Raw genomic sequence first — 121,896 nt, 5'->3', positions numbered from 1 at the left:
GAGCCTGCTTTGGATTCTGTGTCTCCTCCTCTCTCTGCCCCTTCCCTGCTCGTGCTCTTTCTCTCTCTCAATAATAAACAAACATTTAAAAAAAAATAAAAAGAAGTAAATTAAGTGCTAGAAATAATGAAGGGTTGGTGGTGAGCCCCCCATCCTACCTACCTCATGAACCTTGGGTACATTGAGGCCTTGGGCTCGCTGGCCTGGCCTACCAACACTCACCTCTTTTGGCCTCAGTACCTTGGCCAGGCTAGTAGTTAAGGCCTTTCTCACTTAATGGGGAAACCTGTTTTTTCAGGAAGTCAAGAGAAGCCACAGTCATTAATAATGGAGATTGGGCACTAGAACAGGCCAAAAGTCATGAAGAGGCTGGGAGACAAGAGCCCCTCCTGGTATATTAAAGCACACCGTACCCAACCATCTGCAGGACTTCTCACTTTGACACAGACACAACACAAATAAAAACCCAGATCACAGCAAACCGGTGACTATATTTTAATAAATCAAAGTCTGGAATCCTAAGCCTCAAACGATTCTTTAGGACACTCCAGGAAGGCAGACATTCATTCGAGTGCAGATTCACTTATCACCTCATATATTTTTATGTGTACTAAGGTTCCATGTTGGCTGAGGGGAGGGGAGCAGAGCAGGGAAACTAAACTCCTAAGGTAAGACAGAGTTGAAGGCTGAGTGAGTTAATGGGAACTTTTCCAATGAAACTCCACGTTGCTACAAAATGTTTTGTTCTGATCTGCCATCACAGTAACCTGAAATACAGAAAACAAAGTCAATGACAGAAAGTTGGACCCAATGTTAAAGGTACATGGGGTATATCAGGATGGCCTTAGGGCTCAGCTTTATTCAAATGTTTCTTGTAGGGTTACAGCTAGATGTGGCAGTAATTCATCTGTAATTCATCGGCATCCTTAAGGCTTTCTGAAATCCTTTGAATTTCTCCGGGGGCAAGAGAGAGGGGACAGCATAGGAGCTGCTGTTTTAAAGTTTTCCTTCTACGTGCCTTAAATTGCCTCACTGAATCTTTTCTTTAAAAAAAATTTTAGTGGTTTGTTTTTTTTTTTTTTTTTTGAGAGAGAGAGAGAGAGACAGACAGAGTGCAAGTTAGGGAGGGGCAGAGAGAGAGAGGGAGACACAGAATCTGAAGAAGCTCCAGCCTCCCAGCTGTCAGCACAGGGCTCAACATGGGGCTCAAACTCAACAACCATGAGATCATGACCTGAGCCAAAGTTGAAGGCTTAACTGACTGAGCCACCCAGGTGCCCCGCCTCACTGCATTTCAAAGGATTGGGAGCATATCCTCCTATCTCAGGAAGTGGAGGCCAAATCAGCCTGGCCTCAGTCACTCTGTGGGTGGTTCTATAGAATGTCCACCATGTCCTCGGTCATGTGTCAGCAGGCGGTTCTACAAGGAGGGTCGGGGTCACAGAACAACCATGGTTTGCATCCAACTCAATTACCTGTGGGAGGTTTGGGGCAACCTGTGTAATCTTTCATAGCCTGAGTTTTCTCATCTGTAGAATGTGGATCATGAGAGTATCTACTTCATGAGGTGTCTCTGAGGATTAAGTGACATAATTCAGGGAAAGGGCTTGGCGTGCGGCCTGGCTGTGGTGAGATCCTTTGCGGACCCTCCATTTAGGCTGCCCCCAGGGTAGAGCATCAAAATCTTATTTTTTAATGTGTTTGGTTTAGGTTCATATCTGTTTGGTGTGGCATGGGCCAGCTAGTTAGATGACTGATGGAGGAGTTCAGTTCTGTTCTCTTTTTCTACATGCTAACATTACCCTATTTGGATTTTGAAACTCAGTTTCCCGTGGGAGTGAGTGTCATTTCAAAATAGACTGCACACTTTCCTCCAAAATGTTACTGGTTTTTAAAGCAAGATCAGACAGGGGTAGTGCTCGCTTAGGCAGCACATATGCTAAAAAAAAAAAAGATCAGATAAGAGTAACATCTATACAAAGATTCAACGATTGTTCTGGGGAATCTCAAAAAACATAAGTGAGGAAAACCAGCTAGTCAATTTCATGGCACTCTAGTTCCATATGAGAAAAAGAGCATTTGTTGAAATGGTTCTGTTTCAAACTTGCTATGGTGAGGTCTCTCTTTAACTTATAAAAAAATTGTTTTTATTTATTTTTGAGAGAGAGAGAGAGAGAGAGGCAGAGTGTGAGTGGGGAAGGTGCAGAGAAAGAGGGAGACACAGAATCCGAAGCAGGCTCCAGGCTCTGAGCTGTCAGCACGGACCCCGACGCAGGGCTCAAACTCAAGAGCCTTGAGATCACAACCTAAGCTGAAGTCGGATGCTTAGCCAACGGAGCAATCCAGGCACCCCTCTCTTTAACTTTGGCAGCAATGGCCATTATTTGCTGCCCAGGTCTTCACTGGGGCTACTGACTCCCTAAACAATGTTAATTTTGTCCAAATGGTTTTTTGGGCAGTGTAGCCACACAGACTGGGCCTGGGGTAGCAGATATAAAGGAAGAGCCTGTCCTCTGCAGTTTGATTTAATTAAAAGTGCCAGGGTTTTGGAAAAGGGCTTTTGCCCATCCCTCCTGAAACAGCCCCATGATAAGGCCAGTGAAAGATCTGGTCAAGAAGGACCAAACTGGGCCCAACAGGGCTCCTGAGACTCCCTGTTTTCTCTCTCTGGCAGAAGTACCGTATTTCACTGGCCTGTGGCCCAAACTCACTGCCCAGTGACCCCTCAGGAGAGTGTGCGGTGCCCTGACCCTCACCCACTCACCGTTGTGAACGATCAGCCTGTACTGCCTGGCCAGGCACAGCTCATCCTGTCTCTGCCGCACGATTTTCTGCACGTCCGGGGGAAGGCCGTTGGGGTCGCGGGCAAACACGAAGGAGTAGCTGTCAGCACAGGTGCCGTCAAGGTTCAGGAGACGGCAGGAGTACTGCACCGCGTAGGTGTCATAGTCAGTGTCGATGATCCAGTGGTCATCATCTGCAAGCCAGAAAGCCACACTGCCAGTGTCGCTCCCTCAGCCAACGCAGGTGCCAGGGAAACTGACAAGCAGGCTCAAGAAACTGGTGACTTCCTGAAACTGGTTTTATTTCATTAGGAAACAGGAGACTACAGAGAATTCTGATGGCTTTTACAAAGCTGGGAAAATGAGAAAGCCTTTGTTCTCCTTTGCAGAAAAGAACCCTGGAGTTGAGGGCGTGGGGGGCCGCATTCACTTCAACGATTATCTCCCACCCTGACAATAAATGTGATTGTATCTATCCAAAGAACCACAGAGAATGTGGGCCCATCGAAAACCACAAAATAGACCTTTCTACTGTTGTCTTCTCCATTCATTTTCTAACAATGTCTGTGCCTTTGTGGCTGATGTCTTCTCACTGCCCTGCTGCCCCCCGATCCACTGGAGGATGCCATTCTGATGATCCCCTTCACGGCTTTTCTGCTTCACCCTAATTCTGGCTTAGAAACCTGACATGCTTCTTCATGCTGGCAAAAGAGAGTAGTTTTTGTGTTGAGGACACAAGGTGCCCACCCTCTGACATCACATATTCATTCTTAGAAGCTTGTATTTTTCAGATCTCCCCTGACAGAGGCAGAGCTGAGCCCTTGAAGAATTTAGATTTTGTTTAGCCCTAAGGCTGGGAGGTAATAAGCCATGAAGAAGTGTACACAAAGTGGTATAAATGTCAACAAAGGCAGGATGAGAAATAACATTAATAAGAATGTATGTTTGAGAGATTTGGACTGGGGAAACAACAATGAATGCTCAAGTTTACCTGAATACCTTATATTTGGTAAAAAGTGCCACATCTCCAGGGTGCCTGGGTGTCTCAGTTGGTTAAGCATCCAACTCTTGATTTCAGTTCAGATCATGATCTCACAGTTCATGGGATCAAGCCCTGTGCTGGGCTCCATGCTGACAGCTCAGAGCCTGATTGGGATTCTCTCTTTCCCTCTCTCTGCCTCTCCTGTGCACGGGCATGCTCTCTCTCTCTCAAGATACATAAATAAACTTTAAAAAAGGAACAAAATTTTAAAAATAAAACTTTTTTAAAAAGTGCCACATCTCTACTAATTTAACATTCTCATTAACATGTAACCATGGCTAGGACTTTCTGAGCAATTAATTATGCATCGGTCACTGTGTAAACAATTATTCCTCCCGTCTACCCAAAAGTCCACACTGTTATTCCTATTTTACAGATGAGGAAACTGAGGTACAGAGAAACTAAATAACTTACCCAAGATCACAAAGAGCAGGACAGAGGTGGAGCCCACAGGCCTAACATCTACACCACATTAATTCCAGGCAGTACGTAACTTGGGGAAAGAGGGGACAAGAAACAAGAAACGAAAAGCCTCTGTGTCTCCATCTCCTTCCTGCCCAAGCTGTGAAGCAGGTGATGGTCCCTGTTCTATGTTGGTTCCATACGAGAGGAATGCAGAAGAACCCGGGTCCCCCGGCCTCAGAAAGCATAGGGGGACCTCTACTACCCACCTAAGCCACCTTAGGGTGTGCTTCTCAGCTCGGAGAACCCTGAGAGCGCCAGCTGAGGAGGGCTTCAGTGTGAATCCAGACCCGCAGGACAGCTGAGCCCACGGTTCAGCTCACTCCAGGCTCTCCAGGAGGAAGAGTGAGCCCCCGCTGTACCTCCAGGCTTTCCCACGGGACAGGGTCCGAGGCCACAGCTGAGGGTGCCCAGACACAGGAGCTGGGCCAGGAACAGAAGCCATGGGGCCGCCTGCTGGGCCTCACCCTGACCAGGGCCTTCCCTCACTGGCTCCCCAGCCTCTGGGCAAAGTCTTCTTCCTCTGCAAATGAAGTCATTTCTTCCCTGGTGATGGGGCTCAGTGTGTCTGTCAGAGGCGCCCCAGCAGCCAACCCCTCAGACACGAATGTGCTCTCCTTTGAAATGCTACCCCAATTCGAGATCGAGGCAGCTGTCAGCTCAGCAAATCTGCAGCTTAATTTTGTTTTTCCAAGATTGTTGCCAGAATGTGAATTCTGACTTAAGAACTAAATAGTTTTCAATGCTTGGTTTTAAGAAAATTGACTACTGTTCTTGACTTTTTTTTTTAAAAAAAGGCCTAAGTTGGTTTGGTTTATCTCCAGGTTCTTTTTGGCTAAATAGTTCAAAGAAGAAGAATTTAAATCCTAACAATCCTTGCCAGATTCTCCCTCCTAAGGCAAGAGATGAACTGCCTGAGCGCCACTTGAAAGAATAAACTTGGTCCTCCAGCCTCCTCCCTCCCAGCAGCTGGGGGTGGGTCACCCTGTAGAGCCAGAATCCCCCAGACATTTCTGGATAGTAGCTGTCTGCATGCAACAGAGCTGGGGAGGGAGAGTGATCAAGGCAGCGGCCATATGGCCAGGAGCCCCCGCAGCTGCCTCTATACTGTACCCACATGGACGGGTTTAGAGGTTTTAACTAAATGCCAGTCCAAAAAACAAAGAAAACACTTAGTAGACGGAGCTGTCTCGGTGACCTGGTTCCCTTGCAGATCTGTTGCTCAGTGCAGTGGGCCAGGATCAGGTCCCTTCAGCATCCTACACCTGTGTCCTCCCATCATCAAAAGTGAACAAACAGGTGAAAACCTCCCTCCAGTTCTCGGTCTAATAGTCCAGTAGAGCCGGATGGTGGGTGTGATGCTATTTCTAATTGTCCCCCCCCCCACCCCCCACCAAAGTCCAGCAGGCCCTGACAAAGTGAATGGAGTCTGAGACCTTGAAACCTGAGTAAGCAAAGATAATCTTTGGATTGAATTATCTAGAGCAGTTTCTCAAGCTTCACTGTGCAGAAGGAGCATACCTAAGGACCATACCAAAACTGCCAACTCTGGGGCCCGACCCCAAGAGTTTCTGATTCAGAAAGTCTGGGTTTGAGCTCACAAGTCTGCACTTTTAACAAGCACCCTGCTGATCCAGACGTAGGTGGTCTGGGGACCCAGGTTTCAAGAACTGATGTACATAACATTGTTATGTAGCCTGCACAGGCTCCTTTACCTGCAGAGTGATAGACTTTATCTGGAAGACAGACAAAGGAGAGTCTTTGTCCAGGTCTTTCAGGAATGGTCCGAAACAATAATGACCAAAGCTGATATTTTCTGAGCACTCATTATGCATCAGGTTAAGCATTTTTCATGCATTACCTTAATCTGTCCTTCCAACAATCTTATGAAATAGGAACTATTCATTATCCACATTTCTGTTAAGGAAATCAAAGTTCAGAGAGGCCAGTCAATGGTAAAGCCTACATTCCACCGAGATTGGTTGATGATGGCATTCCTTAACCCCTGAGACGTCCTGTTTGCTGCTGGCAGAGCTGGGGCAGAAGGAGGCCAGGATAGAGCACGCCCAAGGCTGGGGCAGCAAGCCGTGTTGGAGTCTGCTGACACTGACACTTAATATTCAACTTGAGAGATTTACTGCATTTATTTTTAAAATAACATGACAACAAATTTAGCGAGCCTTTGTTCCTGAGCTATTTTCTCTGCATAAGTGTACCTCGTTTTAAACACATCTGTTTGGTGAAATGCAGCATGTGAAGAGGGGGAGAGACTAAGAACGCAGGTCACTCTCTGAGGCTTCAGACCCTCCTGACCAAGTCGGGGTTTAATGCCAGACCAAGATCAAGGAAGAAAGAAATTGGCACAAGGAGAGATGGTAGAGTTTGTAAAAGCCCCCCACCTCCCCAGGCCCCAAAGCATGTAAGATACAGGAAGGTAGAAACAACAAATCATACGGTCTGTGGGACACTTAGAAAACGGGGGCAGCTCATGCCCTGGGCAAAGAGGTATCACTAAGTGCCACTAAGTAGCCACGTGGCCCTGGGCTAGTCACTTCTCTAAAAGATACCTCAGTTTCTTCACTTGTAAAATGAGAGGCTTGAACTGATGGTCTCTGTGGGACCTCCCATCCCGTGCCCAGAAGATGAAATGTAACTCATGCCTGGGGAGAAAACGAAGCACTAATAATCTACACTTGCGGAGAACACACATCTCAGGCATTTTTCTAACTTTCTGCAGGTCAACTCACTGCATCCACAGAAGACAACTCCATGAGGCAAGGGCTATGATCACCTCCTTTTGTAGAGGAGGAAACTGAGGCACTGACAGGATAAGGAACACACCTGAGTTCCCACAGGTAGTGGGTCGAGTTAGGATTTGAACTCAGGCAGTCTAACTTTTAAACCCAGCAGGATCGGGGTGCCTGGGTGGCTCAGTCGGTTAAGCATCCGACTTCAGCTCAGGTCATGATCTCACGGTCCATGAGTTCGAGCCCCACGTCGGGCTCTGGGCTGATGGCTCAGAGCCTGGAGCCTGCTTCCCTCGCTCTTCTGTGTCTCCCTCTCTCTCTGCCCCTCCCCTGTTCATGCTCTGTCTCTCTGTCTCAAAAATAAATACACGTTAAAAAAAAAAAAATTTAAACCCTGCATGCTTGACCACTATCCAGCACTGCTTCTTTCCTGAAAGGGAATCTCACAAGGAACTGAATTCTGAGCCTTCCATATTGTAGTCATCTCACGGAATATCTATAGCCATTGCTTTAAAGATTTTAAGTTTTTTTTGTTTTTGTTTCTTTGCCTCCAGATGAAATCCTAGGTAGAATCTCAACCTACCAGAGGTAAAAGCAAGACTAATCTGGTTTGGTAGCAAAGGAGGGGGTAGGACACAAGAAGCAAACCCCACCTCCTCATCGGGTTCTCTCCCACTCTTCCCAAATGCACTACCAGCAGAATACTAGCTCTTTCCAGAGTGGATCTCAAAATGCAACAGAGCATTATGTGTTTACGTTTACTAAAAATTAGTAATCTTGTACCCCCAGTATTGATTTTTGTAATTCATTACCAGAAACGCCTATCTTTCACACTAAATGAATCACTCTAGAAAGTTTTGCTGCATTATTTAAAATACTTTTTTACTACTTACCTGGGAGTTGGAATCCCTGGCTTTTGACACTGGCTCCCACAAACTTGTATGACCGTGGGCAAATCAATACTTTCTCTTGGTCTCAGTTTATTCATCTGTATATTGAACCCCCTTTGTAGGGGTAACTCCCTAAGATCCCATGATATGTCCCCCTTGGCCTGCATTATTTCCTGGGTACCAAATGGATTCCAGATTTGAAACTTAAGAGAAATGGAAAGAAAGTCAAAAAGGCAGGTAAATGTTGTGTTCTTATGATCAACCTAGATTTTAGGATGTTTTTCTGAGTCTTCAACACCCTGTCTGTCCCCCATCTGAGTTTTGGTGCTTGGGAGAAAGCAGAGAGATCAGTGCCACCCAGAACACTGTGCCTGGCTCAGAATCTCAGCATCTGCAGGCAGGGCACCCCGGAGTCAGCCAACCCTATGCACAGTGCTCCTCACATCCTTGGATAAAGGTCTCCCAGCCTCTGCTGGGGCCCCAAGTAATCAAGCTGTCTCAGGGATTCAGCCCAATGAAATGGAGGAAATACAAAACCAGGGTGAATGGTGAGGTGGGATGGGTCTTGGGGAGGTGGGAAGTCTGAGCATAGAGAAGGCTACACACCTTGGCACAGTGGCTGGATAGGAAAATGGCAGAAGGAGGTCACCTAACAAGCCCAAAGTCCTTTTGAGCTTGGGCCAGGTTTTCTGAGCTGGAGGTAGGGAAAGTGGGCAGGGAGGGGGCCTGGTCAGTCCCAATCTCACCTCCCCAACCTCAGGCCCTGCTCAGGGTTCCTGCCACTTACAGACCATTCTTTCCAAGAGTGCCGCTGAAGAAGAAACTCGGCAATCTGGCCAGGTATGACCCCCCATCCCCTGAGATGGTCCTACTGAACTGACTACTCACTTCCTTTCTGGAGAAAGGACGCTACGCCCCAATACTTCATCTTGAACTTAGCAGAGTCCTCAGTGTCTGTGAAGGTGCCCACCATGTCTGCGCACACGTCCCAATTACTGCAAAAGCCAAAGAGATCCTGAGCCAGGCCGACAAAGGGCTTCCTCCCACCATCCCACCCGGAGGCTGCCCCCCCCACCCCGCCCTCCCCAGTCAGGGTTGGGTGCTCAGCTGGAGATGGGGGGCTGAGGGAGGCTCTGACTTCAAAAGACGGACTCGGCCCTTCGCCGTGGCGCTCATCTGGCCATTCTCATCCACAGAGAACTCGGCGACGATGTTGTCCTGCAGAAAGAGGCCCTCGGGGTCCTTCTTGGCCATGGCGTACCAGGTCCCGGAGAACTGCGAAAGAGGCGAGCGCGGGGTTTGGAGGCTCGGCGTGCAGGGCCGGCCTCCGGGAAGGGAGAACGCGGGGCACCGGGGACCGCCCGGCAGATACCTACCCGAGCCTTGTCGAAGTTCTCCTTCACTCGGAAGCTGCTCACCCGGCAGTCGCGTTCCGCCCGGGCGCTGCCCAGCGCGGCCAGAAGCACCAGCGCCCACACCCACGCCATCGTGCCCAGAAGTCAGTCCTGCGGGTACCGCGCGCCGTGAGCGCCCGCCCGCGACCCCCGGGCCCTGCCCGCCCGCCCCGCCCGCCCCGCCCGCCCCGCCCGCGACCCCCGGCCCTGTCCGCCCGCCAGCCCGCGACCCCCGGCCGGCTCGCGGCCCCCGGCCCCGGCCCCGGCCCCCGCCCCGCCGCCGCTCACCGCCCGGAGCTGCGCGCAAGCCTGGTGGCGGCGTGGTGCGCGTGGAGCCAGGGAGACGAGCGCGCCGCAGGGGCCGCCCGGGCGCTTTATAGCCCCGGCGGGAGGGGGGTCGCGCTTTCGTAACGGCCGGGGGTGAAAGACCGAGGGGAGGCGCCGGGCCGGCCGGCCAGCACTTGCATAACGCGACCTGACTCACCGCCGCCCGGAGCAGGGAGGGTCCCTTTGGGCGGGAGCCTCACCTCCGGGGCCGCCGCGGGCGGTGGAGCTGCCGCGCGGGGTGGCCTCGGCCGAGCCGCGGATACAAGCCCTGGCCTGGTCACCCGGCACTCGTGCCAGCGACCGCCAGCTGCGGCCTGGGGTGGCCTCGGGGCCCGGTGGCTCTGGCTGCAGGCGCAGGTCGGCCTGGCGGGAAGACCGTGGCCTCTCCCAGGGAGAGGGGGGACCCCGGGATGCTGGCCGGTGCCTCAGCGCCCGCGCCCCGGGCCCGTGCCAGATTGGCCTCTCTAACCTCCGACGGCCAGTTGTGCAGGGGGTTGGGGATATTTCGGCCAAGGAGTTTTTCATTTTATAAAGGACGTATTTTACTCTCTTTCGGGAGAGTTGTGGTACTTTCTGGGTCAATATTTGTTCTTTAGTTTCAACATCTTTAGAAGCATTAAAATCCTCCCTGTTAAATATTCTCCAGAAACGAACCCTGGTCAGAGCAGGAAATACTTGAGCAACCTCGGTGGTCGCCTACTTACTCTGTGGCACTTCGCTCAAACCGCTTTGAAACACGTCTACCAATTGTTTATGATGCAATTTTATTTCAAAGCCGTAGTGGAATTTTGTTTTGTCTTCAAAATACCTAAGGTGAGTTCGCTGAAGAGTGGACAGGAGCTGGGAGGCGAACAAAATTTTATGGTCAATTGAGGCAAAATGCTGTGACTCGTTATGCTATTTTGCCTACCTGTTGGTACCATTTACTGACCATGTTTTTGTCGTATCTTTCAAAGTTAGTGTTCCTCGCATGGGTCAAAGAAGTCAGAGGATGCAGCATTTGATTGAATGAGAGTTAGTGGTGTGTCGAAGAAGCAAGCGCCTTCCTATAACTCTCTGGACATCCACCTGCCTGGTTCTCTGCTTCCACTTGCCACCTTGCCCTCCATCCCTGCCTCCTCCCCCAACTTGACTCTTTAGGGTGTCTTTGGAGTGCCAATGATGATGCATTTAACTCCTTACTGCCCCAGAGGGAGGAAAGCCCTGTTCTGGCCAACCGGCTACTTAGGAGATGTTCTGGTTAGGCCAGTTTTATCACAGGACGAATCATCCCAAATAGCTCAAATAAGAGCTGCCCCTGCAGGTCCCGTGTGGGGGGAGGTACACATGGCAGTATATGTGCACCCTGGGTGGGAAATGACTTTCGAGCATCTTTCTCCTGTCCAATCAGTGCTTGGACCCCCTCCTCAACATTCCAGAGTCAAGCCCTTCCAGCTTCTTCTCCAACAGGTCCAGTGATGGAGGGAGAGCTCTTGGCCGAGTGTAACTGCCCTTGGATGGTTATTACTACCAGAAAAGTTCTCCTGGGAACTGCATCCCTTTCATCTGTTTCCCCTAGAACATGTGCTGGTGGTCCTTGCACACGCTACGTGCTGAATAAATGCAGGGAATTTCAGCGCACTGTATGGAGATTGTTTCTGCAACATGTTTTTTCATGTGTTAGATGTGTAAGAGGTGCTGTAACTGTTCCTTCTCCTCTCTCTCTTTTATTGATCTGTCGTGAACCTTGGTGTCCCAGATACCAGCAAAGAAAAACAGTTTATTTTGGCATTCTCTCTCAAATTTCTTCCTGACTGCAAATAGGTGAATACAGGTCAACTGATGTTTTTAACATCGGTGCTTTGAAATTTGTCCTCATAAAGTAATTTTTTTCAAATATGCGTGTATTTATATAATAAAAACAGGAAAAGATATTCATGGTGATTACCTCTGTGTGATAGGATTAAGGACATTTGAAGGTTGTTTTTGTTTTTGTTTTTTGATTTGTACCTTTTTGTACTTTCCAAAGTTTCCTACAGTGAAAATGTTTAATCAGAAAACAAAACAAATATTCTCATTACAAACATTTTTCTCCCTCCCCCCGGAAGTAAAGTTATGTTTTAAATTATGGATCATAGATGATATACACAAAAGTTCATTTGCTGCCATACTTCATGGAAAAGGCAGACCATGAGTCTTTCATCTTGGTATATGCCCCTCCCCCAACTTTTCCATGAGATTTATTAAGAGACTTGCACTTAGTAGGCACTCACCTAACAGACATTGACTTCATTTGTTTTATTGAAATGAATCACTTTAGGTAAGCTTCATAAAATATTTATTTAAAAAGACTTGGCCAGAGGTCATTCTTTCTACAATATAATTTCTCAGGATTCAGCGCTTATCGCAGAGGTGGGAGCTAGTCTTCCAGCAAAAAATGTGCATTCCTCTTCCATGGTGGAGAGTTGTGGAGAAGAGACTTTTTTGCCAGAAGGCACCTCCCCACTTCCTGTAGCTCCATAAAGCCACATGCCTAAGTCTGGTGGATGGAATGTGGACAAAAGTGCTGTGTGTCAGTCCCAGACAGGGCTTGTAAAAGCTGCCTGTCCAATCATCCGTGCCGTCTCTCTTCCCTCATCTGCCAGCCGGCAGAGACGCCACAATCTGGGACCCCACCAGTGACTAACTTTTTGTGAATGAAAAATAAACTTCTGTTGGGTTAAGCTGCTGAGATTTGGGGGGGTTTACCTGTAACAGAATAGTGTAACCTTAATGAATACAGCAACAAGCAAGTCACTAGCTCCTAGGAAATATGGAAAGATGTTTTACCATAATTGAAAGAAAAGCTAAGGCAAAGAACTTTATGTCCTTACCCTCGTAACAATTAAGCATTTCAAACCAACTCCATTTCATGCAAACTGACATTTACATCCACGTCCTGACAGAAAGGCCAAGGAAAATGAAAAACAAGGAAATTGGGTAGCATTTATCTTCTGACTACATTTAAAAGATGCCAAAATAATTGGTGGGAAAATGAAAAGATTACTTATTCGGCCAACTTTTTCAGGTGCAAAGGGTCAAACTGATTTTTTCAACAGGTTTCTTTTCAGTGGTTACAAAGTCATCAGTCAGTGTCCTCAATTTAGGTGAAAATAACATGGATCCCACCAAGTGAATTATTCCTGAGACACCTGGTCCCACCCATCAATTCAGTGTGTACAGAGATTCCTGTGAGCAGATGTGTAAGGTGAAAGGAGCCCTTTGCACTTGGCTGCCAGGATGTAACTGAAATCCCTGCCTTTGGGGGGGTGCCTTTTGGTGATGACCAATAGTGGGAACAGAGAACCTGGCTGAGGTGGAACTGAAGAGTGTATTCGGTATAATGATCTGAAACGTACTTGGTTAATCCAGGGTATTGTTGCTAGTTTTGTGTGGGTGCTTCAATCTCATGTGCATATGATTTGGCTATTATATAAGCACTGCTTCCTGTAGAAATAAGTCAACTGCAGTAGAAAATGTTAGCAACAATAGAAGTATTACATCTGTTTATTAGTATAGTATACTACTGAGAAACGCAAACTTGTTAAGCAGAAAGTTTAAGGAAGTGAAACCATTCTTTTGTACATCTGTAGGCTTTTAAAAGAGTTCCTGGAATTTTTATTTAACTTTTTTTAAATTGGTGTTTAATAACATTTTCATATATGTGTGTGTGTGTGTGTGTGTGTGTGTATAATTCCTTACAGGAAGTGTCTTTGTATATTCCCCTACAGCAGCTAGTATGAGGTCTTGTGTACCAGTGGGTACACTTTTTCATTTAATCCTATTTAAACTGGCAGTTTGGGGGTAGGTCACTATCCTTACTAGCTGTGTGACCTTGAGCTAGTTAACTTAATTTCTCTGTGCTTCAATTTCTCACCTGTAAAATACAGACAATCACAGTACCTACCTCCTTAAGTTCTTGTAAGAATTAAATGAGTTAATATATGTAAGGGTCTTAGAGTACCTGGCACCGATTATATATTATAATGTTAGCTATTCTTATGATCACTTTTTATTATCAATACCTTGCGGCTTATATTTCTAAAATTATTCTGAGTAAGTGGAATGTTGCTTTCACATTGACCTAGTTGTTGTTTCAGAGATGTTTTATCTAAATAAATGATAATTAATGTCTGTAATATCTTAGAAATGTTGACATAAAAATTAAACAATGAAGTTCAACAAAGTCAACAAGTATTGTGTAGTATTAAAAACTCAGGGGTGCCTGGGTGGCTCAGTCAGTTAAGTGTCTGACTCTTGATTTCGGCTCATGTCATGATCTCACCACTTGTGAGTTCGAGCCCCACAGGCTTTGTGCTGACAGTGCAGAGCCTGCTTGGGATTCGCTCTCTCTCTGCCCCTCCCCCCACCTCAAAAATAAAATAAGCATTTAAAAAAATTTTTAATTCATTCTAAGTAGTATGTTTGGTGATTTAAAAAAATAATGTTATTTTCTTACATTTGTTTTTTTCAGTGCCTTGTACTGAGCAGCCAATAAGTAACACAAAGTTCTTGTCAGCACTGGCCAGGGACTCTGCAGGAACCACCCTGAGCAAGAAGGGCAGTGGAGACAATAGGACTTGGTCAAAGACAGGAGGAGAGAGATAGGCAGGCTTTCAGAATTTCCCTTAAAAAAAATCATTGTATAAAATGCCATGCAGTACTCAAAGTAGTCCCCAGTGACCCCTCTTTCCTTGCTTGCTTTTTTCTCAAGTTTATTTATTTTGAGTTGCGGGGAAGGGAAGGGCAGAGAGAGTGGGAGAGAGAGAAACCCAAGCAGGCTCTGCATTGTCAGCACAGAGCCCAACACGGGGCTCGATCTCACGAACTGTGAGATCATGACCTGAGCTGAAATCAAGAGTCGGACATTTAACTGACAGCCCTTCAGGTGCCCCTCACTTGCTTTTTCTAACTTAAACAATTGCCTGCTCCTGTCAATTGATGCCTAGAATTGGGTCTCACAGTTTTCATTCCCAAGCAACCTCACCCATAGCCTATGAAAATAACCTTAAAAATTTTGTCTATTGGGGTGCCTGGGTGGCTCAGTTGGCTAAGCCTCAGACTTTGGCCTAGGTCATGATCTCGTGGTTTGTGAGTTTCGGTCCCATATTGGGATCTATGCTGACCGCTCAGAGCCTGGAGCCTGTTTTGGATTCTGTGTGTGTCTCTCTCTGTCCCTCCCTGCTCACACTCTTGCTTTCTCTCAAAACCAAGTAAACATTAAAAAAATTTTTTTTAACTTTATGAATGCATGAATTTATTACACAAATTATATATGTTCATTATAGACACTTGAGAAAAATCATATAGGCAAAAAAAAGAAGTTTAATGTGATAAATCCCATCACTTTGAAATAATCACTGTTACCATGCTGGTATACACACCTCCATGTATGTGTATATAAGTGGAATTGTATGGCAAAACTATCTTGCAGTTTACTACATATCGTAGATACTTCTTCATATCAGGCCTTCATAAACAGGCCTTTACAGTAGGGTTATTAATAAATGTAGTTTCTATTCTGTGGATACAATGCCATTTACTTACTCAAACTCCTATTGTTGAATATCTATTTTTGATCTTTTACTTTTATATTTGTACTTTTCATGAACACCCTTGTAACAACATTAATCACATACAATCTTAATTATTTTTGCAAGATAAATTCATAAAAGCAGAATTGCAGGGTCAAAGCCTATACACATTTTTAGAGTATTTGATAATGAACAAAATGCAATAAAGCTGCTTAATCTGTATCCCTATGTACAGTATTTCTTTCCTGCACCTCATCTTTCTAAGCACTACTAGATTAGATTTGTGGAAAAGTACCCTCATAATGTTTTTTCCTGCCCCCCAAACTTACCAGGGTTCAAAATCCTCAGCCTCGTCTCTGAGACTCCTGTAATCTGAGCCCAACCTACCTTTTCATATTCAGCTCTCACTCTTCCCTGTTACTCTACACCCCATGCTATTGCTCCTGTTGTGACTACCATCTGGAACACACTCGATTTCCTCCCCATCTCCACCCATTAATCCCTTTTCTGAACTCTCATAGCCATACGTATGTACCTCATTTCTGGCATTTATCATGCTCTGTTCCATGTCTTACAACTCTTTATGTATTACTTTTAACTCCCGTATTATACCACAAGTGTGTGTGAAATTGGGATCAAGACTTACTTGTTGCCTGCATCCCCCCTGAGAAGTGTAGCAGTCAGGATTGATTTGGATGTGCTGCAGTAACAAATAACCCTCATCTCTCAGAGCTAAAAACAAGAAAGGTTTATTTCTCACTCATGCTACACGTCCCATCTCAGGTCAGCAGGAGGCTCTGTTCCAGGACATCCTCACTTGGAATCAGGAGGCCCCTCCATCTGGAACTGATGTGGCAGCAGGAAAATGGAGAGTAGAGGGTCTTAAGCTGGCAATTAATCGTTCTTACCTGAAAGAGACATTTCTGCCCACAACCCATAGGCAAAGTTGATCACGTGGCCCTATAGGGGAGGAGGGCAGGAAAGAATAACCTCATATAACGAGGAGGAGGAGAGAATAAGAAGAGGGGGAACATGAAGTCTCTACCACGGAGGCTAATATGGTGGCTTGTGATGGACAATCAATAGACATGTTGAAAGAATGAGCAAATCACAAATCAGGAGTAATTATAAAAGCAAAAATAAAGAATGGTGGCAATAATAGAATGTGTTTCATTTTTAAATTAATTTTTATTTTTATAAGTAGAGGAATGTTAACATCTGTGGGTATTTTGTTTTTCCTATTAAGTATGTATCTGCATATGGAATATAGATATGTGTTTTTTCCTCTCTGCTTATGAGGGAAGGATGGAACTAGGGAACTGTGAGTACACAACATACTTTTGGTAGAAGTTGGAGCTGTGCCATAGGCACACAAAAGAACTAGGTAGTGTTATGCCCAGAATCTGTGATTCCCAAAGACCACCAGGGAGACGAGTCTGATGCAAAAGCAAAGAGCCTTTATTCGAGCTAGCTCGAGCTCAATCCCCTACCTGCACCTACACAGCGGTGAGATACCGAGCGGGTTCCAAGAGCACAAAGGTTTTATAGGGATCATGGCCTCAGCCGATTGGCTGGGGAAGGGTCTTGGCCTCAGCCGATTGGCTGGGGGAGGATAGAACAATGGCTGCCAAGGTGTGGTCCCAGATCAGCAATTATCAGCGTCACCTGGAACTAGTTAAAAATGCAAATGTTGGGTCTGGTGGTCACAGACCCACTGAATCAGAAACTCTGGGGGTGGGGCTCAGCAATCTGTGTTTGAACAAGTCTTCCAGGAGATTCTGATGCACCTGAAGTTTAAGAACCACTGTGTCTGAGGGTCTCTAACATGTTTGGCCTCAGTGTATACAGAACGTTTCTCACTGGTCACCTATTAACCATTGGCTGTCAGCCTTGCTGTGCTATATAAATACCTAGCACCAAACACCATCCCCAGAGACTCTGATTTAATTGGCTTGGAGAGGGGTAAAAATGCTCCCAGGTCATTCTAAGCCTGGACAGGGCTGAGGGCTCCTGCCTCTGGCCCCTACCTGAGAGAAGCCCTCCCTCTTCTACTCACACTTTCCATGCCTCTCACACTCCCCTTCCTCCCACCTTAGACTTCGGAAGAATGCATCAATTGATAGCCTGCTTTCTTAGAAAACATAAGTTACTCAAGGGGAGGAGGCGTGGCCTGAGGTTTGAGCGGGAACTTCTTTCTGAGGCCATGTCCAGGACATAGTTACTAGTCGGCGGGCCTAGGTCTGCTCTTTCAGTAGGAAGTGTCCAAACTGTGAGAAGGTGAGGGTCCCATGAGAGGGGTGGGCTGACTCAGCTCCTTTCTCTTCAGAGGTAAACCCCTGCATTACTCTGATTATAATGAGATGCTAATAGGATGTTGAAGTAAACAGCACTCTGAGGAGGACTCTCCTGAGACTAGGCAGAGGAGGACAGAAGGTGTGTGCTCTGCAGGGCCCCTCGAGGTAGCAAGTGAACTCCATGAGAAGCCAATAGCTCAAGTGCCAGTCTGAGTTGGGTTCTTCTGGGAAAACCATGTTCCAACCAGGACCCTCTCATTAACTGACATAGAACCTGTGACCTCAGTGGATGTCTTTTTTTCGGTAAGACTGTTATCTCTCTATCAAGGTAAGCTTTAAGTTTAGCACAGTAAATGAAACGCACAGCGTTGCTATCTTTGAAGTAGACTTAAATGTGGGTCTAACGGTAACTTCTAGAGCCACTGTAACATGGGGGCTCACTCAAGAGAATCTGTTACAAAGTTTGTAGTTTTTTTAAAATGCTTAAAAGACCTTGGCTACCTTTGAAATCAGCATTTAAGTATTCAAGGAAATTGGGGGCGGCTGGGTGGCTCAGTCGAGAATCCAACTCTTGGTTTCAGCTCAGGTCATGATCCCAGGGTTGTGAGATTAAGTCCCGAGTCAGGCTCCAACCTGGGTGTGGAGGCTTCTTAAGATTCTCTCTCTCCCTCTGCCCCCTCCCCTCCTCGTGATGAGTTCTCTCTCTTTCTCTCTCTCTAAAAAGAAAAAAAGAAAATTCAAGGAAATCAGTTCATGAAATATGTTGTTTGACTTATTAGTTGTATAACAGTGTTTAAATATTTGGGAAAGTGTGCTTAATGGATGTAAAAGTTTAATAAACTGAACATTAAGCCAAACTAAGTAGTACTACGTGTTTGTCCACGCACAACCCCACCCCCTCCCCCGAGATGCTGGAGATCCAAGCAACGGACAAGACAGGTTTTATCCACTAGATTTAACAGACTGTGTCTCGGAGCAAAAATGCACAAGTCTGGCTATTACTATTCAAAACAAAATCCACACTAATATGCATGGCAGGAAAACCCAGTTAGCAGCTGCATGGGCTGCTTTTTACAATCATGTCTGTTGACAAGGATTATTGCTTAAGTTGTGGCTTGATTAGGCTTGGATCCCAGGCAAATGTTTTGCCGTGTTCACCTTTCTAGAATAAGATTAAGGTTTGTTCCCTTACAACACTACCGAGGTCAAGCTTTTAAATGAGGGGAATTGAGAGGTGAAGGTTTTAGACAAAGTAGGCCAGGCAACTTGTTTGATCATAGGACTTTTAAGAGAAGGAAAGATTAATATTCCATTTTATGTTGCATGGATGCTAAATGCTTCTATCTCCCCTACGTGCTCATTAAAGTTGCTGTACAAATAAGGAGACACTTCCAAGGTCTAATAGTCTCACTTCATATAGCTGTCATGGAAAAAATGAGTCAAATTGTCAATCGATGCTAATATAATATCATTAATGGATATATTATCGATGATTCTTCTTGCTGCGGATGGCGGCTCGTGTTCCGTTATTTTTCTGGAAGAATCACTTCGACTTGCCACTTGCCTGGCTGATCTAAGATGTTCTGAGGATTCTCCGAGGACTTATGAGCTAATAATGCTTAGGGATTTCGTGTCCCGAAGAACTCTTTAATCCTGTGCTTCCGAATCCTACTCTAAGCCAGACCTTCTGTCACAGCCCAAGAGTTACCGGCAGTTTTTGAAAGCTCTTCCAAGCGAGCAACCGTTCTGTTCCATCTTTGGGGGATCTTGTGAGGTGCCATTACCAGGATGTATCTCCTCGCTGGCACTGGGTCCCAGGCGGTGCTCTGAGGGTGTTCCTTCCTGGAAGAGCAGCGAAGCAAAGCGAACCACACCATGGGCGAGATCAGCCAAGAGGCCGTGGAGAAATACCTGGAGGACAACCCTCAGTTTGCCAAGGAGTACTTCGCCAAGAGGCTGCCGGAAGCCCCCGGCCCGAGCGGGGCGCTGTCGCCGGCGGATGAGTGGGCCCTGTGCGCCGAGCTGCTGCGGGCGGTGCAGGAGGAGGCCCGCGGCGCCGAGCCCGCGGTGCACGGGGCCCTGCAGAAGCTGGCGCAGCTGCTGCAGGCCGACCGCTGCAGCCTGTTCGCCTGCCGGGCTCGCAACGGCACGCCTGAGGTGGCCTCCCGGCTGTTCGACGTCACCCCCACCTCCAGGTTTGAGGACAACCTGGTGGGCCCCGACAGAGAAGTCGTGTTCCCGTTGGAAATTGGGATAGTGGGTTGGGTTGCTCACACGAAGAAAGCCGTTAATGTCCCAGACGTGCACAAGGTAGGTGGCTTTATGACGGTGGGGCCCACCGGACGTCTTGGCGGGGCTGAGGGGAGGAAGCAATGGAGAGAGAGTCGGGCACCGAGGGCCACCCTTGTAGCGTGGGTTTGGCTATAATCTGAGTAGGAACGGTGGGGAGAGGATCCGCCAGGCCAAGGGTTGCCAGATTTAGCAAATAAAAATACAAGATGCCCAGTTCAGGTTGAGTTTCAGATAAACAATGAGTAAGTTTTTAGTGTGTGTCCCTTGTAATGTTTTGCATTTTGTCGGGCAAACTCACCTGGGCCTGGTGCATTCCACGGGTGCTCCTTGCATCTCCTCCCTGCTCTGGGAACTTTCCTTCTGAACAGCGAGGCACAGCGGTGCTATTGGGAGATTAGCAAGCTCCTCAATGCTGAGACTTGTGAACTGCACCCCCCCCCCCCCCCCCCCACACACACGCACGCATACACACCTCTCACTCACAACCTTTTCAGGTCACTCGGTGCTCTGGGATGGACTGGCTCACAAGTGAACACTTTCACCTACAGACCAGATGTGCAGAAAGAAAAAATAATAACATTTGAAAGTTCAGATGTTCACATTTGGATTGTGAAAAGTGTAAATTTGGGTGATAAGTGCAGTTGACCATCCCAACCCCCTATAACTCAGCTCTACTCAGAATCAACTCCAGGGGCGCCTGGCTGGCTCAGTCCGGGGAGTGTGTGACTCTTGATCTCCGGGTGGTGAGTTTGGGCTCCATGTTGGGTGTAGAGATTACTTAAACTTCAAAAAAAAAAAAAAAAAAACAATCCACTCCAGTCATGTAGTTTGCCCCTGAAGACCCACAGCGTCCCGCACAAACACAAGGCATTGTTACATGCTTTTAAAAACAAACACACAGGGGCGCCTGGGTGGCTGAGTCCGTTAAGCGACCGACTTCAGCTCAGGTCATGATCTCGCGGTCCGTGAGTTCGAGCCCCACGTCGGGCTCTGTGCTGATGGTTCAGAGCCCGGAGCCTGTTTCAGATTCTGTGTCTCCCTCTCTCTCCACCCCTCCCTTGCTCACGCTCTGTCTCTGTCCCAAAAATAAATAAACATTAAGAAAAAAATTAACAAACAAACACACAAACAAAAAAAATCACTCTTCTTGCCACCGGTGCTTATTCATTTTAAAAAGATTATAAAATACAAATAAACAAAAGGGAGGAAATATAAATCACTCATAATTGTTCTGCTCATCAATAACCACAGGTACCAGCCTGTACTTTCTCCTGCTGACTTTTTTTCTATATGCATGCCCCATTAGTATGATTTGCTGGTAACCAAAGGGAAGCAGTAGCTTATGATGGAAGGGAATTGATGGGGAAGTGGTCCCTAAAATCTCTCTGCTTTCTGTGCCAAGGTTTGTTGGGTCGTGAATGGGGGCAGCTGGTCACAGGAGGATAATCCCCTTCATGCCTCCTGAAGCTGATTACAGGGGCACAGCCGCATGGATCCAGAAAGCACACAAGTCGTCAAACATTAGCAGCACTCTGCAAACAACCACACCACAGCCCTTAGGTGCAAGGGTTGCCATCAGATAGCACAGAGTCCCTCAGTCCTTTCTGATCCCTCCCTTCCGTGAGTTCAAGCTGGTCTAAGCTTCTGGGGCTGACTGCCCCCGCTTCAGTGACTAAAACAATTTGCACCCTTTCAGCAAAATTCTCTTGACACCAATTAGGAGGCTATGCCCACTCACCCTGAGGCTTTCTCACGGGAATATGCTTCTTGCCAGTCTCCACCATCTCCAAAATTACTAGGACTTCAAACTTAAAGTGACATGCAAGTTTGTTTTTGTTTTTTTTGTTTTTTTTGTTTTTTCTGGAAAAAAACTTGCTTAAAGAGACAGGTAAAATGATTTCTGTTGTAATGCTTTATTAATGAGCCTAGTTCCACATACTGAGAAGAGAATAATAGCAGAGAGCTACTTAACAGATCAGGCAGCCTTGGTCTGTTGTTGTCCATGGTGAGCAACGCTGCATGAACAGGACAGTAATGGAGGTGGAGGTGGGCAGGAGTCGTGTTTTTCCTTTTTTTTTTTTTTTTTTTTACCTAAGGACTCCTGGTTGTTATGGGTAGAACAGAGAAGTATGTGTTGAAGACAGACATCCTGCTCAGCTCGTTTGCTTTCCATTTCTACTGCTTCTAAGCATTTTTTCTCATGGTTGGTAGAATAGTGCTTTTCAACTCTGAATGCACATTGAAATCGAATTGGGAGCTTTAAAAAAAATAACCATGCAAGACTTAATAGACCAATACACCAGACTCTCAGGGGTTGGGATGCAGGCGATAGTATTTTTAAAAGCTCCCCAGGCAATTCTAAAATGCAGTCAGTATTGAAAACCACTGGTGTGTTGGGTGAGCAGATGCAGGAGGGAAAAGTGGATTCCAAGGCAAGCATGGGATACCAGACGGAAGGGGCTCCAGCAGTCTGGAGCTGACTTCTTCCTTGGGAAGAGGAAGCTGAGGCTGCATCTTTCCTACAGTCCATGGTATGGTCAGTGAGTGAGAAGGGCTGGACTAGATGAGGTGTCCCCAGTCTGTGTCCAATGATCTTTCTACCCTCCCCCTACCACACATCCCTGCAATTTTGCCAGACTTTAATCAACTGTGGTAAAATCTGCAAAGGGAAAGATGGAAACCAATGTTTTAATGAAATTTCTACTAATTCTTTACTGTTTCTTTGTATCTGACAATTTCTAGGCATTTTCACATTTGTAATCTATTTGATTCTGGCAAAGACCCTGCAAGGAAGGAGGGACCATGTTTTTATTTCCATCCCGTACATGTAAGAATCTTCTCAATGGCAATTAGGCAGCATGTGACGGGTCTGGGACCATAACTTGGGTCTTCTGAGGTCTCCCTCTTTTACCACACCACTGACCACACATGGCTTCTCTCTGGTTGACAGTGTTGGCACACGTGAGGGAAGGACGTGTCACACCTAGAAAAAGAGGTAAAGCCAGATGCTCTGACCTTGGGGAATCCATGAAAGTGATAGCAGGGAAGCCACGTGGTGTAGGGTAAGAGCCCGACCCCAGTGCAGGTGCAGGCCTGAGACCAGGTAATTGTGTGATAGATTGCTTTTCTGCACCTGAGACATAGAGGCAAATAAATATACAGATTCAACGTACGTAAAGTGCCTGGTTCCTATAGGTACTCAATAAACTACAACTACGATAATACTATATTTATGCCAAGGGGCTTTTGGGGTCTGTGTTTAGGTGGCTAAAAAAGGGTCAATGATTATTGTCTGTTTTTAAAACAGGTTAAAGACAGGAAAACTTTTAATAATAGGGAACTGAGAGATATCCTCCTCAGGTTAATGATTTCTTTCTCTGTTGGGCAAACTGCTGATCAACTCTATGGGTGGCTTTCATTCTGAATGTGGTTTAAAAGAAAGCCACGGAGAAGTCCTAAGTTTTCAATAATTAACAGGTTGCCTCTAGCTGCCGTACTTCTCTCCTCTGTATTCCTTCTCTTCTCTCTTTCTGGCTCCTGGTCTCAAGGGATAATGGTGTTTCATCAGAATCTAACAACGGGAAGATTGGATGAGGGACACAGTAAGTCTGCTGCTCTACATAATTTCTCCAGTTGCCTTCAGTGGCTTCTTTGAAGGGCCATCAAGGGGAGTTTGTGAATCCAAGAAATACAGGAATTACTCAAGCATACCTCACTGGGGCCTGTTTGAGCTGGTGAACCGGAAAGCCTCACCTCGCCTACCGTGTAATCTGACGGCTGGTTTTATCTAGGGCTTTCAGATACAATAATAAGCAAGAATTACATTTTGATACTTGTAAGTCATTTTCTCAAAACAGCCGATTAAACTTAAGAATATTTCCTTGTGTTTAGAATCTAGGATAAAATAGCATCAAGGTTTGAACCTGCAGAGTGAAGTGTGTTTGCAAAGAAACACTGCCTGACTCCATCATCCCCTGGTGCGTGTATCTGGTATTTTGATTATTCATTTAGTGGCCGAGATCGGTGTGTAAATGAGGCAGAACGGTAATCACAAGAGAGAACTACTTCTCATCCAGGGAGGCCCAATGAAGTCCCAGGTGTCTCTTCCCAGTAATTTTTGACCAACGATTATGTGTCAGAGACTTTTCTAAGTGCTCTACCCATCCTGCGTTGTTCTATGTGTCAGGAACTTTGGACAGTTCACAGTATCAGTGTTCCTGTTTTCACAAAGGCTAAGTAGCCTTCCCAGGATCACACAGCTGGTAAACTGAGGCCTGGTTTCAGCCAGGGTACTCTGACTCCAGAGCCTAAGTAAATGGCTGGTTTGTGTGGGTCCACGGTAGGAAAGGTAGAAAAGAGATCTGGGATAAGGGGCTGCATTTGACTCCTTTAGCATCTCACTGCTTCTAAGGGATCCTCCACAGGAATGAATCACCCACTGAAAGTACAGATTCCTGGGGGAGATTGATTCTGTTTTAGGAGGTTAGGACCCGGTGGGTCTGAAGATCCGCATTTATCTGCAGGTGGTTGTGAGGCACAGCCCAGGTCTACTGCTCTGAGCTGAGCTGTGACTTCTGTTGACCAAGTGGCCCTGTTCCCTGGTAGATTCCGGCCCAGAAGTCTCACACCAGAGGACTCCCACCTTTTTAATTTGGGAAACTGAACAGAGTCCAGCCTCTAGGGGTTTGTGCTGTTCTTAGAAGCACCATCAACACAGGGAAATGAAAATAATACAACCTATGAAAGGAAAACCACATTAATTTTGGCCTGTGAGTCTTGGAGTCAGCCTGAAAGTTCGGTTCAATTGAAGGTTCAGTTGAAGGTTCAATTGAAGGTTCAAAGGAGAGATAGTATGAGCCACGAAAGGCTGAGTCTACACCCATCTAGAGTGCGTGATCCTCTAACTTACAGCTGATAAGAATGACTATCCTTGATCCTCTGATGCTCTTCCATTTATGGGCCTCTTCATACTCATCACTGTGCCCTTTCCATGAAGAGGGTATTAGAATCATCTCTTGCATCTACTGCATGAGGCTTGTATCTGGGAAGATCCTCTTCGTCTCTCCCAAAGAGAGAAATTAAAAAAAAAAAAAAATGCATGAAAGACATTAGGTTGGTAGAACATTAAAAACTAGTAAGCATCTCGTGCTGGCAAGAGAGTGGTCCTCTCACACATGACCAGTGGAAGTAAGATTTCCAACTTGTTATGAAAGTAATCTGTGTAAATAAAAACCACATACACCTGTGGATCCAGCAAAAGGGATTTCCACTTTGGGGACTCCATCACATAAAAACGAAAGCAAGCATGATTAGCACAACGTTGTTTGTAGTGGGGAAAACTATAAACAGTCTAAGTCAGTAGAGAATGGTCGAGTGGACCACGGGGCTCCCACACTGCGCTATTGTACAAGAATCTAGAGGGTAAATTCACATCCATATGCACTGGTCCGGAGGGAAGTCCACAAAATATTGTTATGTGATGAATGTCATGTGTAAATTCGAAAAGAAAGCTTTATGAAAAGGGAAAAAGAAAATCTTTTGTCCAAACATTAGGGAAAGGTACGCAAGGAAACATACTAAGCAGTTAACACTGGTTCTCTCAAGTTGGTGAGATTAGAATCAGGTGGAGAGGATTAATCTTTTTCTTTGTTATGATGTACTGGTTGCCTGAGTCCAAGTGCACATTTTATTGTCATAATTAGAAAGAAGAGCTCGGTGGCCTATACCTGTAATCCCAGCTGTGCGCTCGTTCCCAGCACACTTTCTGTCCGTTGTAACCTTGCTTCCTCATAGCACTTCACTTTCCACTTTGCCGTGACATCACCTCTTTTCTCCTGGCCCAACCTCAGCCTCGCCTAGAGAGGCCATAGCTCAGGTGGGAGATGCTCGTCCTGAGACCGGTGAGTTCATTCTGTGCAATCATGGGATGGGGGTGTGTGTGGGACCACTGTGCCGGGGCCCCGGTTGTCTGTACGGTTTGGACTAGAGAGAGTGGTCTGCTGCCATTCCCGGATCTACACTGCGTGGTTCTGTGCTGCTGTGGCAAACATGTGAATGTGTCTTTCAGAACAGCCATTTTTCTGACTTCATGGACAAACAAACCGGCTATGTCACAAAGAACCTGCTGGCAACACCAATCATGACAGGCAAGGAGGTTCTTGCTGTGGTTATGGCAGTTAACAAAGTAAATGCATCTGAATTTTCCAAAGAGGACGAGGAGGTAACGCTAACCCTGGGCATCGAGTCAGAGGCTTGGGAAATTGATTTGTTGTTTAACGAGAGAAAGATATCATACCTCATTTGGTTTTCTCTGCCTTCCATAGGTCTTTTCCAAATACCTCAGCTTTGTTTCTGTCATCCTAAAACTTCATCACACCCAGTACCTGTACAGTGTTGAATCCCGGAGAAGCCAGGTAACAGGAAGGTGACATTAATCACTCCATGCCGACCTGTTCTGACAAAGGGACCCAGAGGCAACAAGCTCAGACCCCTCCTATCACTCATGGGGGTTTAAGCCACATGGAGCAGATTCCCAAACTTTAGTCCCAGTTGTCTTCTCGTGGTCTGCTCCTGCCTCCCACCCCCCTTCCCTGCCTCTCCGTCTGTAGGTACCACTGGCTTGCCTTTCTTCAGTCTTTATCCCAGGTAGCCATGGTTTCTTCTGTGGGTTGGCTATAATTAGAGTAACCTACCCTACATGCTTGTTGTAACTATCAAATGATCATTATATGAGTTTGTAACATAAAGCTCTTAGCGGTGCCTGCTATATATTGAAGCCCTTAATTTGAGGAGCAAATCACTCTTCTGAAGTCTGTTGCCTCCTTGAGCCAGAAGCATAAAGAACAACATTGGTAACCAGGGCACCTGAGTCCAGGCTGCTGTCTGAACCTCAGTTTCTTCATCAGTACAATGTGGGGGAGAGTGGTGGGGATGGAGGGCTTCCACATCCCTTCTCATCCAACTGTCCAGGTAAGGTTACCTCTGGGTAGCTCAAGATGCATGGAACAAGGCCTATGGCTTTCTCCCCTTAACTGCCAGCACGAGCCAGAGGGCCCCCAATACTGGACCCTCTCCCCCAAAACTGCCTCTGCCTCCAATTTTAGGTCACTTGCCCTTTGAAGCCAAAACATTCGGGCACGGGGACCAATCATGAGTTACCACTTTCATAAACCCACACCCTTGCATCTGAGTAGTTTGTCAGACAGGTACACGTTCAAAAACGAAATTGCATTGTTTACTGATATGTGTTCTTTTTGTCTGAGACACCTTCTCCTTTCTTTTGGCTAATGTTCCATGTCTTCACTGTATTTTGTTCTGTTTTCTCTTTAATTCATCCTTTCAGATCCTTATGTGGTCTGCCAATAAAGTATTTGAAGAGCTCACAGATGTTGAGCGGCAATTTCACAAAGCACTCTACACAATTAGAACATATCTGAACTGTGAACGGTACTCCATCGGACTGCTGGACATGACCAAGGAGAAGGTCCTCATTCTTCCATACAATTTGTCTCACCTCAAATCGTCTATACAAGACAGTGATCCATTAAAAAATGGATAATATTCACATACAATGTATAATGTTCATTTCTCATCTTGTTTTATTCATTCGGTTGGAGCTCTCCTAGCTCAGCATAAGTAATGAACACTGTCTTGTTTCTATTTCTTATTCTCCTTGTGAATTGAAGTTATTTTTTCAGAGTAATTGTTCTAAGTGGATAAACACAGGACCAAGTGTCAGGAGAGGTGGGTTCTGATCCTGGCTCTGGGACTTTGTAGTTGAGTGTATTTGGGTTAGGGTGCTTTTGGCTACAAGTAACATCAGACCCAGCTAAAAGCATCTTTAACAATAAGACAGTTATTATCTCATTTAACAAGAAGTCCCGAGTTCTTCCTAGAAGAAGAAGGGCAGAAGAAGGGCAGTTCTAGGTCTGGTTCATTGAGAACGCAGCACGGTCATCAAGGCCCCAGGGGCTTCCTGTTTTCCCACGGCAGGGTCTCTGCCGCCTTCAGCATGGTGGCAAGGTCTCCTCTTGGGGTGGCAAGATGGCTGTTATAGCTCAAGGCATGGCACATGGACAGGACCAAACTGGGAGGCTTTTCCTGTAAATGTTACCGTCATCACCTTTCATGTGATGTGAGGAGCACCCTTCCCCAGAAGCGCCTTGGCAGATTTCTCCCCCTTCTTCACTGTCCACAACTGGGCCATTTGCCTGCCCTCAGACTAATCCCAGGCATCTCATAGGGGCCACCCAGGGGCTGTACAAGCCCATATTCCCTGAGAAAAATGACCACCTGGCACCTAAATAAAATCAGGGTCTGTTAGAGAGGAAGAGGGAGAGAACAGATGTTGGGTAAGGTGGCCACACTGTTGGTCGTGCTGCATGACCTTGGCCAAGCCTCTTAACCTATTTAGATTTAGTTTATTTATCTATAAAAGAGCCACTAGCTATTGAGTCCCTTTGACTATGTGTCAGGGCAAGTGCTCTGTACATATTGTTCATTAACGCTCACCACAACCCTATAGCATAAACTCTATTATCATCCCTGTTTTACAGATGAAAACGCTTGAGTGACTTGTTCACATTCACAAGTTCGTAAGCGATATTACTGGAAATCGTAGGTCTTTTCCAGCTCTAAAATTCTGGATTTATAAAATAAATAAGTAAATAAAATATGCAAAGCCATGAAACTCATAGAAGATATAGTAGGTCATGGAACAGTTTGTTTAATATGTTTACATATAATTGCTTCCAGGAATTCTATGATGAGTGGCCAATCAAACTTGGAGAAGTCGAGCCTTATAAAGGTCCAAAGACACCAGATGGCAGAGTAAGTGCAAATGTCTTCCTCAGTGATATGTGTGCATGGTACAGGTTGCCAAAACCAGTAGGGAGGAAAGAAGAGTACTGGCCTGAGAAGCCCTGGATTCTAGTCCTGTAAGTTTCTGGGGGACCTCAGAGTAGTAGAAAGAACACTGGACAAGGAGTTTGAGGTTCAAGTCCCAGGTCTTCCCTAGCCAGCTAGGTGCTCCTTGCCTTAACTCATTGTTTAACCTAGGGAAGACCTCCCAGGTCTTCCCTAGCCAGCTAGGTGCTCCTTGCCTAACTCATTGTTTAACCTCTCAATTTCCTTTTCTGTAAAGCCGGGCTTAGTGAATCAATAGATCTCAATAGGGAGGGACATCAGAGCCACCTGCCCAGCTTTTTAAGTGCACTATGCCCAGGCCCTCCTTCACACCTGCTGGACTCGAGACTCCAGGCAAGAGTTGGATAGTTGTGTCCCCCTTGACACAAGCTTCAGAGGGCAGGAACGATGTCTCACCACCATGTTCCCAAACACACAGGAAAGTGAAGGTACTGGGATAGAATGTGTCCAGGCCTTGGGGTTTTCATCTGCCCAAAGAAGTAGAGAGATTAGTTCTCAAGTCCCTTCCAGCTTGGAAGGTGGGAAATGTTCATTATACAGTGGGGAAGAGAAAACATTGACTGAGGTTGAGAAATTACATGGTTTGTTATGCTGAAGTTAGTAGTCAGGTATTTCTGGACAATAGAAAGGGATCAGCTAAAAGTAAAACAAGATTCCTGTGAAAGCTGTTTGGATAAACTCAACTTTTAAAATTCAGCTTAACAGGCTTGTTCATGTAGATAAATAGCCAATAGTATTTTCTAGTTGTGTTGCAAGCTTGTAATCAGGACATGAGTAATTTGGTGGTAGTTATGCAGAGCAATGTGGTTAGAATGTAAGGTACCATTTAAATGAGTTTTAAAGTATAAGCTCGCCTATAAGAAGTGTTTTCTTTGGGAAATGAGATCGCTCTCATAATCTCTTTCCTCTTAGGAAGTCATCTTTTATAAAATCATCGATTACATTTTACATGGAAAAGAAGAGATCAAAGTGATCCCGTGAGTACTGTCCTCAGCAGCCAGGAAGTTGCCATTTTGTTTTCGTGCACAGTGCATTTCTTCTCTGTATGACAATGATTTTCTTTCTTCTAATCTTCCTCAAGGACACCTCCTGCAGACCACTGGACTCTCGTTAGCGGGTTGCCGACCTATGTTGCTGAAAATGGATTTGTAAGTTATTGAACACATTTAAACCTTGAATAATATTGGATGAAGCCCTTATCAACTAAGGGGCGGGAGCAGTTGTGAAAGTAAAATGCACACACATGTGAGATGCTCACACAGGACATGGGGGAGGGGCATCTTGGCAGTTGAAAGTAGGTTGACTGGAGACTTCCAGATTACACAAAAATATTTAGTCGTTGTGAGAAAGATTCATCCATTCCCCCAACTTCTTATTCTGTTAGCCATGCAAATTTCAGACATCCTTTAGAAGTCTGTGACCATGATTCATGTTAGGTTTAATTTGATCTCAAGTACAGTTACCTTGGTCAAGACTTTTGAAGCATGGGAAATTACTGACAAGAGAGAAAAATGAATAAATGGGGAACTTTACCACTGATTGCAATGCAAAATGTAGTGGGTTGATAAAGTAAGTGAAGATCTTTGCCCCAGTCTATCACGTGGGGTGGGATGGGATGGACAGATAGCAGGCCAGGTCTGGCTAAGAGAGGTCAAGATATAGGCAGACAACAAGCAAGAGGTGTCTGGTAGGTCCCACAGGTCTCCAGGCCAGAGGACCAGAGTCACCATATTTTTCCCACTCTGCCTCAGCCATGCTTTCCTTCCTTCTCGTGGCTGATTTCTCTCCCTTGTTGGGCTTCTCCACCATCTGTGTCGTCTTTTGGCACCAAGATTCCTCCCTGCGAGAGTTCAATGCTTCCAACATTTCTTAGTGTTGGCATTTTCCTATCTTCCCCGTTATGAATCCAAGTTTCTGTAATGTATTTATAGCACTTATTTGCATATTTGCATATTTGATTTCGCTTTAGCGTTGTCCTTGTGTTTTGAGCAGTGTTCATTCATCTTCATTATTTAGGAAATGGGCATGTGAATTATAGTGACTAATAGAGTCACTCGAGGGTCAGAGGGAAGGAGAAATAAAACCTAGGTTAGCTCCTGTTTTCTTTCACTGTCCCAAATTTGCCTCTGCTTAGTGTGAAAGTTGCTGGGTTTGGAACAGTAGCAGAGTAAGGAAAATTCCAGATGTGACTGCAGGATGTTCTTATGTTAGGGTGCTTTGCTTTGGGGTTTCCAGGAGGCCTAAACCCTGGGGTCACTGGGTACAGGACCAGGTGGCCTCAAACAGGTGACACGATCCCTTTTTCTAGGTAGAGACATGCCAAAGGGGAAGAAAAGAAAACAAAGAGAAAAAACAATTTTATTTCTTTTAGGAATAAACAGCACTTTACACTAACAAATATCATGTTTTCAAAATCACTCCCAAATAATTGGAGTGTTTTTTAAATGTTACTCCTGACTTAGTAGTAATGACGAAAACATTCCAATTCATTCCTGAGTCCACAGATACCACAACTTTTCAGCGTCTGTACATAACCAGATTGCTCGACCATTGACCCCCATCCTTTGTTTCCTTGCAGGCCACCTAGGCAGTTTTCTAGGGAAACAGCGTTTCCCCAAAAATCAGTTTGGAGAAAACGATTGTGTCAAAAGCCAGTTCATTGAATGGTTAATTTGCCAAGTCATCAACTTGCCATATTACCAACGTGCCAGGGGATTGATTCCCAAAGCAGGGGAGGATTTTCCGCCAGGTTGTGGTTCTATCACAGACCCACTGCACATGCTTCACTGCTGCCTTCCACATCGGAGCTCCTTCCCTGGGCCCCATCCCTGCTCTCTGAGAGCCCAAGATTGGCGCAAACTGTTGTAAATCTAGTTTAAGGTATTTCTCACAAAATTGCTCATTAGGCAAATTGGCATTCCCAAAGTGATTTCCAGAGAATTGAGCTTGAGCCATTTCCTGGGACTCTAATCATGATTAGGGTGAACATACATCCAGTTTGCCTGGGCCAGCTTCCACGCACACCTGTTGTGCTTGAGTTATCAATAGTCCTCCCTTTCACTCTCAAAGGTATCACCCTATCATATGCACTTACAAGAGGCAGGACTTACTGAAAACATATTTTGTGTCTAGCACGGGATTTTCTCCAACTTGACATTATTGACATTTGGGGCCAGACAATTCTGGGGAACTATCTAGAACAGTTGTGGGGAACTATCCCGTGCACTGTACGATGTTCGGCAGCATCACTGCCCTCTACCCATCAGATGCTCTACACCACCCTGGCTGGGAACCACTAGCCTAGAGGATGATTTCAAACATTTCAGCAGACCCAGCCAGAACAATGCATTCCTGGGCGGGGCGGGGTGGGGGCTGCTGTAATATCATCGTGGTGCACTCTATGATTCAAGAGCCCTGGGTGCCTTGACTCGGTCCTGCCCTGGGCAAATCCCTTGGCAAATCCTTGACCTTGGGCCAGGGAGGGAGAGAGGGAGGGAAGGAGGGAGGAAGGAAGGAAATAGAACCTTCCCAGAATCTCTGTCATCCCTGCCCCAGCAGAATGACCTTCTCCTCAGCTTCCTCCACTCCTTGGTCTGAACAGCTAAAAGTTTTGAATTTGGAAGAAGAATCCTTAGAGGCTGGGAAGAGTAGGCAGAAGCAGAGATTGTGCTAAATGTCACACAATGACTTAATTAGCAGAAGAGAACCTCAATGTGTTGTTAGCAAATTTGGCCCAGCCGTGGCTCAGTGTGAATAATTTGCGTGCAAACCATGGAGAGCCACAGAAGAAACCCTCGCCTCAAATGCATCCTTTCTTACACTGCTCTGTGGGTCGGTGGTCCCCCCTCCGCACAATGTTTCAGGACTTTCATGTCCTCTTGCTTTACAGATATGTAACATGCTGAACGCCCCCGCAGATGAGTACTTCACCTTTCAGGTAACTCTGCCCTCCGCCAGGCCTCCTATCACTGCTGCCCCCTCCCCCATCCTCAGGGTCTGCCTTGTGCTCAGGTGGCCAGGAGGCACGCACAAGGCTTATGTCCCATTCACCCTGGAGGGACCAGGGTCACCAGCCAAGTAGCAGATTCTTCAGGGAAGGGAGAAGAGGTGGGAGGTGGAGGGGATGAGAGGAGACAGGGTGTTTATCACCCCAGCACTGGGCAGGGAAGCGGGGGGACCCTGCCCCTTCTCCATGCCCTCCCACTCCTGGTCACTCAGTGCTTCAAACAGCGCCTGGCACATCATAGGTGCTCACTAAGTGTTCTTCGCAGGAGTGATCAGCTGCACAAGGTCTACACCTGGATTCAGCCCTTTGTTGGTTTTCCCAGGCCCTTCCCTGCAGCTTATTAGAAAAGAAAAACTATTTATCGGGTCCTCGGGGGCCTCTACTGCTGTCAGACTCTTGGTTTTATCTTTCCTCCTGCAGCATCCTGGGATCCCCCTCCCTACCTGTCCCCTCTGCCACCCCCTCCCCACGTGACTGCTGGGGAGAAACTCGCATCTATCTCTGTGGCCCCTCCCTTTCTGCCTTCTGGTCCGTGTTCTGTGTCCCTATTTTCACAAACATCCACTTAGAGCCCTAGTTCCGGTCAGGAATAGAGAGCCACCAGTGTCTTCCTGTCTGTCACACAGACACACACACACAGAGCCCCAGCTATGCCTGCTGGACAGGCTGCCTCCTCCGGCGAGAGGGGTGTGGGAGCAGCAACAGACGCAAGCCGGGCCTGGGGAAACCTACGGGCGCCTGCTTTGTTTCCTGGAAGGTTTCCCTCAGATCTCCTTGTTCATCCCTCTGCTCACTGATGTGGAAAACACACAAACACCATATGGCGCGTTTGCTCCTGTTCCTCCCTCCTTGCAGCCAAAGCCTCACTGTGACCATGCTGTGCTGGCCCTGACCCCTACATTTATGGCAGTCGGGTGCCGGGGAAGAGTACACAGGAAGGAGCAAGGGGGCAAGCACTTTCTAAAGTGTCTGACCCTAAGCAGTCCTTGTCAGAACAGGGAGGGAGGGGAGCTGGCCCGGGAGAGCCCGGACTCTGCTCTGATATTTGGGGGCAGCCACGCATGGCTCTGAGGATAAAGATTTTGAGAACCACTCAAATTTTTTTCCCCAAAGCTTTGAATGTCAGGACACAACAAGTTGAGGCTTGGTTTCTCTGCTTTTCATTCCAAGTATAAAGACAAGCTCGCCAACTAATAAGCAGTTGTTTATTGAGCACCGGTCATATGCCCAGCACCGGCCCCTCACTTACATGGAAGCCAACAGTGTAGGAAATGCTCTTCCGCAGGATTAGGAAATAGCCTCACAGACAAAAATCAACAACTCCGAAGCATTTGGAAATCATCTAAACTGCTACCTTGTGTGCTCCAGGCTAAAAGTGCTGTTAGAATTCTGAAAAAGAAAAGTTCCGTATGGGTGGAAAAGGTGAGAGAAGGCTTCACAGGAGAGGCAGGCCAGCCTGGGCCTCTGGGGACGGCTCACTGTGCTGAAGGAAGCAGAAGACAGAATAGGGTAGTGTGTTGAGTGCTTGGCTACCTTGCTCATACTGTGCAGGTGCCGCACCCTGGATCACAGGTGTCAGAGGACATCAGAGCTACCCGGGGAGCTTATTTAAGATGCACATCCTCAAATTATGACACAAGCTTGAAAAAAAAGAAAAAAGGTCTTGCACATTGACCTCACGCCACACTTTGAGAAATGCTCCTAAACTTCTGTGTCTGTATGCCCCCACTAGAATGTTATCAACCTGAGATTAGGGCCTGTGGTTAGTAGCCCCAGCAACTAGCCCAGGTCCTGGCACATCACAGGGGAACACAAAAGACGGTTTTGATGGATCCGTCAGGAACACAGAAACCACACTAGGTATTTCAACAGAGAGAATTTAATATAAGGAATTAGTTAAGCAGGTGTTGGGGGACAGAAAAAGTGAATGGGGAACACTGAGGCTTCCGATCCTTATAGCGGTGGGCAAAAGAGAAGCCGTTAGGGTTGTTACAGTGTAGACACTTGGTTCCAGTACACTGCATCAAATGGCCTAGAACACTTTTATGGCTCTATAGTCCCAGCTAATTTCTGACCCAGTGTAGGAATTGTGCAGCTCACATAGAGATTAGATTATTCTTCCTTAAAGATAACCAGAGTTGGGGGAAGGTAGCTACGACAGGGTAGTAGTTCAGGGAAGCCTGTGATGCTCCATTAGTCCTCTATCTTGATCCTAGTGGTAGGAGCACGAATGTACACATGTGATGAGCTTGCATAGAAATGCACACACGCATGCACACACACACAATAAGTACACATAAACCTAGTGAAATCTGACTGAGATCCATGGATTGTATCAGTATCTATTTCCTGGATTTGATGGTGCACTACAGTTACACAAGCTGTTACCTCTGGGGAAACTGGGTGAAGGGTACCTACAGCTTCCCTATACATTTCTTTTGCAACATCCTGTGAATCTATAGGTATTTCAAAATTAAAAGTTAAGAAAATAATCTAAATGTCCTTCCTGTTTGTAGAAAGGACCTGTAGATGAAACTGGCTGGGTCATTAAAAATGTCTTATCCCTGCCTATTGTCAACAAGAAAGAAGATATTGTGGGAGTAGCTACATTTTACAACAGGAAAGATGGAAAACCTTTTGATGAATATGATGAACACATTACTGAGGTAAGTGCAATCATAAACTAATGGAGACAAATGAAATTCATGAAACAATAGAGGTGGTGCAATTATTTGTTATTCTGGAGTGGTATTTTTGAAGGGCCATTAAGGCATGAGTGACATATGTTTGCGGTCAATATGTGTTATTGTGTCATTTCTGTTTCCTGGCTTCTGTAAACTGCAACATTTTCTTCCAAAGATTGAACTTTGGCTTAATCAAAATTCTTTACAATATTAGGCAACTGGACAGAAATTTTCTATCTCCTTTCCCCACCCCTTCTATTCCTTATGTTTCTTGCTGTCACCCTCAATCCTCTGAGTTTCAGGCTGTGCTTTATTCTACTGGATATTGTAATTCTTTTGCTCTCATAAAACATTCATGGTGCCTGGTGCACTTTGAAAAGCAAGGGATTAGCCAATTTCATTGTCTGGGGCTGATTATTGGTACGTTTTTGTTCTTAGATTGAAATACGAAGCTGAATTGTTGATGGTAGAAGGGAGATTGATTGAGAGGAAAGAATGTAGATGGTTGCCTCCAAATCAGTTTTTCAGTTTTAGAGAATTGAATCACATTTTATCCATTTCAGACTCTCACACAATTTCTTGGATGGTCTCTTTTAAATACTGACACCTATGATAAAATGAATAAGCTAGAAAACAGAAAGGATATAGCTCAGGAAATGCTCATGAGCCAGACCAAAGCTACTCCTGATGAAGTCAAGTCTATTCTGGTAAGTGGGGAATTCAGTCCTGTGGACATTAGGTGGCATCTAAGCACAGCTCCTGGAATTCGCCTAATTACTTAGAGGTCTGACAGATGAGAATAGGTTTAGTCCTAGGCTAAGGAGGAGGAGACAAGGAGATTGGTGGGGGGTGGGGTGGGGGCTGCGGACCTGGGTGGCCCAGTGGACACAGAGCCTTATTGGACTTCTTGGCTGCTTGGTTGGAATAGCACTTTGCTTAAACAACAACAACAACTCAACTCCCGGGTCTGTAGGAGCTGGAGGAGTGACATCTAGATTCAAGTACGTTAGCAAGGAAAAAATATTTCCAGGAAGGGAAGTGTATCAGTCAGTTATTGCCATATACATTGCCATGTATAACAACCATAACATCTCAGTGGTATACAACATTAAACATCTATTTTTTCACTCATGCATTGGTGGGTTGACTAGTCTTCAACTGATTTCTGGTTGGGCTTGGCTCTAAGCTATGAGTTTGGTTTGCTCTATGCATACCTCATCCTTCTTGCCCAGAAGCCACTTGATAAATGCCCTTCTTATGGTGAGGTCAAAGGTGCAAGAGAGCAAGCCAAACTGTGCAAGCTCATTTCAAGTCTTCCCTCATGGCACATTCACTAAAATTCTCATTGGCCAAATGTGGCCAAGACCAATATCATGGACGATGGGGAAGCAAGTAGATAGATATTTATTAACAGTGTTCTAATCACCACCAAATGAAGGGAAAATACCACACATCCCCTATCTCTATTCCTTTTATTTCCCTGGTTTTCAGAGTGTGTGTGTAGGTGTAGTTTTCTTGGGGTGGGTTTTGTTTTTTCTGGTCTTGATTTTGCTGAGTTGCTTGGGGATTAAGAGAAATTTTATTTGACAGTTTGAGATGTTAAAAATGAGAAAACCTGAGGAGGATGAAGAGAAATTTCCATAAACTAATAGAAAAACAAATATAAGCCACTCATTTTTCTCTTTCTTGCCTACATATAAATAACCCACATTTCTCTCTCTCTCTCTCTCTCTCTCTCTCTCTCTCTCTCTCTCTGTCTCCCCTTCTCTCTCTCTGACAGCCACTGTTACATTTTCAGGAAATAAAAAAAAATCATTACATTATTTTTTTTTGGAGAAAATTCTTCATAATCAATGCTATAGGTCTTTTTTGTATCTAGAATACATCTTTGCAAAGAACTCATTACAGCATATTTTAAATACATTTAAACTGATTTTAAGAGTAGAGGAGTCAGATAGAAATTTACTTTATGGGAATTTCACACTTCAATTGCTTTTACATTTTAGAAAATTAAAGAGAAGTTAAATATAGATGTAATTGAAGACTGTGAAGAAAAACAACTTGTCACAATTTTGGTAAGTGTTTTACTTCTATCCTTAACGCCGCTTAAATAAAATATATTAGGATACATGTTCTCATTTCTCATGTAAGAGTTTCCTCTTCTCTGTCACCTTTAAAGGCTAAAAAGAAAAGAGATTTCTTATAAAGAGTGACCTTTTAGTTCTCTGCATTTTTTTCCCCCTTGTGCCCCCTACAGTCCAATCCATAAAGATAACAGAGAATCAAAAACTAGGCTTCTGCGTAAAGGAACGCAGGCACAGATTCTAGGCATGTCATGGCCTCGTTGATTTTGATAGTTTTGGATGACACTGTGGTCACCCCGGAAGACATGACAGAATTACAGTAGAACAAAGACCCTTCAAGGCACAATTGTCCTCTGCCAGCACTCGCTTCTGTTTTCTGGAACTTGGAGGAATGTGGTTCTTTCCTCTTGTTGCCACCAGTTGAAATGGTTGAAATAACTTCTCTTCCTGTTATTAATCCTATATTTGGTTCTAGGTAGTTTTGCCCGAAACTTCTTTGCTGTAGACATCTTTGCCACAACCATTTCGTGGCAAATATTTTTGCCACATAACTAAGTGATCTGTAAGGCAGTTTTTCTGTAAAAGAGAAAACTCTTTTGACAGTTTGGTTTCCTTTCTTCATTGAGGAATTGACTGCCTTCAGCAGAGTTAATCTACTGAAGCTAGTTATCAGTAAAACTCTCGTCTTTATATTATGTAAACCTCAGCTAACCCTCACAATTGTCTATATAAACCTTAGCTAGCCCTCATAATGGTCTGTATGGACCTCAGCTAGCCCTCATAGTGGTCTATGCTGTGACAAGTACACGGGGTGGTCTTAAAGTAGGGGTGATGACAACTCCGTATATGGACTTGATAGAAAATACGGTGATAAACCTCACTGGAAGTGTGGAGTAGAATGTGAAGCCAGACTGCGCACCAGGCTGTACTAGACAACGGTAACATGCCAGTCATAATGGCCAAAGCTCAGTTACAAACGCATTACAACCTTAGCATTTCCTCCACATTCCCCATAGAACTTAGGAACGTCTATCAGCAGACGCGGGACAATCTGCCAGGAACAAACAATGGTGTAGAAGGCTTTCACAGCACAATACAGAGCTCTGTTGCAAATATGCCTCCTAGTATTTGGAAACTGATGCCTCTCTTAACAAAGGAAGAAATTTTAGTGAAAGAAAGAAAGTGTGATGCCAAAGGAGGAGACAAATCAACAAGCAAAAAAAAAAAAAAAAAAAAGAGTGTAATACTCTAAATGAAAGACTTTGAAGACAAGCACTGAGGTTCAATCCACAGAATGAAATCAGTTATTGGCACAGTACTGCCATGAATCTACGCTATACATTCTAAATATATTCACATTTTTAAAAAAATTTTACAGTAAGGTCTCTTTTATTGTGTTATTCATTTTTTTATGTTACATAAAGATGTTACATAATGTTACATGTTTTATGTTACATCCTTTTTATTGAATGTCCCTCTCATTTTTTTTGTGATTTTATTTTTATGGCAAAAATTACCTTATAGCTGATTAATTAGTTACACAGCAAGAATGTTTGCAGTGAAGATGCAATCATGGCAAGGGGAGATGCATGACTTTTGGAGAACTCGGCAATATTTGATTGTGTTTTGAGTTCCTCAGTCTTATGCAGTAATGATTTGGGAGAAGCCTGGAGCAGATTTTACATTCAAAACAGTCTATTTCCTTGTAAAGCTACTGGTTCTTTGCCCATTTTGTTGCTTCTTCAATGTAAGGGCCTTCGTCCTTTAGGTGGAGAACTAGAGAATTTCTACAGTGTCAGGATGCCAACTGCAGTTTTGTTTTATGAGGAGGACTGAGGTAGGGGTGCGCTGATGAGGAAAGAAATCCCCCTACCTTCCCTCCTTTCCAAGACAAATCAGGAGGCCCTGCAGCTCGCGATCGCCACACCGTAGATCTGGAGAGGATTTCCCAAAGAAGTACCTTCATCACTCATCCTTAATTCAGTTTTTTCTCATTCATGCAGTAGTTATCGAGAGGTACTATAATTCAAGGAGCTGCGCTGCATCCTGAGGACAAAAGGTAGTGTGGTCTGGTCTTATCTGGTTCAAGAAGCCCCATTTACTGGGGAGATAAAATGCAAACAGTGACACTGCCCCAGATGGACGAGTTCATAGACTGTGGACACCAATGGCCCCGGGGAGGCCAAGGGCCTGATTCTACTCACAGAAGGTGGTCGAATATGAGACAATAGCCATGGCAATGAGGCTTAATGGGAAAGCAGGAGTTGCAGATAAGGGTTTTGGGGATGGCTGGAGGTGAGAAGGGGAAGCAAGACGGTACAGAACGGGGCCTGGAGACACAAGCGAGCACATTGTCTTAGAGAACCCCAGGCCAGCTGGTGTAGCAGAGCCCCAGGGAGCACAGGGCAGGAGCCCTGAGGCCCAGCGGGAAGGCAGGGCAGCATGACCGCCTGGTACCCCGTGAAGTGGCCCGCTCAGGGGCCCAGGGGGACCCTTCTGGGAACAGACGGAGCAAACCAGCCTCGACACAGGTGGCCATCAGAGCCATTTCATGGCCGAGTTGGGGTAGCAGCTTAACTGTGTGATTCCTCAGAGAGGTGAAAACTGGCCTTGGGGTGCCCAGAATTCCCACTTAGCAGACTAACCAAAAGCCTTTGTTCTTACAAACCCTCTGTGTCACAGAGTTTTAAATGGCTGTTCTTCAAAACCTATCATCTTTGTACTAAACTACTATCTTATTGGATTGCCTGTTACTGCAAATGGGATCTGGGAGTCATTCTTCTGCGAACCTCTTCCTTCGTTTCCTGCTAAAATGAACATTTACACTTTAGTGTGACTGAGCCTGAAAGCATTAAAAAGCACTTTCACATTTTATCTTCACTCTGCGAATTGTAGGACTGAGACAGCCTCTAGTGGGGAGTCTGTGTGGCATGGAGTTTTCCCCACCCCAGCTGATGAACCTTCTCTTACTCTGATTTTTAAAAGATGTGCTTATTGTCTGCCTCTCCGTGAGAATGCATGTTTCAGGAGCAGTGATAATGTCTACTTTATTCATCCATAATGTCTACAACACACATAGGAACCAATAAGTGTTTGTTGAATGAATAAACAATAAATGAATGAAAGAAACAGAAGAACTCACATGGGCAAGGAAGCCGGGAAGGTTTGGAGAGAGAAAGAAAATGACAAGAAGGAGTAGCCAAGGACATAGGAGGGTCCTGTGAGAAATAAAGAAAAGTTTTGTGAATTGAATCCCCGTTAATTCTGTGTGGCACTTGCAGATGAAATTGCCATTGCTAGACAATGAAGACAACAATGTTACTGTTATTGTTCCCATTTCACAGGCTAGTTCAGTCTGGGAGATGTAGCTAATCTGAACCCAGAACTGAACACTAGTCTCCTGGCTCCAAACCATTGCTTTTCAGGGAAAAAGAAAAAAAAAAATCTCTGCCTAAAGTGACCAGTCCAAGAGTAGACTGATGAGAAGGGATCAGAGGAGGTCACTGGGAGACCTGGGGAACAGAGAGAAGGACAAGGGTATGAGAAGTCAACTCCGACTCAGGGGTTAGTGGATGAAAACCCATAATTTTACTTAAAACAACCATATACCATTTGGTATTGAAGTCTGTATAAAGTAGAGCGTTAACTATCCCCTAGGAGACCTTAAACTTGCTGAGGGACATGGCCTTAGCACAGTGCACAGGACTCAGCACGGGCTCAGTAAATACCCAATGCACTGAATTGCTCCTGTACATGGACCCACATAGCTCTTGCTAACTTCTCCCTCCTGGCGCTTTCACTCCTCCCCTGGGATTTCCTCCTCCCTGCCTTCCAACAAATCAGCTGAACTCACATCCTTCCTGAATCTCTCCTTCTTCAATCCCACTTCCAACCTGCCTTCAATTTCTCCCCCAGCCCTGGGCCCTGGATGTTATGCTCTGTGAGTATTCTAAGCTCTCACCTTTCAATGATCTATACTGTATAACCATTTCAATAGACCGCGTTCTTTAAGGGCAAGATCCATAATTTTGTTTCCTCAGCCATGTCAATACTCATGTGCTGAGTTCACTCTCTAACCTATCTACAGTCCTAAATCCTAACAAGGTGTGGGGGTAAGTGAGGTGTCTGCAGGTGTAGCAATGCACCGCAGAGCATTTGTTCATTCAGTCCACAGACATGTCCCAAGCACCTGTCTGGGACAGGCCCTGCCAACTCTGGGCTACCGCAGCAAATAAGACACGCGTGCTCCCACACTGTGGCGCCCACAGTCTACTGAGCATATAAAGAGTACGATAGAAAAAGGGGCGCCTGAGTGGCTCAGTCGGTTAAGCGTCCGACTTCGGCTCAGGTCACGATCTCACGGTTCGTGGGTTCAAGCCCCGCATCGGGCTCTGTGCTGACAGCTAGAAGTCTGGAGCCTGCTTCTGATTCTGTGTCTCCCTCTCTCTCTGCCCCTCCCCTGCTCACACTCTGTCTCTCAAAAATAAATATATGTAAAATAAAAACTAAAAAAAAAAAGAATACAATAGAAATGAATTAAGTGATCACATACTATTTACTAAACATTTCTTGAATAGGAAAATAAAGTCGAGTACTGAAAACAGGTAAGGCTGCTGCAACTAAACATTTCATTTAGCAGCAAAGAAAGAAAACAGCCATTGGAGATGGATTTGGAATTGAATTCCAGCACTCAGAAAGTTTCTTAATATAGCTGAGTCTCAGTGTCACCATCTGGAAATGGGGATAATTGTGCAGGTTTGTTGTGAGGATAATAACACACGTAAACCGCATCCCCCAGAGCCGGTCCCACTGAGGCTCAGTGGGGTTGCATGCGGTATCCTTTCGTGGTAATTTTGTTTTACGCCCAGGGCTGAATGTGTGAGACCAAAGGGAAAGAAGATGCATGTAACCTGAAACCATCTGTCCTTGTCCCAACAGAAAGAGGACTTGCCAGACCCACAGACGGTGGACCTGTACGAATTCCGCTTCAGTGACTTCCCCATCACAGAGCACGAATTGATTAGGTGTGGGCTGCGACTCTTCTTTGAAATAAACGTGGTGGAGAAATTCAAAGTACCCGTAGAGGTCAGATCGCATTTAATTTAAAATACTGTGTGATTCTGTTGCTGTACTCGCTAATGTGTCCCGTGGTTCAAAAGATTAACTTCAGTTAGGATTTTCAATTATTATTAACTTTGTAAATATATCAGCTTAAACCCTGTCAACAAGACCAACCTATCTTTTTAGATAAGATTGTCACAGACCTTGTAACCTTTAGAATTCTATTCCAAAGTCTGAACGGTGTTGTCTTCTTTGGGTGACAGGTTCTTACCAGGTGGATGTACACCGTGAGAAAAGGGTACCGGTCCATCACTTACCACAACTGGAGGCACGGGTTCAACGTGGGGCAGACCATGTTTACCTTGCTGATGGTAGGTGCAGAGAGCTGTAAATAATTGTCAACCCACATATTTCCCTCTTAGGCATGATGAGAAATGGATACAGTCCACCATTTTAGGTCAGTAATTTTGGAATTCGTGGACACAATCCTGTAAATCCCAAACTTCCCTGTGGATGATGCCAGGGAAAATGGGTATCCCTGGGCATGGGGCTGGATTATCACCTTGACATTCACATACTTACCTCTTTAAAGGAAAATTCGGTTACCTGCTGGGTTTTGTAATTGCCCAGAAGGAGCTGTAATATGCAAGAAATTAAGCCAACTTGGTCTAAAAACATGGCAGGCCGTCTTCTCCTTTGCAGGCAGTCTTCACTGCACTTGTTCGGAGGTGTATTTATCTAAGTAAATGTATATACATATATTCTTTTAGACAGGGAGACTAAAGAAATACTATACGGATCTTGAAGCCTTTGCCATGCTCGCTGCTGCTTTCTGCCATGACATTGACCACAGAGGCACCAATAATTTGTATCAGATGAAGTAAGTGATATACTGATGATGTTTGAAGGCACCTCGGGGGAGAAGAGAACTTGTCTCTGTCCCTTGGCCCTGTCAGCAACTCTTCATCACATTTAGGACTCTCAGGGCCATGTTCTGTTCCTTCTGAGCTTCAGCCTCATGATAATGTCTGCTTTCTCCCTGGAAGCTTGCAGCCCTGCAGCCCCCTTGCCCTTGGGTTTCCACTTCCAGGAGTGCCCTGCCCTACCTGTAAATGCCTTCACTCCTCCTTTCTTCAACCTGATTAGCCAGAGTATCAGATTCGTATATGAAAGTGCACAGGCCTTGGGCTTACACTTGTATACACCTGTGTAGCCCCCAGCTTAAGCCAGGGGGCGTTTCTTCCTGGGCTCACTCCCCTCCCTTCCCCTGGCTCCTCTGCTGCTCCCCAGCTCTCCTTCAGCTGGTTTGCACCTTATTCTCCTGCCCCGACAACGTGCAAACAGTAAGGGTGCAGGTTCTCAGCTCAGACAGATTTGGGTTCACAAGTCATTTAAACTTTGTAAGCCTCGACTTCCTCGCCTGGAAAATAAGAGTTATAATAATGGTACCTAATAGGTAAGGTTGTTGTAAAGATGAAATGAACAAATGAATATCATGGTAGCCTCTTGGCAGTAAATGAGTAGTAAGTATTATTATTATGTCACTGACACCCTTCAAAATTCATCAGCAATGCCCATGGCCAGCCTTGCTCCTTGATAATGGCTTTGAGGATGCCCTGTGTGCCTTAGATACTGTATCCTCACCTCTGACACACTAGCTAACGGAGGCACTAGGTATTCTAGAGACAACAAGCTTTGGAGTCTGGGCTTGTGGGGTCCAACCACTTCCTGGTTGAGGCAGCTTGGGGCACATCCCTTCGTCTATTTGAGACTCAATTTCTTAGCAGTAGAATGGGCACAATATCTACCCGCAAAGACTTGTGGGAATCAAATGAAATTACATGTAGACGAAACTACATAGTAGGTGCTTAAGAAAAATGTGTTCACTGAGTGAAAAGCACATCGTGAGCAGTGACTTCTCACCTATGGGGCTTTGCCTTGAAAAGAGGAATGGCACTCTGGTTTTGGGCAAGGGATGTCTTCCTCCCGAGAGACTCGGGCCCACGTTGGCTATTCCGCACCTCGCACACAAGTCTCCTGACAGTCACCGGGTCCCCTTCCTCTCCTCGGATCACTGGTGCATTAGCCAATTCAGCTCCAAAGGAGCTCACATTTATAGCTCCTATCGTGAGCTGACCCAGGCTAAGAACTTGAAACTCATCGTCTCATTTAATCTTTGCTGCACTCCACCTTTTACTGATGAAGAAACAAGCTCCAAAAGGTGAAGTCCAATTTGCCTTACGTGAAAGGAAGCAGCCACATTGGATGTGGTGTCTGGCCTCCAGTTTGCAGGAAGGATGCAGCCACATTTGAGGTCTCTGCTCTGGTCCGGCATTCAGAGTCTGTGCGGGTCCCCCTGGCTGTCAGCTGGGGGTGGGGGGGCACGTTGAACTTCTTCCAACATTTCTCTCCGTAGACCGGACAGCAGGAATAGGTGGCCGTGGAAGGCCTGGGACCCGTGCACGGGTTTCCCCATGGCAGGCACCTGAGCACAGAGCACAGATGTGCTCCTGGTTCTGGTAGCTCCACTACACCGTTGTGATCAAACACGGTCTTTCTGCTCACTGTCCTTCAGTAGTGACGCTAGATGAGTCTCTTCACATCCTTATTGTTCTGGAGGAATCGCTCAGGAGCCCACAAAGACATGGAGACATTACATTGGCAAAAGCAGTTCACTACAAGGTTGAATGAAACAGTATTATTATTCTCACATTGATGGCTACAAATCAGGTCACTGCCTAGGGTGACTTGAAGCAGCAGGGACAGACATGACTCCACTTCCCGGCTGGAGTCCACTTCCTCGTGCCCTTGGTCTGATTTCTTGTCTCCAACGTGTCTGGCCCTCTTGGTTCTGGTTTCCATCCTTATCCCCCAGCCCTAGCCTACCCTCTGACAATGCCCTAAAAACCTGGCCATTTTCACACTTCTATTATTCCCTCCAGTTCTCTTGTGCTCCTGTGTTCACTTCACTTTGCTAGCCAGTTTGTTTTCTGCTTCCCTCATTTCTAAGCTTACTGATTTCTTTCTTCATTTTGCCCCCTTTCCTTGTTTAGTTTCTCACCCCTCTTGTCTTTCTGCCTTTTTACTCTCCCCCATCCTGTTCCTGAAGAAATACAGGATGTTATTGGGACAAAAATACAAAGAATTTTAGAATTTATCTCATCCCCCATTCAACGCAGACCTCTCCTCTCTACTGCCTCCTTCCCCATTTCCTTGAGTCCACATATGATTTTTTTTTCCATAATGGCCCATGGGGCAGACAGTTCTATTTGTAGATGATTCTAACGGTTGGACGTTTTTCATGATACTGAACTGAAATCGGTCTCCCGAGAACATCTGTTTGTCCTGGTTCAGGTCTCTGGAGCTGCTAGAATATATGTAATTTCTCAACCACAGGCCATTCCTTCATATTAAGGAGAATTATCACTTCCCCCAGCCTTTCCTGGTTGAACACAGCAGGTTACTTAAATCATTTCGTATATAACAGTTTCCACACATGTAATTTTATTTGTTATTCTTCTGTGAATCCTGTCTGGTGTTTTTATGTCATTCTTTAAAAGCGGGTCTTGGAATTTAACACAGTAATCCAGATAGGACCTGAAGTGGTTTATAGTTAATCTTCATTAAATTTCATCTTCTTAATTTGATTCTTTATTCCACTCTTATTTGAAGTCTTCATTTGTCACGCTCTGTCAGCCAGTGGATTATCTGTTTTTTTCCAGTTTTCTGTCATTGGAAAGTTACTCATGATTTCCATCAATATTCATTCAAGTCTCTGATAAAGTTATGCATCAGGACAAGAGCAAGGGTCTTGTTTCGGGGCCCAGGGCTGGAAACGTACCCCCAGGGTTGAAGACAGCCAATTAAGTACACTCATTGAGCTCTGCTGTTCTGGCTTGTACTGAAGATATCTTGAGGTGTCCTGTCAATTACCTGGCTGACACATGAGGTCCAGACACATGAGGTCCTGGCCTTCCGCTCCCACCAGCCCTGTCACAGAAGGTGCCATAACATCAACTTGGCATCATATTCTCCTTGTAAACCTTCTCTGGAATCTCCTTGTGATTATTCTGTAAGCGTTCACAAACTCCAAAACAGTTTAAACTGTTTCAGAGATAAAGGTCAATCTTCCTGTTCTGTCATCTACAGATTGTGCCATTTTCTACTTCTTACATTTTAGGGTAAAATTTACTTGGATCCAGTCTTTAATCGTCTCCTCCGCTACCTCAGAATTCTCCAGGGGATACTGACAGTGGTGTTCCCCCGTACTACAATCCTCAAATTTCTTCAGGAAATTGGGATGTTACTAGTCTACTGTAAAAGAACCCCTTAGTGCTTCTTTACCAACACTGCCCCTTGCTGGAGTTCTAATTTTCAAAAATCATTCTGGGGGAATGTTCCAGGGAAACTGATAGGGTCAATAGTCAAGCCATACCATAATCTCTATTGCTTGAGTTTCTCTCCTTTGGTTATTTTCTCCCTGAGTGCCTGGATAGTATCACAGTCTACACTGGCTATTTTCCATACTTGAAGCTTACTGTTGCAGACATCCAAAATACAGAGAATTATTGACGGATGGTGTGATTTAAACATTTTTCCCCTCAATATCCCATTGAAACTTTTAATAACTTCTCTGAAATTTGCTTTATTTTTAAAAAATTTTTAAATGTTTATTTATTTTTGAGAGAGAGGGAGAGACAGAGCGTGAACAGGGGAGGCGCAGAGAGATAGGGAGACAGAATCCAAAGCAGGCTCCAGACTCCAAGCTGTCAGCACAGAGCCCGACGTGGGGCTCGAACTCACGGACCGCGAGATCATGACCTGAGCCAAAATCGAGTGTCACACACTTAACCAACTGAGCCACCCAGGCTCAGTTTACGCCCAGAGTAAACATTTTTGGCAGGAACTCTACATTGATGATGTTGTGCCCTTCTCAGCTCTTCAGGAGGCCCATGAGAGCAATTTGTCCCATTATTTATGAGGTTTAGTTAAATTATTTATGGGTGATATCCAGGAGATCTCTTTATGTAAAGGTACATTTTCTCCTTTGTATTAAGTAATCTGTGAGGTGTTATTTTGAGACTGGATGTATCTCTAACTCCCAGAAACCTTTTTTGACTGATATTTTTAAAACTAAAGGAATTAAAGATACTACTCTTTTCTGACTGGAATCAAGCTTTGATTTTTTTTTTTTTTTAATCTCCAGTGCTGACACAGAGTATGTATGTAAATATGTGCTAAAATTATGATCAATTATAATATTGCTCAGGCATAGTCTGATTGTTCCCTAACTGGAGCATTTGGTTTACCAGACTTGTTCGTGACCTGTTACTGTCTCCCCTACTCCCTAAAGTTCTGTTCTTGCTGAAATAAGATGAAACTTCTCTACTAAGGCTCCCACCCGTATTTCTGATTTCTTCCTCCCTTCAAATTATTTATTCGCTCTGTATTTCTATAGCAAAGTCTTCACATTATCTGTGTAGGCCTTTGACCTTAGCCTCTCTCCATCACTTCCTCTTTCTACCTTTTTATCTTCAGATGCTTCCCATTCCTTAAACAGGAAGACTTGAAGAAAGACAAGGCACCAAAGACTGAGGTCCCCACTTATATAAAGCTGTGACCTAATCATTAACAAGTGGGAACTTCAAGGGGCACTTGGGTGGCTCAGTCAGTTGAGCATCAGACTTTGGCTGGGGTCACGATCTCATGGTTTGTGAGTTCGAGCCCTGCATTGGACCCACTGCAGTCTGTGAGGAGCCAGCTTGGGATCCTCTGTCCCCCTCTCTCGGCCCCTCCTCAGCTCTCCCTCTTTCTCTCTCTCTGTCTCAAAAACAAAATAAAAAACAAATGGGAACTTTAACTTAAACTCTGTGTCCCTGTCTTTGAGGAGGAAAGAAATGATTGCTTTACAATCATTTTTATTTTGGTTCCTGGAAATTCTTAATAAACATTTTCCATGCAAATTGTCGATGGGGCTTCAACAGACTTGTTACATGTTCTGGAAGTCATAGGCCACTACCATAAGCTCCAGGGAACCTAAAGATTTTAAACTGAAAGATGCAGTGGATGAACCAAACTTCCTAATTTAAATAATTCAGTCATTTTATGCATTCAACAAATTAGGTTTTTTAAAGAATTTTTTAAGAGTGTATTCTCATGTTCTAAGCCTAAAAAATCTATTCCAATATGTTACTTTCGACCATTTCACAGCCATTAGAGGACAGGGAGAAAGGAGAAATGGAAAACATCCTCAGAGAGTAAAGACTCTATTCTCTATGGGCATATGTGTAGTCTTTAAAATTATGGTATATCCTCTTCCTCCTAGATCCACATCTCCATTAGCAAAGCTTCATGGATCTTCCATTCTGGAGAGGCACCACCTGGAGTACAGTAAGACTCTACTGCAGGATGAGGTACGTGAGGCTTTCCCAGGGGCAGCCAGAAGCTCTGGATCAAAGCACCAACCCACAGAAAATGCTTAGAAAGAGGATGGCCTTGAGTTGTGGCAGTTGGCAGTCTATACTCTCTTTGAGGTCAATTGCTAGAAATAGCTATTTTGCAACAGTTTTTGAGCAACCAAGTTAGAAGGAGCTGAGATAGAAAAGAGGCATAGAAAGTCACAAAATCTCAGCGGGTCTGTGGAGAGAGAAGCAAAAGCTTACGGTGGACGTGAGAGGGCTCTGTGCACCCTAACGTGTATATCCATGGAAAGGGGAAACGAGGCTAGGTAGCCAGTGATTTTCTTATTCATGGGGCACGCACTGTGAGGAATTGTCCATATCTTTGAGGAAGGCAAGCTTTGGTAGTGGAGGCAAGCATGAAATCAGGATACAAGACAGGGACAGACAGCTGGCATCAGAGAGACAGGGAGAGGCCACATTCAGGAGTGGGCGTGGCATAGGAGAGCAGAGGGGCGGGGTCAACGACAGCTTTGGGCTGGAAGTGGCTTGGGCGTGGTCTTGAATTCACTTGGATTTGCACACGTCAGGTACTACGAACATTCCATAGGCAGCAATCATTCTTCCTTTTAACACTTTTACTTAAGGGGTATATAGGCTTGTGGAAAAGTTGTGGATATAATCTAGTTAGACTTAAAAAAAAAAAAAATCTCTTGAGAAAGTTCCAAACCAAAACTAATTAAATGAGTCTTTATTAGATGGAGGGGAACAATTTTGTCATAGCAGAGACCTTGTTTAGAATCACACATGCTCAGGAGAAATAAGCCCTCTGGGAGTGGAGCTTTTCTGTTTCTGTGATAATATTTTATTAAAGTCTCAGGGAAGGAACATACAGAAATATGTCCAAATTTAGAGATAACACTACATTTTCCCAAGTAATGAGAAGCCAAGTGGGGAAACTTGTACGGCAGAGAGATCAGGCCAAAAGTTGGAAAAAGAAAAAAACGTATTTGACTGTGTTTTGTTTGTTTTTAAAGTTTATTTATTTATTTTTGAGAGAGAGAGAGCGCGCGCGAGAGCGAGGGAGGGGCAGAGAGAGAGAGAGAGAGAGAATCCCAAGCAGGCTCTGAGCTGACAGGGCAGAGCCCGACATGGGGCTGGATCTCACAAACTGTGAGATCATGACTTGAGCTGAAATCTAGAGTTGGACACTTAACCGACTGCACCACCCAGGCGCCCCAATACTTGAGTGTTGTTATCACCTGTGATTGATGCCATGCCCAGAGAGAGGGACCCGGACAAGTGCATCAGAATTCACCAGGCAAGTGTACTCAGGCTGTTAAAAACAGACCCTGGGCTTCATTTCACACTTACTGATGGGGTTCTCAGGGATTCTGGCCTGGGAATCTGCATTTTAATAAGACTGCTAATAATTCTGGTGGATAGCCAGAGCCTCTCCCTGCAGTAGGGTTTATAACATAAAAATGATGGTAATATCTGTTCTATGAAAATTAAAAGGAGTGGAATTGAAAGTAGTTTGGGAAGATAAGAGTAAATTGCTATTATTTAATTTTTTATGAGTCTTTTTCTTACTGGTTGGAACAACCTTACATTTTTGAGTAAGAATTTTCTCCACTTTCCATAATCAGTGGTGTCACTGATTATGTGACATCGTAAACAGGTACTGTCAAATATAATTTATTATTTAATTTTACATTTACCTACTAAAGCAAAATATATTTAAAAACTTCAGCCAAGGAGCGCCTGGGGGGCTCAGTCTGTTAAGTGTCTGACTCTTGATCTCAGCTCAGGTCTTGACCTCAGTGTCATGAGTTCAAACAAATGTTTGGGTGGTACTCGTACTCATGTTTTTCCTTTCTGGGATTTAAGGGTTTATAATGGACTTGTGGCTTTCCATCCTAATTTTTTAAATGTTATTTACTCTGGAGTCTGAACTGGTTTTGATGGCTGTATAAAGGCTTATTATTCTTTCTCAAAAGGCATACTGCATCTCGGTAATCCATACCACCTTGGCAAGGACTTGTCTACAATGCTATCCAACCTGCTAATTGCAGACTTATAAGGCCTGTAAATAGAGTCGCCAGGCAATGCAATCACAGAGATTTTTATGAGCAGGCAAATGGAACGCTAAAAAAAAAAAAAAACAAAAAAAAACAAAAAAAAACAACAAATTTTTTTAGCCATCAAATGTTCTTTTTACACTTTGGGAAACAATGTTGCTCTTTTATTTACTTTTTTTGTATAAAGAAAATATTTGCATTAAAAGCATTTAAATAAGGGAAATCCTCATGATTTAGATAACAATTTTGGTATTTTGTTTTGTATATTATGAAGCTTTGCCTTAAAATGTCATTATATCCCAGTAGATTGGGATTCACTGTTCTGAGGGTTAAGAACCACCTGCATTCCAAAGCAGACAGCAGTCAACCCTTTCACCTGAGGGACTAGATGGAAAGCTCGCTAGTCAGATTAGAAAGAGCATACATCTTAATGCTACAATGTATTGTAGAAATGACAACACAAATGGCTCAGCATAAATAACAGACCCCTGTTATTATTCCAAACACTTCTTGACAGAGTTTGTGATAATCCTCTTTATGCTTTTCCATACCAACCCCATCTTATAAAAGGAGTGAAGAAGCAATGAAATATCCAATGTATGGTCACAGTGAGTCATGAACACGTTAGCAGTCTCCTCCACGGGTGTCACAGGTACCACACCGAAGACTAGAATAGCCTATATGTTCTCCTGCCTCACCTCACCAGGAAGCTCTAATCAGGATGAATTGGAGTCATTCCTACCTATTTGGATGCACTACTGGGAATTTATATGTTTACTGCTGTTGTAATAGTAGGAGAGAACATAGACTCTCTGTGAGCTAGTGAAACCAGCTGAGCAAGTGGGGGCCCCGCCAGAATGAGCTGGGACATGGTCCCCTCTCTTGTGGTGGTGCACCTGTCCCTACCTCAGGGTTTCAGCACAATCCTCAGGAAAACAAATAGAATGTTATACGTTTCTATGTTTTCAAAATTAATAACTTAATAAGTGTAAAATAAGTGTAAAAATTACACTTGCTCACTATGAAAACTCAATGACAGGGAAAAATTTAAAAATAAATATAAAAAATTCATTTCAAATTCTATGACTCAAAAATAGCTATTTCATTAACACCTAATGAACTGTAATCAGCCACCCTGTGAAGGTATGCAGGCAGGATGGAGAGAAACAATTTTAGAAAGATGGGATCATAGTATTCAAGCTTTTTTTTAAAGTCAGAGTTATGGTTTTTATTTTTTTTAATTTTTTAATGTTTATATTTGAGAGAGAGACAGGGAGACAGAGAATGAGCAAGGGAGGGACAGAGAGAGAGAGAGAAACAGAACTCAAAGCAGGCTCCAGCCTCTGGCTGTCAGCACAGAGCCTGATGCAGGACTTGAACTCACAAACTGTGAGATCATGACCCAAGCCAAAGTTGGACGCTTAACTGACTGAGCCACCCAGGTGCCCCAGAGAGTTATTTTTTTAAATGTTTCTTTATTTTAGAGAGAGAGAGAGAGAGAGAGCAGGGGAGGGGCAGAGAAAGAGGGAGACACAGAATCTGAAGCAGCTCTAGGCTCTGAGCTATCAGCACAGAGCCCGACTTGGGGGTCCAATGGTGAGATCATGACCTGAACCGAAGTCAGGCACTCAACTGACTGAGCCACGCAGGCACCCCCAGAGTTATGTTTTTAAAATCAGCTTTATTGAAGTATAATATATGTACAATAAACTGCATCCTTTCAGTGTGTACAATTATATGAGTTTATACAATTTTATATACCTAGGACACCACTACCACAATCAAGACATAAAATATTCCTATGACCCCAAACCACTCCTCATGCCCATTTGCAGTGCAGGCCTCTCTCTGCTCCCAGCCCTAGGCAACCACTGAAATGCTTTTAGTCACTATAGTTTAGATTTTGTAGATTTTATATAGACGCAATTATACAGGTACTCTTTTGTGCTGTCTTCTTTCATGCAAAGTAATAATTCTGAGATTAGTATTGTATATACCAGCGATTGAATCCTTTTCATTGTTGAGTAGTTTTCCATTTATTTTTGTGTAATTCTATTTAAATTTAATGGAAGAAATATTTTAGAAATGTAATTGCAGAACTTTAGATACTGTGTCTTTATCAAAAGAAATAGTGGGGTTTTTTTAAAGATTTTTAAAAAATGTTTATTCATTTTTGAGAGAGAGAGACAGAGCCTGAGTTGGGGAGGGGAGGAAAGAGAGGAGACCACAGAATCTGAAGCAGGCTCCAGGATCTGAGCTGTCAGCACAGAGCCCAACGCAGGGGTCAAACTCACGAACCATGAGATCATGACCTGAGCCAAAGTCAGATGCTCAACTGACTGAGCCACCCAGGTGCCCCACGAGATATTAGTTCTTAACGAACCCTCTAAAATGAACAGAGGACTATGAGAAATTGTGAAAAACCATAGCTCAGCATTTAGATGTTTGATATTTTTAGACTATATGTATTAACTTTATATTGTCTACTAACTCACTGCTATGAAACATGAAACAATTAAAATACTGCTTCCATCTTCACCTCCATTTTGTAAGGTACTTATTATCATTAGTATTTTTTTACCATTATATATTTATAAATTCATATGTTGCTCAATAATTTCCAGAGTTTTTTATCCTTTAAAAAAATTTTTTTAATGTTTATTTTCTGAGAGAGAGAGAGAGAGAGAGAGAGACACATTGTGAGCGGGGGGAGGGGCAGAAAGAGAGGGAGACACAGAATCCGAAGCAGGCTCCAGGCTCTGAGCTGTCAGCACAGAGCCTAAGGTGGGGCTCAAACCCATGAACTGTGAGATCATGACTTGAGCTGAAGTCAGACACTTAACTGACTAAGCCACCTAGGCACCCCTAACCTTTTTTTTTTTTTTTTTTTTAGTTTTTATTTAAATTCCAGTTAGTTCACAGTGTTATATGTTTCAGGTTTACAATACAGTGATTCATCACTTCCATACATCACCAAGTGCTCATCACATGTGCACTCCTTAATCCCCATCACATATTTAATCCGTCCCCCAGCCCACATCCCTTCTGTTAACCATCAGTTTGTTCTCTGTAGTTAAGAGTCTGTTTCTTGGTTTGTCTCTTTCTCCCTATTTCCCCTTTGCTCATTTGTTTTGTTTCTTAAATTCCGCATATGAATGAGATCATATGGTATTTGTCTTTCTCTGACTTATTTCGCTTAGCATAATATTCTCTAGCTCTAACACAATTGTTTATTCGTAATTCTATATTTAAATGGGCCCAATACTTACAATCAATCCTTTTATTATGGTTTCTCCATTCCTGTGTATCTTATTTTCACTCACCTCTTGATGGGCTAGACTTTTGTCAAATGGTAGTTTTTCTAAGAGAGGCTAATCTAAGTACATGCTTAAAAAAGAATACTGTTTGTTACATTTGTTTTTGAAGATCAGTTTGACTGGACATATAGTCTTGTGTCACACTTATTCTCAGAAATTGGAGGACGTTGCTTCACTGTCTTTTGGCATTGAAGTGTTACCCTGAAGAGGTATATATGGCCAATCTTTTTGCCTTACATGTGACTTGTTTTTTCTGCATAGACTCTCATCTGATACTTAATTCTTCATATTTTAGTAATGTCATCTGATGTCTTGGTGTTGATCATCTTTCCTGCTCTGATCACTGGCTCTGCCTTAGCTTACTTTAAAAAAAAAAAAAAAAAAAAAAAAAGGCATGTGTATATGTGTGTATGTTACTCAATTTGTTCCCAAAAGGTTTTATTTGAGCTTTCAAAAATACATATCAGGTTAAAAAAAATAAAATAGGGTTACTGGAAAAATAAAACTAAGACGAAGCCATAGTAAAGGCCAAAATGTGTACAGTGAAAGGGACAAGAGATGGGCCACAAATTTGGTCAAGAGCTTTCTACCAACTAATATAAATCAGAGCAGGATTTTTAATATGAATCTGTATCTATAGGTTAAAAAGAAACCACTTAGGGGCCTCTGGGTAGCTCGGTCGCTTAAGTGTCCAGGTCTTGATTTTGGCTTAGGTCATGATCTCATGGTTCATGGGATCAAGCCCCCCACCCCGTGTCAGGCTCTGTGCTGACCGTGAGGAGCCTGCTTGGGATTCTCTCTCTCTCCAGCTCTCTCTGCCCCTCCCATGCTCGTGCGCTCGCGCTCTCTGAAAATAAATAAATGAACTTAAAAAAGAAAAAAAAAACACGTAGAAGCTCTTCTTTTATGATCCTTAGATATGAAAGAAAAAAGAGAAAATAAAAAAAGTATAGAATTAAGACAGGTTTTTCAATTTGGAGACTTGTCCATGTTTTTAGATGAACATCAAAATGAGTGAGGAAAAAAAGACAAGAATGCAGTTCGGGTATATGTATGTATTTCATGACCATCAACTTCATGTAGCAAAACTACTATACATTTGTCCTTTGGCCTGTATGCCTAAAGTGATTTATTTGGAATATGAGACCTTTTTCAAATAATACATATTATTACACTGCTATTAACTAGGCTTCCATATTATCAGTGGTTATCCGGTGTAGTTTGTTGCTTAAAATAATGTAATCATCAAAAGGATACATATTGGAATATGAAACCTTTTAAAAACCACTGCCAAGGGGTGCCCTGGGTGACTCAGTTAAGTGTTCGACTTTGGCTCAGGTCATGATCTCACGGTTTGTGGGTTTGAGCCCCATGTCAGGCTCTGGGCTGACAGCTCAGAGCCTGGAGCCTGCTTCAGATTCTGTGTCTCTCTCTCTCTTTCTGTCCCTCCCCCCACTCTTGCTCTGTCTCTCAAAAATAAATAAAAAACATTATATATATATATATATATATATATATATATATATATATATCACACACACACACACACACACATATACATATATACACATATACATATATATATATACATATATATATATATATATACACACACACACACGCACACACTGCCAAATTTACTCTCATTTTCTATCACACTATTAAGCTGATCCATATGTGAAGAGATTATTACTGGGAATCTCTCTGAAGAAAGGTCTAGTTGTTTGTAAAATATAATTGCAAGAAAACATTTTAAGAACAACTTGAGAGATTTCATTATCTTTTCCCATATATACATGAGTACTAGTATAATTTATAGTTTCTGAAGTCATCCAGCAACTTCTGTGATTACTCAAAAATTATCCGGTGGATAATTCAGCATGTCTAACAACTGGATGTACCAGATATTCTTTATTAAATCTCCTCAGTTAATACAAGCAAAATTTAAGTCTACTGTTATATTTTTAAGTGATCCTGGGAGAAAACACTTTTATTTACTCCCCAAACTTATACACTGCTTATATGAATATTTGCTAATAGTATCTACTTTTATAGTTTAAATTACTTTACTCAAAGTAGAGTGGTAATTTAATCCAAGAGAAAGCTGAAAACAAAAAACGTGAGAGAAAGACCTAGTTTTTTGTCTCTCTGTGCCAATAATCTTTATTTTGTTAAACATAGTTTGGCTTATTTGTTGAACCAAGACAAATTAATGATTGCACTTTATTGTGAATTTTTATCTTACAGAGTTTAAACATCTTCCAGAACCTAAATAAACGCCAGTTTGAAACAGTTATTCATTTGTTTGAAGTTGCAATAATAGCAACTGACCTGGCTTTATACTTCAAGTAAGTACAGAACTCCCCTACACTATGTTTCTGCCTCACATAAATGATCCACTGCATTCAAGTCAAAAGGCATTTATTCACACACACAGTTATTCATTTTCCTTTTGGAACATCAGTAGAATACCTTCAAGGTACTGACAGTGAATTTACTAGACATCTGAAAATACATTTAAAAAAACTAATCCCTGCTGTTGATTAGTTTGTTATTGAAGAAGTTTGAGGAATGCATGGTGAAGTTGGTGTACTTGCCAGAAGGGTGATGCCGCAAAGCCTTTGAGGAGCATTTTGGTCTGGTGGAGTCATCATGGTCCAGAGTCTGGTATTTAGAGTTGCAGGCTCAGACATTTGATTCTGCTGGAGACTCGGAGCTAAAAAACCTTGATCATATGGATGCACGTTAACCCAACTCACATAATTCTGAGTTATGTACAGCAGAGCACTACAGAAATGACCAAGGAGACCGGATACTCCCAGCTTCTGCCCATTTTGTCAGTGAACTATAGAGTTGCTTGGCAAAATGGATTAGGACAAGGTGAACTAGTTATAATATCCAACTATTTAATGACTTAGATGGGTAGTATCAAATTGTGCCTCTTTGATCCTTCTTAATTAAAAAATTATTTAATAGTTCAAAGATGAAGACAGATACTTGAAAGAATATAATTGATATCCAAATATCCATGACCCAGATTCAACAAATGCTAAGATTTTGCCACACCTGAGGTCCTTTTTTTTTTTTAAGGAAAAAAAAAATGCAATTGAGGCATCCGAACCCACTCTACCATGAAAAACCCCTCCCTTTCCCCTCACAGTCATCATCATCCTGATGCTGTGTATCTGTCCTTTCCGTCCACATTTTCATATGGTATTGTTACGTGCGTTTTAAAATTTTCCATAAATGGTTTCATCTTGTACATACTTTTCTGCAACTTGCTTTTTCATGAAATATGTTTTAAAGATTTACCCTGGTGGTAAATGAAGATCCAGTTCATTCATTTGAACTGTATATTCAGCTTTATGAACATGCCATAATTAATTTAGCCATTCTTCTATTCATGGACATTTAGATCATTTCCTACTTTTCGTTATTGTTGACAATACCACATCATATGTCCTTGTACACGTGAGAATTTCTCTGAAGTGCGTACCTAGAAGTGGGATTGCGACAAGAGTTGCAAATCTTAAGTTTTATACTGCATTGCAAAACTGCACTCCTGAGTAGCTTAAACTCCCACCAGCGGTGTGCAAGAGTTCCTGCTACCTCTTCTCTGGACTACTTTTGATCTGCACACACTTATTTATCTTGTTAATTTGACAGTGAGATGGCTTCTTATTGATGTTCAAATTTGTATTTTCTTGTTTACCAGTGAGGTTGAGTATCTTTTCATGTATTTTAGGTTCTGATTTTTTTGTTGCTTTTATGCATTACGTCTCATCACAGCCTGTGGCCTTTATGTTTATGTTATGATCTCTTTTGTCACATGTATCTTTTAGCTTTAATGTATTCAAACTTACCAATTTTTTCCCTTTCTGTGGCTGGTGGTTTTCCTGTCTTAAACCCTTTCTGTGCCAACGGTTAGCAGCCATTTAGTCTCTTATTCCCTGACCCTTTAGATCCACTATGTAAACATCTGATGCAAAGTGGAAACTTTAACTCTGAGAAGCGCATATTAAAGATACTTTTTTAAATCTCTGGTCTTATATGCTATAATTGTTGCACAGCTGTATCTTTTTTAGGAAGAGAACCATGTTTCAAAAAATTGTTGATGCCTGTGAAAAAATGGAAACCGAGGAAGAGGCCGTCAAATATGTAACCATTGATCCAACCAAAAAAGAGGTTATAATGTGAGTAGTCAGAATTTTATTCCTCTTTTGGCAAAAAACAAAAAACAAACACACACACACACAAAACAAAACAAACAAACAAAAAAAACACCCCACTTTATTTTTTATGTCTTTCTATTTTAACAACTTTTGTTTTCTTCTAAGGGCAATGATGATGACTGCATGTGATCTGTCAGCTATAACCAAACCCTGGGAGGTACAAAGTCAGGCGAGTACAGTTACGTTTCCTTTTCTGTCACATTCTCAGATGCAGTCTAGGTCCCATGTAAGGGTGAATGTGAAGATTCTGGCAATCTCGGAATTTTATTATAGCTAGCAATTATATGACTATATATTTTGTACACAACTATATTTCATTACCCTGGAACAAACCATCAGTTTATAATTTGAAAAGAAAAAAGAAACTTGAGAAGTTAAGACAAAAATAAAATGTTCCCTGTTGGATTTCTGTTAATGAAGAAAGGCAAATAGCTTTCAAGAGCTCACAGATGTCAATAACACGATAGGTCATTTGGTCTCTTTGCCCAGAACAAGGCAAAGAGAAGGGACCTTAGAAAGAACTACTTTCTGCAAAGAATTCCATATCACTGAACAAGCTGCAAGAACTATATAAAATTATTCAGGGAATGTCTGAGTTTTTAGTAGAATCAATCAGCACAGGGCAAAGATGAATCATCAGTGGTTTCCTCTAGCAGGGGTGGTTTGCTCCCACAACCTCTTCTTCACTGTGCTGTCAATTATCACAAGGCACCATCTGTAATAAGTTCATGTTTAAGGGTGCCCTCCCTGGAAGTTCTTTGCCAACCTTGGGGAGTGGGAGTCAGGAGCCACTAGTTTACTACTTATTTCTTACTAACTGGATGAAAGAAGCTTCTTTTTCCCTCAGTGACGTCTAGGGAAAACCCTAAGCAGAAGAAAGGCCAGAATTCACTGGGTCCAATTATAAATGTGGGTTGTATTAGTAAAGACAGAATCATTGGAACCATCAAATCCCGAACCATACACTGGTGCTCCTCCATCCTGACGTGCCTGCTCTTTCTCCTTTATTCTTTATCTGCACAGTCACCCCGGCCAGAAACCTGGGGCCTTGCTTGAAGTTCATCTCCCCCATTCCTGCCTGTCACCCTTGCCACAGCCTCAGGTCAGACTTCCACCCTCTTCCATCAGCTCTGTGGTGGCAGGGATCCTCCTGAGTGATCCTTCCTCATCCTGAAACGCCCAGCCTTCCTCTGAGTGGCTGCTGGGATTATTTACAGAGTTCTGCTCAGCCACTCCCATGCTTCAAAGCCTTCTAAATTCCCCCTTGCCAGAGATTTTCAAGCTTTCAGTCCACCCCCCACCCCCACCTCCCGCCAAAAGTTGTACAAAGAGCGCTTTATATAAAAGAAAAAACAAAGTTACTTTCGCTTAAATCTCTCTCGGCCCCCACCTGCCTGGGCCACTAGTGCATTCTGGAGGAACCCTACCCCTCCAGGAATAAGCATCACTGGTCTAGAGAATCAAACTTTCTAGCAAAGCTTACATGGCCTGTCACCACCTGTCCTTAACTCACGGTCACCCCATTATTTCCTGTCATTCTCTCCCCTTCACTGCCTCACACTCTAAGCTCTGCATGTTCAATTTTCTCTCAGCAGATCGTCTTCCCTTCCTCTTTACTCCCTTCTTGATCCACAGCACTTCCCCACATAGTTCACAGAACTGTTTCTACTAGACTGTGAGCATCTTAAAGAAGGTGGTCACATCTTATTCTTCCTGGCAAGCTGGGTTCATGTCAACGTAAGGCAGCTAGTGGATAATCATCGAACTTGGTAGATACTGGGTTTTTTAAAGCTATATAAAATTTCCCTTAAATGTCCTCACACTATAGTCAAGTAAAGCTGTGTTCTAATCTGTGTGCGCGTGTGTGCGTGTATGTGCACACACATGCTAGATGCTAAGAGAGAAGCAGGACAAAAGGAGGGTGTGGGAAGCTTTAGAGCTTGAAGCAAAATATAATGGAATTAAACATTCTCCCATCTCCCCTTTCTATTGTTGAGAAGTGGTGGCAATAGCAAATAGGAGACAGGTACTCCAAGAATGGGCCTAGAACACTGACACACGAAGAGGAATTCCTCTTTGCCATTTCAATATAATCTGTAGATGACATCTTTTTAATACCAAAGAGCATATGGTGTGACAACACCTCGAGCATTAATATAAACGCTATCCTGAAATGTCACTCACACTGATAAAATGCAAATTCTCTACTAATAAGTCACTTTCATGAACCGAGTCTTACTCTTCCTTGCAGGTGGCACTTCTGGTTGCAAATGAATTTTGGGAACAAGGAGATCTGGAGAGGACTGTGCTGCAGCAACAGCCTATTGTAAAGACTTTGACATAGAAACACACTACTTATTACAAATTATTGATACAAATCAGTCTCTTTTGTTCCCTGAGTCTTAGAAAACTATCCTTAAAGAATGTACTTCTCTTTCTAGCCTATGATGGACAGAAACAAAAAAGACGAACTACCCAAACTTCAAGTTGGATTTATTGATTTTGTTTGTACTTTTGTATACAAGGTAAGTAAACGAATTGAGTAAAATGTATAATCAGCTGGACTAGGGTTTTTCTTTCAAACTGTTACCAAAATTGAGTCTCCCACATGGAAAGCCATTAGGGGTGTCCTTGTTTCTCCAAAGTAGCTTGAGGAATTATCCTAATCTCTCATTCAGGGGTGGAATAAAAACTAAGAGAATTTAGAAGTGAGCACACTGAACAGACCCAGACGTACTTAGAAAACAGCACCTGTCTTTCCTGTTCCCAAGGCCCTGAGTTAGGCCCAATCTAGCAGCTCTGAGCACTGTAATAATTCCTTACAGTTCCTTTTCTGCATATGAAAAGTACTGAAAATCAACTATGACTATGTTTCTGACCTAAAATTCTTGCTAGGAGTTCTCACGGTTTCACAAAGAAATCACACCAATGCTGACTGGTCTTCAGAACAACAGAGTAGAATGGAAATCCCTAGCTGATGAATACGATGCAAAGATGAAGGTAATTGAAGAGGAGACAAAAAAGCAGGAAGAAGGAAACATGGCTGCAAAAGGTTAGATGGAATCTGTTTTGTTTTTTTTTTTTTTTAATGTTTGTTTTGAGAGAGAGAGAGAGAGAGACAGAGCGCAAGCAGGGGAGGGGCAGAGAGAGGGAGACACAGAATCCAAAGCAGGCTTCAGGCTCTGAGCTGTTTGTTAGCACAGAGCCCAACGCAGGGCTCGAACCCACAAACTGTGAGATCATGACCTGAGCTGAAGTCGGACTCTCAACCAACTGAGCCACCCAGGCACCCCTAGATGGTATCTGTTTTTGCTCGTTGTAAAGTAGCCAGAAGTCAGGCTGAGCTTAATTTCAACTGACAAAACCATAAAAAGTAAATGCAAACAGGAGACTTGCTTTCCCAGTAATTATAATAAATTGATTAGTGCTTTTGAGAGATTTTTCCTCCCCCCAAACAAGATCTTATGAATAATTCCAGGAGGAATTGACTGGTCCAGTTGAAGTAGGGATTGGGGCTAGGCTTCTTTATCCACTCTAGTAGGTGGCTCCTGGGTACATCCACAGAATACTGAGTTTTTAGAAATACAAGAGTCATGGAACCAGTGGGATCAGGGTTAGGTGAGAAAAACAACTTTAGTCCTAACGTTATGCATTAGCTATAAGGCTTTGGGCAATTTGCTTCACCTCTCTGAGCTCAAAATTCTTGTGTATGTAATGAGAAGATTTATCTCCAGCCTCCCTTCCAGACTTAAGGAAGCCCTACATGGAAGTAAAGCTGGACAGCTGAATGGGGTGACTTGAGACTATGCCTCGAATGTTCCCATATTGTGCTGTTTTTCCCAATGAAGTTTCTACTCCTAAAGTCACTCTGTTCGGTTTAACATTATCTTCAGGAAACCACTGTTAAGATGCTTGGGATCAACTATGAGTTTATCACATGACTCAAATGTCATCTTGAAATTGGAATGCTAACATCATGATTTTGTATTCCGTCTTGACAGCACTCAAAAGATTTTGTAAGAAATTCTGTTTAGCAAAGAAATCATCTGTGTCTGGAAGAGCCTTGTAAAACAAAAGATACAACATACCTTTTAGATGATTCTACTGTGTTTAGTGGTATTTTTAAAAATTCATAGAAGGAGAAAATATTTTGCTTAAAAGGTTAAGGAGGTCCTTCAACACAATAAAAGTAGGAGTTTATGACTTCTGGATATCCATTCAGCAATGTATTTATTGGGGATCTGCTCTGTATAAGGCCCCGTGTTAGGCAGGGCCTGGGAAAAGTTGGGGTCCTTATCTCACAGAGCTTACCACCTGGTAGGGGAGCTAGACATTAAACCAATAAGTGAACGATTGATTATCTATCTATAACTACCACAGGGGAAGTCTTTCCAGAAGAACGATGCTTAAGGTAAATTCTGAAGACAGCAGGCTTTGGCTAAGCAAAGAAAGGAGGTGGGGTTGGGGAGGAAGTGACGAACAGAGGCCTTGAGGTGGAAATAAGCCTGATGCAATTGTAGAACTTAAAACGGGTATAACTGGAGTCTGGGGAACTGGTAAGACAGTTCTGCAGGAAAGTGTGGCCTTAAAGGCCTTGCTTGAGGATTTGTCCTCTACAGGAGCAAGGGGGAATCATTAAAAGGATTAAATGGGAAAACAATAAGATTTGATTTGCACTTCAAAAAGATAACAGAAGTGGTAAATTTTACTATCTAAGTGAAAAGCAAAGGTATTTCCTAGTACAAGTAAATTTAATCCTTATCTCAATTTTACGACGAACAGGATATCAGGTTAAGTGTCTCCCGACATTTTCTTTTAGTATTCAGTATATTGGATATGGATCTATTATACTTTATTTGCATAAAAATTCCTTTTGAATTTTTTTTCCTGCTACCCTGAGAAGTCTCTGTGACCCAAGAACATAATTTTGTACTCTCAGGCAACATTAGTACCTGGCACAAAGTAACAACTTAGACTCCCAGATTGTGCAGATCAGTGGTTTCCTTGAGAACCAGATGTTAATTGGTTAATCATTTATTAGATTCTCTTTTTCAAAAGGACCAACCCTGAACGCGATCTCAAGTTTTTAAATGATCAAACCACTGGTACTTGTTGAAAGTTAAAACTATTAATTAGGCTATTAAGTTGGTCATGAGAAGGTTAGAAGAAAAATACTCTGGGTCCACTGATTTCCAATACTACTGTTTTTCTTTTTGCTAGCCACAGAAGATTCAGGAGGTGGCAGTGATGACAAAAAGTCCAAAACATGTCTAATGTTGTAATATAATCCAACTGGTCTAAATTTCAAATATTGTTTCTACTTCTAAAGAAAAACAGAAAACATGCAAAAGAACTTCAGCGAATTTCATTCAGCAAACCACGAACTAAGAGAGTAAAAGATCTTCAGATAAACTACCCTTGTGACCACCAAAAGAAAACCTATTGCTAGCATGAAACCCCGAGGGTAAAATAAAGTTCAACAGAAGTGGAAAATACAAGACGAAAACAAGTGCATTTTTGGTGCCAATTTGCTTTAAATTAAAAATATACAATCCTGAAACCAGTCACCAACTCTTTTTTTAAAGGTTCTTATTAATAGTATTCATTTGCTAGGGCTACCGTAACAAAATACCAGACTGAGTGGCTCGAACAGAAATTTCTCACAGTTCTGGAGGCTCCAAGTCCAAAACCAAGGTGTTGGCAGGATCGGTTTCTTGTGAGGCCTCTCCCCACTTGGCTTGTAGATGGTCATCTTCTCCCTGTATCCTCACAAAGTCTTCCATCTTGCGTGTCTGCGTCCTAATCTCCTTTTTATAAGGACACAGTCGTATTGGATTAGGGCCCATTCATATGATCTCCATTTACCTTAATTACCTCTTTAAATACCCTGTCTCCAAATATAATCACATTCTGAGGTACTGGGGTTTTGAATTTCAACATGAATTGGGGGAGGGGGGGGAGGGGACATAATTCAGCCCATAACATTAATTGTAATTCATACCTCAAATTCCTTCCTAAACTAAAAATCTCTCATCAACGTGTCTTAAGGTAAGAGTAAATAGAGTATAGAATTTATAATGCCTGTAAATACTATTTAGAAAATAAAAGGACATCAAATGTTATTCTATCTGAAATGCTTATCATCTATTTCCACTTTTTATCCTTGACAATGGAAAGGTGAACATCACACCCACTTTTGGCAATCTGTAACAGAGACAGTTATAACAGTCTGTGACAATCTTCAACAGAGATTATTTTTAAAAAATGATTACTATAGCTATGTACTAGGCATTCTAAATATTGGTTTCTCAAGAGAAACTAAGGACAATTTAAAAAATTTTAAGATTTAGAATCCTAGGATTGCTACTCTCACACTAAAATGTGAGGTCTGTGAGAGGAAAAGATTTTTGTCTATTTTTGTCTGTTTGGTTCCTAAGTCTATCCTGGTACCTAGAGTAGTGCCTGGTACAAGGTAGGTGCTCAGTAAATATGAATGAATAATATTTTGAATAAATGTCATAACAAACAGGTATAAAGGAGGAGTGCCCAAAAGTTAAAAAAATATATTTAGAGGATAAAAAACTCATTGAATATATACACCCAAATGAGTGTTGTCTATTAAACTCATCACCTTGAGTAGGTAATACATGTATACCTGATTTCCATTACTTACAATAATTTTGAAACTCCACTTTTATGATTATTTTAGAAACTGCCTAAGAAACTCTTCCTTTATGTAATTTTTGACAACAAAATATCAGCTCAAACAACTTCCCCTCCTTATTCACTAGAAAGCAAACTGAGGAGCAAAGATGTGCCACCATTGAAGGTCTGCAAAAATAGGAACTTTGCTTAAGAGCTAGTAGAAGAAAACATAACTTCATATCCCAAACCAGTGGTCCACTGAAAACTGACTGCACTGTAGCCAAATGGAGACAGGTCTGCTGGAGAATTAATCTTTAAACTCATCATCTTGAGGCCTTTTCAAAGACACCTTAAAAATAGGACTTCCATTATGTATGAACAGATTAAGTATTGTGATTATATGTAATGATCTGAATTTATAAATGAACCTCATGTCCATAAACCACACCTGCAATACCAAATATGTGGATCTATTTTTAAAAAGTCTTTGGTTTTTCTAGTCATCATTTAATTTTACAGGAATTTTATTTTCTGATGATCGCCAAACTATGAATATATTTTTATCATAAAAATGTTTTAGCTACATATTTCCTAATTTCAGTTTGCTGCTGAACATTTCAACACTTTTTCCTCAGGAATCAAGGTTCCTTTTTATTCACTATAAGTAGTGAGATATTAAAAAAACACAGTTTCTTTAAGAGGGTGTATGAAAACAATGTTCAATATTAATAAACCAATACTGATTTACCGTTTTTTGATAGTTTAGAAATGACTGCATAATTATTTCGTAGATAGTTCCTTTGTAGCAATATCCAGCATAATGCCTCACGTATAGAAGTCTGACAAATACAATGAATAAGAACTGTTTAATAAAAGGAAAATCTCTGATGATAACCATATAAAAATAAGGCACTAGGGACGCCTGGGCTGCTCAGACTGTTCAGCGTCCAACTTTGGCTCAGGTCATGATCTCATGGTTCGTGGGTTCGAGCCCCATGTTGGGCTCTGTGCTGACAGCTCAGAGCCTGGAGCCTGCTTCAGATTCTGTGCCCCCCCCCCCCCCCCACTCAAGCCCTCTCAAAAATGTTAAAAAAAAAAAAAAAAAGATACTAAACTACTTATTCTGCAATTGAATACCAATCATTCCATGTTTAAATGTCATTTAAAATAGTATATCTTCAGGGCACCTGGGTGGCTCTAATTAAGCATCTGACTCTTGATCTCGCTCAGGTCATGATCTCAAGGTTCATGGGATTGAGCCCCAAGCCCCATGTCAGGCTGTGCTGATTGCGCAGAGCCTGCTTGGGATTCCTGTTCTTCCTCTCTCCCTATCCCTCCCCGGTTCACACTCTCTCTCTCTAAATAAATAAACTTAAAAAAAAAAAAGTGTATCTTCAACAAAATAATCGACATGCTATTAGATCACTTTCTACAGGTCCTCTCTCTTCACCAAATCATGCATCTTCTCCTCTATCTTTTGGCTCTTGCTCTATAAAAATGGGTTAAAACCTTTTTTTAAAAATATCAACACATCCATGTGAAAATTTGATGAAAACTATAGACCCTTTTCCCCCCAAAATACACACAATCACAGAAGTTTACACAGATTCTAGGAGTGCTTAGATCTCCTAAAGCACATCCAGTGACTGTGAGGGGTATGATCCTCAAATTAAGATTTACATTTTCTAATATATCTTGGCATGGAAGTACACCCATATTTGCATGACTATATCTGGGACAAGTTCTAGCACCTACTATTACTCAGCTCAATTATCTTACTGGAGAATTGCTCTGTTGGAGAGTCAACTTTTAACCTAATCTACTGGTTTGACTTCTGGGACCTCATTTGCCCCCCTCCCCCAATAGTAATTAACTTACTTTATAATAAACTGCTCACACACTGGGAAGTCAACTTTGATTATAACAAACTCCCTTAAGTAGTATAGGGGAGAAGAAAGCAAGAGAAAGGTAAGCAAAAAAAAAAAAAAAAAAAAAAGGCAGCTAGAAACAGATGGTGATGGGAAAGCAGGTGCTTAAAAAGAGGGTGCCAGTGGATGAAAGGAAAGTAAATAAATAGAAGCTGGAGAGACATACTTACTCTATTTTATAATTTTTTGTGAGATACCAATAATTCTAATAATTTAAACTAACTGAGGCAAGGGAAGATAAATATGAATGAGTAAAACAACAAAAACTACAAATTACAGGAACAACAGACTCTCTGTAGAGTGTACTAGCTTCACCCTTGAGGAGCTGTGGGCGGAGCGGCTGTATATAAGCAATTGAAAAGACACAGAAGGGAAAGGGAAACATGTCTCCAATGGAACTGAAAAACTTTCAAAGCAGCTGACATCCTGACAGTAGTTGGATTTTTATTTCCAAAGATAAACCACTCAAGCTGCAACCTGTAGATGACATTGTTGTGGAGAGTTTCAAAGTGCACTTTCACGTTAAGGAACGTAGGCTTCTCTCTTCCATCTCACAGAAATAAATCTTGAAAATAGTCATCAAATTCCTCTTCTCTATTTAAAAGAAAAAGTATACATATTGATTAAAACCAACAGAAAAGAAATTACTAGGTGACACGTAATAGGAGATTAATGAAAATAAAATATTTTCACTCAATGTAATTTGCTGATTCTTCTATATATCAATGTATTTCATGATTCAGCCATCAAATAATTCTTAACTTTTTGAATAATCATAATTATACCCAGACTGATTAAATATAAAGTGTTTCATATGTTGCCAACTCCCCCTAAATGTATTTATTACCTAAGATTTTACTTTAAAGTGCATACTTTATAAAATGTTATTGCTTCTCTTTATTTTTTTTGGTTGACTTTATAGTTTCTCTGTTCATTCTCATTTCAAATCATAGTCTGATCAAGAAATGAATGAAAAAGAAAACTATTTTCAGCAAAATACACGTCTTGCTCCTAGGAATGGGAAAAATCTGCTTAGGCTATAGGTTTTTATTGCTCTGAGAATAGTCAATATATATTTGTAGCTGTAAAAATCATGTCTAACACAAAGAATTGAAGTCTGAAAGGAGATATTAAATTGTTAAAATACTATGAAAACTGTCAAGTACAAAATTAATGTTTGGAACCATTGTGATGAAGGAAAATGTACAGGTTTTCAAGTCAGGTGGTATTTAAGTTCCAGTTCGGTCACTTACTAGCTAGTAACAGCAGGTTACTTAACTTCTCTGGGCTCAGTCTCCTTATCTGTGCAATAGAGGATATTATATTTCCTCACAGAGGTGCTATGAGAATTAAATGTATATATATCTGCTTTTTTCTTTCTGAGACAGGCAATCAAACTGGAAAGTCACCAGTCTACCAGTCTCTTCAGAAAAATTCTTCTAGATCAGGGATTCACAATGGGCCTTCATCATTTGATTTTAAATACTTGTGAATGCAAAAAGCTATTACACCATGTTCAAATTAATAAAAAAAAAAAAAAAAACAGAATCAGCTAAAGTTGATTTAAGAATTATCTGCAATTTGGCACTCCCCATTGCTGTTGTCCCTTTTTCCCCAGCATGACAGCAAAATGCAGTAAAAATTTACAAATTGTAGTCAAAACTTAAATATGGGAAATTAGCTGAATCTCTGTTAGACTTAGATGTTGAGTACTTGATCAACGTCAAGTATTTATGAGGTCACAAAGAGTTCTGGATTATGAAAGCCTTCTTAGGATTTACTCAAGTATCTTCATTGCCTAAAAAGGTGAGCTGATCCTAAGACCTAGTCTAATCACTTTCAGCTATAAAGCTCTTCAAAGAGAAGTTACACGGTTGAAAGTTTAGTCAATAGTTTGACTAGGATAGCAATATTTTATTTATAGCAATAACTTTTACATGTAGGAATTGTTTATTTGGCTGGAAAAAAAAGTTAAGGTCACAGAATAAAAGTAATCTTATTTAACAAAAACTCTTTCCAATACACTTGAATTCTATTACATTGGGAACATATCATAATTGGCAAGATGTTTTGTAATCAGCTTAAATTAGTGAATAATGATTGGTTCATTGTTTTTCCATTATGAACCAACATGCCTAAAGACTAACAAAATGGGATTAAAATTTATTGAGCACTTAGATTTGTAGGTATGGCACAAAGTGCTTTACATTCTTTATTTCATTAAATCTTCATAATAAATTCTATGCAGTAGGTATTATTTTACCCTCTTTTAGGAGAGAAAGCTCTAGTGCTGAACTTCCCAGTGTATGACAAGAGCTGATAACATCCCAGCCCATACCCAGATAGCTCTTCCAACCCAAAGCAGATAACAACGTACACACTGAATTATCTGTCTTTGGGCGCTAAGGTGGCTGTTGGAAATTTACCCATCCGTATCTTCAAGGAGCTCCCCTGTACAGGTTTATGATAATCAGAATATCATGAATAGGCTGCTCTGGAACTAGTAAACAGCCCTTCTCTGATGGATTCTAAGCAAAGACCAGAGGGCCATCTGTCAAGGTGAGCTGAAGAAAAATTTACTGACAGAGAGGAAGCTGGACGAGTTAGCTGTCTATGGCCATAAGCAATGACTAGAATTAAACTCTGATCTTACCAGACTAGAGAGTCCTTGGAATTAAACAGACATTCATGATGCTGAGCTTTTTCATTAATTGTTATCAAGAACGGCTGTGGCTGCAGCTTCCTAACTGATGTAAAGGGTATGCATTATCTGTTAATATCAGGACTCACTGTGATTTTTCATCTGTCTCTGGTAGGGGGCCCTTCCAAAGTTCAGATTCTGAAGTACCTTCATCTTCATCAGAATTTCCTGTTGATTTAAAAGAGATTTTTAAAATGTGTTATATTTAAAACATGTTTTGAACTACCCACCAATGCAATTAATTAACTTCAGAGTTAACTGCAATTTAGCTTCAACATTTGTGGCTCTGAATATGTAATTCACTCTTCCAGACCAATAACATTCTTTTTAAAAATAAATAAATAAGCTGAGATATACCAGAGTCTCAGCAAAAAGACCAAGGAAAGTCTCAAGGGAAATTTCCCTAAGTTACACTGAGTTAAAGTAGTGATTCCAATATTAACTCTTACAAAGGAATGATCTCTTGAAATGTAATTGTCTTCACTTTAGTTTCTTCTTTCTATCAGCATACAAAGGACACACAGGTTAAGAATTTTGTAGAGTTTATTTACATTAGGATCATGACCTGAAGAATTGAACTAGTGTGTAGGACAAGTTAGTTAAATTATGAAAAAATATTGTCAGACACTTTTAAAAATTAATGCTGATTAAATTAATTAGAAGAAGCTGTTTCAAAGAAACAAGCATACTAATACATTGCTGGAGTAAAATTTCTATAAACCTTTTTCTTGAGGAAAATCTAGCAATATAGATCAGTTTAAAATGTACATACACTTTGACCAGCAATGCTGCTTTTAAGAATTTAGCTATTTACTTAGAATAAATAAGCACCTGAGATACATGTACAAAGATGTTCATTATATTATAACAACAACAAAAGAAAACAACCTATATCCTCACCAGTTAGGGATTAAGGATTGGTTAAATTAATACTATACAACTTTTAAAAAAAAACCTTAGCATATCTATATGTATGACCATGGAAAAACATCTGTGCTATATCAAGTTTCTTAAAAGTTACAGAAAGCATGTATGGTATAATCCAATTTGTAGTTACATATACTGTAAGTTTGTAAGGTCCAACCAAACTTAACAGTCATTACATTACCTGTGGGCCTGGGATACTTTCTACTTCAAGCATTTCCAAATATTTTATATTTAAAAAAATTTTTTTTAAATGTTTATTTTTGAGGGAAACAGAATGTCGAGCATGAACAGGGCAGGGGCAGAGAGAGAGGGAGACACAGAATCGGAAGCAGGCTCCAGGCTCCGAGCTGTCAGCACAGAGCCCGACGCAGGGCTTGAACCCACGAGCTGTGAGATCAGGACCTGAGCTGGAGTCGGACGCTTAACCGACTGAGCCACCCAGGTGCTCCCCAAATATTTTATATTTTAAACAGTGATCATGTATTGCCTTAAAAATCAATCAAAACAATGAATATACTCTATTTTTTCTTTAATTTTTTTTTTTAACGTTTATTTATTTTTGAGACAGAGAGAGACAGAGCATGAACGGGGGAGGGTCAGAGAGAGGGAGACACAGAATCTGAAACAGGCTCCAGGCTCTGAGCGGTCAGCACAGAGCCCGACGCGGGGCTCGAACTCACGGACTGTGAGATCGTGACCTGAGCCGAAGCCGGCCGCTCAACCGACTGAGCCACCCAGGCACCCCATACTCTATTTTTAAAATATAACAAAATAGACATGTTTCTTGTAAATCCCCCTATATTGGTGAACTAAAAATTATCAAATACTGAAAAATACAATAAAAGTATATGTCGTAAAGTAATTTTAATAGCAGATAGTTCCTCTCCAATAAGTTGGTCTTAAAATGAACTGACACAAATTTGGCCTGTCAATACAGAATGTCCCTTAGTTAAACACACACAAAAATAAAACAGCATTGATCTGCCACAGTGGTTTTATAGCCTTTTACCTGCTGGACTTTGATCCATGAATCAATATGTATATCTGAACTTTGGTTCTAAATGAAATCTATTCTGGCACAAATTCTGACAAAAATGGTAAAAAAAAAAAAAAAGGGGGGGGGAAGGGGTTGTACTTTTAATGATCTACATACAAAGACAATAAAAGATGACAAAATTATAAAGCCTTGGGAACAAGATTCCCACTCAATTACAACCAGCACTGAAACTGCCAGTGTCCCAAACCAAATATGAGAGAAAAGAGAGTAAAAGTCTTCTACTCTTATTTTTTATTTTTATGAAAACTCACTAACATGAGATAAAGAAAGCACAGAAAAACCAGTCAGGCCTAACAGTTAACACTACAGTGTTACCCTGTTAATGTTGTCAGAGAACAAAACCTACAAGGACTTTGAAAATGCGCAGCTAATTTCCCTGTCAAGAGTACTTCCCATAGGCCAGCTTTCCTATACCAGTTTTATGATACCAGACAATCCAGTTTTTTGGTAAAAGAGCAAATCAGTTTAGAGTATTATAAAATAACTTTCTTTGAAAGATCACAAGCTAAAAAAGTGACCAAATATTATTAGAGAATCAAATCCAGAAGACTGGACTATATGACCTTTAAGTGCAACCCTGTGAATCTATAATATTCTAGTTCCCTGAGAGTGGCAGTAACTAGAAACCATTCCTATGGTAATTGATACAGCCTGCCCGAGGTGGGAGGGGCACTGCTAAGGAAATAACAAGAGAACAGGCAATACAAAATGGTACTCTTGTATCAGTGTCAAATCTACGCAGCCGTTATTAGCAAGTGAGGATCAAAATATAAATCACTGACTCTCTGTATGGTATCTTAGAGGTCTTTAATCTAGGTGTTATCCAATGATCCAATCTCTTACTGCAGTATCTCCCCCAACAAGTGGCTGTCCAATCTATGCTTAAACACCTCACTACTTCCTGAAGCAGCCCATTCCCCCATTGCTTTCTTCAGATATTTCTAATTGAGAAGTTTTTCCTTAAATTAAGGCAAAAATCTGTCTCTGGGCAATTTTTATCCATAGACTCTAGTTCTGCCAAATACTCACCAAAAATAAGTCTACACAAAAGCAGTTTTACAAACATCTACAGTTTCCATGTCTAACTCCTTATCCCTTCTCTCCCAACCCTTCACTTTTCTCCAAACTAAACATGTATAGTTCCTTCAACCTTCTTCCTATGACAATTTCAAGTTCTCTCAATGCGAAAATCTCTTGGTTTTCAATGTTCCTTTTAGAATGTGGTACAAACTGCATACAATTTTCCCTATATGTCTGAATAATGAAAACAGATCTGTCATCTTGGTTCTTCTAGATATTATGATAACTAAATAACTTGGGCTTACTGAAGAAGTGGCAAGTCTCCACTTATGATAACATAATGGATAGGTCAAACTTTTATAGACTTAACTTTTGATTTGATCAATTCTAGAGAACAAAACACAGAATCTGTTTAATGTCTGGTTTTCTTTCTTTTCCTAAACAACAATAATAGCTATAGGTTATCAAGAAGTTAACTTTGTGTGGGACACATGCTTTACATGTATATTGTCTCATTTGGCTCTGATAATAAAAAAACAAAGTTAAGTTTCTTTATATCCATTTTACAGATAGAACTGAGACACAGATCAAATTATTTAATATAGATTTGTCGAATGTATCTGCCAAAATTGGGGTATAAAGAGTGGACTTACATTTGATTCACTGATGAATAGTTATTGATGATACAGGTAAAAGGGCGTAGACTTTGTAGAGTTATAAATCTGGGTTTAATCCCAGATCTGCTATTAAACAACAACTAGATCTTAGGCAATTTATGTAAAATCTCTGGGTCTTGGTTCTTCTGTCTGCAAAATGGGCTATTATATGCCCATTATTAAGATGAAATGAGGTAACACAACTAAACCACTTGCCATTGTGGCTGACAGAGTAAATAATCAACAAATGCAAGTTAAAATTCTTTTTCCCCACAGAAATTGGGTTTTTCTTCATGGATTTGGTTTTAATAATCCATATATTAAAGAGCAGTAAAAGTAACTAAACATCATCCAAGTGAAAATGAAAGATAGTGTGTGTGTGTATATATATATATGTGTGTGTGTGTGTGTGTGTGTACGTATAAATCTATATATAGAGATATATATATATATGTCCCATATATCTATATATCTCTCTATATAGACATATACACATATATGTTTATATATAGATATAGATATATAGATATATAGATATAGATATATACACACTACTTCCGCCCCAGATAGCAGAAGTCTTTCAGTATCAAGCCTGGCTACGTTCTAGAAACTGTTACTATACTTTACCTAATTTAGGAAAAGGGGCTACACATCAATGAGGATTTATGTGGGGAGAAACAAATATCAGTGCTTTAGGACACTTCAAATATGCTGAAAACAAAACAGGTATCAGCAAAATAATTTATAAGATGTATGTTGTATTCCTAAACTAGAGGAATGCCTCCACTGACACTTCCCTCTCCATTAAATCTTTAAACAGTAAATATCTTAAAACTCCTCTATTTTTCCCAGTGCAAAATTTCTGATTACTGACCACTTAAAAATTCTCCTTCAGAATTATATTAAGGGGTGCCTGGGTGGCTCAGCCAGTTAAGCATCTGACTCTTGATTTCTGCTCAGGTCATCATCTCACAGTTTGTGAGTTCGAGCCCTGTGTCAGGTTCTGCATTGAGAGCGTGGAGCCCCACCTGGAATTCTCTCTCTCCCTCTCTGCCCCTCTGCTGCTCACTCTCTCTCTCTCAAAAATAAATAAATAAACTTTAAAAAAAAAAGAATTAAAATACTAGTAATATTTCTATTTGAAAGGCGGGATTTGGAGTAATTACTTTTACTGATTTTGTCACAGTAATATATATTACTTTAAATCAGAAAAAACTTAACTCTTAAGTTTATAAATTTCTAAGCCTACAAGTCTCAAATTTCTGAATTTCTATAAAATAGGCCTAAATGAATTAGATATGCTATTGAACTACACTAACCCTACTGCAATGTCTTTGAAGAAATTTGACACTGTATTACTACTGAGATGCAAGGCTACTGTTTGTTACATCACAGATGGACGCCCCTTTTATGAATCTACAGGAGAGTCGACTCACTCTCAGAACTCAGCCTAGAAAAAGATGAACACACTGTGTGTGATTATATGGGTACAATTAATCATTCTACTGGTGGCTTCCTTATGTGGTTTGGTTGTATGGAAGAAGAGTGACAAATGTGTGATCTACCTTTGCAATTATGCAGGGCTTTTTGGTAAATGTTTGTCTAGCTTTATTTTGCTATTCTATCTTATTTTTCCATTATTCTGATTTCACTTTTAAAAATCTTATTTTATTGTATGTATATCTGTAAGTCATTTGAATGTTTTTTGGAATGTTGCGGGGAAAGAACAATAAAATTTGTGGCAAATATTCAATGAAATCCAATCTGGTTTGATACAATTTGGTGAAAACCACTGTACTTATTAAAAAACGAATCAGTAGTAACCAGCTGCCAAATTCTACTTTCCATACACAAACCACACATTTCACTTGATCAGTCAAAACCACAAGACAACGGAGATAATTCAGTCTCGTACAATATAAGTGACATTTTTTTTTAATGTTTATTTATTTTTGAGAGAGAGAGAGAGACAGAGTGCAAGGGGGATGGGGTAGGGGCAGAGAGAGAGGGAGACACAGAATCTGAAACAGGCTCCAGGCTCTGAGCTGTCAGCACAGAGCCTGGCGCAGGGCTTGAATTCACGAACCGTGAGATCATGACCTGAGCTGAAGTGGAACGCTTAACTGACTAAGCCACCCAGGTGCCCCTGTAAGTGACATTTCTTAAGTCTTAATCTACTTTCCCAATTCTTTTTCCATTCCAACCTCATCTGTTTTTCTTTCTTCATATTCCATGATGTGAAATCAAAGTGTGTATCCATTATATTTACTGAAAAAAATTTTATGCTCTTCCATTTTAAAATAAGAAACTTTAAAATGTTTAAAACTGGGGGAAAAATCATACACTTCTAGCACTTTTTCTATGATTTTTCTCACATAGTACAAAACCAAAAAATAATATACATATGAGCAAGTCACAACTGATGGGAAACCCAAACTGGAAATAACTTGAATCTATATATTTGTGTTAAATAAAGAAATGCTAAATACTTACTGTTCACAGAATTTTCTGATTTCTTTGAGGATGAATGCCCTGAAAAGAAAACAGCATTGCTTTGTTAAAAATCATTCTGCAACAGTGTAACAGTTATACCTGTGACCAGAATTCTTCCCAAGAGCCTGGTTTACTTTAAACTCTTACAGAAAAGCACCTTACTGTCTTCTAATCTTTCATGTTTCTCAGACTTATCTCTCTAATTAAAATGTTAGAGTCTTTTAGGTAGAGGTATTTTATGCCTGAAATATACAGCACAAAGCTTAAACAAACAATAAACACCTTAAAAAAAAAAAAAAAAAAAAACATGAATTCATGTTGCAAAAAAAAAAAAAAAAACCCTGCAGATTAGCTGCAACATAATCATATTTTATCAATAGAGATGTTCAACATTTGAAAGCAGTTTACAAATACTCATTTTTCACAATACTTTTTCATATACAGATGAGAATTCTTAGTAACTAAAATTCACACAAAATATTACTACATAAAACAAACATTTTCATTTCTACAATAGTCATCCAGTGAGGGAAACAGAAAGCAAAAAGTACTAAAAATGTACTAGCACAATTTTTAAAAATCATAACTCTATAGAATCTTTTGCAGTAAGACCAGAGGGGAAATAATTCTGAAGCCTGATAAATCAGAAAATGACAGATAACAGATGGAGAGCAACAAGCCCTCTAAACCTCCTTGGATCAAAGATCCCGTAAACCAAAGCTGATGCATAAATAGCCCCTTTCAGGCCCAATGAAGAGGGTGGCACAACCACAGGGTAAAGACTCCACAGGAAGCCAAGGCCTGGACTGTGGCAACCACTTTAGGTTATTGTTTCTTTTCTTTTCTTTTTTAGGTTATTGTTTCTTCACTCCTATTTCCTACTTATCAGAAAGCAAATAAAAACATAGCTAAGCTGGTGACAAATGAAATGATTCTTCTCTGTCCTATGAGGAACACAGTACCAGGTTCCAAATGTCTATAGGTACAAAAAGAGGTTAGCTTACTTTGGAGGCCTAAGGATATAACTGGAACCAAAGGTAAGAAATTGTAGGTTTGGGCTAAATTAGTTAAGGAGAAATCTGCTAACAATTACAACTAACTGAAATGTAAAAGAATATTTTGGGCAGTACTACGTTCTTCCCTGAAGGTGTCAGAGTGAAAGCAGAACAAGTACCTGATATAGAGAGTACATCTCAAACTTATGGTGCCTATGAATCATCCCGGAACTTAAAGTGTACTTGTAATTCAGGAGATCAGGAAGGGTCCGAGACTGTGCATTTCTAACATGCTCCCAAGAGATGACAATACCAAAGGACCATACTTTGAAAAGAAAACCACAGAGTATCTTTTTGCTCATGATCCCAGGGCTGGGATCTCTGATGTTCCCTTCAATGTTGAGAACTGTTTCGCCGATTCACTCACTCACCTAACATTTATTGAACACCTATTATATGGAGAAAGCACTGTGCTTAGAAATTGGATAAAGAATTAAATAAGTTACATGGCCCCTTCCTTAACAGAAAACACATTATTCCAAGGGTGATATGTATGTCCAAAGGAGAAGTGCATGGTGCTACTGAAATGTTTAATAGGGACCTAACCTTGCTTGGAGGAGTGGGGTGAAGGGTGCCAGGAAAGGCCTTCCCAAGAAAGTGAGCTTGGGGATTGACTGGTAGTGGGGGAGGGGTAATATCTTCAACTTTCTGCCAAGACACTCTACCTAAGTACCGTGTTCTGCTCAGACCTGCCAAAGCAGACTGGTCCTCAAAGTCAAGCTATGGATCTCTTTTAGATTTTTTTCTCTATCCATTCACTCAACCATCTAGCTATCCAATTATCCATCCATCTATCCACTTACTTAACATTTTGTATGATAGTAATCTGACACTACGGGAATCAATGGGACCACAAAGGGAGAACATAGAGAAAGAAGAGAAATCATGTTAACAGCCCTAGGCAACCCCAACACCTAAGGGTATGACTGAGGAGGACCTATAATCAAGAGGTGGAGGAAAGGCCAGAAAGACAGGAAGAAAATCAAGAAAGTAGATTGTTTTGAAGAAGTTTTGTCAACAGTTCAAAATGAGGCTGAGATATTAAGCATTTATTATTATGCAATTTTGGGCCAAATTAAGGTGGTCTGGCTATAAAGTATCACATAAAAATCAAGCTAGTTCCAGATGATCCCAGATACAAAGATATTACAGAGTTCCACATGGTTTTCCTAAGTTTGCTAAAATGCTGTCATTTTCTGCTCTATGCCACAGAAGTTGAAAAAAAGTAACTATATTTTATGCCATCAGGGGCTCTGAATAAAGACTAAATACGAAACACATCTCTCAATTCTACTCTGCCTTGGTTCTCTGTCCCTGAAGTTGTCCCGAAACAATCTTCAAAGTCTTTCATTTTCTCAATCTTTCTTTCCTACACCTTACATGTGCTAGTGGGGTGCTGGGATACAGCAATGAACACAGCAGACAGAACCCTTGCCTTCCTGGGGCTTTTATATAACTGTCATATATGTAATGAGAAAAGTTCCAGGTCTATAATGTTGATGGTATTATAATTAGAAGTATTAATTTAAATTCATGGTCAGGGATGGAATCAGGAAAGGATCCCTAAGGAAGTGACATTTAAGCTTAGACCCGGAGGATGAGTTAGGATGGCATCTGGTGGTGGGGGGAGGGGTTAGAAAGAGAGGAAGCAGCATCTGTGTAGCCTCTAAATGGAAAGAAGTTTGGCATTGTCTAGAAACTGAAAGGCTGTGAAAGTGGAGTATCAAAGTGAGGTGAAGCATGGTGAGAACCACAAGTTTTGTATGCTGGATCATATAAAGCCTCTGGGTTTTATGCAGGTTTTGATTATATCCTAAGAAAAATAGGAAATCACTGCTTTATGGAGAATGGATTAAGGGGAGGGCAGGAGGGATGGCAAGATAGTGGCAGAGCTAGTGAGGATAATACAGCAGTGGTCTAGATGAGAAAACATGGTGGTTTGAACTAGAGTAGAGAGAACTTGAGAAATACACACTGTTGGGGTAAAACTGACAGGATCTGGTAACAAATTAAACATAAATAATGAGAAGAAAGAAGGCATCAAGGATAAGTTCCAGATATGATACTAGTTTTTAGGCTGACAGAGATGTCATCTACTAAAACACGGAACACTACAGGAAAAACATCTGTAAGGAAGATCACACGCATATCTTTGTGTAATCCGAGCGTTCCAACCCCATACCTGATCCTGAGTATCCAGCTATCTGACTGTCTGCTTTGAATGTACTAAACAAGTTTTTACAAGGTAGGGATTAGTTCTTCTTTAATTTGGAATACATAGTGATTAACATGGTATCATACTATGATGTGAATACAATATTATATACTATAATAATGAATTTAACAAAACTCTCAAGTATGATACATTAAATATTTTTAAAACAATTTTTTAAACACAAACAGGATTTTCACATTTATTAACATTTATTTTAGAGTTTGGAAATGACTGAGATAGACACAAAAAGGAATTCTGCTTCAAATACCATTTCTCAATAAACCCCAGAACAGTATTTTCTTCTCACCATCTATCAATCTCACCAATTCTGTAAGTTGGTGGTACTATACGCTTGAATATGTTATGATTCACAAGAAAAAAAATACATGTAAGAAGGAAACCTATTAATAATCTTCATAGCTGGAGCAAGGGAGCCCTCTCCTGTCCAAGTATTATGTTAACATTTGGCTGAATCTAATGTAATCTTCCATTAACCACGTAATTTAAGTTCAATTCACTCTAAGTTATAGCCAATTTACTCTATTATGGACTGAAAAATAAACTAGCAGTAACCTTCATAATAGCTAACTATGCACCAAGCACTGTGCTAACAGCTTATATGCATTATCTCATTTGAACTTCTGAACAATCCTATAATCTAGGTACTACCATCATGACAATTTTACACATGAAGAAATTAAGGCTTAGGGAGCCTAAGGACTACTGAGGAAGAAGTAAGTGATTGATGGATTTGAATTTAACAATTATTTACTAAGTGTATGTGAACAGCACCATGCTAGGTTCTGAGGACACATATATATCAAGCTCTATGATTTCAAGAAGCTCATAAGCTAGTAAGAAAATCACACAGGCCAAGGTAATTGAAATCACAGTGTTATAATTTTATACTGACTTATAGATTATGTACTGTTTCACAATGTTCAAAGTGCCTCTCACATTCTTATTTGATTCTCCACAATAAGCTCAAACAGCACAGAAGCCCATTATTCACATCGTCCCTACTTCCATGAGGAAAGTAAAACTCAAAAGCTCAGGGACTCACCCAAGGTAACAGGTGTCTAAGAGACAAAGTCAGGAAGGAGAATGCTATTTGCAACATTATTACTGTCTGCCCAAAATGAATTAAAACCATACTTGTTTTTGAAACTCCTGTAAATTACTATAAATTCCTATCTAAATTCCCCAACCAGTTTCCTTTCAACTACTATAAAACAGAAATCTAAATACATTCACCAATTAAATTCTACATTTGATACATATAGCAGATTACATTTCATGTTTAAAAATGTGAGTAGGTATTATATTTGAATTCCCTTTTACCTTTTGCTTTTTTCTGAGACGTCTCTTCTACAGAAGATGATCTGGATTTTTTATGTGATGACTCTTCATGATCTTTTTTGGATTTATCCTTTCTTTTTTTTGACTTGACTTCTTTTCTCCTTTATGTTGAACAATATAAAACTAAAGTTAACTTTTTCAACTGACCTTTATGAAAAATAAGAACCAATGAGCAAAACAGTCAAATTAGTTAAAGTACCTATTTTTACAATGGACTTTACATAAGGAACCCTTAAATGAGTCTGTAAATATTTCAGGCTAGTATATTAATTGAGACAATTTTGAAGGAAGCCTAAAACTCTAAGACAAATTATTTTTTGTAAGTTCTGTATACAAACCTTAGTAAATATAAATCATAGTTTCCTCATTTCCTACTTGTTTTCTATCATTTAGCCATTTTTTAAATTACAAAAACAAATGTCATTTCCCTCCACATAATTCCTATCTACCTATACTTTGAAAAAACACACAAAACAAGAAGAAACACTCTAACAGTTCCAAATCATCTGTAAATAGAAAATTCTTCTGCTAAGAGAAAAGGAATACAGTAAAGGCATAAAGGAATGAGGATGGAGGGGCTTACTTTAACTCAAATGTCTACTTTAGACCATTTGTCCTTTTACTGCTGTAGCTTTATCTCTTCTAGGCCATGTTTACAAGGCTGTTGGTACCATGGCTGGCAAGCAATTGATTTTAACTGGTTAAGAAAGGAAACACTAGATAGGAAAAGGTGATAATGCTGAAATTAGGACCGAGAAGGAAAATGAAGAGACAACAGGGGATTAGTTTCAAGAAATTTACTCATCAGACCTTCCAAATTAAGGTACTTATACCAAATGCTATACTTTTTAAGGCAATCATCACTTTCTGCCTTTCATAAGAATCATTTCAATTTTGAAATGAAGCTCGAAAGTCAAGGTAAAAAAAACCCTCTGGTATCACTGATGGAGAGGGGAAATAAAGGTTAGGCTATTCAAGTAATCTAAGAAATTCTACTAATTTCAATAACTTAAAAATTATTAATTATTTAATATTTATTTTTAACAACTAAAATACTAGATACAGCACATTCATAGCATAGCTGATTTAAAAATTAATCCACTGGGGCACCTGGATGGATCATTCGGTTAAGCATCCAACTTTAGCCCAGGTCGTGATCTCATGGTTCGTGGGTTTGAGCCCCGCATTGGGCTCTGTGCTGACAGCTCAGAGCCTGGAGCCTGCTTTGGATTCTGTGTCTCCCTCTCTCTCTGACCCTCCCCTGCTCGTGCTCTGTCTCTCAAAAATAAACAAACGTCAAAAAATTTTTTTAATATACTGACATATATATTTTATAAAGTTGCAGAATCTCATTGTTAAACTTTTAACTTATTCAGGGCCTTATTCAGGCCCTGAAATGTGATCGTCACAATAATGGCAGGTCACCAATTTTGTCTGAACATCCTCAATACCAGGGACCCCTCTATGCTTGACCTACCATATGCCAGGCACCATGTCAAGCACTTTACATGCACTTTCACTAGTGTATCCTTAGCATCCTCATTTTTAGAGTTGATAAAATTGAGTCTTACAGAGGTTAAGTACCTTTTTTTCTAATGCATATTTATTTATTTTGAAAGAGGGGAGGAGGAGAGGAAGGGGCAGCAAGAGAGAGAGAGAGAATCCCAAGCAGGCTCTGCACTGTTAGTGCAATCTCATAAACCATAAGATCATGACATGAGCCAAAATCAATTCCAGAGGCTTAATGCTTAACTGAGCCACCCAGGTGCCCCCCAGAGCTTAAGTACCGTGCCTAAAACAGACAACTAGTAAGTGGAGAAGCTGAGAGAAATACACAGGAGTCTGATTTCCAAGCCCATGATCTTACTTATATATACACTGCATATTGCAGAACATGGATACTCCCCCCCCCCACTGAATATGACAGGCACATTCTAGCTCACTCAACAGGAGCCTGATTTTGACATTTGAAATGAGAACAGAGGAATATAATCCCTTGTAAGAATGACAAACTCCAAATAAAACACTGTTTAAATGAGACATATGAAATCACTTTATGAAGACCTGCTTTATAATACAGTTCCAAGAATATTATGGCATCTGAACACTGACTCCAAACTAAAAATTCTAATATCTATCACCCTGCACAGGCCTTCCTATTTAAAACTGCTTGGCTAGAGTAAGGCATGGCAAACTTCCAGTTCCCTGGTATATGTATACAGTCTATCCCAGACATTCTACACAATCAATTAATTAAACCATCAACCACTTAAATCTACATTTTGACACTGAGTGCAGGTAAGTGACTATACAAGACTACTAAACAATAACAACAGCATTTCAAAAGATAATATTACCTGTGATGAAAATTTAATTTAAAGGAACATTCTTGGCATAATCCTAAAAAATAAAAATAAAAAAGTGACACCACTGAAAGGCTGAATTTGAATAACTGTACTGCTACTGTACTTTTAATATCATACATTCTCATTCTTCCTTATATCCTTTTACTATAAGAGGGGAGACAAAACTCTGAAAAAAAAATCTGATTCTCTCCACTTCAACAAATGCCTATGCACAGTAAAAATGGTATTAGAATGCTTGAGAAATTTTAAATATTCTAACATTGCTTTAAAAAAAGTGCTGTCAATTTATTCTAAAAGCAAACTGTTTCATACACAGCATTAATGTGTGTCTCACATCAAAAGTATCTAATAACAATAGTCTGGGTATAGTCACTTGGTCTGAAGTGCTCTAAGAGTTTTCAAATAGAAAAGAGCATTTCAAAAAGTTCCAGTTGTGGGCTCTTCTTTTGCCTTATACTTAATTTCAGTTCATACCAGCTGACTTGTCCCCATGAGTACTTCCAGGAGGGACTTCTGCACTGGTGAGCATTAAGTAGCACATGAGGAAATTCTTGACTTCTATATGGAGTGGGCAGAAAACTGCCAGGAGTTTACTTAGGTAAGGTAATTAACATGACAGGAGAAGAAGCTGACACAGAAGAGTAGCTTAGAAGGAAGGAAGGAAGGAAGGAAGGAAGGAAGGAAGGAAGGAAGAAAGAAAGAAAGAGAAAGAGAGAAAGAGAAAGAATGAAAGATTCTAAAACATGCATATTACAAGAGGTTGCTGTATTCTGGGGTATAACCTTAAGATTTTAAGACTGATGTCACAAACAGTTATGCCCACCTAAATCTTTTTCCTTATTGACACAAAGAGAGTGCATTTATTGTCCACACCGTAACAATATGGCTACTAGGTAACAGATTTTATGCTGACTTTTCTGATACTCTGCATCTCATTGTGCACTGGTGACATACTCATGTTAATGGGAAGAGGTCTTAACTTTACAAATTATCGGTTTACATCTGTCATTAGAACTGTTTCACCCAGGGGCGCCTGGGTGGCTCAGTCGGTTAAGCGTCTGACTTCGGCTCAGGTCATGATCTCGCGGTCCGTGAGTTTGAGCCCTGAGTCGGGCTCTGTGCTGACAGCTCAGAGCCTGGAGCCTGTTTCAGATTCTGTGTCTCCCTCTCTCTCTGCCTCTCCCCTATTCACGCTCTGTCTCTCTCTCTCTCAAAAATAAATAAACGTTTAAAAAAAAAAAATTAAAAAAAAAAAAAGAACTGTTTCACCCAAATGTCACCATAATAGTGACCGCATAAAAATTTTAGCCTCAAAAGTTATCTATCACTTTGGGAAGCTCTCAGAAAAAAGAGCACTTCCAGAAAGACACATTAAAATTTTTTAATTAAACCTTAAATTAGCCTATATATTTTTAAATCTAAGCAATTAGATAAACTTTGAAGAAAGCAATTATATAACACCTAAAATCAACTTACTTAATTTAACAAGTGCATTTCTCTTTTCACCATGTTCAATGTAACCAAAATTAACTTCCCAACTCTTCAAATCTTCTTTTTCTTCACAACATTTATTTCCACAGAAAAACTGGCCTGTGAAAAAGAAAGGAATATTAGCTACGATAGTTGGAAACAATTTTAATCTGGAATATTAATATCAATTTGGAATTACTCCTGAAATTTAACATACATATATTCTAGTTCTAGCAAGTCAGCATTAAAAAATAACTGAGTGTAATAACTACAGTATGCTCAACAAATGTGTAAATAAGTATTAAATCAAAGAGCTAAAGAAAGTATTTAAAAAAAAATCAGTCACAGAATTCTTGCTCAACAGATAAACTGTTTAGATCAGAGTTTTACTAACTCCCTGTTAGGGAATCTTCTACTTTGGAAAATGGAAGTACTAAAAGAGTATACTCAATAATACCCTAAAAGAATAAATATATTTTCCATAATACATGTATTTATATGTTGGCGAATCCCTTTTAATATTTAATAATAATTTTTAAATTGATTAAAATTCTAACATTATGCCATCTATTTTAAATACCAGCATAAAATGGCATTTAAAGCACGTTTTAGATGGTAGCACTCTGAGATGAAATGACTAAGTAGAATAATAATGTTCTATGTTTTAGAGTTACTTGACTCTAAAATCAACACAACATATCTGCTGTGTATGAAAACATTCTGCATAAAAGGACTGATCCTGACAATCCAAGAGGAAAAAATGAAAGGAACTACCCAACTACTATTTCCTTTCACAGAATGAACCTTTTATTTGTACAGTAAAAAAGTAATTGCACCAACAGGAACAAATCTAAACTTTTCATTAAAAAGAAATTATCAAAATGGATTTTGAAAATTATCAGTCCAAAGAACCTGTAACTTTTCTAAATTGGCATTTTTCACTCATTCCAAGTGAATACATTATGAAATCTATGCATGTTTAGTAATGGCTCTATTGTTAAAATGGCAACCAAATTATAATTCTAAATCATAGCAATAGCTTTCGCTCACCAATCAATCCTTTTTTCACTTATATTAGTTTAGAGAATGCCCTTTAATTTTTTTATTTTATTTATTTATTTTTTTTATTTTTGGGACAGAGAGAGACAGAGCATGAACGGGGGAGGGGCAGAGAGAGAGGGAGACACAGAATCGGAAACAGGCTCCAGGCTCCGAGCCATCAGCCCAGAGCCCGACGCGGGGCTCGAACTCACGGACCGCGAGATCGTGACCTGGCTGAAGTCGGACGCTTAACCGACTGCGCCACCCAGGCGCCCCAGCCCTTTAATTTTTTAAAGCAGCATTACTTACCATCACCTGAAAATTCCACTTAATAAAAGTACAAAATTTTAAAACTGTGAAACATTTCAAAATTTCTCATTGTTTAGGTAAAAACATAAACTAAAATGTAATACTAAGAAAAGTTAAAAATAGCTTTAAATTTATTCTTTTTCCTTCTCCTTTAGAGTATCTTCAGGGCTGATCCTTTATCTAAAGAACAAAAAAGTCCTACTCTTTAATTTTGTTTTATTGCATATCCAGTTTTACACTTCACACAGACATCGAATTTATGGAAGATGGAAATGATCCACAGGGTGGTGTCAAAGTTTAATCATTCTAAAATGCAACCTTTATTTTTAAAGTTTTTAAGTTTTTGGTTTAAAATGATTTCCTAAATGCTCCTATGCAGTTTTCAGAAGCATTAACAGTTTGAAATGCAATTATCAAAAAAGAGGTAACTTTACAGCATGAAATAGGATAAAGATATTAATTTTTCAGAGACTTATGAGGAGATTACAACAATGCATTAAAAAAGCATTTAATAACTGCCTCCCAAATGTTTGATCTTTTGCTGTAAGACTAAATATTTGGTCTCAGTCTCAATGATATCCCAAAATAAGAACTAGCCTATCCAAAAATTCCATTTGGTTGAAAGTGATAGTTAATCTCTACTTTCAAAATGTGATTAGACTGAAATACAATAATACCAAATCATTCTTCCAAAAGTTAATAAAAAGAAAAACTCAAGTATTCATCCTTTACTAGTTTCCTTTAACTCTTTAAACATTTTTGGGGTGCCTCGGTGGCTCAGTCAGTTAAGTGTCCAACTCTTGATTTTAATTCAGGTCAGGATCTCACGGTTCATGGGTTCGAGCCCCACATTGGACACAGCACTAACAGTGTGGAGTCTGCTTGGCATTCTCTCTCTCTCTCTCTCTCTCTCTCTCTCTCTCTCTCTCTCTCTCCCCCTCTCTCCCCGCTCTCTCTGCCTCTTTCCTGCTCAAGCACTCTATCTCTCAAAATAAATAAACTTTAAAAGTTTTGTAAAAAATAAACATTTTCTACTTATACTCTTATCAAATGTTCTAAAAGCAAAAATTCTAGAGGTAAAAATCTTTAAAGCATTATATTTTGACATTTGCTAATGTATCACAAATACATTGTCTGTAATTTTACTTTTATAGATAAGCATTTATTGTATAAATCAGGAACAATCTTACCAAATGACTTCAATTCAATAGTATAACAAAATAACCTCATCCTATTAAAAAGTAAAATTTCAAAAAGGAATTACCTTTCCCTGAAATTACTTCTTTTTCTACTCGCCACCTAAATCCAAACTAATGAGAAAAAAATTACATTTATGTTAGGATAAATTTAAACATTACTTAAATTGTATGTGCATCTAAACACAGAGCCAATAACTGAAATAATGATATTTACCAACATAAAAAGCAAATCTAATTCACCAGGAGGGGAAGATGGCAGGGGAATAGGAGGACCTTAGGCTCACCTTGTCCAATGAATACTACTAGATAACTATCAATTATCCTAAATACCCCAGAAATCAACCTGAAGACTTAAAGAACTATGTAAAATATGACACTATATACCTAAAACATAGGGAGAAGAGGAGTGAAAAATGGATTCAAACGTAAACCATGAACTTACTAGAGACCGCAATATATAAAAGATGTTATACATAAAGCTAATGGTAACCACAAATGAAACTACCATTAAATATGCAAAGAATAAAGAGAAAGAAATCCAACTATCCCACTAAAGAAAACCAGCAAACCATTTATGAGAGAAAGATGAGAAAGGATCAGACAAAAGAAACAACCACAAAATGAGTAATAAAATAGCAATAAATACATATCTATCAATAATTACACTGAATGTAAATGAACTAAATACTCCAATCAAAAGACATAGGGTGACAGAATGAATAGAAAATCAAAACCCATCTATATGTTGCCTACAAGAGACTATTTTAGACCTAAAGACACATGCTTTGAGGATGTGAGAGGATGTGAGAGGTGAGAGGATGGAGAAACATTTATCATGCAAATGATGTCAAAAGAAAGCCGGAGTAGCAATACTTATATCAGAAAAAACAGACTTTAAAACAAAGACTGTTGGGGCGCCTGGGTGGCTCAGTCAGTTGAGTGTCCGACTTCAGCTCAGGTCATGATCTCACAGCTCCTCAGTTCGAGCCCCACATCAGGCTCTATGCGGACAGCTCGGAGCCTGGAGCCTGCTTTGGATTCTGTGTCTCCCTCTCTCTCTGCCCCTAACCCACTCTCATTCTGTCTCTGTCTCTCTCAAAACTAAACATTAAAAAAAAAAAATTTTACACAAAGACTGTAACAATAGACAAAGAAGGACACTATATATTAATAAAGAGGACAATCCAAGAAGAAGATATGACAATTGTAAATATTTATGCACCCAACATGAAAGCACTCAAATACATAAAACAGTTAATAACAAACATAAAGGAACTAATCAATAATAATACAGTAATAAGTAACAGTAGGGGACTTTAATACCCCACTTACATCAATGGACAGATCATCTAAACAGAAAATCAGTAAGGAAACAATGGCTTCAAATGACACATTGGAACAGATGGATTTAACAGATATATATTCAGATATATTCAGAACACTGCATCCTAAAATAGCAGAACATATTCTTTTCAAGTGCATGTGGAACGTTCTCCAGGATAGATCATGTATTACGCCACAAAACAAGCTTCAATAAATTCATGAAGATCAAAGTCATATACCATGTATCTTTTCTGACCATAATGCTATGAAACTAGATGTCAACCATCAGAAAAATTCTGGAAAGACCACAAATACATGGAGGTTAAATAACATGCTACTAAACAATGAATGAGCCAACCAGGAAATAAAAGAAGTACTGAAAAAAGTATATGGAAACAAATGAAATAAAAACACAACAGTTTAAAAACCTTTATAAAAAAACAAAATGGGGCACCTGGGTGGCTCAGTCAGCTAACTGTCCTACTCTTGGTTTCAGCTCAGATCATGATCTCACTGTTGGTGGGTTCGAGCCTGCTTGGGATTCTCTCTCTCCCCCTCTCTCTGCACCTCCCTTGCTTGCTTGCTCTTTCTCAAAATAAATAAATAAACATTTAAAAATAAAATAAATAAAACCTTGTGATGCAGCAAAAGCGGTTCGAAGGGGGAAGATTATAGCAATACAGGCCTACTTCAAGAAGCAAGAAAAATCTCAAATAAATAACCTAACCTTGTACCTAAAGGAGCTAGAAAAATAACAAATAAAACATAAAACTAGCAGAAGAAGGAAATAATAGGATTAGAGCAGAAATGATATAGAAACTAAAAAAATAATAGAACAGATCAATGAAACCAGGAGCAGGTTCTTGGAAAAAAAATCAATAAAATTAATAAATCTCCAGCCAAACTGAGAGAAAGGACCCAAATCAATAAAATCACAAATGAGAGAAGAGAAATAACAACCAACACCACAGAAATACAAATAATGATGAAAAACTATATGCCAACAAACTAGGCAACCTAGAAAAAATGAATAAATTCCCAGAAACATATAAACTACCAAAACTGAAGCTGAAGGAAATAGAAAATTTGAACAGACTGATAACCAGCAAAGAAATTGATTCAGTAATCAAAAAAACTCCAAACAAACAGAAGTCCAGGACCAGATGGCTTCACAGGTGAATTTTACCAAACATTTAAAGAAGAGTTAATACCTACTCTTCTCAAACTATTGCATAGAATACAAAAAGGAAAACTTTCAAATTCACCCTAAGGTCAGCATTACCCTGATACCAAAACCAGATAAAGACACCACCAAAAAAAGAAAACTACAGGCCAACATCTCTCATGAACATTGATGCAAAAATACTCAACAAAAATACTACCAAAACAAATCCAACAATACGTTTTAAAAAATCATTCACTACAATCAAGTGGGATTTATTCCTGGGTGTCAATAGTGGTTCAATATTTGCAAATCAAACAACATGATGTATCGCATCAATAAGAGAAAGGATAAGAACTATATGATTTCAATAGATGCAGAAAAAGCATTTGACAAAGTATAACATCCATTCATGATAAAAAACCCTCAAAAATAGTAGGTTTAGAGGGAACCTATCTCAACACAATAAGGGCCATATATGAAAAACCCAAAGCTAACATCATTCTCAGTGGGGAAAAACTGAGAGCCTTTCCCCTAACTAAGGCCAGGAATAAGACAAGAGTGTTCACTCTCACTACTTTTATTCAACATAGTACTGCAGACAACAAAAAGAAATAAAAGGCACCCAAATCAGTAAGAAAAAAATTAAAACTTTCACTATTTACAGATGACACGATACTACATATAGAAAACTGAAAGACTCCACCAAAGAACTGCCAGAACTGATAAATTCAGTAAAGTTGCAGAGTACAAAATCAACGTACAGAAATCTGTTGTATTTCTGTACACCAATAATGAAGCAGTAGAAAGAGAAATTAAGAAACTATCTTATTTACAACTGCACCAAAAATAATAAGATACCTAGGAACAAACCTAACCAAATAGACACAGGTGAAAGACCTGTACTCCATAAACCATAAAACACTGATGAAAGAAACTGAAGAGGACACAAAGAAGTGGAAAGACATCCCACACTCACGGACCGGAAGAACAAATATTGTCAAAATGTCTGTACTACCCAAAGCAATCTACACATTGAATGCAATCTCTATCAAAATACCAACAACATTTTTCACAGAACTAGAACAAATAACACTAAAATTTGTATGGAACCACAAAGACCATGAGTAGCCAAAGCAATCTTGAAAAAGAAAAGCAAACCTGGAGGCATCACAACTCTGGACTTCAAGTTACATTACAAAGCTGTAGTAGTCAAAACATTATGGTACTGGCACAAAAACAGACACATAGATCAATGGAACAGAATAGAAAATCCAGAAATAACCCCACAATTGTAAGGTCAATTAATCTCTGACAAAGTGGGAAAGAATACCCAATGGGCAAAAGTCAATCTCTTCAACAAATGAATGGTATTGGGAAAACTGGACAGCAACAAGCAAAAGAATTAAACTGGACTACTTCCTACACCATACACAAGAATAAATTCAAAATGGATTAAAGACCTAAATGTGAGACCTGAAACCATACAAATCCTAGAAAACAGCAATGGGAATAATTTCTCTGGCATTGGCTATAACAACTTTTTCTTGATAGGTCCCTTGAGGCAAAGGAAACAAAAGCAAAAAACTATTGGAAGTACATCAGAATAAAAAGTTTCTCCACAGTGAAGGAAACAATCAACAAAACTAAAAGGCAATCTATGGAATGGGGAAGATATCTGCAAATGACAGATCTAATAAAGGGTTGGTCCAAAAAACAAACAACTTATACAACTCCACACCCCAAAAACAAATAATTCAATTAAAAATGGGCAAAAGACATGAACAGATATTTTTCCAAAGAAGACATACAGATGGCCAACAGACATATGAAAAGATGCTCATCATCACTTATCATCAGGGAAATGCAAATCAAAACTACAATGAGATATTACCTCGCACTTATCAATATAGCTAAAATAAAAAAACATAAGAAACAACAAGGGTTGGCAAGGATGTAGAGAAAAAGGAACCCTCCTGCGCTGTTGGTGGGAATGCAAACTGGTGCAGCCACTCTGAAAAACAGTATGGAGATTCCTCAGAAAGTTAAAGATAGAACAGCCTTAAGATCCAGCAATAACACTACTCGGTATTTACCCAAAGATACAAAAACACTAATTCAAAGGGATACATGCACCCCTATGCAGCACTATTTACAACAGCCAAAATATGGAAGCAGCTCAAGTGTCCACAGATTGACGAATGGATAAAGAAGATGTGTTATATAAAAATACACACACACACACACACACACACACACACACACACACACACTAGAATATTATTCATCCATAAAAAAGAATGGAGTCTTGCCATTTGCAATGACATGGATGGAGCTAGAGACTACTATGCTAAGTGAAATAAGTCAGTCAGAGAAAGACAAATACCATATGATTTCACTCATGTGGAATTTAAGAAACAAAATAGATAAAGGGAAGAGAGAAAGAGTGAGAGAAAGTGAGAAAGAGAGAGAAACCAAGAGACTCTTAACTACAGAGAACTGATGGTTACCAGCAGGGAGGTGGGGGTGGGTAGATGAAACATATGATGGGGAGTAAACTTGTGATGAGCAACAAGTGATTAAAATAAAGAGTTAAAAAAAAGCAAACTTAATTTTAAACCTGATAGCTTTTTTTTCTCCATACAGGATTCCAGTTATTTAAAGATATATTTGAACAATGTTAAGGAACAATCTTTACTTTAAAAAAATTTTTTTTTAACGTTTTTATTTGTTTTTGAAGGAGAGAGAGCATGAGCTGGGGAGGAGCAGAGAGACAGGGAGACACAGAATTCGAAGCAGGCTCCAGGCTCTAAGCTGTCAGCACAGAGCCCGATGCGGGGCTCGAACTCAGACTGCAAGATCATGACCCGAGCCGAAGTCGGATGCTTAACCAACTAAGCCATCCAGGTGCCCCTTGAACAATCTTTACTTTTAAACTACTTATTAAAAGGTACAGGTGCTAGGCCACAAGATGCCTCCTTTAATAAAAAATATATATATTATTTTATGACATTGACAGAAAAAAAAGAGATTATAGTACAGTAAAGAAGCAATATACTATAGTGCAAAGAGTTGAATTATCCAGGTTTTAGGTCTTAGCCCCACCGCTTAACAGGTTATAACTGGACAAGGTATTAAATATTCTTGTGCCTCAGTTTCCTCATACGTAATGCAGAGATAACACAGTTCTTTCTTCTTTGGTTTAAGAGGTTTAAATAGGAATAGTACACATAAAGTACTTAGAATAGTACCTGGTACATACTACCCCAGGGGTTAGCAACTATGGCTCACAGGCCTGCTGCCTGTTTTACATAGAAAGTTTTATTAGAACACAACCACAACCATTCATTCATGAATGGCTCTTTCCTCACTGCAATGGCAAAGTAATGAACAAGAAAGAGAAATGGGACCCTCTGGACCCTAAAGTGGAAAGGTATTAAACTTCCCTCCAGATTCCTAAACATACCTTTGTATTTTAGCTAAAAAATGTTTTTTCTCCACTGCCTTTTTAAGATCTTTCATATTCACATGTTAATTTCCTGAAATTATAGTAAATTATTTCGTTTTCTATTCAGTTTACTGTAATGGTTAAAAGCTCAGCTCTAGAATCATACAGACCCAATGTAAGCTCTACCATTCACTAACTAGCTCTGTGACCTTGGAAAGTTTCTTAACTTCTCAGTCTATTTATTTCCTTTGTATGAATAAAAACCCCAATATTATAGGTTGCTATATTAAGATAATTCAGATGAAGTATTCAATGCCTGTTTAACTTTGCCTATTTTTTTTAATCACCTATTACTTGAATCAGGCAATTTTGTATTTTAAATGCAAATGAGGGCTCAAAATATTTGAAAATATTCTCATTAAAATCCCCCCCCAAAAAAAAAAAATCTCTCCAGTCTAGGAAAAAAATAAAGCATTCAAAATAAGTCTGTTTAATTCTACTTTTAAGTCCATACATGTATGTGAGGATTGCTTGTCATAAAACATATATATTAGGATGTCCACTGAAGCACAGTCAAATGAAAATAAGTTTCCCAACTTTTTCTTCCATTCATTAATCTATTCAATAATTATTTAAAAAAAAAATTTTTTTTTACATTTATTTATTTTTGAGAGACAGAGAAAGACAGAGGACGAGTGAGGGAGGGGCAGAGAGAGAAGGAGACACACAATCCAAAGCAGGCTCCATGCTCTGAGCTGACAGCATAGAGCCTGACATGGGGCTTGAACTCACAAACCGTGAGATCATGACCTGAGCTGAAGTTGGACGCTTAACCGACTGAGCCACCCAGGTGTCCCAATCTATTCAATAATTATTAAGCAACTACTTACTGGGCCTGGAACTCTGCTGAAGATATAAAATGATTATTAAAATGTCTGTCAGAGGTGCCTGGGTGGCTCGGTCAGTTCAGTGTCCGACTTCGGCTCAGGTCACGACCTCACGGTTTGTAAGTTCAAGCCCCTCATTGGGCTCTGTGCTGATGGCTCAGAGCCTGGAGCCTGCTTCGGACTCTTTGCCTCCCTCTCTCTTTGCCCCTCCCCCACTCACACTCTGTCTCTGCCTCAAAAGTAAACAAACATTAAAAAAAATTTTTTTAAAAACACTGTCTGTCATCAGGAAGGTTACAATCTTATAGGGGGATAAAAAATGTAACAAATGCAGTATGTCCTACTAGTTAGTTACTAAGGATTTGGTGCTGAGCCACTGCCTCTTACTCTACCCGCTAGCACAAAGAGATCACACATGCAAGTAATAAGACAGACAGATCCTAACTTCCTGAAAACACAAAGTCTGTGACCATCCACTTGGATTCCTATGTAGGAGAAAAATAAACTTATATCTCCTTTAAGCCAGTGTTATGGAGGAGTGCTTCAGTCCTTCCAGCTGAATCTAATCCTGATGCAATGATCCAACCAAATTCTCAATGATGAAAGGGAAGAAGTAATAAGGAAGGGAATAGGTGTGTGGGACAAAAGCTGGAGTTCACTAAAAATGCCCCATCTATTATATATATTAGGCACTGAGCTAGGAGCTGATTTTTTAAAAATCAATAAAACACTGTCTTTGTATAAATAAAACTATGAGAAAATGCATCCTAGTAAGGAAATCAAAGGCACTACTCTTTTAACATTTTCCAGAACCTCAAATGTGGTATGCCAAAAAAAGTCATCTTTCCTCCTAGAAAAGATCCCCCTGTGTATGGGGTGAGGGGTATATGGGAAATCTCTGTACCTTCCCCCTTTATTTTGCTGTAAACTTAAAACTGCCCCTAAAAAATTAAATCTTTAAAAAAAAAACAACACATCTGTCTCCCTCCAGATTTCCTATTTCTGATTTCTTACTTGGATTTACCCTCATATCTAACTACTCATCATGTTCTAATAGGAAAATATAATTTATTTCAAGATTATCCTCTTTCAAGCATGATTTCTAGTAATATACTGTGTTTTTTAAATGGAGAATACAAATATTTAACATTGATTTATATACACTTTCTCCCCTCAATTATTACTATAGGTTTTTTTGAACGGCAGTCACATTTTAATCCACAACACCTTGCCCAGTCCTTACTAAATACTGAAAAACAATCAACAGATGAGTCAGCATTGAAAAAGCTGCTTTATTATGTGCTTTTAGAAAGATTTATATTTCATACTCAACTTGCAGTTGAGTAACTCCAATTGCTGTGATGCCTTTTGGATTTAATGTGATCAAGAACTAGTACAGACAGGAGAGCTAGTTCCTAAGAAACTGGGGAAATCTTTGGGATATATGACATGCATGGGTTTGTAAACAGGGTTTGTAAAAAAAAAACAAGGGTTTGTAAAAACAGATACTGTTACCTATAAGAAAACTGTGAAGCAACTCACATATTAAAGCCACTACTGAAAAAAAAATTAAACCAATCATGATTCTGAGATTTAATTATTTAAATGAAAAAGAAATTCGTATAATAAATAAATCTAAAACAACTTTTTAAATAGATTATCTTTCTTAATACAAATGCACACTAGCCAAAACATACAGATTTATGCAACATTCCCTTCCCCCCACCCCCCACCAACCCATTTCAAACTGACATCATCTGTTCCTGGGTCACCTTCTCTAGTTACAAATGTGAAATTTGAGATAGGAATAAAAATCACTTTAATATCAACTAGAGTAAGATGCAGTGAGAACAGAAATCTGCCATTACTAATTAGCACTGGTAAGATTTAATTCTACTAGAATAGACATTTATATAAAAGAAGATGTGCATCTGCCTCTTTACAGATGGTAATTTATTTGAAAAAAAAAAGTCTATCAATTTCAAACATCATCTGTGAGACAAGACATCATTCTGCAGTGTCAAATCATTCATTATAATCAGTAGAGGCTCTAGGCCAGAGTCAGGATGAAACAGGATCCAGTAGCCACTTGTGTTTAATCTTAGACTATTCATGCCTCAGTTCACAAAGGTTGACTAAGAGACCCTTGACTAAGAGACCCTTTGTAAATTCCATAGCTGTAGAGGTTAAACGGTCCAAATGACTCTTCATAGATGCAGGACTAATTCAACCTAGACTTGAATTAGCACCTTTAAAAGAATAATGTGGGGCATGATAATAATATTAATAATAATAATAATAATACTGTACTTAAATAAGAACCTTCTATAAATACTTGGGAGGCATACCTTATTTTCTTTGTATCTACTGAGATCTGCTATGCAGTATTCCTTGAATAATTTATCATAGTATTTCTTTGCAAGTTTCTTCTCCCTAGATCCATAAAAATATATAAATCTTTTGCATTTAGAAATTCAACCACAGTTTACTACTTGGAAGCAATGTCAATAAATAACACATATGATATAAATATTAATGTTTTAAAAGAGGCCTATTCCTTACATGTGCATAGAATACCTGAATATTAACTATTTATAGTGGCTCTCTCAGGGAGGGCAACTGCAAGGCTGCCAGTCAGAGAAGGGGAGCCTTACTCCTCACTTTTTGTCTTTTGTTATGTTTGCATTTCAGGTATTACTTTCAGGTATTACTTTTTCCCAAGATATTTTAAAAATTTTAAAAGAAGCACATTATGGAACAACAAACAATACACTAAAAATGCAATAAACTATATTTTCAAGACAAAGTCAAGCAATGACAAGTCAGTAAAAACGGCTAAAAATTACCAAAAGAACCAAAGCAAACTTAATACTACTCCAAGGCATGTTTTTATGTCTTCCACTCAGAACTCCTCCATGCAGGGGCTGAATGACCTGGACAGGTGACAGGATAAGAAAACAGGAAGCAGGAGAGACAGGACTAAAGCAGTTTATGTATTATGTGTTGGGTGGCAAAAATTACCAATTCATGTCCATTTCATCCTCCTCATTCCATAGGAATCTATGATTTTCTCGTATAACATCCATGTCTGTCTTGTCATTTTCCCTGGAAAATAAAACTATTTCAACTTAATATAAACACAAAATTTGTCAAATTTAGGAGGTTAAACAGTTCTGTGAGATTTTTTAACAGCTGAGTATAAATACATGAAGATACAGTTTTATGTGTGAATATGTATATATGTTCATAAACTTATAAAAAGGATTTCAGTATTTTCAAAAGACACTGATAAAGAGGGCTGCTACACAAACAAGTTAAAGGAATAAGGCATTTATCCGTCTCTAGTACTGGTTTCAATTATACAAATGGTGCTAAATTACCAAAGATAGTTTGAGAAATCTAAATAAACACTAAGTGGATAAGGAAAAATGAGTGAAAGTAAGTTTTAGAATCTAAAACGTCAGTAACACCACGCCACAGAGATCAAATTTAAAAAATGGAAGAGTTTTCCATACCTCATTTTACTACACCTTCCTAGAAAGAGTGAGTAACGGCAGACCAGAAGAAAGGGGATAATATTTTTAAGATGCTAACAATTTGGGGGTGTCTGGGTGGCTCAGTCAGTTAAGCATTCAATTCTTGATTTTGGCTCAGATCATGATCTCACGGTTCGTGAGACTGAGCCCTGTGTCAGGCTCTGTGCTGACAGTGCAGAGCCTGCTTGGCTTTCTTTCTCTCCTTTCTCTTTCTGCTCCTCCCCCACTCTCTCTTTCAAAATAAATAAATAAATAAACTTAAAAAAAAAGGTGTTAACAGTTTGGGGGTAGAACAAGGGATTGTTGGGGAATACAGACTAAAGTGAGAGGGGAGATAAATTTGAGGTAGATGAGATAATACAAAGTTTTTTAGGGCTTTATCAAACTCAGAAAATTATTAAGTCAGAGAAAAAAAACACACACCATGAAGAGGCTCTGATAGAAGAGCCTCAACTACAGGGAGGAGTTGCTTTTTGTTTTTGTTTCTTTTCCTGTTTGCGCTACCTTTTAAAAAGCAATCCCAAACACTGAGGTCTAAAAAGTTAATGATCTCAAAAATCCTTACCAAAAAAAAAAAAAATTACTGCATAATCAGGTATTGGAGTATTCCTCACATATCCTGTTACTGCTTGAGGCAGATCTGGCTCCGCAGGCTACCTGAGGCCTGTTGCCAGATAATGGGCTTCATGATGAGCTACTTAGCCAAAAGTTATGGATAGCCTCTCCATTTCAGGATATGATAAGGAAACTGGAATGGAGAGCAGGAGAGAATGACAGAATCAGAAGACACAGTAGCTGTGGGTCTTTAAAGACATCCGTATCTTCCTCCCATTCTATGTAAACTTCATGACACTTACCCCAATCGCCTGAAGTCTTCTTTTTTGCCACCATAGTACAAAATATAGTCATTTACAAACTTTGTATGCCTTTGATACTGAAATGCAAAAAATTAAGGATTTTATTTGTTCAGGAGTTGTTCTGTGTCCATGACATACTAGTAAGTAGAGACAAACAGTGTGAATCTACTTAGTTTTTTAAATATGTAAATACATACTATCTATGTTTATGAATTAAAAATATCTGAAAGGGTAAATATTAAACTGTTAAGAGTCAACACTGTAGCCTAGAAGGATTTCACTTTCTACTGAATACTGTTTATACTGTTTTGAACATTTTTCAAGCATATACTACTCTTGTGATAAAATATTATCTCCAACTGGGAAGAAGGAAAACTTCTTGTCCCTATTGCTGAAATACATACAGCCTCACATCAATATTTAACATAATACTATGAAAAATAAACTATAGTGTCCAAAATTAAAGATATGGAATACAATTTAACTCTTATAAGATCTAGTTATTCCAGTAATGACAAAGCCTCTAAAATAGAAGATACAACTTTTGTAATATTAAATCCTAACATTAAGCTTTCAAAAACAATGTTATTTTTTTATATTTCTTTTAATACTTAAAGAATTCAGTCATGTTTATTTTTAGCACAATACAACAAGATATATGACCGTTTTACCTGTTTTAAAAAGTTCAAAGGTATTTTCTCCAGAGCCGAATATGCAAATAAAATTAACCTCATCCATAATACTGTCTGACTACATCCTATTATATCAAAGATAAATAATGACCTTATTCATTACAATGTGTTCTGATAGAATATTGAATCAGAATATGATACTGGCAATAAAGCAGTTAACCTTCCAGAAAAGAAAAAAGAGAAAATCCAGACATCCAGAGATTTGGGTTTTCCAGCTTTTGGTCTATTTCAAATTTTTTCTATAAATGGTCTCTTTGTCACCTGTAAACGTGTCTTTGTCACAACTGTTTGGCTCTGCCATTTTAGCATGAAAATAAGCACAGATAACACCTCAATGAAAGAACACAGGTATGTGCCAATAAAACTTTATTTATAAAAACAGGTGCTGAGTGGGACTTTGCTTCCAGGAAGATGGAGCAAAGTTGTGCTTCTCCCTATTTTTCTCATTAAGAACAACTAAAAACCTTGGAAATTATATCTAAAACAAATATAAAAAGACTCTAAAAGTGAGGAGGAGAATCCATTAATAGCTAGGGAGTTCAAGACCCATGGTTTGACACGGCGGTAAGTTCCCCAGGTTTTCTTTTTGCCTCATGAACTCAGAATTGGAAGTGAAGAAGCTGGCAACCTGGAAATGTCAACAAGCACAGACAAGGAAAGTCCCAACAAAAGCCTGTTCTCTCTGAATAACCAAGAGAGATGAAGCCTAACAAGACAGATAACTTTAGACAACGCTTACTCTACTCCAGCCAAAAATTCTAGAAATAACTGTGGCCCCACCTCCACCAATGCCAGAAAAGGGACCTACACTTTCACTCTTACCAGGCTGTAACTAGATGCCCCAATACCCCCAAAAGAGCGGTGTCACCAAAGGCACAATAGATGCCGAAATGTTAAAGGAACAAGTGGCAGATGAGAATAAATCCATGGGAAAGCTGAGATATTGGATTAGAAGATAAGAGGAATAAATAAATCGGTGATAAGAGGATTTCTATAACTTATAGAAAAGGATTAGGAATGATAACAAAGTGAAAGAGACGTCAATAGATAGGGGATGTATCTAATTGCCATGGTCTCCTCTTAATCCTGCCCATAGTAATAAACATCCAGAAATACTTCAGGTCTTGCTTGACCTCTCTTTCATTCTCCCAATATTCCAAACAGTAGTATGGATGGATAGTGGTAGCAGTTAGTGTAATAAGCCACAGTTTTACCAAAAAGTTGAGGTGAGACATGACTATAATAGGGAAGCAAGAAAGAGCTTAAAGACAGCCCCAAGTCATGCCTTAGAGTTGAAGCAACTACAGGCCTGAGGACAGTCCACAGACAGATCTACCTTTAGACACATAAAGAACTTCCATAGCCAAGAACCAGGTAGTAAGAGAATAAGAGTTAAAATGAGATTAAAGATAAAACAGTATTAAAATGAGAAATTTTGAGAGCCAGACAAAAACAGGTTGGAAAAATATTTGCAAGTTCATGGACTATTTTATAAACTTATTTATAGATCATTACTAATACGTTTTATTTTTGTCTCTAAATCTTTCTTATGTATCAATAAAAGAGAACTGTACTCAAAAGTATAAATGACAAGATTGCACATCAATAAACATTTACCTTTAAAAACATAATATAGGTCTATTTGACTTCACAAGATTTTATGAAATAGAAAAGTAGATTTAAAAATATTCTATTTGTTATAAAAATCTAGAAGTATAAAAAGGATACAGCATCCATAGCTATCAGATGAAACCTTCTATTTTTTGCTTCTTCCCTGTTAAGACAAATTTTAAGCAAATTCAAATTTCTATATTCTAATTAATACAATTAAATCCCCCAAGTCCCTGAGTTTACAAAAACATCTTAAACCAAAAAAGGACATTTACACTGAAGTACACACCTATCCAGCAATTCTGCGGCAACTTGTTTATGGGCCACCTTTCCATGTTTTTCTTTCTGAAATGGCTTTTTGAGCAGTAAATCATCTTCAACTGTCCTGGTTTATGAAGAAGAAAAATTATTAAAAGAGTTCATTTTTCTTAAAGGGTGTTTCTTGTTTCTTTTTATTTTCCTAATTGGAACATGTTTTAAAATTTCAAGTCTAAACTTAAAAATGACTCACTGATCTTTAATGAGACATTTTAGGTCTCCTTAAATCACTTAATTAATATCTTAACTTTATTTAATACTTAGAAAATGGAGAAGGTGAAACAAACAAATGCATGGGTTCTGATGTTAGACCACCTACATTCGTGGATCCAAATTTGGGCTCTGTCATTCACTATCTTTTTTTTTTTCCACCATCTTAATCTTAAATGAGATTAAGTTACTTAATCTCTTTGCGCCACAATTTTCCTGTTTGTAGAGATACTGATGCTTTTGGTAACTAATAATATAAAAAGAATAAGGGTTGATTATAGATGATATAGACTACAGATGATCAGCCCTAGTTATAAAGATAGATATAACTGAAGAGTACAGACTATTCAGCTAGATTTGCTCAAGTTCTATTCTTACAAAGTAATAGTTTTAAGTGAAAAATCTTAAAAACATAAAGAACCATACAACATAATTTGTTATAATCATTTCTATTCTTTTGGTCACCCATGAATACTGAACCCAACAAAAATGTTCAGTTCCATTCAGTATGCCTTACATATTGCTCTCGGTGTGAAATAGTAAAACAACTTTTATAAGTTTGGTTAATATAGATCAGTCAATCACTTCTAAGTTAACAGTTGAAATCAATTTCTAACCACTGAAAGCTGAAAACAATGCACCTAAACACAGCAATATCACCGGATGCAGAGTCCTCATAAAGCATAGGCTTTATTTGCTGACAGTTCTTGTCCCTTCCAATTCAATAAAAACTTCCATGAGCTCCTTCCTTTAAACACTTAGTCTGCTCATTCACAAAACCATAAAACTGCACAGTCTCACCCTCCACATGAACTTCATTTTGAGGTCAAGTACTTGCAAAGGGACCTCCAACTAAGCCCGTACTTAGCTATGACATTCACAAGTAAAAAGACCTTAACAGTTGCATGAAAAATAGATGCAACAGAGAAATCTAAGTTTTGTTTGGTCTCCTTTTTCCCCCACCTCCACTTCCATAAATCTCTTCACAGCATAAACATCATTTTCTTATTTTTCACATAACTGTTCTCAAATTCTCGAGTCAATTCATTATAGTTTAATGAACAAAAATTCATTGAGTAGAGCATCGTTGTCTTCACATGTAAACATAATCCAGAAACTTTCAGTATTATTTATACGTCATCTCAACCTGGAAAGGATCTGAAACACAGATCAATAAAAAATTACTTACCTTTTTTTCCTTTTGTTAGATTCACCACAGTGTTCATCATCACTAAAATCAGAGTCATAGCCCCCATGACCATGCATCTGTAAAGAAGTATGAAGTCAGTTACCTAGAACCTAAATTGCTCATAGTTCAGGAAACAGTTCAAAAATGAGTTATCTTTAAAAGCTGTAGTAACTGTAAAGGATCATGGTGGGTATATCACTGTTCACCAGCCAACTAAAATTTTCATTCACTTTGAAGTAACAGACTTACCCTTCAGAAAATGAATCAATCAACATTTTCCACCTTAATTACTATTAAGCCAACCAGGGAAGCTACTCTTTGACCTCTTCACTGAAAACGAGGTTCTTTTTATAGAACCTGCCATGTGACCGCACACAAGATTCAGGGATGCTTCACCTGATTCAGTGTATTTATCACCAACTTTGTTCCAGACATTATGGTAGGTCCTTAACAAACACTGCTTCTAATTCCATAAATTAGGAACTATGATCTCCACTTTACAGATGAAGAAATCAAAGTTAAGTAAATCAGTCACAGAGCAAATAAGTGGCTAAGCTGATCTACTTGACTCTTAAGCCCATGATTTCAACTACTCCAATTTGCCTTTATGGAATATGCTACCCTGATTATTATATTCCGTTAGACTTACTCTGTGAAGAGTACACTATCAGTTCATTAAAACTTGCCTTTTTACAACATATGTTGAGATTTCCTAGTTTCTTCAAAGTAAACAACCTTGCCCTTTGGTCTAGTAAACTTTATTTTGTTCCAATTCATTTTTTAACTGAAGTTCTTAGAAATCCAGGAAGATCTCAATTGTCACTCAATTGTACTTGAAGAAGCCTCTGGTTTCAGCATTACATTGAATTTGGAACACACATTAATGGGGAATCAGTGGATTATTTGACTTTTGAGGTCATACTCAATTCATATGGCTACAAGGAATTAGTCCAGGTCAGATGACATATCGAAATTTTTAAACTTTAATATTCACTATTACAAGTGCAGCAGGACAAAAAGGAAAGAACTCCCTAAACTTTATTGCACTGGACCTAAGACAAGATACCTTTCTAGTCCTGGCTACCTTGAATAAATTACTTTATCTCTTTGGGCTTCATCTGCTAAATAAGGTGTCTACATCAAGTAAACCTTAAATCTTACATATTTGTGAATTTTTATGATTCCATTTTCAAACTTAGGTGTGTGGGTGAAAACCTCTCTTCTCTGTCCCACAAAATTCTAAAGAGGAAGGTGCTAGCCAAGGTTGGAGGTAAAGGGTAGAAGGCCACAGTTCCAACTCTATCCTCCCTTAACATCTGTTATCACCTGGATCTCCCACCCTTTATCATGTCAACTCCTTGCTCCAGCTGTCTTACCACATCTCAGCAACTTCTCACCCTTTATGTCCTCATTTTCCAAACATCTTGATGAGGGTCAACCATTGTGTGGAGCTTAGAGATGTATTTCTGGCATCAACCTACCAGAGTGCAAATCCTGGCTCTGAACTTTTCATTTGTCTTTTGTTCTGCATGTTCCTTAACCTCTCTGAGCCTCAGTTCCCTCTTTCCCCCTTCTATGAAACGCGGCTAATAAGAGCACCGGTCTCCTATCTCATAGGACTGTACGTTAAATGTGGTACAGCATATAAAGAGTTTTAGAACAGACTCTACTATGGTAAAATCCTGTAAATGTTGACTATTATTAATGTCATCTTGACCCCACAGCCCGCGACACCACCTCCTACCGTTGCTCCCCCTCTCCCATTTTCCCCCCTCTGGCGGCTTCATCCATCCCATACTCATCTCAAATCAGTGGTTGCACTGAAAAGCTCTCACTCACTTCGGGTAACGAATCAAATGACAAGGGCCGAGAGAAATTCGAGACGGCAGACGCCGGGTGTTCTCTAGAACCAAAAAAACAACCAAAAGATAATCAACGAGTAGCATATGAGGAACAATTCTGGAGGTCCTTCTAGCCAGCCCCAAATACACTCAAGGCCCTTATCACACACCCCTTCGCTCCTCTCTGCTCTGCCAAGTACGCCCGCGGGAGTCGCTTCCCCTCTCCCGGTGGCTGCAGCGACTACGCACGGCCTGAGCGAGCCGCTGCAGGGCCAGTCCGGTTCGCCCCCGCCGCGCAGCCTCCCCGCATCGAAGGCCGCCGCCGCCCGCTCCCCGCCTCTTTCTACGGGTCCCGATTGGGCGCCGCTTCCGGTCCGGCTCGGCCGCGTGTCACATTTAAATGACACCGTCCTCGGGCGCGCCGACCTCGTGCTACAGCCAGAACAGCCCCGGGAAACAAAGGCAGCGGCAACTAAGGCCGGGAGAGTAGGCAAAGGCTATCTACTTTCTACAGTCACAACCGTTAGTTTTTTCCCTCGGCCTCCTTCCCCTCGCGAGCGCAGCTTTTAATGTCGTGTGGTACTGCTTGCACTACGCCCACGCCCGTTTGAAAATATTTTGTTTTAGAAAAAAATCCTGCCTGTATATCACCTGCCGTCCTCTTTCTAGTAACCTTAGTAACGCCTCCTCGGAGCATCCCCGCTGAAGCGTCTGTCTCCGATCTGCCTCTCCTCCTCCCTCCATAAAACAGTTCTCATAATTAAAACAAAAATAACTTTCCATCGTTTCACCACCCACACAATACATGCCATTCCAGTACTGGCGGCAGAGGAGCTCATGGAATATGGGAGCAAAGGAAGAACAGGGAATAGGGGAGATTTCACAGGGTCGCAGATTCTCCGCAACCACCTGGCACACGTGAAAAGGAATCTAAAATATTTCCTTTTAAAAAGAAGAAAAAGACAAAAACGTAGGCAGGAAAATTTAAATTATTTGAGCTCCACCAGGTTCTCCCTGTGATTTACCTTTCCTACGTTATGATGCCCCATTCTGCTTTGCAGACCAGTTACTGGGTTCACGTCTTGTCTCCCTCCAGCTAACTGATTGATGCTTTTCATCTTTGCTTCCTCTCAGCACCCAACACAGTTCCTTGGAAATCACAAGCGCTAATTAAATATTTGTTGAATCGAACTGGCACGCCACTGACTTTTACAGCGGGCCCATTTTAGAGAAAACCTTGGCACTTAACATACATATCATTTTTACATCTTTTGCACTAAACAGAAGATAATGATATTCAAGGCCCCCTTCTATTCCTGAGAGTAAATTGTAGATCTTTTTTTACTCAATGCAGTGAATGTGATCTCAAAAATCTGTAAGTTAAATTACTGTAAATTCGATTATTTCAAAATACAATCAGATTATACTGCAATAAAAACATTTATTCAAAAAATGTAAAGCAATAGGTAGCCTCACAATTTAACATTATACTATATTGAGTTACTTTGTCAAGCAGTTCCTTTTTTAGTAAATATCTAAAATCTATATTTAGTTCTTTTATTATTAAAACCAAGCACACCTGTACCTTATATTCAATTTACTTTCTACCGACATTTGACATTTATTTTAATTTTTAATGTTTGTTCATTATGAGACAGAGAGAGAAAGAGAGAAAGAAAACAGGGGAGGGGCAAAAAGAGAGGGAGAGAGATCCCAAGCAGGCTCTGTGCTCTCAGCGCAGAGCCCCATGCAGGGCTCAAGCTAATGAACCTTGAGATCATGACCTGAGCCAAAACCAAAAGTCAGAGGCTCAGCCGACTGAGCCACCCAGGTGCCCACCCCCCCACAGTATTTGACATTTAATAGCATTTTTCAACTATTCTTGGTATGTTTTTGTCCATTTTGTCTGTTGCTTCATTTTATTCTTAAAATAAGCCCCATTTTGCACCTGAGAAATAAAAGCACAGAACTTAAAGCCACAGACCTGGTGAAGGTCTAGAACTTGGAGTGCTTGTCTCTCTACAAGACTCAATTTTCTCTGTGTCTCTGTGTCTTTCTCTGTCAGTTTCTCTCTCTTTTTAACTCATTCATTGTGTGGGAAGTAGCTCCTGGTTCTAACATTTTAAGAATTTCAGATCTGTTGCTTCCAGACCATTCCGTCAAAGATTTGCATTTTTCCCTTTGAGGCAACAGCTATTGAAAGAGAAAAAATAGGAAATATATGTTAGGGATAGAACACATGATCTGAACTAAATACAATTTATACAGGATAGAAAACCTCCCTGAACAGAAAATCTCAAGTTTGCAATCACAGCTCAACAACTCTAAAAACACAAATATATTTATTAACTGTTTGCTCTGGGCAGAGCACTATTCTAGTTACAGGGTTACAAATATGTAAAAGTCACTCCTTCCTCTCAAAGGTTGACTACTAATCAAGAAAGAATACATAGTGTAATGACAACAGTATATTCTATGGGGGCGCCTGGCTGGCTCAGTCAGTAGAGCATGTAACTCTTGATCTTAGGGTTGTGAGTTTGAGTCCCACAATGGGTGTAGAGATTACTTAACAAATAAAATCCTTAAAGAACAATATACTCTATCATATGCCAAGTACATAGTAAATGGCATAAACCTATGGTTCCTAATCTATAAAATGTGTTATTTCAATGAATGTGAATATTTAAATGTGCACCAGTGCCATGTAAGTCAAACAAAGCAACAAAATACTATGATAAGTATGTGGTGGAGTGAGGGAAGTTGGTGTCACGCCTCCCCGTTACCATCACCCTTCACTCTCAACATACATACTCTTATTACCTACCCTCCCCGCTCTACGCTGCTCGTAGTAAAGAGCCACATTTCAGAGTCAGCCAGATTTTCTTCCACTTACTAGCTGGGAGATCTTGGGCAAATTATTTAATCTCTGAGTCTTAATTTCTTCATCTACAAAATGGAGATTAAAATAGCAGCTATCTCCTAGGGGGTTAATGAGGTTTAAAATGAAATGAGGCAGCTACATGCTTAGCATCATGTCTAATTCACAATGAGTACATAATAAATGCTACTTGGGGAAACAATCAGATTACAAGCATTCTTTCTTGAGAATAAGCTTAACATTTAACTGCTTCTTGAAGATAGCCCAGAAACAAACCCACACATATATAATCCCATGATTAATGGCATGGTTTTAAGTATGGACTCTTCAATAAGTAGTAATGGGTCAATCAAATAATATGGCAAAAAAAAAATCAGTTTCAGAGAAAACAGGAAAACATCTTCATGATATTTCATATCTTCCTTAGGGCAGAAAAAAAATTTCCTAGACAGGGCGCACAAGGGGCTAACCATTAAGGAAAAAATAAATAAATTAAAGACTTCTGTTTAGGGATGCCTGGCTGGCTCAGTCAGTGGAGTGAGCAACTCTTAATTTCAGGGTTGTGGGTTCGGGCTCCACATTGAGTATAGAGATTATTTAATAAATCTTTAAAACTAAATAAGTAAATAGGGGCACCTGATTGGCTCAGTTGGTTAAGCGTCCGACTCTTGATATCAGCTCAGGTCATGATCTCCCTGTCCTGGGACTGAAACCCCATGTGGGGCTCTGTACTCAGCCCAGGGCCTGCTTGGGATTCTTTCTCCCTCTCTCTGCCCCTCCCCTGCATGCATACACGTGCTTTCTCTCTCTCGAAATACATAAACTTTAAATGAATTAATCAATCAATTAATAATAAATAAAATAAAGGTTTCTGTGCATTTAAAAGACGATTAAAAATGAAAAGTTGATTCATGGGGTGGGAAAAAATATTGCAGTATGCACAGTCAACAAATTATCAGGTGATATGAAGAACTTTAAAAATCGTTAAGTAAAAGCCAGAAAGCTAATAGAAAATTTAGCAAAAAGACTTGAACAATTAACAAAATAGGATACCCAAATGGCCAATGCATATCAAACAAAGTGCTCATCTTTACCAGTTATCAGAGAAATGGGAATTAAGAACAGGAGGTATACCATTACACATCCACCAGAATGGCTAAACAGAAAAGACAGATCTAGTGCTGATGAATATATCCTATGTCTCATATATTCCATTCCTCAGCGTACTTTCAAAAGAAAAGTGTACATATGTTCATTGAAAGACCTGAACTAGAAGACACTAGTTATAAATAACAGCGTTATTTATAAGGAAAAAACTGGAAGCAACCCAAATGTCCCTCAGCAATGGAACAGTTCAATAAGTTATAGTTTATTCCCACAATGGAAGACTATAGAACAATACAAGTGAATAAACTACAACTATACACAACAGCTTAGGTGGATCTCATAAATATAATGCTGAGCAGAAGAAACGTTGTATATGATGAAATTTGAAGTGGGGTTTGCGAGAGAATGGCTAAGAAAGAATTCTTGAGACTTTTTGGTGCAAAAAGGTGATCTTATTAAAGCATGGGGACAGAACTCATGGGCAGAAAGAGCTGCACCGGGGTTGTGAGGAGTGACTGATTATATATATTTAAGTTGGTGGAGGGAGGGGAGAGAGAGATAAAGTAAGTTTCTAAGGAATTTTGAAAGCAAGGCTTTCAGGACCTTGAGGGGCTAGCTGCTGTTCAGGTAAGGTTACTTTTAGTTTTTAACAAAACATAAACATTAAGGCAGTAAGACAGCCAGGAGTTCCTTGAGCAAAGTCATGCTTTCTATGTTTCAGGTGTCTATCAGTGGGCTACAAAGCTGTAAGGAGATTTAATTTAAGGCACATTTCTTTCGCTTTTGTTTCCCTCATCAGTCTGTGCAAAAAGAATATATATAACACAATCTTTATATAAAGAACAAAAGCAAAAGTAATCTGTTTATGAGTCAGGATAATGGTTTCCCTGGTGGGTGAAGGGGAGGTGAAGGGGGCACAAGGCCATGGTGGGGAGGGCTTCTGGGGAGACAGCAATATTCTGTTTCTTGATCCTTGCATTCTTGAACCATAGTGGTTCATTTACACCTATGGTTTGTGTACCTTTATGTATGAATGTTATACTTTAATAAAAAGTTTACATTTAAAAAATTTACTCCCAGAGGTTTTTAAAAACTTTGACTCCAATGGGTAAATGCAAGTATTGGTGATCAAAGCAATGTCAGGCACAATAGAACAGGTTGGGGAGTAGATAGGTGGGATTTCCTGGGGTCCCAGAAATCATGTCATATAAATGCTAGATAGTCAAAGACAGATTTCCTAGGCACTGAGATGGGAGAAACTGGGGGAGAGGGGTGGATCATGGAGGGGGAGCTTTGTAAGTGCTGAGAAAGACTCTACTCAGTACCCAAAGGACTGGAAGAACCCAGGCCTAGATCCCTTGGCAAGGTCAGCCTGTATTTACCATACATTTCTAAGTCAGGATCTGGCAGAAGGCAGCTGTACAGCCTCCCTAAGTAGAGCTCAGTCCATGAACAGAGACACAGTCCAATAGGTATCTTTTGCAAGCTGGTCAAAGGTCGGTCACTTGCTTGTGTAAATGCCCGAAGGAAACTGCCAGAGCATGAACACTGTGGTTGGATGGAAGTGAAGCGGAGAGACTGAGCAATATATCAATTACCAAATGAATTGATTGTCATTTTGAGGCCTGCTCCCAGGAGGCAAGAACAGAGACAGGATGTCTATAAAACCGCTCCCTGAGGCAGTCGTGGATAAGGAGGCTTGTGATTAACAACAGATAGGGAGACACCAGATCAGACGAGATGAGAAGCAGACACCAGGAACACTAAATGTCACCGGAAAACTGGTGCACTTATTTTTTGTCATATAATATCTATGGGTATAAAGATTTCATGCCTCACTCAGGAACGTGTGAAGTGGAGAGACTCACTATAATAATGAAGGTGGATGGGTGTTGTATCTCTGGATTCTGCCTCAACAGCTGGCTAGGCCTGGGGCCTATAATCATGGAAAATACATAATTCCCCCATCAAGGCTCAAGCTCTACATGAGACACAGACACAGAAACAGATCATTAGAGTACAGCGCTGTGGGCAGTGATAGGAATAGACCCAAAAGGCTGTGGAAGCGCCAGGGAGGGGCCTCTAGTCCTAAGAATAGGAAGACTGGAAATGCTTAGGAGACGGAGGACTTGATGTTTATGTTCCAAATGCTTAAACCACAGGTTTAACTCTATCTACAAATCGGACTAACTTTGCATCCAAAAGAAAGGGAAGTATGTCCTCCTAGACCTCCCACATTCACCAGTGACCCCCAACAGCCTCTTTCTCTTCATAAGGTGTAAGCAAGAACTAAGTACGAGTTGATCAAATCATATGATTTCAGTGTATGGACACAAGTTGATCGTGTAGACAGCATGTTAGTATATCAAGTGAAATGTCCAGTGAAGTAGGTCTACTGGATGGTTAAGGATACATGTCAGCATTATTATGTGGGCAGGCAATTATATGTAAATAGTAAGAAATTTTCCAAAACGATGCCTTAATTAACATATTCTCTGAAAGTCAAACCTCTTTGACTGGTTGTCCTGGTACTGAAAGTGATCACTGGTGGTAGGAAATGGAAACACTTAAACATACACAATAATATAAATGACTGAATAGGTTCAGAGGAGCAATGGTGAACAGGAAATGGAGAGCTCATGCTTCTCCTGACTAGGGCTTTAAAAAAGCAACAGCACCCAAAGTAATATTTGGATCCATAAATAGAACTTTTCCAATGGCACAGTTTATTGTCAGGAATTCTGTCAAATACTGTAGGAAACATACGATAGAGATGCAGGCCAGAATTGCTAGACCCCATTTTTCTTGAGAAGTTGGAAATCTGGATTTTTAGATTCAATATTCAGATTTTTAATATTGGCATCGAATTCAAGTTTGAAAATCAAAGCAAAACATCACTTGGAGCAAAACACTTCTGTGAACTGCATTCAGCCCATAGGAAGCAAATTTCCAAGGAGTGGTCCATTATCCTCAGAACGGCATTTTGGAGCCAGCGGTCTGGAAGAAAAGGTTATGAGGCTATCTTGGAGGTAACTCTTGGGGATAAGATGTGTTCCTGGCATGTCAAGCAGCAGGACTCTTTCAAGGGAGGAATCAAAAGCCTTAACTAAACACTCAGGAAAGGGGGCTTGAAGGGGTTCCAGCTTGGGCCACAGCAAAGGGTGGTCCCTAAGTTCCTGAGCAGGAATATCTATGCTGGCTGAGAGGACCAGTGTGACCCTCAGATTGGGGAGATGGAACTCACATCCCAGAGCATGCTGACAATGTTGAATTTTACCTGAGCTCTTTGCTCCTAGAAAATAGTGATGATTAAAGGAACCCCTCATTTTTGTTTTGTTTGGGGTTTTTTTGTTTTGTTTTGTTTTGTTTTGTTTTGTTTTGTTTTGAGAGAAAGAGAGAGAGAGAGAGAGAAGGAGAGTCGGGGAGGGGCAGAGGGAGAGGAAGAGAGAGTCTTAAGCAGGCTCCACGCTGAGCATGGAGTCCCATGTGGAGCTCTATCTCCTGACCTGCGATCATGACCTGAACTCAAATCAAGAGTTGGATGCTTAATGGACTGAGCTGCCCCAGGAATCCCCTCATTTTTGTGTTCTGGAAAACAGCTTACTGCAAAGAATGACTCTTTCCCATATGACTTAGATAAGCCTCCGATGACCCCTGTTTAACCCATGACAAAGTTACACCCAGACCTTCCAAATTCCCATTCTTTGCCTCAGAAATGATGAGCTGAACTGCTTACTCCACTGATCAATTAGAACTCAATGCTTGTTAACCAAACTTGGGTTAAGCTTCTTTCCTTTTTCCAAGTCCCTGAACTTTGGCCCACCTGCAGCATGAGCCAGCATTGAGCCCCTCCTGAGAACGGATGGGCCTTTTAGCATAAAATCGTCTCTGATCTACCATCTGATCATGCCAGCCCTTCACTCCATTTCCCCACACTCAGTTCTTTCCAGCCTTGTTCACGCCTTTCAAAAAAAGACATTTATTTGCCCTGACCTCTGAGACACTTGCAGGTTCTCTCTGTTGCAATAGTCCCTTTCCTCCTTTGTAATAATCTTTGAATAAAAAAAAAAAAATCTCTCCTAACTACGTCCTGATTTGTTTTCTATTAGACAATGACCTTATGCAGGCTATACTGTTTAGCACAATTTCTGAAAATAAAGTGTGTGACTGACAAGGTTCTCTTTATGACCAGATGTATTACTCTACTGGGTGATGATGCCCTCTTACATGACAAGAATTAGACCGTGGCCAATGTGGCCCCCAGTCACTGGACAGTGAGTTAGTTACTAGATGTCAAGGGTAAGTTCGCTAGTCTGCCTTGGCTTCTGCAACACCACACTCTGTTTTCCCTCTTCCCCAGAGTCTATGCCTTCTCAGGCTCCTGGTGTTCTGCAGGGCTAAGGCTGGGTGTTCTTCACTACCTGCAATATCAGACACCGCCATGCTCAGAGGTCCATCTATTTGCTGATGTGCCCCAGTTTATATCCTTTTAATGGCTGCATAATACTCATTGCATATATATTACATTTTGTTCATTCATTCATCTGTTGACCAATATTTGGATTGTTTAGACCTTTTGGCTATTGTGAATAAGGATGGCATGAACATTGGTGTACGAATATCTATTCAAGTCCCTGCTTTCAATTCTTTTGATACACTTGGAGAAGTAGAATTGCTGGGTCATAAGGGAGTTTTATGTTTAACCTTTTGAGAAACCACCAAACTGTTTTCCATAGCAGCAACCATTGTACATTCCTACCTCCTCCACATCCTCATCAATACATGTTATTTTAGAAAATTATTATGATGGCCATCCTAGTGGGCATGAAGTGGTAGCTCATTATAGTTTTGATTTTATTTCTCTAATGACTAATGATATTAGCACCTTTTCATGTGAGTATTGGGCATTTTTATATCTTCTTTGGAGAACTGTCTATTCAAGTCCTTTGCCTACTTTTGAATTGGGCTGTTTAGTTTTTTTCTGTTGTTGAGTTTTAGTTTCTATAGATTCCAGATATTAATGTCTTTTTTTCCAATGGTTATTTATTTATTTTGAGAGAGAGAAAGACAAGTGTGCACGCATGTGTGAGATGGGGAGGGGCAGGGAGAGAGGGAGAAAGAATCCCAAGTAGCTTCTATACTGTCAGCACAGAGTCTGATGCAGAGCTCAACCCCACAAACCATGAGATCATGACCTGAGCCAAAATCAAGAGTCAGATGCTTAACTGACTGAGCCACCCAGGCACCCCCAGCTATTAATTTCTTATCAGGTGTGTGATTCACACATATTTTCTCCCATTTTATACAGTCTTTTTGCTTTCTTGATGGTATCCTTTAATCCACAAAAGGTGATTTGACAAGTCCAATTTAAAAAGATAATTTTCTAAAAAGCCAAAATCATGACTCTTGTACAAATATAAAAACACGTATCAGAGATTTTATTTACCTATTTCATGAGGCAACCAGCAAGAATTTACTGTCAGTTCAAAGAAGAATTCAAAGAATCCATGCATAAAGGCAATCAGGAAAGCTAAAATGAACTTATGAATAGATGCAAAACTGGTCAATATCCAAGGGCAATAATCAGTTGCACTTCCACCAGACAAAATTCATTTGCATCTCTAGTGACAAAAATCATTTGTATTGCTATCCGTTTTATACAACCTAAATAGTTGTAAAAGAGTTCAAAGATGATGAAAGTCCCAGTGATTCAATAGGGTGCTAGACAGGGCACCTAGTAACTTTTTAATGCCTATTTCAAAGTCTTTCATAATTTTTCCTGATGCCACTCTCAGAGCACCCCTACCACCACTATCTCACCAGTATGTTGAACCAGCTTGTCTTGAGTCTTTCAGCCCTGGGACGGCTACTGGGGACAGTTATTGGAGCTCAGGGACTACTCACTGGGTGCCAGGTGGGGAAGGTGCAGCTATCCAGCCATTCCTGCTACAAATACTTAATATCTACTCTGAGCCGGCATTATGCTATGAGCACAGTGGGGATCAAGCAGACTGATCTCAGTCCTTTCGAGCCTTACTGTCCAAATGGGAACAGGAAGAATAGTAAATAAACAAATAAAATAATTACAAACTGATAAATGCAATGAAGGAAAATAGCTGCCAACACAGAATCACCAAGAGGGGCCTGGGTAAGTAGGGCCGTCAGGGCGGCCGCTCTGAAGAGAACATTTAAGCTGAGACTTGACAGATGAAGAGGAGCAGCTACTCTGAGTGTGGACGGTGGCAGGAAGCCAGCAGAGCAGCCAACGCTACAGTCTGTCTTCACCCTCTGTGCTTCTAGGGATGGGCCTGCAAGCAGCTCAGTTATTGCTTATCCCTGCCCGGGTGTTCAGGAGGCAAGAAAGGCCAAGTCCTGCCCCACCCCACCCCCCACCACCACCCCAGCCAATGGTGTTACTGGCTGCCTTTGAGTCTAAGCTTCAAAAAATGCCAAAGAGAAGGGTCCCTCCCAAACCAGCTTGCACTCCTTCCTCCTCTGACCCAGTTTCCCTCTGAACTACCCCCATCTGCTAAGTGAAGCCTGAAATGTCTTCCACTTGTGAACAACGGTTGAACCCACATAAAAAGATAAAAGACTTTAAAAATGCAAATAGGCGGCAGAATTAACATGTTAGTGTGACTGTGTAACATGATCGGCTTTTTGCTGAACTGATTGGATTACAAACCTGCAAAGCACAGGGCCCTTGGGGCAAGAGGAAAGACCCAAGGGTGATGTGGGGTGATGGGGCACCCAAATCGACGTATCATCTGCCTCACAGTTTTATCCAGAGCCTGGGCAATAGTTCATTGCTGTTCCAAAATCATTTCATGCTGCTCCATGACTCTCACCAGGATGTTGGCACCAGAATGGCTGGGTGGGGAACCATCTGCCTGAGTTGGAGTGCTGCAGGTGGATGGGCTCATGGGGACAGACAGCAGAGGGAGGAGAAGGCAGAGGGCAGAATCTGGGGCCACTGATCGGGGCACGAGAGGAAGAAGGAGATGGAGAACAACAGACTCAGAGAGCCCAGAGAACCAGAAAAAAATGTTGTATCATAGCAACCAAAGGAAATGTTTAAAGAAAGGAAGTGGCCAATTATGTTAATACAGAGGGACTGTTTCTCAAAATGTATGTGGTTCTGGGAACACTCATATCAGAATCATTTGGGGCATGATTAAGAATTCAGATTCCTAAGGTCTCAGCCACACCTTGTTTGGAACCTCTGGCACTAGAACCTGGAATTGGCATTTTAACAGGTGCACGGGGATTCTGATGCATGTTCTGGAGTAATATGTAATACATGGGATGTGGAATCAGAACTGGGTTGGATTCTGGTTTCTTCCCTTAAGCTGTTGGGCAAGTTGTTGAACTTCTCAGAGCCTAGTATTTTTTTTTAATTTTTTAATGTTTATTTATTTTTGAGAGACAGACAGAGTGTGAGTGGGGGAGGAGCAGAGAGAGAGGGAGACACAGAATCTGAAGCAGGCTCCAGGCTCTGAGCTGTCAGCACAGAGCCTGATGCGGGGCTTGAACTCACGAACCGTGAGATCATGACCTAAGCTGAAGTCGGATGCTTACCAACTGAGCACCTCTCAGAGCACCCCTCAGAGCCTAGTATGTTTAATCTGTAAAATAATACCAGCTTCATAGGGTGGATCTGAGGATGATCTTCACAATGAGATTATATTTATATATATAGCTTACATATTTCAGTGCTTAGCGCAATGCCTGGAATGCCGTTGGAATTCAATGAATATCAACTGCTATGGGTACCTAATAAAGAAAGGCCGCTATATTTGGGAAGAAGGGTGATTTTCAATTTTCCAGATAGTCTCAATAGAGCAGCCTGGGAAATTTCTGGTACTTTTTATTTTTTTAATTTTTTAAATATTTATTTATTTTTGAGAGAGACAGAGAGACAGAGTGTGAGTGGGGGAGGGGCAGAAAGAGATGGAAACACAGAATCCAAAGCAGGCTCCAGGCTCTGAGCTGTCAGCACATAGTCCCCAGGGCTTGAACACATGAGCTGCGAGATCATGACCCAAGCCGAAGTCAGACACTTAACCAACTGAGCCACCCAGGTGCCCTGGGAAATTTCTGGTACTTAGAAAGCAAATACATGGATAAGAAGTAGAAGTAGTAGGTGAAGATCAGGTTCAAGTTCAGATACATGTGCAGCAGAAGGAAAGACAGTTGGCTTGGTAGTCAGAACTGGGTGATGTTGGTGAGAGAAAGGTTACTATTGGAAGAGCGGTGATGGGAGGGTGCTTGAAGGATGAGGTAAGGACAGTTCAATGGCACAAATATAGGAGGCACTAGAAGAAAACAAGAAGAAGAGCCCAGTCTCAGAGAAGATTAGAAGGAGGTTCAGAGGATGGGTAGTTGGGTGGGTACTAGTTAGAGAAGCTATACCATTTCCCCTGACATCAGAAGAAAGAATTATAACAGGAGTTTAGCAAGTGTGAACCCTGGTCCAGCAGCATCAGTCCCACCAGGAACTGGTTAGAAATGTAGTTTTCCTGCTCCATCACAGACCTACTATATCAGAAATTCTGAAGGATGGGGCAATCTTTGCCTTAACAAGCCCTCCAGGCAATTCCAATGTACCTGAAGCTTGAGAACCACTGGATTAGGCAAGAGTTGAAGAGGTAGGGATCTTTGAGACAAAGTTATGTAGTGCCCTGTGCAAGCCATCTGCTGAGTATGGAGGTGGCAGAGGGCACAAGCGGAGGCTGAAGGAGCAGGGAAGGAGGCTGGGACAACTATCATCGGAGGGTGCTAAAGATTCGATAAGATATATGCAAGGGTTTCCAAACCACAAGATGCTATAAGCAGGTAAGAATATTTCTGTCCTACAATAACAACACATCTGAGGTGACTAAAAAAATAATTCAAAATATTCAAAAGCAACATATTTATAATATGGGAAAACTAAACACTTAATTGCCCAACATTAGGGGAAGGGTTAACAGAGCCCCAAGGCATTTATTAACACCTTGTGCAGATTATGAGAAAATGAGAGAAAATATCTATGATACAATGGGGGAGAAAAAGCCTACAACAGTGTTTATATATATAATGACAATTACGTTTTTTAAAAAAGCACTTTGGGGGTGGGGGGGATGATTGGAATTTTAAAATAGATTGCCAAAGGCCACTGGATCCAAAGATAGAGCTATTAAACTTGCCACCATAGAAGCTGGGCCATTGGTATGACTAGTCAGAGAGGGCCTCTGGATAAGATGGGCTTTAATCTGGGAGTTGACAGTCATGGGGTGGTGCAGGGACCAGGAGCTGCTTTCCCTCAGTAGCAGTGACTCAGAGCCAGAGCAGATAGGATGGAATCATTTAAGTTGCTTCAGAGTCCTTGAGGCCACCCACTTGTCTGTAGTAGAGGAATGTTACAGAGAATAATAGGAGGGGGATGACATTTTTACACTTGATCTTAGCCAAAAGGCTGAGAAGTGATGGGGGATAGCTGAGTATAGATTCTATTGGGAGTGCAGGCCAGCATATCTGAATCTGGGAACTCCTGGAAAATGTGTGAGACCAGGGCGGTCATGTTGAACGAGCAGTTCTAGGAAATCATTTATATTTGGAGACCTCAGTCCCCAGTCATTTTATAGATAAGGTAAATGAAGGCAAGGGAAGTTGAACAACATGTCCAGAGTCAGAGAGCTTGAGAGCTGCAAAGGCTGAGGCAAAAGCTAGGCTCCTATTTTAATACCGTGCTTCCTGAGCTAAAATACCAAACCCTGAGCTAAAAAGTTGAGACGAGATGTGACAGGTAACAGGGATTCATGATAAATCATGGCTTAGGAAGTCACATGGGGAGTGGAGCGTCTGAGGAAAGGCAGTGACGTGTGACCTGGGCAGGAAGAGTCTGAAGCAAGGAGATCACTGAGGGATCAGCAGTAACCTCTAGGCATGTGTTTAGTTACAGCCTGGACAGATCGCTGGCTGTCAAATTAAGAAAGAACCAGAGAGAGCCATGGCATTCCTCTCTCCACACTTTCCCCAATTTCCTTCTGTCCGTTCCTCAGAACTCATTTTATTTGCCTTCAAGGCTTTGTGGACACCACTCAGCACAGACGTTAGCTACCCTGTAGATCTTTCAGAGACTTTTTGCTATGCCATGCTCCACACCTTCCAGAGCCAGGGCTATACCCACTGGGAGTTACAAGGAATCACCCACACCACAAACTGCAAGTGGCCCTGACCTCGTGGCCTTCTACAAATACTGTCGTACTTAAGGCGGAAGCTGACAGAGCAGAGAGGCACTGGAATGTCTCCCCCAAATCCCGCACTTCCTTTCCCACTTCCACTTCTGGCACCTCTGATGCTCCCTCAAGTTTCCAGTTTCCTTCGCTCCATGCACAGCCGCTGGCTTCGTCCAGGACCACAGGAGGCATCATGCTAACATGAGGACTGAAAGGTCAAGTTTCCAGGTTAAGCCCTCAGGGACCTAGAACTTGAGTGGTGAAGGAGAAAACAAGACTGAACCCAGGTCTCTTAAAGCCCTCTCTGAACGACCACTTGTCTTTCCCCATCCCTGAAATGCAACCAGAAATAAAGTTCCAAAAGAAAAAAATTTTTTTCAGTTCAAAACTGTACTAATCATATAGACAGATGGTATGTAATAGAAATACATTTATGTAAAATGTAATTATGTATTTATACATAAAATATACAAATACGCATCGTATATATACAGATTAAAATCAATAGAAGGTGGAAAAAGTTATGGTAAATGTGTAGAAATCCAAATATCACCTTAAATGCAGTAATTGAATAGCATTCTTTAAGTTGAATTGCTTCAAGGAAGAGAAAAATGAAGAATTTCTTCCTTTAAGTTAGACCTGCCATCGGAAGTAACCGGTCCAGAGGCACCTGGGTGGCTCCGTCAGATAAGGGTCTGACTCTTGGTTTCCGCTCAAGTCATGATCTCACAATTTGTGGGTTTGTGCCCTGCATGGGGCTCGACTCTGACAGTGCAGAGCCTGCTTGGGATTCTCTCTCTCTGCCTCTCTCCCCCTCATGCTCTCTCTCTCAAAATAAATAAATAAATAAACTTAAAAACAAAAAAGAACTGGTCTACATGTGCTTTTCTTTGGCATGTGACTGTTACTTCCCTCGGAACTGCGGAACTGCGTTATGTTATTCCTTGTCCTTGTTTCCCTTTCCTTCTGTGACCCAATCTGCTGAAAGGAAAAGACCTTATCTTTGCATGCCTCATGATTCTTTGTATTGTTTTTGGCACATTGTTTATTCTTCAAAGGGTTGCATGGCGTTCATGCTTTATAAACATTTGTGGAATAACAGTGTATAAAAAACTTGCAGCCAATATTTTTGTAACATGTCCCTTCACCATGGAAAGAAGAAAAGTCAAACAGCAAAATGAATATGCCACATTAACTGGAGAGTTTAACAACTTGTTTTTCCAAAGAAAACACCTTAGGAAGCATTGGGCTCATACATAAAGTTCTGAAATCCATATTGTACAGATGGGTCCGAACAGTTGAATCAAGTCTTTGGACACGAATGAAAAATTTGACCCATGGCAAATTGGGCAGGATCAAATAAGATGTCAAATTGCATTAAAGCCAATTTCCCTTTCTATAATCAATGAGTTGTTTTGAAGCCAAAAAAAAAAAAAAAAAAAAAAAGTCCTCAGGATTGTGTTTACTTCAGAAAACTGCTTTGCTTGCTTTTCTGTAAAACTAAGAACAGAGTGGGTTCCTAGACTCTTCTCCAATGCTTCAGCTAAAAAGTTAAATGAGCACCAGTGCCAACAAAACGAGGAGAAAAATTATGCCAAACGCTTGACACCAGCTGCAGCAATTAAGCAAGCACCTGCTTTGTGTTTCATCTCCCGTCATCCCCTCCCGGCTTCATTTAGGCTGGTTTCTGGGTTTTTTGAGAATAAATGCACCTCAGTGCACAAGCACACAAATGTGCTTTCCTCTTCTTTTTCTTTCTTTCTATTTGCTTTGGCTATCATTAACTGGGGCAAACCGAGTGGCAGGAAGATCCAGACAAAGGCAGGGTAGTAAAGGCACTTAAATTTCTAAAATCTAGAGTTTTTTAGAATGTTGGGGGCAGATGTAACCATAGCAATCAGCTCCAGTATGAGTGCTCACGTATGCTGCTTGTGCAAAGCAGCACACTATGCCACCCCAGGGAGACCCTGCAAATGAAGATGTGGATTTGGTTTCTGGGAGCAAGGTTTCTATTGGCTTCAAAAGCAAGTTTCTCTGCAGAGATTCAGGCTTGAAAAGAGACGCCATCAAGTAGTTCTAGACTGTTATCAGGGCAGAGCCAGCAAGAGCATCAAACAACATATGAAAGAGATGACGGTTCTTTGAAAAGTTGAAAAGATTATGCAAATGAGAGGCAGGTATTAATATTAAACACGCTTATTGAAATCCATCGAATAGAAACTAGACAGCAAGCATATTCATCCCCTGGAAGTGAATTAGCACTTTTCAGAGCCCTGAGCTACCATTTCCTCCTTCCCCTTTTATCTTCTCTGTAAAAGCTGGCTAATGATGTCTCACTCGCAGGAGATTGGGAGGCTTACAGGAGACTAAATGAGATAATGTATATGAAGCACCTTACTCCGTGCCTCGTATATAAAAAAAACACTTAATAAATGTGAATTGATTTCAAGGGGAAATTAAACACATGATCCTGAGAATTCTTCGTACTTGCAGCCCACCAATAGATGCTCCGCATTAAATCGTTTCCAAGAGAGAAAAAAGGTCACCCTCAACAGTATGGAATCAGGAAGCTGACTACTTTTCACATGGAGAAACCAAGACATTAACCCTTCAGTTCATGGATACCAAAGTATCCATTCCTTTCTTCCCATACTGATTACTAGTGCTCTGCTCTCCAGGGGGGAAACGTTAAAGCTGCTTTTGAAGTCCCTCTAACATAGCCAGACACCCTCAAAAGAGCGATTCTGAGAATGGAACAAGAACTTCCAGCTGCAAACAAGCAGCTCCTTGAGGGCAGGGACCTGCCAGGAGGACCCAGAGGTGGCAGGAGTACCCAGCGCTTAACAATCCCTCAGGGCACATTCATTCAATGAGTTCAGCACATCAGAGATGTGAGGAAGAAAATACGGTCTCAAATTAAAGGTGCTTTATTTCAGCAATGTATTGGTACTCTTGTTTCCTCTGCCTTTGGTTCAGAATGAGGCCACATTTGTGTTAGGGCTCAGACCATAACAATTCTGTAGCTCCGCATGGTGACGGATGGAACTAGTCTGACTATGGTATTCATTTCCCAATGTGCACAAATAGTGAATCGTTATATTGTGCACCTGAAACTAATACAATGCCATATGGCAATTATACTTTAATAAAAGAAAAACATAATGATTCCAAAGTTTTAGTCTTGATCAAGGGTCCATCCTAGTCTTACTGGTGTGCTCATCCCATCACTAAGAGCAAGAGCTCCAGGAGTACATAGTCCAAAGTGGTCAACCTATTAATTGTTAATTAGCTAATATTGCCTCACTGAAGAAAAAAACAGAAAGTCTGGTCATTCTACTAAAGGGCTCTGCCATCTGCTGTTGGAACAGATTTACATTGGTGCAAAAGAAAGGAAGTTGTATAGAATGAGTCTTTTTTTTTTTTTTTTTTTTTTTTAAGATATAGTGGTCTTCACTACCAAGACAGACAGCCATTGACAATCCTGAGAGATTTTTAGGGACTGTGGGGAGATGGTGTCTCTCTCTCTCTGGGACAATGCCCACCCTTGGAACATCTGCACCAAACAAGTCAGTGATTGCAGTGTTATATCCCTTGCTGGTTTACAC

At 40.7% G+C, this 121,896-nt stretch overlaps 3 protein-coding genes and 1 long non-coding RNA gene across 13 annotated transcripts; 2 read left to right on the top strand and 2 right to left on the bottom strand.

Annotated features, from left to right (window-relative positions):
* Positions 1-481: 481 nt before the first annotated feature.
* Positions 482-9,709, bottom strand: RBP4 (retinol binding protein 4). Its single transcript, XM_060642001.3, has 6 exons — positions 9,607-9,709; positions 9,301-9,429; positions 9,063-9,199; positions 8,813-8,919; positions 2,765-2,977; positions 482-767 (listed from the first exon to the last, which is right to left on the bottom strand). The coding sequence occupies exons 2-6, from the start codon at positions 9,409-9,411 to the stop codon at positions 730-732; spliced, it is 606 nt and encodes a 201-aa protein (XP_060497984.1). The 5' UTR covers positions 9,412-9,429; positions 9,607-9,709; the 3' UTR covers positions 482-729.
* A 108-nt stretch (positions 9,710-9,817) lies between these two features.
* LOC144613182 (uncharacterized) lies at positions 9,818-11,270 on the top strand. The gene is made up of 3 exons (XR_013550532.2): positions 9,818-10,002; positions 10,292-10,458; positions 10,602-11,270. It is a non-coding gene; the product is annotated as an uncharacterized LOC144613182 (long non-coding RNA).
* Positions 11,271-19,032: 7,762 nt separating this feature from the next.
* PDE6C (phosphodiesterase 6C) lies at positions 19,033-64,131 on the top strand. 7 transcript variants are annotated; one of them, XM_078434606.2, is made up of 22 exons: positions 19,033-19,801; positions 25,851-26,003; positions 26,107-26,196; positions 27,126-27,266; positions 28,538-28,612; positions 29,621-29,685; positions 29,790-29,856; positions 32,598-32,645; positions 35,231-35,380; positions 35,962-36,105; positions 37,405-37,473; positions 42,421-42,567; positions 42,807-42,914; positions 43,314-43,423; positions 48,869-48,956; positions 56,587-56,687; positions 58,410-58,532; positions 58,677-58,749; positions 60,823-60,897; positions 61,013-61,096; positions 61,467-61,623; positions 63,798-64,131. In XM_078434606.2, exons 1-22 carry the CDS (start codon positions 19,367-19,369, stop codon positions 63,851-63,853), a joined length of 2,559 nt encoding a protein of 852 aa, XP_078290732.1. In that variant the 5' UTR covers positions 19,033-19,366; the 3' UTR covers positions 63,854-64,131. The 7 variants fall into 7 exon arrangements, with proteins under 7 accessions (XP_078290732.1, XP_060497974.1, XP_060497975.1 ...); XM_060641988.3 differs by having other exon boundaries at positions 19,035-19,801; positions 58,677-58,740; positions 63,792-64,131; XM_060641987.3 differs by having other exon boundaries at positions 19,035-19,801; positions 63,792-64,131.
* A 3,437-nt stretch (positions 64,132-67,568) lies between these two features.
* LOC132685099 (protein FRA10AC1) lies at positions 67,569-105,153 on the bottom strand. Of its 4 annotated transcripts, none has more exons than XM_060641999.3 (15): positions 105,112-105,153; positions 104,085-104,148; positions 102,246-102,322; positions 100,818-100,913; positions 100,646-100,691; positions 98,226-98,302; positions 96,854-96,937; positions 96,181-96,265; positions 87,078-87,123; positions 84,470-84,583; positions 82,985-83,027; positions 80,610-80,728; positions 75,999-76,037; positions 69,935-70,013; positions 67,569-67,738 (listed from the first exon to the last, which is right to left on the bottom strand). In XM_060641999.3, the coding sequence occupies exons 3-15, from the start codon at positions 102,320-102,322 to the stop codon at positions 67,696-67,698; spliced, it is 948 nt and encodes a 315-aa protein (XP_060497982.2). In that variant the 5' UTR covers positions 104,085-104,148; positions 105,112-105,153; the 3' UTR covers positions 67,569-67,695. The 4 variants fall into 4 exon arrangements, with proteins under 4 accessions (XP_060497982.2, XP_060497981.2, XP_060497980.2 ...); XM_060641998.3 differs by lacking the exon at positions 105,112-105,153 and adding an exon at positions 104,336-104,452; XM_060641997.3 differs by lacking the exon at positions 105,112-105,153 and adding an exon at positions 104,257-104,436.
* Between the last annotated feature and the right edge of the window lie 16,743 nt (positions 105,154-121,896).

This window comes from Panthera onca, chromosome D2 (assembly GCF_046562875.1).
Source record: "Panthera onca isolate mPanOnc1 chromosome D2, mPanOnc1 haplotype 2, whole genome shotgun sequence".
Taxonomy (NCBI): Eukaryota; Metazoa; Chordata; class Mammalia; order Carnivora; family Felidae; genus Panthera; species Panthera onca.
Note: the sequence above shows the minus strand (reverse complement) of the source record. Positions and strands in the feature narration are given on the sequence as shown.

Bases quoted from the DNA above. Each gene is read 5' to 3' on its own strand.
- RBP4 (XM_060642001.3), bottom strand. From the start codon at position 9,411: ATGGCGTGGGTGTGGGCGCTGGTGCTTCTGGCCGCGCTGGGCAGCGCC. The intron at 2,978-8,812 runs GTGAGTAGTCAG...TCTGGCTTGCAG, and splicing joins GTCCTTTCTCCAGAAAGGAA to ATGATGACCACTGGATCATC. The intron at 768-2,764 runs GTGAGTGGGTGA...TCTGTATTTCAG, and splicing joins CAGGCTGATCGTTCACAACG to GTTACTGTGATGGCAGATCA.
- PDE6C (XM_060641987.3), top strand. From the start codon at position 19,367: ATGGGCGAGATCAGCCAAGAGGCCGTGGAGAAATACCTGGAGGACAAC. The intron at 26,197-27,125 runs GTAACAGGAAGG...TCATCCTTTCAG, and splicing joins TTGAATCCCGGAGAAGCCAG to ATCCTTATGTGGTCTGCCAA. The intron at 29,857-32,597 runs GTAAGTTATTGA...CTTGCTTTACAG, and splicing joins ATGTTGCTGAAAATGGATTT to ATATGTAACATGCTGAACGC.
- LOC132685099 (XM_060641999.3), bottom strand. From the start codon at position 102,322: ATGCATGGTCATGGGGGCTATGACTCTGATTTTAGTGATGATGAACAC. The intron at 100,692-100,817 runs GTGTGTACTTCA...TTGTCTTAACAG, and splicing joins GCCGCAGAATTGCTGGATAG to GGAAGAAGCAAAAAATAGAA. The intron at 87,124-96,180 runs GTATGCCTCCCA...TTTTCTCATTAG, and splicing joins GTAGATACAAAGAAAATAAG to TTTGGATTTAGGTGGCGAGT.